The sequence below is a fragment of the Lampetra planeri genome, chromosome 20 (assembly GCF_965212315.1).
Source record: "Lampetra planeri chromosome 20, kcLamPlan1.2.h2, whole genome shotgun sequence".
NCBI classification, from domain to species: domain Eukaryota; kingdom Metazoa; phylum Chordata; class Hyperoartia; order Petromyzontiformes; family Petromyzontidae; genus Lampetra; species Lampetra planeri.
This window is the reverse complement of record NC_136126.1, coordinates 4,209,892-4,354,070: the sequence shown is the minus strand read 5'-3', so window position 1 is coordinate 4,354,070 and position 144,179 is coordinate 4,209,892. Positions and strand designations below refer to the sequence as shown.

The following is a 144,179-nucleotide window of genomic DNA, read 5'->3' as shown; positions in this document are numbered from 1 at the left end:
TCTGTTTTTTTCTTTTTACCTTTTCTTGTTTCATTTTATGTAATGGCTGAGATTAGGGACTAATAAAGTACAACCACAATCACACTCAGGAGCAAGGCGAGCGCTTCCACCAGGATATACTGGACTTTAAACGCCACTACCAAGGACAGTATCACGAGAACATGATGGGAGACTACATTTGGGGGCTGATTCGTGAAAGTGATCCATAGTATAATCGTAAATCTCGAAAAACTACTCACTACTAAATCTTTTGTAGTACTTTTTTGTATTACTTTAGTATAAGTACATGTTCATTTTGATTATTATGTTGTATTTTTCGGACTTTATGTGAACAAAAATACACAAATTCGCCCGTTTTCTTATTGAAAATAGGTACATTTTAAAATATCACTGTCCTGATCACAAAAGCAAAGTTTGTGGGGAATAATAGCCATTTTCTATAGTTTTTAGGCATATAAGCAATTACGAAATAACACTTACTACCCAGGAACACAAATTGTGTTACATAGTGTAATTAGTTTATTGAATTTGAATGCTGAATTGGATAAACTCCACATCAGAGAATTTAAAGTATGCAGGGTATGTGAACAGCCTGATAGTGGGCAAACGAATTCCAATAAAGGGAATTCACAAGTTCAGGAGTTCTGTGATATTGCTTTCCGTCGGCTGTTCTCGAACGCAGAGTGATGTTGTCCTTCCCCCGCACTTCTGATTAGCACGGTTGGATACGTACAGTGTGGAAGGAAGTTCAACATACACTTACATACTCTGTCAGAGTTCCAAATACATGATTTGTGTCGTGCCATCATGAGGATAGTAAAATTGGAAGACCAAACAAACTAAATGGTTTTACATTTTCATATTTTTTGGGGGTATTTTTCAACAATGTTTTCTCCATTTGTGGTACTGTATCAGAGTTGTCATGAGATTAAATATCCATTTGGATATCACAGAGCTAACTCTTAGCCTCCTTCATCGGTGTCTTTCGGTCCGCATGGCAGGGGAAAATGTGCAGTTTTTAGGTTCTCAGAGCTAGAATTTCAGCCAAATCAAGCACAGAACCAACTCGAATGTGACGCGGCTATGTTTGTGTGCGTGCAAATCATTAGCGACCGGCCTGATACGATCAAGTCGGTGGCTCAAACCCAGATTTGAATCGCCAGCGATGTCGGCGAAGCCAGCTCAGCTGAGCCATCAGGCCATGTCACCCATTGTAATTCTCAGACATTCGCGTGGAATGTAGTCAATGACCAAGTGACGCGCTCTGGCCAGAGCGAGTGAGTGCCATCTCGGCATCGCCCCCAGAATATACAAACCGCGGCTTTGTGTGTTCCGTGGCGGATTATTCATTTTAGAACTTATAAACACTTCGCATACCCGTGGGCAATGCGCGCTTTTGTCGGCGAACAACCGGTTGCCATTGTGGGCTTGAGCTTGCGTGTTGCAAGCACAGTTTGTCAGCGAGATTTTTAAAGGAAAGTTACCGTGGATGCACACGTCTTCGGGGAGAAACGCATTCGGGTTATTTTTTTATGGTCTTTCACCGTATCGTACTTAAACCGTATTTATTTTCAATGTAATATCAGCTCCACTCAATGGGGGTGTTTCAAGCATTGCACACTAAAATAAAATGGAAATACGATGAAATAATACGAATAGGTTTTACCTTTTCTAGCAATCAAACAGTTGTGTTAAGATGTCAAAACGTGTCTGCATTAACTACACGTACCTGTGGTGAACATGCAAACAAAAAAACATGCTCTGGTAGTAATATGATGCATTGTCTTTGAAACTGATTGGTCCACACCAAAGACAGCTTTCTTTAGAGCCTCGTCTCAAACAGTGTTAGACCAGAGGACGCCAAAAGGCGAACAGCACAAAGACAATGCCCCATCAGGGCAGCTACATCATGGGACCTCCTTTGTCAGTATCAAAATATAAGAATAGGTTTTACCCATTTATGGAAATAAAACAGTTGTGTTAAGATGTTAAAACACCAAAGAGAAAGCATATGTGGTTAATGCAGACACGATTCCTCGCAAAAGGTTTCAGTTCGATGTTTTAACATCTTAACACGACTGTTTTATTGCCAGAAAAGGATACAATAAAAAACCTACTGTTATATTTTGATACTGGCAAGGGGACCTCCCATGACAACAAAATTACGTTTAAGTAAAAGCCATGAGAAAATAGTGCGTCTTGCGTCACCCCCCCCACCCCCCATAAACACACTGCGGCTCAATTTCGATTTAAAGCTTTCGTGACTGCAGGGATTCATCTTCTTGATTCTTTCGGTAAAGTCACGTAGAATAGAAATAATAAAACAATAAAAACATAATAAAATAATTCTCACGACGTTTCGGCCACAACACAAGCAGACGTCCTTGCGTTGTGGCCGAAACGTCGTGAGAATTATTTTATTATGTTATTTTAAATTGTTTTATTATTTCCATTCTACGTGACTTTACCGAAAGAACCAAGAAGAACACTGCGGCTCGTAGCGTGCTGGATCACCGCCGGCAAGGCAAGAGCAGAATTGGCCCGGTGGAGGCTGACACGTTGGAGAAAGGAAAGGAGACATTGGCTCTTTCTGCAAGGACGGCGAACAGTGGTGATGGACAAAGCTCTTCCTGCTGCATGTTGAGAGTGGCAGCGCGGCAATATTCCGACGATTGTATTTTCGTATCTTGAGAGAGGCTGCTCTGTGAGTGCTTGTCGCACACTTCGAATTATCACATTACTCGCGATTGTCATATCGGTGAGTGCGAAAGTCTGTTAAGCTTCAGCGGTTTAGGATTGTATATCTTGGTGCGCCAAAATCGGGGCGTTGAGTGGTCAAAATATTGCTTTGAAGGTCACAGTCAGATGGAAGGGAAGAAGGTCAGCTGATTTCAGTGTCTGCTTCAACAACAACCAGATGAGCTACTGCTTGTGGAGGCAGTCGATACGATACCATTTAACTGTTGCATGGTCTGCATGTGCAGTACAGAGTTCGATTCCCGCTCACGGCCAACACCAGTGATGATTGATTGAATCGGTCCTTGGCCTCCCCTAGGTCGACTCAGTCTCAAATGAGTACCTGGTGCGGTGTGTAAAAATCATCGCCACTGGAGAGACAAAGGCGGTCGGACGTGGTACTGGCCACACCCATCCCCTCGTGTACCGTGCCGGCCTTCGAAGGTGCTCGCTCACAGCAATCTGTTGATGCTATCCGGGGGGGTTGTTGTGTTTGTCAAAGGTAAAGGTACAGCTCTGCAACTGCTCACTCAATCCCCTGCTGGTGGAAGGACCTACTCTAGAGAGACCCTCTGGAGGGCATCAGGCCTCTGTGTTGCCTAAAACACTGACTGCCACTTAAGAATTTTCAGAAATTGATTTTACGTGCATCAAATGTCTCTATAACAAAAGTAAAAAAAAAGTTTCAGTTTATTTAACCATGCTTAAAACATTAACATTGAGGCTGACATCATCCAAACTATTAACACAAGTAAGTGAGTTTGGCCAGAACGTATGTATGCTGAAATTCTTTCGCGCCTCAGTAGATAACCGTGCTCATTGGAGGTTCAGGAAAGTCACTGGAAGTCACTGGAAGACAATGGTCAATAGAATAAAATGACGGAGTTGTAGCCAAGGAATGGAATGCATCCAAGAGGCCTTCCACGGAGGAGATGGACCAATGAAATCAGCTCGTGTGCAGGTGCTGGGCAAATCATTGCATCACAAGATCGTAAGAGGGTGTCAAAGGCTTGAAGGAGGCCTTCATCCAGCAGTGGATGAAGGTTTGATCACGGCTGCTGATTATGATGATGATGAAAAGTTTAAAATTGTATCAGTCGAAAAAAATATCCTTGATGTATTTTATTGTTTAAAAGTGTAATTTTTTTGTTCTGAAATTGTAGTTATGTTCTGTATAACACCATTATAGTACAATACGATATGTGTAGTTTAAGACCTTTACTATGCACAGTACAGGAACTCCTCTACTTACGAATGAGTTAGGTTCCCATAGGTGTGTTCGTAAGTTGATTTGTTCGTAAGTCCAAATTTACTCCTGTCGATTCTAAACATGTTGTACGGCATGTACACTAAACACGGGGGAGACTTTAAAGGTTGTATAATCCCCTGTGGATGTAGATGCCACTGGTTCTTCATGTTCTGCAGATGTAGATGGCACCACCGCAATCTATTGCGCGGTGGTTGAACTCACGACTCTCGGTCCGACCAGGCATCTGGACATACGGACAGGTTTGTTCGTATCTCTGAAAGTTCGCAAGTAGAATGTTCGTAAGTAGAGGAGTCATTTGTATGTGTCAAAACGCAGATTATTTTCCTGGTCTTAAAACGAGGAAATTTATCAGTTAATGTTTTACATTCCCTTCTCGTAAAAACTCGTGTATAACCAGTTTGTTCAATCTCGATATTTTTGGATTAAAAGCAAAAAAAACTACTTTACGATGCAGGAAAGAAGAACATAAGTCTATGGTGGTTGATTTGCACCCTTTGTTCGATGCTCCATTCAATCTACTGTGCGCTGTCCCACACCTCCATTACCTGCCCTCAGCCCGAGGCGAGATAAATGGATCTTTCTTTTGTTGTCATTTCCTCTGCTCGTGTGCTGATGCAATCGCTCTCTTTGATATGTGTGTTAGGACTTAACCTATCATTTTAAGTGTTCTCTGTGGTGTTCCCTTTTACATTTCCCTCTCTCGTTCCCTCCAACATATTGTTCAATCACTTTGAGGTTTTCGCGTATCATCTGCTTTGGAAAGAAATATTTCACACACGTGCCAACGTATGTTTTTAAGGGGCGGAGAGGTGGCGCATTTTTTGTGGTCATGTGCCGCTAAACCGGCGACGTGAGTTTGATTCCCGGTCAGAGCAGTGGTGAGCCATTCCCTCCACCAGCGTGGTGAAGTAAGGTCAAACATCTCCACGACGTAACGAGGTATTCGGAGGCCTTCATCAATCATCCATAATACAGGTTTTTTGGGCTATATTGCGTAAATATATAAATGTGTCGTTAAACCCGCCAACACCCGACACATCCAATTGTAGTGGGTCCAATTGAGTCGCAGACGTTGTTCCTTTTAGTGGCAACACTTTTACTTGTAACGCCGTAACACAAAGGGGTAACTGCCCCTTTACCAGACTACAGCGAGTTACTGCTACGATGGGTCGATCCCTCACACGGGTCTCCGACCACGTGGTTGCCTCGTAGGATGGAGAGCTTCAGCTTGAGATGTAGAGCTTCCCCACCACACGCTGTGCGTGGTGCCCGCACTATCCCAGTGCTCACCAAGCCCCGCTAGGGCTGGTGTTACACACAGCCACCCACACGGTGCTGTCCACGATGTAGGAACATCGAACGGCACGACCCTTCTGGGCCGGCACCATAAAGAAACATCCCCGATGTCACTACAAAATGAGTAAGGTTTTGTAACGTAAACAGAACATGCCAATTCGTTACTAGTACAGAACACCGGTGTGTTGGAGAGCAGGTTTAATGACACTTTTAAATATGTATGCGATCTAACCCAAAAAAGAAAGCTGTATTATGGATGATATTGGTCACGAAAGCCGACTACGTGTTAAACTGTTCATCAAACATGTGTGACGAAGGGCTGCAAATAATTCTAGTTTAGATGTTCTTGTGACGACTCACCATTCATTCGCGATGTCCAACATTTTTTTAGCGCACCTTGAATTGAACCGCGACCCGAAATCGCGACAATTCGTGGACGTATCGCCAGTGGATGCTGAATTATTTACCCCCCTATACTGACACGCAAATTCTGCTGTAAACAAGTTCTAAATCCCCAACCGGCCAGCTGGCCGAAACACTTTGGGTTTGGATTATGCTCCCCGCTTTCGCTGTGGAAAGCCGCAGCTTTAAGCCACCACCGTCATCATCATCATTACCAGCCCGCAGCCTGCAGCCTCAGTATCAATCTCTTTATTTTGGAAGGCATTTGTGCAACGGGCAGGATTGCAAAACCCCGGCACGTCACGCTGTGCCATTTTCACCGTGATGAGTGAGTTGACGCTGCCCCGTGGTTGCGTCACCACACGCAGGGACGGCCACGCGTGGGCTCATCGCTCGCGACTCTCGATCGAGCAGTGCCGTCACAACTCGCAAAGAAACAACAATTCACGATTTATATTCTTAGGTTTTTTCGGTAAAGTCACGTAGGTAAAACATCAAAATTAATAAAAAATAAAATAAAATAAAGATCACGACGTTTCGGAGGCAACACAAGTCTCCGTCATCCGAAACGTCGTGATCTTTATTTTATTTTATTTTTATTAATTTTGATGTTTTACCTACGTGACTTTACCGAAAAAACCTAAGAATATGAATCCTTGCAGTCACGAAAGCTTCAAATCTAGAATTCACGATTGAGTTTCGGGGTGGCGGTGGGCGGGGGAGAGGCTGCAGCTTGGACAATTCTCAGTGTCCCACCCCCCCCCCAACTCTCTCGCTCGCGAAACTTCGTGCCACTTTAGCTCGATCGGTGACCCGGAGAACGCATTCAGCTGGTGTTTAATGCTCTGTGTGTGTGTCTACGTGTGTGTGTGTGGTAGTGTAGCGGTTAGCGCGCTGCGCTAAGAACCTGGCCACCCGGGTTCGATTCCCGCTCACGGCCAACACCAATGACGATTATCTGAACCGGTCCTGGGCCTCCTCTAGGTCGACTCAGTCTCAGATGAGTAGCTGGTGCGGTGTGTAAACATCGCTACTCGGGAGACAAAGGTGGTCGGGCGTGGTGCTGGCCACCCGCCCCCTCGTGTGCCCTTCCGGCCTTCATAGGTGCTCGCTAACAGCACTTACCCTCAATTTAACACGAAGGCTTTCGTGACCAATATTATTCATAATCATGGTAAATCGCCTGATGAAGCTGGTTGTAATCACCACGACACGTCGTAATCAATTGTAAATCTAATGGGTTTACTCGCCCTCACACCGACGTGCTGTTGTAAAAGCTAATTGGCACGTCTTGTACACGTGACAAACTTTACTAATTGGCTGTGGTGGGTCAACGACACATTTATATTGACGCGATCTAACCCAAAACATTCATTGTCAATTATGATGAGAATCAGAGCGTAATGTAACTTCAAAGCCAGACGGGCACAGCCTCGGAAGGCCCTACGGGTGGTGATCTTTGTGAGGCACAATTTCGACGGCGCCCAAGCTGTGAAAATCGCGGCGAAATGGACTGCGCCCAGAGCGCAAACAGGGTCCTCGTGGTGACATTTAAAAAAAAATTGCGCATCAGCCGAAAGATGCGTCTGCGAGTGACGCGCTCGCAACAAAAATGAGATCTCGTACGCAGATGGGGAAGGCAGAGAGAGAGAGAAAGAGCGAGCGGGCGAGTTCCACGGTGACATTGTTCCGTAAACATTCCTCTTCGGCGGTTTGTTGTTGTTGTTCCATCGTAAGAACCCCATGCCAGCGGGCACGTATCAAGCAAGCAAGGTACTCCACGTCACATATCTGTCAACCCAGACGGTATTCTTGTACAGGGAAATTTAGTTTTCAGGTCCATACGTCGTACAGCCGTTTCAATACGGGCACATTTTTGAAATTCTTATTTTTTGTCTATTTGTTTGTGTTTCTCCCTTGTGATGTGACTTTGTAGGATGAACGTTGAGATTCATAAGGGGTGACCAAGAAGGTCTGAATTGGTCTGTAATGAGGTGGGCACTGATAAGGGGTTGACAGGTATGGCGTCACATCTGTATGGTTAATATTTCTCTGGCGTAAAAAAAAAACCGACGTGTGTGTACTTAGAAGAATTATCATCTTTAAGCTTACGCAAAACCGCGTATGAATCGGAGCGTAACGTAACTTCAAAGCCAGACGGGCACGGCCCCGGAACGTTCGAGAAAAACAACGCCGCGAATTTTACGCAAACTATGAACGTGCCATGTGACGACGCGTGATGGTGACGCACAAAGAGTGTCGAGCGCTTCGCGTGTGCGTTTTTAAACGTCGTTGGAAACTTGCGCACGTATGTTTCCGTAAGAGATCAACGACGTCAAAGATCTTCTTTGACGTCACGTAGAATGGAAATAATAAAATAATAAAAATAAAACATAATAAAATAATTCTCACGACGTTTCGGCCGCAACGCAAGCAGCCGTCCTCAGGTGAAGAACAGGTCTGTCGAGAAGACAGAGTCTGAATGACACACCCCCGGCTTGGAGCGTCTATTTAAGCTGGGTTGAAGGGGGAAGAGCGCCTTGACAAAATAATTTGCATATCAAGAGAAATTTAGCATATTTATGGGAAATGCAGATATGCGATTAGTACTACTTGTGAAATGCGTAGGAGGTTTGGCGGGGGGTTTAGAGTCATATTATGCCCGTGCATTATGCACGGGCATAATATGACGTCAAAGATATTTGCGGGGAAACGAAGGAGAGACAAACACGGAGCGCGCCCGTGGCCGTAGGCCGCTCATTATTATTCCGAGCCATCCGATGTGAGCATCCAAATCACTCGCATCGTCACGCCTCCCCTTGCATGTGTCTGTCATGCTGAATTGTATACGTCGGCTGTCACGACCAGTGTTATGATGATATTAATTAGGTCGTGGAGATGTGATGCCAATATTCTTGGTTCTTTCGGTAAAGTCACGTAGAAGGGAAATAATAAAATGTGACTTTACCGAAAAGAACCAGAAATATGAATCCCTGCAGTCACGAAAGCTTTAAATCAAAATGTGATGCCAATGTTCAGCTATTACCCTCAGCCACCCTACAGAGCCATAGTGTAGGGAGCGGTGGGGCAGTGGTGAGCACACTGCACTGCACTACGAACCCAGCCACCCGAATTCGATTCTCGCTCACGGCCAATACCAGCGGCGATTACCTGAACCAGTCCTGGGCCTCCTCTAGGTCGAAACAACAACAACAACAACAACCTCAAATGAGTACCTTTGTGCAATGTTTAAACATCGCCACTGGGGAGACAAAGGCGGCCGTGCTTGCTGCTAGTCGCCGAGCCTTGCTCGTGTTCCGTGCTGGCCTGGATAGGGGCTCGCTACCAGCACGTGCTAAAACAGTCCGCTTAAGACTCTAAGTTTCGCTGTCTTTGTGTCTTTGAGCATGCGTCCGTGAGTGTCTGGATTTGTATTTGAAAATTGACATTTTACCTATACACGATCCAACCCTAAATTAACTAATGGTGCATCATATATTTTTTTAAATATCTGTCTAATATTTTATCCACGATCCACAGCGAACAATCAGAAATCCAGCTGCCTTCGACTCGCGTTTTTTTCATCCTCCCTTTACGAAAAATTGGAGCGAGGGCAAAACAAATATCGTAATAGACGACGCGAGAGACAGGCAAATGAACCCTCACTAATTGTTTGATATCACTAAAGGCGTGTTGACGTCAGCGATGATCGCATCGGATTACGCGTGCGTGTGCAGCAGCAAGCTGCGTCCAGATCTGATAAAAATCTGCTGATAATGAAAACAACGAGACGACCACATTCGTCACTGGGGTGCAGCCGAAGAATCGAGCCAACGCAAAGCTGAATTCACGCAACCTCCCTTGCGCGGACATTACTGCAAGTGTGTTGACTGCAGGCACTGTGGCATCTGTCTACCATTTGCAAAATGAGTTGAACACTGACATTTGCGGGTAACCTCATTACGCGCTGAGTTTAAATATTTGCAAAACATATTTTCTGGTGCCCCTTAACCCCACAACCATCCCATTCTTACCTCCTTCCTACCTGAAACCAGTGGTGGAAGAGGAGGGGTGGGAGTAGGGGAGAGGAAATATTTTCTGTAGCCCAGCCTTGGATAGCTCCGGCTAAAATTAAGCCCTGGCCACACATGAATTAGGCCTACAGCATGGGCCATTACACAACAGCGGGAGTACAATGGTAATGCAGCATGCTTTGCAGCCTTACCAATATAAGCGGCGTTCTTCCGATTTTCTAACAATTTTTTTTACGCATAAGTGATTTTCATTTTTTTGTAACTTTTACAAATCCGTGTTATTTGCTTCGACAATCGGCGATCTACCACTTCAATATGTAGCGTTGGCACGTTATGCAATGTAGACGTTGCTAGGCTCAGAGATGAAATCGGCTGTTTTATGCATCACACTAAGCCGCATTTCAAGAATATTTAGCGCCTTAAAAAAACCCAATGACATTTGTGTTAAATGTTTGCGATCATCATGTTCCGTGCCCTATGCTGTCAAAATCTATGAACGTGGAATTGACCACATGCAGGTATCGCTTCAACTGGCTGGTCCACACCATCGTCAAACTATCCCGTGTGTGCGGCCACCTACTTGGAACCTGTCAACGCGACATGTATCGTTGGTAAAACACCCACTCGTTTAGGGTTTTGCAGTTTGAGCGTTTAAAATATTTGGCTGCTATAAATGTCCACGTAATAAGCCACTTCGTTGAGCTATCATTTGTGGCCATGTCGCTTCTGAAAAATAAGCGAATAGCTCAGTGGGTCTGACCTTGTAAATTGAATGGAATATTTTATTTTAGTGATTTGCTTCCCTTTCCCATACTTTGAACCCCTATCGTGTTTTTGCATTGTTTGTTCTTGTATCTTTCTGACCCGCCCCAATTGAACATCTGTGAAAAAGAGCTTTATAGCTCACCGGATTCAATAAAGATTCTGATTCTGTATCCATGCAGCCGTGCCACTGGGCACGTCGCCAGCGCGTGTGGATGTCGTAGATTCCGCGTTTCTCAATGCCTCCTGTGTGTGTGTGTGCTCAGCTGCCACACGTCCCATAGGGCCACCGGGTTAACGTGTCACTGCGAGCGGCGTGTGGCAAAAAAGTGGCTTCTCAATTATTGATTTCGGAAATTCGTCACCAATTGTTCTTTTTTAAATATTTCTCCAGTTCAATGTGAAAGAGTGTTTTTTTTTTCTTTCAAAGTGGTGCCGCTGAGATCCTGGTTTTGAATCTGGGTTTCATCTCTCTGTGATTAAATCAGATTCTCAAACGTAACGAGTTGATTTTCTCAGAACTTAATTTGGTTACATTTCAGGCTCTGAGAATGAACTCTATCAGTTTGTCATGCAATACACGATGCTCTCTTTGCCAGGCAGTGGGAGGGTGCTGGCCGCTATGTGCCAATGAAGTGACTCCAGAGGAATCTGCGTGATATCTGCTTCTCGGGCAATTCTCTCACACGAAGGGTTGCACTGCTCTGAGATCAAAGTGGCCACTTCGACTCGTGACATGACACGGATAGCACAATCAGGATAGAATTGTGGAGAATGACAACAAGCTAAAATGCAATGTATTTGAATTTGTATTCTAATATATATAATATTCAGCCCTTTGTCAATTGGATGAAGCCCTCTTAACCATAACATAATCAAAATATTGTGTTTACACGGGAGGAATCCGATAAGCTATAAAGCTCTTTGTCACAGATGTCCAGTCGGGGCGGGTAAGAACGTTACAACATGTGGGTTGATCATGTGGGTTTATTTGACCATACTTCACCACGCTGGTCAGTGCAGGTTGTTGAAGGGCAGGAGAGCCAGAACTTTTTCTTCTTCTTTCGTATGGCTGATGTAGATGCAGAGCAACAACTACAATTTCAAAGTTTAGGTGGTCAAGCCAGACATCTGCGTCAGGAGCAGCAGGAGTATATCGCGGTGATGTCTCTTTCGTATTCGTGGATGGGGCATTGCGTCGTTATATGGCATACGGTCAGTTCTGGATGACCACAGTTGCACACGTCATAGAGTTTTACATTTTCCGTTTGTGCATCAGGAATCCGCATCTGCCATTATTTGTGCGGATGAGGTTTAGAGTGGACCATGAGCTTCGTGGAAGATCAAAACCGGGGATCATCTGTTGGGTCTTTCACAACGAGGTGTTTAATAATAAAGTTTTTCTCCTCTTTCTGGCAACAAAACTTAATCCTTTTAACAAGGATTAATCTCTGCATAACCACAATACTTGCAGTCAAAATGCAAACAAATAACATACTATGATAATATATGCATTGTGCTTGAAACTGATTGGTCCACACCAGGGACGGCTTTCTCTTGAACCTCGACGCATTTTGGCGTCCTCTGGTCGAGCACCAATTTGTGTCGAGGCTCAAAAGAAAGCCGTCCCTGGTGTGGACCAATCAGTTTCAAGGACAATGGCAATATATTATCATAGTATGTTTTTTGTTTGCATTTTGACTACAAGTCTTGTGGTTGATGCAGACATGAATCCTTGTAAAAAAAGGTTTCAGTTTTGTTGCCAGAAAAAAGGGGAAAAACCCTTTTATTATTATATTTTGGTACTGGCAAAGGAGGTCTAATAACGAGGTGTTTGTTTTGAACGCCATTCAGATTTCCGAAGCTTCGTCGGGGCTGAATTCACTAAAGGCCAGAACTGGTTCCTATTTGTAATTGAATGTTCTCCAAAAAAAAGGCTCACTTGACATCCTTTAACTTTCTTACTGGGGGTAAGAAAAAAATGAATGATTTTTCACGCAAGAGTTATTTTTAACGCGCACCTGTGTAAAGTTGAACGTCACATTTATCAAGTGCGGGTTTAGCACCGCCCGTTGAGAACATTCAATGTGTTCCAATACATTGTTGTAAACATTGTGAGAATTTTCGGAAACATTCTTTCCCACAGGAAGCTGGCTGTGGCTGAATTATTTATAAAAAAAAAATTGCTGAACGCGAACAATAGGGTGGGGTGGCGGTGGCTCAGGGTGCACGGGAAGTCACGTGAGCGTAGGGTGACCCATGGGGATGGCGTTTTGTGGGAGCGTTGGGAAAGGGAAGGGTCAAAGTCTGGTCGCTAATTCGCACACACGCCAAGCGCAGCAGCACCAGCAGGCGCGCATGCTAGAGGTGACTCAAGCCCTCATAAAGACACGCGCAGACTGTGGGTCGTGACTCCCTGCACATCCACGTTTTTCAAAGGGACACTGTATACGGCATCCTGCTCTGAGCGTGATGTAGCCATGACCGCCGTGGCAACTGCTGCCGAGAGCAAACGGAATATTTTTTTCTCTCGACAAATTAAATAAGTGACATTAAAAAAAAAAATTTAACACGCTTTTATGAAATTTACTAGTAATGGCAGAACTCGACGACTCCAGGAAGTGGCCCCGAAGCTTGCCATAACGTTAAGGGACCGTGGCCAATTACAGCCAACGTCAGTTGACCGTGGACAATTAGACCCAAGCCGAAACATAACATGTAAAAAATAATGTTTACATTTGTTTTATTGTTTATGATAGAATATAGTATTGTCATCAGTATGACATAAATATACCAAGTTTGCAGTCGACACTACATTGGGAAGTGGGTTAAAATTGAGTAACAAGATTTGAGCATACAACAACGACAACAACCGAAAGAACCAAGAATATGAATCCCTGCAGTCACGAAAGCTTTAAATCGAAAAATAGAAGCAACAGACAGAGTGAGTCAAAAGAAAGCGTGTCAAAAGGAAGAAGATGTGCAGCCTCTATGGCTCGCAACCATCGCTGTCGGAAGGGCCTCCGTGAGAGGAATGATCTAGAGTTCCTCTGTAGAGTATTTGGCCTACTCTTCCACGCTGTCCAGATGTCCTGAAAGATGTGAGAGTACCCTACAGTTTACCCCACCACTTGTAACCAGCCGATCGACTAACTGTGGTGCGCAATCTTGATTTGAAGCTTTCGCGACTGCAGGAACCCATACTCTTTGGTTCTTTCGTTAAAGTCACGTAGGTCAAAAAAATAACAGATCACGACGTTTCCATCGCAACGCAAGCAATCGTGATCAGGTGGAAGACGATTGCTTGCGTTGCTATCGAAACGTCGTGATCTATTTTTTTTTTATACCTACGTGACTTTTACCGAAACAACCAACGAGTGTGGTGTCCAAATTCATACTGCGGTTTGGACAGACGCGGTTTGGGGGGGCGGGTTAAGAAATTTGCCCCAATGTTGCACGTGCGCGCCGGGAAATTGAACCAGCGACCTTTGGATTGCAAGTCCCATGCGCTGACCGCTATACCACGGCAGATCATCCCCTGTTTGGGAAAACGGGTCTCGTGTATATGTTCTGCGATTAACCACAGCCGTCTATTTTACGGTTTATATATATACATGTTTTTGTTCGTTTTTATAATATCCCCGTAGCTGGTTCCACACCGTATTTTAATATATTTTGCTCATTTCAAAATTCGCAGACAATTCTATTTTCTCAGCTCTATTGCATTACGAGATAGGCAACAATTATTTATTACAAGGAAATTAGCTTAGCTCAGCTGTGCAGATGCCCTCCCTGCACAAAGCATGTGGTCAATGTCACGTATCAATTAAATTAAGCAAAAAAAAAAAGCTTAAATTTCGATTTAAAGCTTTCGTGACAGCAGGGATTCATCTTCTTGGTTCTTTCGGTAAAGTCGCCTCGACAGACCTGGTTTTAACCTGAGGACGGCTGCTTGCGTTGTGGCCGAAACGTCGTGAGAATTGTTTTATTATGTTTTATTTTTATTATTTTATTACTTCCCTTCTACGTGACTTTACCGAAACAACCAAGAAAAAAAATAGCTTGTTTTTTGTACAATTCCTCTTCTTTAGAGTTACATATGAATGTATTATTGAAATAAAAATAACATTTTGAATGAAAATGAGGATGGAATCAAAGAATTCCCGATGGCTGGCTAAAACATATATCCCTTCATTGCAAGAAGGTATAAAAACAGGTATCACTGTGATTTATTTTGGTCTTGCAGTGTTTGGACAGCAACTGTTAACAGTTCAGCCAGCTGGTGTGATCAGCTAAGCGTGAAATGTTGAAATCAGTTGACTCCCCCCCCACTAAGAGTGGTGGATAAAAACAGAAAAAAGGTGTTTGTAAAGATTGGCGTAATATAATGTAAATAACCATTCAGGAAACACAACATTATGCTAATATAATCTCTCATGCGCATTGCTGTTTGGTCACGCTGCGTTCATTAAATTAATGTCAAGGTCTCCCTTGAAGCGGTTGAACTCAACGTTTTTTTTGTCGGGTAGAGAGAATTTCACGTGACAGGGCCCAGCCTCGTCGTGAGTCCGCTTGACAAGTGACCGTGTAGCAGATCGTTCGCAAACGTTGGCACGAGCCGCGGAGTCGTGGGGTCTCCACGTGGAGTCGATCACGCTCGGGAAGGGCCCTCCCCCCACCCCGTTCCTCGTCTCTCCCACCGAGGGAGCCGACGATCGTACCCCTTGACGTCAGCGGCCGTCGCTCCCACGAATCTCTTGCCCATTGGTTGGGGGGGGGAGAAGCAGTTTGAGCTGCACGCCCACACCCACACGCCTGGCGTTTAAATACCCCGCCCGGCAGAGCCCGAGGCAAGCCCCAAAACTCTGAACGATTGAGTGGCCCTCACTCTGAAATCCTCGTATAGACACAGTGCCGTGCATGAAGCGTGGAGTTTTCTTCTTGTTGTTTTTTTCCCCCTCCTCTCGTTTAAATTAACGGTTACAGCAACAACGCAAAAGTTGGTTCGACAACTTGGAAGAACAGGCTAGAACAGACTGAAGTTGTGCAAACTATTAGCATTGTTTATTCTCAACGAACACCTGGTGGCGATCCACTAAGTTGAGAGCCATGTGCAACACGAAAGTCACAGCTCCTGCCAGCTACCTGGAGAGGTAAACATCTCTGCTGCCGAAGCAACTGCACCACGACACCGTGATACATTGCACCGCTGTTTGGACATTGACGCTTCAATACTTGCTAAGCGGTAATGAAACTCGACACATTCGTCACGTGGCCTTAATGAGAAGAAAAACATATGAGGCAACGTTTCGAGCAATGACCCTTCTTCATAGCACAGGTAGACGGTTGAGCCTAATGCGCTATGAAGAAGGACAGTTGTCTGAAACGTCGGCCATAATATAGCTTTTCTCATGCCACAGTGTTATGATACGCCACTTTGTTGAGCTGTTATTTGTGGCCAGGTGGCTTTTGAACAATAAGTTAATGCCTCGGTGGGCTTTGACTGGTAGGATGGGGATGGTTCAGTATTGTTTGTTTATGTTTGGGTGATTTGTTAACTTTTCTTGTACTTTGCCCTCCCGTCGCGCTTTTGCACTGTTTGTTGTTGTAACGTTCTAACCCGCCCCGACTGGACATCTGTGACAAAGAGCTTTATAGCTCATCGGATTCCTTCAGTGTAAATACAATATTTAGATTATGTAACGGTTGGCGAATGTTGATGAATGCTGTTTCTTAATTGTGTTTGTGCGCCACTTGCCAACGCAGCATAGCAAAGGTAGTTTCGTTAAGCGGCAAATAGCGTGTCACCAAATTGCATTGATGCGTTCGGGAAACTACTGTCCCGTGTGTTGATGATGTGTGTTGATGATGATGTTAAATACGTTGTTGGTGTTAAATTCAGGTGTGAGTCACCACTATATAGGGGGCGTAGTTGGTCAGAATTTGACCGAATACATTGGCACATCCAATAAATTGTAAGCTTTGTCAACGAGACGCTGACGTCGGGTGATGAATGGTTAAGTTCCCTATCGGCTATGGAAACCCCCTATGTTTTATGATCATGTACTGTAAAATAATTGTAAATAATAGTGTACCGAGAACGACAAAACACGTTTGTGCGTGACTTAAACGGTTATGTCGCTGTTATTGCAATTAATGTTCCGTAGCGAACTCAACAATTCAAAATGATTGATGATTGTGTTTCGATAATTCCTGGTAATCATACATTATTTGTATAAATGTATTTTCATTTGTAAATGCAACATTGTCAGCTTCATGTTAGCTGCTGAGCTAAAGGTGTTTTTTTATTATCAGAAAAAGATTGCACAGAAAAGCGACGCGTTACATTATCCGAGTTCAAATGCCATGTATAAGCAATACGTTAACACAATGGCCAAATGTCGATCTATTGAACATTCACCATTGCCCAAACGCGTGCAATGGGTTGCCTGTGCATTCATAATCACAACGGGCGTCGCTCTTGGACTGGAACAAAATGTCCTGTTTGCTGCTCTGCCTGGTTAAGCGCAATGAGAAAGCTGTCCCCTGTTAGTCTCAGCGTCACCACGGGGCCCTTGGACAGGGCAGAGAGAATGCAGCAAAGGGGGGGTTCGAATCCGGCTCACGGCCAACACCGGCGACGATTATCTGAACCGGTCCTGCGTCTCCCCTAGGTCGACTCAGCCTCAAATTAGTACCCGGTGCGGTGTGTTAACATCACCGCTGGGGAGACAAAGGCGGCCGGGCGTGGTGCTGGCAACGCCCTCGTGCGCCTTACGTCCCTTCCATAGGTGCCCCAACAGTCTGTGAAGGTTACACGGGGGTCTTTGTCTTTGTTCGCTGGGTGAAGGGAGCTGAGGTCGGTGGGGGTGGTCTTGAGGGTGGTCCAAAAAAAAGAGAGAGAGAGGGGGTGCAGAGCAAAGTGAGGTGGAGCAGAGGATGCAAGGTATGCTGGGTTAGTCACGTCGGCCACATGACCTCCCTCCGTGTGTTCCTGTGCCTGCTTTTCATTATCGCGGCTTGCGCAAGGAAGCTGCTGGGGAGGCAAGGGCGGGGTGGACGACGAACGTGTGCTGGGACTGGGCACCGTTTCGGCTGCGGCCGGTGGAGGGGGAGGAGGGATAACTCTGTGGGGGGGGGGGTGCGAGGTGAATTATGACCAGGAAACGTGCCAAGGAAAAGTTGAAACCTAGGTCAGAAATCATTTTCATGCCAATTCCCCAACAACAACCCAAAAAAAAGCAGACGTGAAACGGTGAAGTAATGGGAGATGAAAAACAGAAATAGAACTGTTAAAGTATTTCACAGCGGGCTCTCGTTATAAATCAAGCTCAATCACTGGAATGGAAGAACAGATGGTATATTTTTTTAAAAATATATCTTTTACAAAATATCCCCTGCAACTTTCTCCCGTCGTTTTTTCCTCCTCCATCACAACTGTAATTCACGAACTCGCTCAAAGCATTGGACCAGAGTCACTTTTCTCCGTCCTGCTCACTGGCCGCGGAACACGAACGCGGACGGGCGGTTTTTTGCGTGACAGCAGTGTCCCAGGCCCAGTTCAAGTCACCATCAGCGATGATTTAATAAGTGTTCGGTGTTATAACTCGGCACCCCTTTCATCCGCGAGTTGCTTCGATGCGCCCCACTGCCGGGGAACACGAACGCAGACGAGCGTTTGACGGGCAGTGTGCCAGGCCCAGTTCGGTCACCACCAACAATGATTCACGACTGTGATATTTAATTAGCGTCCCAAAATGAAAAATTAGCCAAAAGTGATTTCCTGCTCAAATGAGCATTCAGACGGTCGTCGACTCCTGTTTACAGCCATGAGTCACTGATAAAAAATCCACATGGTTATTGCGGAGGGTGGGAGCGGTTATATCTGCAGTGAACCCGTCGTTGACTTTCTCACAAAGTGGTACATATTTTATTGTCCCCAGAGGGATGATGGGCTGCCTCAATCCCCAACCAGGATTTGAACTCGCAATTCTTGGAATCGCCAACGCTGCCGTTGAGCCACCTGACCATGAGTTATTATTAACCAAGCGTCCTTTCATCTGAGATTGCCGCGTAATTAAATTAGTGCGGAGATGTACAAAGCCAAGGCTGCGTCTTTTGTCCCTTCCATTTCTCGCTCATCCTTGTTTTTACACAACACGAGTGATGCCCGCGTTTATCACGCTTTTCGTTTACGTCACGCGCTATAAAAAAAAAATTGTTGTTTTCAAATTTCTCTTCCATTTTTTGTTATTCCATTCGCGTGGCATCCATTGATCTCATCATCCCGTAAGGATTAGAATCTCAAGGTCCGTAGGCTTGGGTCACGTGCATGGCATTCGATGTGGTTTATTTTCACTTGCGTTTCAACTGTGGCCAATGTAAATAGTTTTAAATCACAGCGAACTAAATAGGATCGTTTGAATTTTCCTTTTTTTTTAATACATTAATTTAACTTTCACGTAAAATTAGAAATGCCACGTACTTTTCCATCTCCCAAGCCAATAGCTGCATTATTTCACGAGATTTTCAATCTCCACGTGCATCCAACATACCCTCATGTCTTTATTTCACTGCATTTCGTCCATGGGCCAGAGCAGATATTGATACCACCGAGGACAGCAGCGCATCTTTCGCAGTACCCATCTATTTTTCTGCCAACTTAATGATGCGTGAATGTTTTTGCAAGTGGGTGGAAACTGGAGCACCTGGAGATAGCGCGAGGGTGCAATGCTCTACCCCCTGTACAGATGTAAATAGACGGCGATTATTCCACACTTGCTGTGTCGCCTTCCCCTGGCGAGCCAGGGTATAGCGCCTCCTCAACGCCCATGGGAAGGGAGTTTCACAACATTCGTGCGATCCACCAAATTTATACTTTGAAGTGATCGAGACAAATAAAAATGTAAGTTTACACAAAAATAAAAACCAACTAGTTGCGTGTAGTTTTCCATAGTATTTTAGTTTATGATGTACACATGTCACAACAGGTACTCATTACAGTGAGAGCATATGGAACATGACTTCATACGTCCATAATAGCCATCTTGATCTCACATCTGTTGCCATTTCAATTGTAAAAAAAAAAATCAGAACAATAATTTTAACACGTGTAATATCCACGCCACCCCCCAGGACGAAAGGTGCTGTGTTCCACAGGTGGGTTGCTCTGCCAGTAGGCCTTGACTTTGCTGTGATGTCACGACGCCAGGGTACATCCGCGACGAAACCCACGGCAGCAGTGGATGAGAGACCCGCGACTGTCGTTGATGTTTCATTGACGTAACGCTCACGATGCTCTTGATCGTTTGCAGAGCCAAGGAGATGAAGAGTCGGCTGGGCTTTCTACGGAGAAAACCCGTGACCCAAAACGAAGCTGATCACAACGGCAAATCAACTGCAGAGTAAGCCGTGCTCTCACTTGCACTCGCACTTGCACTCCCGCTTAGACTCGCGCGCCTGTCCCGTCCGCCACGTTAACGCAACGACGTCGTTCAACCGCCTCCGTGTAGCCACTTTGAGCTCCAGGTCAAGCGTAGGGTGCAAGCGGCTTTGACAACGGCGAGGATGCAATTGCTCGGCAATATGTTCGAGACCGTTTCCATCAATCGGGTTTTTCGAACTGAGAGCGGTGTGCATCTATCTGTGCGTCCCTTAGCGCGTCCTACGAGAGCAATCGTCACTCCCAAGACTGTCAAACGTAAGTATGGCAGTCTCGAGAGTGTATCTGCAATGGGAGAGTCATTTGCAATGAGGGGGGGGGGGGCAAAATAAAACATTGTTCGTAATGCGCATTCATCCCACCGCGCTGTGAAACAGTTGACGTTCGTGTTTCCTGGGGTTATATTTGCTATTTTATTAATTGAAACCAGACACGTTATTTTTCTACTACCGTGCATATTCCATCCCTATCGTGCATCATGGTCCATCCTGCTATTGAAGCAAGGGTTACGATTTTTTATTTACCAAACATCAACTTCCTCTTTCCTGCCTTGCATGCTCCCATCGATTGCTATGACATCTTCAAATTTGATTCGTGTTGTTTGCGCAAGTCTGTTTCACGTCCTCACATCGCATAGTAATAATATACTGTATTTTAAACATTCCCCTTAGCATATAATCCTCCGGATCAACCCTATGCGATGAAATATCACGTGTCTGAAGGGGTGTCATCCGGAGGGGGGGGGGGTCGTGAAGCATGCCCCGTACTACACCTCACCATATAGAAATGCCTCGAAAGCCTACGTCGCCTTCAACATATTCACGCACGCCTCCCGTTGCTCACCACACCCCGCGGGGAAACGGCCACTTTGATTTGATTTGAACACGAAACGACACGAGGGAAAACGAGTCACGCTTCACTCTGTTGCTCATGTGCGGAGGATGACACACAGGGAATGTGATTATAAGAGCCTGGGGAAGGAAGGTGGGGAGGGGAGAAGGCCCCCCTCCCTTATTTAATTTAAGGCGAGCGACGCGAGGGGGTTATTTTGTAACGCAGCATCCCCCCCCCCCCCCCGATGTGGGACATCGTGGTCAATCGCGGTTAATCGTTGCACGCGCCCACGCGTGGAGAGAGAGAGAGAGCGAGAAAGGCTGTTAATAACCCCCATTGCCGTCGCAACGGACAGCATCAATTTATTTTTGGCGTTTCCATCGGACGTCAATGATCACAAGTGCGATCAGAAATAGCGTGCGCTTCAAGTAGACGCAGAGAATACGGTGATTTCATTTTTTTTGTTTGCCCCTGCTGTGTAACACAAAATAAAAGCCCGTGGTAACTCGCGTGCGCGCGTGCGCAGGCACGCACACGTCCGGACGATTCCACACAGCCTGCTTGCTATTGTCAAGAACGTGTGTCTTAGCTTTGCTCTCCCGAGTAGGCGCAGAATTGTTTTTTGGGGGCTCGCGCAGGGGCCGTAGGGTTAACCGCGTTCCGCCCGCCCTGCGTGGACATTCAATTGTCGAGGAGGGATTGCCCTGCCGCTTGCGATCCGTTTCGCAGAACAACGGTGCATTGGGCCACCTGTTGAAATTGCGTGCGCCGCCAATTGACGCTGTCGCTTGTTTTTTTTTAAAAGCCACGTTAGCTCAGCTTTGCGGTATTTTTTATGTACATATATATATACATCTTCACGTGTGCACATGTTTACAGATTGCTTTGGTTTTACCTTGAGTCAATTGTAAATACATTGCCGATTTTAATGTATCGCACGCACACCGCAAATTATATTCTATTTCGGATTTAAATAGCGCCCTTTCCAGCGCGCTTTAAAAAGCGATGCTTTCAAATGGAAACGGAACCGTGGAATCGGTAAAATATTCAATGGAATCGGTAAAATTTTCAATAAAAGTCGGCGTCAAGTCCGATTTGGTGGGCAATATTAACGTGGCTTTTATAAGTCCTGCACCAGGAGAAAATGCTATTGCCATGGAGATCACAGTTGCCATGGATATGGCTATTAACCCCTCTGGACAGGTGTGACCAGAGCATTGCCGCTTGACTCACTTTCCCAGTGTCGGTGCAGCCACATCGCCCCACTTCAACCCAGCTTATTGCAATTATGAGATGCCTTTCAAAATCGGGCCACGGTTAAAGTTGTCCGTAAAAATGTCCCTCTCTCATTCCACAAACACAACAAGAGATCAACGTAGGGCATCGTGTAAAGACAAATTAAGAAATTATATTTCAGATTCTTCCCGAACAGTATTCCCCATATCTGGACATTCACATACAGGATTTAACGGACACAAAATGCAGTATATATATGCAGTCGTTCGCTCCGCACATTTATCTATTTGTTTACTTGATCGTCGCTTCGATCTGTTACTACAGAGGGCTTGACTGCAAATCGCACCACGATGGTGACGTCTTTGCGAGCTGCAATTGGCCGCGATTGCAATTGAGAGTCGCCTAGCCGACGGGAGGGGAGGAAGGGCAGCGATACACCATTGTAACCTCATTTGCCAGTAAAAAATATGATAATTGGTTTTTTACCCTTTTATCTGGCAACAAAACTGACACCTTTTTTAGAAGGAGTCATGTTTGCATAGACCACAATACCTGCAGTCATAATGCAAACAAAAAACATAACTCTGATAATGTATGCACTGTCCTTGAAGTTGATTGGTCCACACCCGAGACAGCTTTCCTTAGAGCCTAGTCTCACATGGGTTGGACCAGATGACGCCAAAAGGCGCCTTCAAGGACAGTGCATACATTATCAGAGTTATGTTTTTTGTTTGCATTTTGACTGCAGGTATTGTGGTCTATGCAAACATAACTCCTTGTAAATAAAGGTGTCAGTTTTGTTGCCAGATAGAAGGGTAAAAAAACAATTATCAGGGCAGCGATAGTTTGAAAAGCGGCGATCAGCCGATATCGCGGGATGACGACGTCGGGTTTTTTTTCTGCGTGCGCGTATATTTTCGCGAACGGTGCACGTGTCCGCGCACTCCATATTATACATTTTTTTGCGCGTGCGTCTGTCGAGGGGACGGCTCCATTCTCCGCCGACTCCCCGTCAGCTGCCGCTCGCATGCAGAAGGGCTGAAATGATTAGACCCGGCATTCAGACAATCGGTGTAGCGGGGTGAGAGAGAGAGTGAGAGAAAGCGGGAGAGGGGCGATAGAGAGAGAGAGGGAGAGAGCGTAACGCCGAGCGGCGAATGTGGACAGCGGTGTCCGCGGGAGTGGTTGCGTGTCGCCGCGCTCGATGGCTCGCCTTCATCTGAGTGCCGTGTGCCTACTCGCTCACGCGCCTTCCTCCTCTCCACCTCGTCCCGTGCACAGGCCCAGCCAGGACGAGGCGCATGCTTGGGCCGAGTCGTTGGACAAACTCCTCGTGCACAAATGTAAGTTGGCGGGCGAGGGTTTCACCGACGTCCGCTCTCACACTTGGTCGAGAACGGTGGGGGATTCGAATAAGTTACGAAGTTCGCGCCACACTCGGAATGTTCGAGCGCATTGTAATCTTATGATGGAAAGAGGAATTTAAGGAACTTTCGCGGGTGAATGACGCGGTTGCAACTGTTACGAAGAGCAAATGGGATTGGGCAGGACACGCCGTGCATGGATATTAGGAACGATGGCCGATGGTCAAGACAAGGGATGGAGTGGCAGCTAAGGAATGGATCGCATCAGGGAGGGCGTCGGCTAACGACTAGCACGGTTGGCTGCGTTCGGTGCGAAAGAAGTTCAACGGACATACGTACAGATATCTGAGGGGTGCCTTGGTTGAGCAGGGGATTGACCATGGCTGCTGCTGATGACGATTGTTATAGTGTACTTGTTCAAGAGTTTAACTCGCTTGGCGTTTTAGAGATAATCCGGCGTTTAACGAACGGATGCGATGAATTGAAAGACCGCACTTCATGTGGTCTTGTTCATTTGCAGATGGGCTGGCCGCATTCCAAGCATTTCTACGAACAGAGTTCAGCGAGGAAAACATTAACTTCTGGCTGGCCTGCGAGGACTACAAAAAAACAAAGTCTGCTTCCAAGCTCACCAGCAAGGCACGCAAGATCTTCTCCGAATACATCGCAATCCAGTCCCCCAACGAGGTGAACGAACAGAAACTCAAACCAGCACGAGGCACGATGTCCTCGCGACGCGGAATATTCTCGGCATGATTTTTCCCCTTCTTGTTTGAAGCTGAATGTGCATGCATACGACGGGGGCGGGATAAATAAGAAAATAAGTAATGAAATCTTGACGTTAAAGCTTTCATGACTGCAGGGATTCATATTCTTTGGGTCTTTTGGTAAAGCCACGTAGACATGGCTTGTACGTGGCTTTAAGAATAAGTAATGACATATTTTTTTGTACTTCTTAAGACTGAGTAGCGGATGTGAAGGTCGAGCGAGAAAGCCTTTGATCAGGCGCCATCTGCCCTGTGTAGAAAAACCTGTGGCCACACGGGGGGGCGGGGGGGTGACACCCACCCCACACCCACCCCTCCACCCCATCGTTAAGCAGCACCCACTTGTGTGGCGCGCATTGAAATTGTTGGGGGGGGGGGGTGCCTTTGTCAACGTTTCGTTCGAGAAAGACACCGAAAGAGACCCCCACCTTCAGACTCGTCGGCCCGATTTCAGATTTTACCCTCGGATTAAAAGTGTATAGGATTTTCGTGACCGTAACTGGTTACGCTCTGAATTGCATCACCGTAAAAATGTTCGATGTCAATAATAGAATTGTATATTTTTTTGACGTAAAGTTCCATCAATATAATATAAGAATTATTTCAATGTAAACGTTTTGTTCTATTTCAATTATTTAAGCAACATAATGTCGGGCGATGGTACTTTTGGGAGGAAAAGCACAGAAGTGACATCACATTTTTAAATCGATGCACAATGTAAAAATAACATGCAGTCAGATCGTCCAAAATTAAGTGGCTTAGGCCTGATTTTTTGAATTTCATATTGGTCCAAAGATTGGGAACATATCCCGAGTGCATATATATACACGACGGATGTGCTCCCGATTTTCTGTTTCATCCAAAAAATTCTAAACTCAGGAAATTCAACATTTCGGACAATCACATTTTCTATTTGTTTCGTATTGATCGTCATTATTGTTCGCACGAAAATCTGAAAATCCCCCCACAATGGCAAATTGTCCTTAAAACTTCAAAATCAGGTCTATTTTTCTGGTTTTAATCAAAAAAACTCATCGCTAATCTATAAACAACACCTCCGATTTTAAGCACGGTTGGCTACGTACGCTGCGAAAGAAGTTCAACATACACACAGATGAAAGCAGCTGCACGATCCATCCAGTTGTTTACAGCGGGAGACCCGGGGGAGAGCGTGAGGCTCGTTTGACATTTAAAGGAACGAGAGTAATAACGACGATTGAAACGTTCTGTGCCGTCACCGCAGGTGAACCTGGACTCGTGCACGCGAGAGCTGACGGCCGCCAACCTCGTCAAGCCCACGGCGGACGCGTTCGACGTGGCCCAGAAGCGAATCTTTGGACTCATGGAGAAGGACTCTTACCCTCGCTTCCTCCGCTCGCAGCTCTATCTGGATCTGACTAAATGAGGCACACGTCACAGCCTGAGCATATACTTTTTTTATGTACAGCAACAATAAGAATGAGAATCGAAACGGCGGTAGATTTTACCGGAAGCTAAATTTTAAACCGATTCTCCGCTATAGCGACGGCAGACGATCGCTGCGTTTCGGTTTTATCCGAAGGCTGCGAGAGAAACAGGTTGCGACGCAATTTTGAGCGGTTAGAAGGTGGTGGGCAGGGTGATATATTTGAGTGAAATTAAGCAGGGAAGCATTTAACCTATACCCTGCTATTTCTCCTATTCATTTCCGATCCCACCCCGTTCCGTAGACTGTGCCGGTTACCAGTCGCCGTCTGTGGTCAGTGCCTCACTTTTTTGCGCACTTCACTGGCCTGCAGTCGTAATTTTATTGACAAAAGCCACAACTTTTGTCGGACAATCGATGGCACGGCACTTCACACGATTCCTTTTCTCAGGAAGAAAGAACGAACGAATGAACGTCTTTAACGGTGGAACTGCGCAGAAGCGAAGTGTTCTTACATGGGACGACAGTGCAGGATTCCTTTTTAAAGTTTTTTTTATTTTTTAAACGTCATTTCGTATTGCGTTTGTACTTCAAGCATCGTTCTTAGATCAGAAGATTGATGTTCGATGCATTTTCATGAGCTAATTCTATTTTGGTTCAACACGTAGGCTTTCGCGACCAATATTATTCATAATAGTGTTTTTGGGTTAGATCGCGTAAGTAAATCCACAAAATTAACAATTTGAAAAATGTTGTGGATTCATCCTCCAACACACGGGTGGGCTAAAGTAGTAACTAATTGGCGCGTTGTTCACGTGACAAACCTTACTGGCTGTGTCGGGTGGTGGAGGGCTACGACACATTTATACTTACGCAATCTAACCCAAAAAACTTTATTACGAATAGTTTTATTTTATTTTCACTTCCTTTCTATGTTACGTCAACGGTATGCTTGTTACGCATTTAAGCTGAAGCAAAGTGCCGATTCATGCTTTTGAAACAACCAGCGGGTTCCCACCAAACCTGCAGCCCGCACAGGCCGTGGGGAGACGCGGCGTCGTGGAATCGTTGCGGACACTTTCCTCTTCCGTGAAAACACCTTGTTTTTTTTTTACTTACCGCACGGTGGTCCACGAAAAAAAAACTTATGAGGGTTGATAGCGGGACCCTGCAGGCCCGGAAAGGTTGGTAACGATTGCATCGAAACGATGTATCCTGCGATAAGGGGATGACGTATGCGCGAGTGTTCGTCTTGGCTGAGGACAGAAGCAGTCTGGAACTGTTTTGTATTTATTACGGTGCGTGATGGATGTGTTCGTCTTTGTGGTACTATGAGTTTTGAGGACAAAAAAAATGCGTCGCTTCTCTGTTGATGTGAACGTGCACATTTTCTATTTTTACGTGGAGGCTTTCGAATCCCTGCCGTTAACGATGACGAAAAATCGGTCGCTTGTGTGCAATTTCAATTTGAAAGTAGAACAACAACGTAGATCGATGAAGTTTAAATGCTCAATCTTAAAGCATATTTTCACGGTTGTATTATAACTTCGGCAAAGAGGCAAATGCTTTATAATAAGAACCATATATGTACAGTAAGTGCAATATAATAAAGAAGTAACTTTTTTTTTTACATTGACGGTAACTTTTGAATTTGTGTTTTATTTCTTTCCCTTTACAAGAATTTTGGAAAGTTATATTTGAAATGGGGAAAAAAATGTGTACATCCGTAATAAGCTCTTGACAATGTCAATATTGTACTGAAAACAATCTTAGAATGTTTTCCTTAAAGGTGGGTATAAATGAATGTCCTGAAATTCTTTATCGGGCACTTTGAGTACCTGTGTGGAAAGGTGCTTTATAAATGTAATTTATCGTCACACCTAAACCACACAACAATCGAGGCAATTGTTTATCAATTTCCTTGCCATAAATTTCATCTAAAAAATCAACCGTAAAAACAGTAACAGCCAGAATTTGTTTGAATATTTAGACGCCCGAGTACATGTGTGCATTCGTGTATGACATTATTTTCGTGGGCATACACCACAGTAATTGTTTATTTAGCCGTTAACAACTGGGCTTGAGGGTGACCTCCCCAAGCACAGTAGTAGTTCTGTAGAATGTTGTAGCGACGTAGCTTTTTGATCTGGTACGCAGCTGTCTGGGGCTGAGTTCTACATCGACTTACATTGTGTGGGCGGGGGGGGGGGGGCAGGGGAGGGATGGGTGGTAGGGGTTAGGGGGGGGGCACTAAATATTCCATGAGAAATTAAGGATCGAGCAAAGGATTTGCTAATTCTCCAAATACAGGTGTGACTCGTGAAGAGCAAATGCTAAGAAATAATTTGATTTGGTTTCTAAAGGGGTCCTCTTGGGGAATTAATTGGAAAATTCCAAAGTCAGACTCACTATCTGTGCTGGCTGCAGAGTTGTCTTGACATTTTCTCAACTTTTTTTTCATTTTGTATGTATTTTGAAGTTCTTTCGCACCGTACGTAGCCAACCGTGCTAATTGGAGGTGCGAATTTAACTGATGTCCTTGAATTTACCATCAGTGTTAATATTTTACCGTGTCTTTTTTTTCTTCTTCCCATATCAACTTGTTTGACGTACACGGCGTGTGTTGTGTAAATAATTGGCACAATTCTCTCTCTGTGCACATGCTAGTCATGGCCCATGTAAGGTTGTGAAGCCACTGTGTTTCTGGTGACAATCGCATCTATGTCCGCTTACTTTTCAAGCAAGAATAAACTTTTAAACAAATACTTTGAAGTGTTTCCATTCGCACTTTTATTTGTTCCGAACCACATGTCCAAGTACGGCATAAAATTGAGACGATGTAAGTTCAATGACCTAATATCCAGAGGTGTGGACTCGAGTCATGTGACTTGGACTCGAGTCAGACTCGAGTCATGAATTTGATGACTTGCGACTCGACTTGGACTTGCATAACAATGACTTTGTCCCACCTATGAGATGTGGACTCGAGTCATGTGACTTGGACTCGAGTCAGACTCGAGTCATGAATTTGATGACTTGCGACTCGACTTGGACTTGCATAACAATGACTTTGTCCCACCTCTGCTAATATCCTCTGGGTCTTTCGGTAAAGTCACGTAGATAGAAAAATAAGAATAAAAAATCACGACGTTTCGATCGCAACACAAGCAATCGTCTTCAGGTGAAGAACAAAAAAAATGCAGCAGGCGAAAAAATACAGCAGACAGTAGGCGAACTTCTGAGGCATGAGAAATATATATACATTTTTTTTTCACCTGAAGACGATTGCTTGAGTTGCGATCGAAACGTCGGGATTTAAAAAAAAATATTTTTCCATCTACGTGACTCTACCGAAAGACCCAAAGACTATGAATTCCTGCGGTTACGAAAGCTTTAAGTCAAGATTTAATGAAATTGGATTGTGCAGGACACGTCACGACCAATAAGGGATTATGACCGAACGGCAAGAATTGTGACAGGAATGGCTCAGGAATGGAACGCCACGAAGAGGAGATGGAGCAACGAAATCGGCTCGTGTGCAGGTGCCAGACGCGCTGTTCAATCTCAGAACCGCGAGTGATGGGCGACGACTCATGAGCGTAGGCCTTCACTCAGCAGTCGATAGATCATAGCTGACGATGATGACTTCAAAAGTGTGCTTGGAGTAAAATAAAAATATTTACCCGGAATGCTCTACGTTTATCAAGGTTTATCAACTAAAAAGTTATAAATAATCAAGTCCATTGTCTCTAGCCGAGAACAAGATGTGCACACCTCTGTATTGACACAAGCGGCTCTGCTAAAGAATTGCAAATGCGCATTTCCACTCAGGATAAATTATCCGAATCCATCATAACATTTTACATCCCCTTTTGTGCCTCGGAACAAATGTGTGCGGGTTTTTAGCTCTCGCCTGTGCACTTAAAGATCTGCCCGTGGCCAATTCTCGTTTGAAGGCATTATGTGGGGCGTGGGGATGTGGGTGGGTGGGGTTATTTTCCTCGTTTCGCTTGGCTGTATGACAATCCTCGTTATTGACTTCACGAACGTCCAATCATCAATCTCGGGGTCAACATTTTCCAAAGAAACGTTTCTTCGGGCCACCGATGCCGTTTGCTAAACGACAATTCAACGAAAGCTAAATGAGCACAACACGTTTCACAGGTTAGTAGTAGGACGTTCCCGTGACGGGTTTCGGGGTGCGCGTTCAATGTAAGCCGCCTCGCTTGCAATGCTCTCTGTCGCTCGCCTGCTTAGCATTCGCCTCCATTCAATCTCGCCACTCGGAGAGACGCCGAGGAGAAGAAGGCACCAAGAGCCTCTCCCGGCACATTACGGCTCAACTCAATTGTTACCATGGCCACAGCGTTGAGGATACACCAAGTCCCAGCCTTTGGTCACCAGGCAACGGGTAATCGGATTTACATGATGCGGGTTTTATGCCCCCCCCCTCCCCAAAACCCCCCTCTTTTGTAATTGCAATCGTAGGTGCACAGTTGAGAGAGAACACGTACAGGTGTTTTATTTATTTTTATTTCTACATTCGAGCATGGGGAAATATATTTTTACGTGATTTAGTGTTTTATATATATACAGAATTTAGGTTGTATGATCCACCTTAAAATTGCAATTTGTAGCTACACATTTGAGAGATACCACATGCAGGTATTATTTTTTACTTCTATATTTGAGCATGGGAACATATTTCTATACGATTTAGTTTTTTTGTTATTGAGGTATATGTTGTATTTTCGATGACGAGAAGTCCAGGCGAGAGCTGAACCCAGGATGGTTTGTGGGCCACCTGGGTATTGACTTGCATTGCAATGGGAGTTGCCATCTAGGTGACGGTAGAAGAGCAATGCATGGAATTAGGCAGAGTAGACACCAACCAGGGAGAGGTTGAAAAACAAAAGAAAGGAAAGGCAAAGAGTGATGGTCAGACGGGACGAGATAATGTGGGTCAATGTGTCTGATTTAGTTTTAGAAAAACATGTGTTTGGTTTAGCATAGTAACTTGGAGAGGAGTCTTTACCGAGCAGTGGATAGATCATGGCTGATGATTAAATACACTACGTAGACCGTATGTGAGTGTCTCCCTATGCATGTCTGTTTGTGTGTAAGTATGCATGCGAACAGTATTCACTGCGCTTTTAACCGCACTTGCGAAAATTATTCAATAATTGTGCAATTATCCTGAAGAGAGATGCTTTGATTCGGTTAAGAAGGCTTGCTGGGATGACAACATTTAAAATTGAAACACTTCTCAGAGTTGGAGTCAATTGAGATGGAGACAAAATTGCAATTCTCACGCCATATCTAAAAAAATCAAACCCATCACATTTATTGGAATTAAAATGTAACGAAACAAGTGGCAAACTGATCGTGCCTCACTCATACAAGAGATGCAATGGGGTTTTTTTTAATTCAAGGGACAATATTCGATGGCGATTCGGTCACAGATCACTCTCGCACGACGACAAGAGTTTATTCCTAGCTACTGATGCCAGCGTGACGCGTGCAACAAAGTCGTCTTCTCAGATGCCTCCTTTCGCGAACGCACGCATGAGATAATTTTGCACGCACGCATTCACTTCTCTCTCGCCGCTAGCTTAGTCAGTTCTGTCGCGCGGGTGGTGGTGGGAGTGATTGCTAGCCGTCACAATTGCTCCAGCATTACCAAATTGAACTCTTTGAGAAACCGGGACAAACAATGAACTTTTGACGGAGCCCAAGGCTGATTCACCGCCGTCAAAACAATAAGCGGGCAGTCTCTCCACAGTCGTCACCAGGTGACCTCATATCCCAACGGGTCCCCTTTTTGTCTTCTTTTTTCCATTTGAATGGGTGACACGACGTGTCCAAAGCAGGCCACGTGCAGTCATTGTTCATTTTGTGTCTCCAAGCCGGGGGGCAGCGTGACATTGATACATCACCTTGTGGGCACTCTAACACTTGTTTTGGGGTTTTTTTTTCCAGCAGTCGTGTTGTGCGGGCTCTCCGACGGTGTCTGTTTGTCGGGCTGTTCGTAGCGTTTCGCTCCACGCGCTGGCAGCACTGAACTCAAACACACATTTTCTGAGCAGATGCGGTCACATTGTGACGGGCTAATGCGCGTACCACGTTGTTTTGGCATGACGAATGTGGACATTTTTAGCTTTTTTAAAGTTGAAAATAGTCCAAAGTCTTGTGGAAACGTTAAAGCTATTTGAGCCGTGGAAACTAATACTCGGTTCCAAGTAAGGTCAATGTTTGTCATAATTCAAGATCTGGATTAAATGTAGTTTTTACAATGGCCAGACAAAAAATGCATTCCTTAAATTCACACGCGCTGTTTTTAATTGCCGGCTTATGTTGGCCTGAATATTATTAAAGTATTTTTTTTTACATTTCGTGTGCGTGCACGATACATATTTGGTTACAATGTTGCTGACATTATTTATTAGTTTGGGTCGGTATCACAACAAACGCGTTTGTATAATCTTACGCCAAAACGACCACCGGTAGGACCACCTCATTCGGCAATGTTTTCGCTGCAAAATAAATGCCTTTGACAAAAAAAAAGAATTTGCACCGGACCATTACGTTACACACACACACAAAAAAGAACCGAGGTCTAAAGATAAGCAAACCCGGCACGCAGAGTCCGTTTAAGTTCGCAACGCGGCCAGGCAGTTGGTGGAGCCATTGTTGGCTTCGAGCCCCTGGTACGAGGATTGAAATGGGATCCCCTCCCCTCTTTCTCCCCCCGCCTTCCTCCTTTCCTTGGTAGCCCCCCCCCCACTACCACCACCACCACCTCCGGATCGTGGGCCTCAATGCAGGTGGCATTGCCTGCACACTCAACAGCGACGCCGCTGTGAACGTCTACGAGTGGAAGTCTATGGGTCTCTGTGCAAGTCCGGTGGCAATGGCGTGGTTGGCATGAGCCCCTGGCGCAATTAAAATCTCGCCACCAGGAATCCACGGTGGCGAGATGTTAACAACCTCGCCTGATATACAAGAGGTCGTGAAATCATCGACCCTGACGCCTGATGTATATTTGGAGTTTTCATGTTCACTCTCCCCGTGGTCACGTGGATTTTTCTCTGGGCCCGCCGGATTTTCCCTCCCCATTTAGAAACATGCGTTTAGAGTGCTTGGCTGCTATGAATTTCCAGATAAACCACTTCGTTGAACTATCATTTGTGGCCAGGTCGCTTCTGAAAAAGAGCTACATAGCTCGGTGGGTCCTACTTGGTCCCACTTCTGAGCATTAATCTCTCAGCTTTTGTTGTTGTTGATGCGGCACTTTAACAAATTTCACTGCAAAGGAATTAAACAATTGTATGGCAAAGCAACAACATAAAATGTTTTTGCAAGCGTGTGCGCGCTTGTGCTTTGTGTCAACAATGCGCACACATGCTTGGGCCAAACAGGAGAAGTGTAGCCCTCCGCTTGTTGTTCGACATGACTGTCCGACGTTTCTCTTCACGTGCTGGGACCTTCCTCAGGAACCGAAGTGAGAGTCTCACCGTGGTCTCTCTCAATGATTATAAAGCGTTGCCGTCTGCTGATGCTCGTGCCCGATGCAGACCGGCCGATGTCGTTTTACAAAGTGCTTGCCACAGATGAACCGCATTGCCCCGTTGATCTCGTCAATGAGAGCCACAAAGCATCATCACGCCAACTCCGGCAATCCTCGCAGCAGCAGCAGCAGCAGCAGCGGCAGCTTGTTAATGTTGGCAGCTTTATTTATTTGCATGTGACGACGGCTTAAATACGAAATTCCCTCTCAGCTAGCATCATTTTACAATAAGCCCCATTTAGCCCCCAGATCACGTCTGGCGAACTAAAAACAAAATCCCAACGACACGTGACCGAATGTTTCACCGTGAACACCGGTAAGCAGCAAAGCCAGAAGCAATAAACACAGCAATCGTGAAGGCGTTGCTCACCTTCACTGCCAGACCGGAGTTGGTGGTGCTAATTCTTCATTCGCATGCCAAGGACCAGTAAGTGAACACTGCCGATTTACCACGAAGTGGCACCTATTTCATCGATCCTGAAGAGATGACGGGCTATGTTGGCCGCAGACAAAAATGCACATGTTTAATTAGTGTACAATTATCGTGGATGATAGTGAATTTGTATCATGAACATTTAATTTGTGTGCATTAATATTGTCTGTAATTAGTGTACAGTTAGCACGTTTAAAAAAATTATTTAGCATCTAAGAGTATCATTAGAATGCATTTCCATCATTTCCACATACTAAATGATTTAACTAGCATGTACTTAGCACACATCAGTGCGATTTGCTTTTGTTAGTCTACAATGACTGTACTATAGTTTTGTATGTCTGTGTAATAAGCATGCCACTCATGTCAATATGTGAGTGTATAATATGGGGAGCGGTAGTGTAGCAGTTACTGCGCTGCACTATGAACCTGGCGACCCGGGGTTCGATTCCCGCTCACAGCAAACTTCATCGGCGATGAATGTTTCAACTTGTTCCGTGACGATTATCTGAACCGGTCCTGGGCCTCCCCTAGGTCGACTGGGCCTCGCTTAGGTCGACTCAGCCTCAAATGAGTACCTAAACATCGCCGTGTCGGCCTTTATAGGTGCTCGCTAAAAGCACTTGCCCCATACAGTCTGTTAAGGCTATACGGGGGAGCTTTGTCTTTGTCTTGTATAATAACCCCCTACCTCCTCGGTGGTGCCGGACGGTAACGCTGCGGTGGATGTGAGCAATGCCATGGAGGGAAGGCCCATTCCAAAATCGGCTCTACCCCTTCATGGCGCTTGCAGCCACCACAGCGGCCAAACGGGGTGCTCTGGACGGGTGCGAGGGGCTGGTAACCTCTCCACCTTCAATTAAACTACCACTAAACCACGTGGAAAATATAGAACGAAGCTTGTGCCAGAGGTCCCCGGGGGGACAGGCGTCTATGACGTCTCTTGGCCAAACTGATTCCTTACCCTCGGGGTTCCTCCAGAAACAGCAAAAAAACCACTGCTGGTGGCCACGTGGAATTTTCGAATGCTCGCTGCGAAGGGGAGGCTGCCACTTCTCTGTTGTTAGCTGGACCGGTACCGCCTGAATCTCTGCGGTATTCAGGAGATCCGGTGGACTGGCTCTGGATCCTGCCACTACGAGGGGTGGAGAGTCCTCGACTCGGGGCAGGAGACTGCCAAACAACAAGGAGTAGCTCTTCTTCTGAAAAGAAGAATGAAGGGGGTGTGGAACTATGGCGGTGAGGTGTAGGAAGCTGTAAGCCCCAGGCTACTGTGGGCTCGCCTTCCCATCAACCAGAGGAGTGGTAGTGGTGGTTACTTATGCTCGCACCGAAGATGAGCATCAGTGCAGGAATACAGGCAAGGCCAATGAGTCAGATGCCTTCTATGACCTCCTGTCACAGGTGCTAGCTAAAGTGGCCCCTCGGGATCGAGTCATCCTGTTGGGTGACATACTGTTGGGTGGGTCATGATACTGGCACTTAGTCTGGAGTGATTGGAAGGCATGGACCAGATCAGCTCAATAGCGGTAGGAGGCTGCTAGACTTGTGTGCAGCCCATGGGCTTCTAATTACACACATGTTGTTCCAGCATCGGTGCATCCACACAACATCATGGATGGATGCTGGGTACAAGCAAGAACATCTGCTCGACTATATAGTGACGGAACAGCGGATGCAGGCCCATGTCCTTGATACCGGACCTACCGTGGAGCTGATCTGCCCACTGACCATCGGCTTGTCATCTGTAAGATGCACCTGCCATTCTTGCACTCCGGTGGCGGGTGTACATCCAGGACTCCACAGTGGCCTGGTTTCATCTAGCTGATGAAAGTTGCAAGCGAGACTTTCATCATTGCTTGCAACTGGAGTTGGCATCGTCCCCCCTTCTCCTGATGTCGAGGGGAAATGGGCGAGGTTAAGGACTGTGGCTCATGCAGCTGCAATGTCTGCTTTGGGTACACGGTCCAAACCTCCCCAGAGACCCTGGCTGACAGAGGAGGTGTTCCGGCTGGTTGAGAAAAAGTGACAGACCCACTCCCACCGTCTACAGAATCCCACATCAGAGAATGAGGAGGCTTACCGTTGCCTTCGCTCGGAGGTTCAGAGAGCCGTGCAGCACTGCAAGGATAGGTGGTAGTCGTGGTTTGCGGAGGAGATAGAGTTTGCCTCAGTATCCCGCGATCACAAATCACTCTTTAACTTCAATAAAGTAACTTGCAGCGCCACACCTATCACCACCATTAGGGGAAAGAAAGGTGATCCGATCTCCAACCCCCAGGAACAGGTTTTCAGATTTGCTGAGCATTTATGTGAGGTCTTGGGGGAGGGGAAATTCATAATCCTTGAAAACATCATGAGTTAAAGTGGGGATGACTCTGCTGAGGCTGCAGTGTCTCAAATATAGGAAGAAGAAGTCACCCCCTGTGAGTGGCTGACTGAGGTGCCATCTGTTGAGGAAGTATTGAAGGCGTTTGTGTGCAGACTGCCCTATATGACATCATAACAACAATCTGGACCACTGGAGGGGTTCCGCAGGATTGGAAGGATGCCCTGATGGTCCCCCTTCTAGATATTGGGTGGTGGGGGTGGGGGGATGACTTGAATGTTACCGGCAGCAGTAGTGATAGCTTTATGTAGAATGGAAAGATTTCCGTGGGATTGCAGGTAAATCCGCGTGACATTACACGACAATCCCAACGGTAAAAAAAACACGTTCAGCCGTGAATAGGAAGGGGCAAGCTGCTGTGTTGACAGACTCGATGTACCCTATCCTCCAGGAGACGTTTGTCAACGGTCTGTATCCTCTGGGGACCCGTGATTTCTGGCCATAAATCCACATTGTAATGAAAGATGGAGCCCTGATATATATTTTAAAAGGTTATTTGTGGTGGGGAGGGGCGGTTGGGGGAAAAGACATAGCAGGAACAAACTTTAATTGTAATTATCCGACCATCCTTGACCACGCTGGGAAGTGCGGTTTACACAGACGAGGAAGCATAGAAGTGCAGTACAGCAATATATTTTTTTGCACTGCCCACTGCTGCGAACCGTGTAACCCAGGTAGCAGTCGACAGCACCTGTGTGGTCCGCATCCCAGCGATAGATTCCACGGTGTGATAAGAACGGGTGAATTCCAGGCGTTTTATGCAGGTAGAACGGGTAATTATGGTAAATCGCTACACCGAATACACCGTAAATTATTATCAATCTTATCAGGTTTGAGACCTTGCATACCTTCGGCGAGATCCGACGCATTCCAAGTGATTTGGTCTCAGGCACGGGTAGAGTGCGGCATGTACAAACCATAAAACTTTGGTTTTATGCACGAAGGTGGAAAGAGTATCTGATTTATAGGCAAGTTCCTGGTGGCGCACGTGTTGATTTGAGGTCAGCATGCACGCATGCACACCTGGGACCTCATCCTGAGCCAACATTTTGTTTTAATGACCAAACGTGCAGGAACACGGCGATCGTACGCACAGGGCACATACAAATATATCATTTGTGTTTTCTTTTTTTTTACATGCAGATGCTGGATTCACAAAAGCACAAACTCTCACGCGGCGCGTGAAAGAATAATGCTGCCCCCTCTGGAATATAAATGCGTTCTCCGGTAAGGTGCAGCGGCATAGCCATCGGGCCATGGCCCCCTGCTAACCACGCTACGACACTTGTGAAGTGAGAAAATACAAAGATGGCCCAAGATCGGGATGTATTGGTTTAGCCATGTTTGTTTGTTGTAGTACAGAGTTAGACTGATGGCCTTAATCTAAGTTGTCTTATGGTTGTTGTTGTTGTTGTTTGACTTGCATCCCACTGGGATTTTTGCACACAGCGTTGGTGTACGGTGTTTTTTTCTGCAATATTTAGCTGTCTTTTCTTGGATTATCTGTTTGCACTTAATCACATATTCACTTTAAGATGTTTTTTGTTCATGTTTTTTGTTTTTTGTTTGTTGCGGTTGTACCCGATTCAAGAGCCGAATGGCTCACAGGGCTACACCTAATAAATGAACTTGAACTTGAGTGCTGTCAGCGAGGACCTATTCAGGCGGTTATGGAGCATGAGGAGGTTGTGTGATCAATACCACATGTGGCCACCATAGACGACACCGCACCAGGTAAACGTGTAAAGGCTGAGTCAACCTTAGAGGACACCACTTGCCACTGATGTTGGCTGGAAGCCAGTGATCGAAATAGCGTTGTTAAAACGTCTGCACTGCCGCTTGCGTTTCCGTCTCAATGCCGTAAAATTCGATCTCGTGTTGCTGTCATTTTATTCGTGACCCAGTTGTGAAATGCATTCATCAAGGAGCATAACGCGCCACGCCAACTGCGCTCATCCTCGCAGTAGCGGCGGCGTTTGGCTAGCCATCGAACAAAGGCGGTCACTGCACGCATTCAGATGAGCTTATGTGGCCGTCTGGAACGCTCTTCTCTCCGATATTAGGAAGCCACTGGGGCTATGCACTTTTAAATCTGGATTGAAAACGAATTTCTTCAGAACTGCTTTTTGTGTTTAGCTTGTTGTCCTTTCCCCGCATCTCCGATTAGCACGGTTGGCTACGTATGGTGCGAAAGAAGTTCAACGTGCATATATACAATGTTACATTTTCATTCCTCATCACGAAAATGCCCCAAAGCTCTGCTCCCAGGTGTTCTGCACATAGTCAAATCTTCACGGAAGCGAGAGTGCCATGGTTCAATGGGCAGTTCATAAAAAAATAACTGACTTATTTGTGGCAATACAATATGAACAGAAATTAACAAAGCCGTGCATATTAAAATGCCCTACGTTAAAAAAAAGCAAACAAACCTGGTTTCTTGCTTAAAATGCAGGAAGACAGATTGTGGTCAGGAATGCACAATTGCTATTTTAAACCGAGGCAATTTATAGCTCCAAGTTTTTTTTTTGGGTGCATTTTTTTCCTTCTAGTAAAACCCTGCGTTAGAGCTTAGCGCGCGGTATGCTCTTCCAATGAACACAAGAATGACTGAATCTATCAAAGCTAAGGTTTACAATGTGCTCATGCCAAAAGTCTCGCGGGTTACTCTTCTTACGTCTAAGAGCGTTAAAGATTTTCGATGCTAAGCCACGGGAGGACATGTTCTTTCTCACTTCTTACCGCACCGTGAAGTGCTCTTGTGGCTAAACCTACGAAATGAACCTCCATGCTCATCAAATGCAATCAGAAGAGCTTGTTTTTTGACAAAAGACACTATTAGATGGCCCGGATATGATTTCTGCCCAGAAAATTGCTTTTAAGTTACAATGCATTTTGAACAAGCTTACACACGGCATTCATTTGGCAGCATAAAACGAAACCGTAATTAAACGTAATACTTGAAATTAAAAAAATGCCTATTCAGAAAATACGTATGCAGATAACACTATACATTGCATGCCACCATTTGTGCAGCAGCATAACACCAACAATGTGCCGTGTTGTTTCGAGTAGGAGTAGTGGCGGAGTGGTTTGCACCCACTGCTGTACGAGCGTGGCTACCCGAGTTCAATTCCCGGCCACAGATCGCATCCAAACGACACGTGCGTCAGTTCTGAATGCCCACTCCAGAAATACGCACTGAACGACGGTGGTGAAGTATGGTCAAACCATCCCCATGACCAACACGGGATGGCCGAGGCTTTCTTCCGGCAGTGAATTGTTAATGATTTTTTTTGTTTAAATATAACATGGTGTTTTTAATAGGATAAATATATATATAAATTCCGATCATTTGCTTTTGTGTGTTATATATATTAATATTTGTACATGGCATGACATGGTCCTCATAGCGTACGCTGGGAGGTATTTATGAGACTGCATCTGCCACGTGTGCAGTTCACGTATTCTCTGCTGGGTACTCGCCTCTTAACGTTTCGTGCCATTTACTCTGAGCGTCTGATCTTCTGAGGTCACATAATTCACAACATCTGTGTGTGAACTACCAAAAATGACTTCATCCTTACTGAATCTTAAGCTTTGAAAAAAAAAAGTCAAGCTCTCTGAAGGTATATCAAATATCAGTATAAAATGAAATTATGTTTGTCTCATGTGTATGACCTTTGCTCTGTTCTTCGTGTATAATTAGCATTCGTTTTCTTATAATAAAATTAAAAAAAATAAAGGTACAGCCCTGCAATGTCTTGCTTATGCCACTGCTGGTGTAAGGGCATCCACTCGAGGGAGCTTTAGAGATCCCCTTTACAGCAGCGGTCTTCATTGCAAAGCCCCGTGGGCCAGGTGGCCTTTAGTGCGGTCCCTGACGATACACAACACGTGACAACACCTCCATCATCATCATCATCATCGTGCTGCTGTCAAAACCCCCAATGGTTTCAAATGTGTGGCGGCCCTCACACTGGCGATGTCTTATCGGCGACAGTGGAGGACCCTCTGAAAATGTGTGAAGAACGCTGCTCCAGACAGGATGTTTTTGGCCTACACCTCTACGCTGGCCAAACCGCTCGGCACAGGTTGGAGTTAGTAATAGGGTTTAACCCTTTCAACTGGTACAAAAACTGACACCTTTATACAAGGCATCATGTTTGCAATAACCACAACACAAGCAGTCAAAATGCAAACGAAGTTGTTTCTTTTTGTTTGCATTTTGACTGCTTGTGTTGTGGTTATTGCAAACATGACGCCTTGTATAAAGGTGTCAGTTGTTGTACCAGTTGAAAGGGTAAAAACCTATCACTATATTTTGCCACTGGTAAAGGAGGTCTCAGTGTAAATGCTTACCCCGAGCTCTCAATACTCTGAGAGTGCGCTGTCTTTGAGTTGTGCGCCTTTTGGCGTCATCTGGTCCAACACCAATGGAGACTAGGCTCTAAGAAAAGCTGTCTCGGGTGTGGACCAATCAACTTCAAGGACAGTGCATATCATCATCAGAGTTGTTTCTTTTTGTTTGCATTTTGACTGCTTGTGTTGTGGTTATTGCAAACATGATGCCTTGTATAAAGGTGTCAGTTGTTGTACCAGTTGAAAGGGTAAAAACCTATTACTATATGTTGTCACTGGCAAAGGAGGTTTGAGCTACTCACAATTGGCTCCGCCACAATCGACCTGTAGATCGATCCACTGTCGTGCACCCATTCAGATCGCGGGGTGAGCAGAGGCAAATGAGTTGATGTAAACGTTGCCCCTGACTAAAAAACTTTCGTGACTGTAGGAATTAATATTCTTTGGTTCTTTCGATAAAGTCACGTAGATAGAAAATTGTAAAAAAAATACCCACGACGTTTCGATCGCAACACAAGCGGTCGTCCCCTTTGCCTGATGACGACCGCTTGTGTTGGGATCGAAACGTCGTTGGGTTTTTTAAATTTTATTTTTTATTTTCTATGTACGTGACTTTACCGAAAGAACCGGAATAATATGAACGTGCCCCATTGCTTCAGCTGCCACGCACCAGAAGATCCTCTGGATTGCAAGTCCAGCGTTCCACCCATCACACCATGGCAGTAGCAACCCTAGCAATAAAAAATATAATACACTTAAAAAACATGAATCGTAACATGCACTGGTGAACCCGATTGCGTCAGGGGCAAACAATATCTCTCGCAAAAGACGCTCTATTGAAGGTCTATTTGTGGAGAGCATCTGCGGGTGGGTAGCTCCGTCTCCGGCCCATATGGCAGATTTATCGATGTTTTTTTTCAAATCCATAAAGGAAGACATAACCCAGACCCTGTCAAGCAGTCTAGACCAGCATAGCATCCGTTATGCCAACTGCATGAGCCAAGCATTTACCTAGGAATGCCCCACTCAGTATCATCAGTTTTTTTTCAGGAGGGTCCTGCAAAGTTTTGGCAGTCGCGTGCAATGGCTGCGATTTAGAATCCAATTGAGTCATTTGCCGGTATGTTCTTCTGTCAAATTTGGACAGTGATGTCGGATCACGATGGCCTACGTTTTTTTTGCGAATGCCACCACGGGATCTGTCGCATGCACGGTGAAGTAGACGGCGACGATTGAGACAGTGAATAGCTCCCAGCAGTATTAACCAGGGAGGATATTGGCTTCGAAACGTGAACCCCATGCCTGTCCACGTACAGCTATTTTTGTCAATACACTGCTGAATGAGGGCCGCCCCATGCCGTGCGGGTTCTGGGCGATAGTTAATCACACTTCTCCGTGCTGGCAAATGTGAGTTGGTGGAGGCAGGGAGCATCGATGTGGGTTTACTATTACTATTATACTATTTTCACTATTAAACTGAACTAATCAATTTTTTTTATTTTAGCAGGTCAAGGCCCATTGCGCTATGTAGATATTTTTCAGCAGCGACCTGGTCGCAAAAGATAGCTCAACGAAGTGGCTTGTCATGTGGAATTGTTGAGCAGCCAAATACTCTAAACGCGTGTTAATTTTAATTGTGGAGGGGGAAAAAACCGGAGGACCCGGAGAAAAAAATCCACGCGACGACGGGAAGAGAGAGAGACACGCAAATTCCAAATACACAGAATGCGTCAGAATCGTAATCGAACCCACGAACCTATTCCCTGTATACCAGGCGAGGTAGTTAACATCTCGCCACCGTAATGTGGGTCAAACAGATCAGAGCTGTGATTTTTCTGCCGCACTGCCCCCGTTTCGCCCTGCAGCAACGGCAGCAACCCCGTGAGAGAGCCAGGTGCATGCTGGGCCACCCGCCCACAAGCACTGTGCAGGCTAAAGCCCCTGCTCAGCTCAACTGAGATCGGATGCATTATCTGCAGCGATCCGGTCGTAGATCTGTCCACTTCACAGTGTGTTGGATACGGCAAGTGCACTCGCCCGACGGATGTTTCTGCACCGTATGAAGTCCGCGCGACGTTGCCGTATGAATAACTATTCGCACAATACACAGGGCATCATCGCTGGCTGCCGGGGTTGTCCACAGCCCATGGTGGCTACGCTCGAGTGGCACGCATGAACCCTGCGGAGGGGGGGGGGGAAGGTCAGTACAGGTTCCGTATTCGGGTGTCGAGACTTTGAGACTTTCTGAGAATTCGAGTTGAACGCTTGGGCTGCGAGATGGCCCAGAGTCTATCCCGAGTTTGCACGGCGAATGTTAGACCCCTTTGAATGCATCGCCTGTGTTTGCTGCTTTCTGCGGGCACTCCAGTTGTGATAGTAATGATAATAATGACTATTAAATAGTGTCGTAACATAGCAAACCATTATCCTGATAAATGAAATTGGCCAAACATCCAAATCCAGGATCCCACTCCCTGATGTATTGAGACAATATTGAACGATATTGTGACCATGCCCTTGGATTTATGGAGCGATGAAATCATATCGTGTCATCTTATTAATCTTCTAGTGAATTTAGTAAATGGATTATATCATTCTTTTCATGCTGAGCGTCTGCTGCTGCTGTGTCCTGTACAGGGCGGTGAGATCCTTTCTGAAAAGTGCTCTTTAAATTGAATTATTATCTGGTTTGGTGGATTGTTGCATCGCAGAATCGTGACAAATGTCGACGGTTTGTGGGTGGTGGGGAAGTCATCAAGCAGTGGACTGGGCAGCCGCGGTGGCTAGGAGATGTTAACGACCTCGCCTGGTAGGCAGGAGGACGTGGGTTTGATACCGACTCTGACGCCTGCTGTTTTATATTTGGAGCTTGCGTGTCTCTCCCCGTGGGTCGCGTGGATTTTTCTCCGGGCCCTCCGGTTTTTTTGCTTCACAATTAGAATCAACATCACCACGCGTTAAGAGTTATTTGGCTGCTATCAATTTCCATATGATGAGAAGCCACTTAGTTGAGTTATCATTTGTGGAGAGGTCGCTTCTGAAAAAGAGCTACGATAGCTCGGCTGGGCATTACCTGGTAAAATAAAACCTTATTTTGGCATTGATGACTGCTCCTGATGAAGCTAGTTGTATTTACTGGTGAAACGTCGGACTCGGATTGTAAATGTTGTGGCTTGGCTCTCCAACACACCGGCGTACTGTACTAGTGACGAATTGGCCACGTTCTGTTTACGTGACAACCCTTACTAGTTGGCTGTGTCGGGTGGTGGCGGGTTTAACGACACATTTATATATTTACGCGATCTAATCCAAAAAACCTCTACTATGGATGCCTGCTCCTTCTGCTGATGATGTTGACAAGTTCAATATCGCCCTCTGCAGTTCAAGTTGGTTAATGCAGGCACTGTGTGGTTGCCAGTGTTTGTTTTATTGAACAACAAAGTCGAGAGGAATCGGGTCGTGTTGACATTTCGCTGGAATCGCAGTTACATTCACCGCATTCCACCGAAAAATAAGAGACGCGTTTACAAGCGGCACTTTTACGGCGCTCAAACGCTGTCAACTGGGTACTCCCATCGTGTAACGAACTATATATTAGGTGTACCATGCAGGTATAACCGGTCTTGAGTCTGATGCTTTTGTTGCAGTGTTTGTGTTTTTTTCTTGGGTGAATGAGACGTTTTGTGTGTTCGCGTTATCAGTAGGAATTCTCCGCAGCCATCCGATTAGCACGGTTGGCTACGTACGGTGCGAAAGACGTTCAACAAACGTACATACATGCATAAAGCATCACAGTGCCGTACACTACATTCAAAGCGATTCGTTGCAATATTCGGGTGGTATCTTGAGTTAATCTGTATCCCGTATCTAAATCAGCTCAAGCCTCCTGTAAACCACGTGGCTTGTGTGTGACCACGCCCACTCGGAATGCCTCCCCTCTCCCCGTCCACTGTGAAAACAGACGCCGCTCCTCCTCCACACAACCCACAGCTCGCTCCTTCCCTCGTGTTCTATTCCCTCCCCTCTCTTCGTCACCAGCCTCTCTCATCCTCGATATCTTTTCCCGCTCATTCCTTCTCCCCTCCCCCTCTCTTCCTGATGCTCATCTTAAGCGTAAGGAATGCCCCGTTTCTCCATACGGTGCGAAAGAAGTTCAGCATATACACATTAACTTCCCACCCGTTTCCTCTCATTCCCCATATTTTCTGGTCCCTATTTCCGTTCCCGTTCTCATTACATTCTTGACGCTGCTCCCTTTTCCGTGGTTGTGTGCAACGGGTATTTAAAAAAAATACGGCAATACCCCGGTTAACGTCGGGGATGCGTTCCTGAAAGGTGCGACCGTGAATATCGAAACGACGTAAAATCAAAGCGAGGTACAGTGGTAGTAGTGGGTGGTGGTGGTGGTGGTGGTGGTGGGAGGCGAAGGCTGTGAGAGGCGACGTATAACGAGACAGGACAACGAAGCTGTCAGCGACGTGAGCGTGGGGCTTGAGGTGATAGAAATCGGGTAGCGGTGTTGATAATAATAATAACACTGGTCAACACACTTTTTCTGGCATAAGGTATTCCAACGGTTTTAAGGTAACTTTGGGGTGCTGATTCCAAATCTGGCATCAGTTTTTGTCTATCTCATCAGGTTTTTGAGATATCAAATATGGAATTTTCAATAAAAACTGCAGAAAAAATATATTAAATAAATGTGGATATCTACATAAAATTATATTATAAACACACCATCCTAAAAATACAGCACCATATTTTAACACTAAAGCAGTCACTGACTCGCAACAACTTGAAATCATAAGTGACAGAGTTTATTTCGGGTAAAATCAATAAAAATGGGGTATGCCGATAGCATAAAAATGAGATGTGATAGAGCAAATCAGCACCCTGAAATAAGTCTAAAACAGCTGCAAAAGTCCAGGCCAGAAAAAAAATGTTTTTTTTTTGTTTACCAGTGTTATGAAGTGACGACGTCTTTGCGAAACGACGTTAAACAAGGTGGGGGGGGGGGAGGTCGTGAGACGTTCATCGCGGGTATTGCTCTAAGGCCTCTTAAACGTCTGCACACAATTTTTGCGGCTGTGAAATGTGCCTGCCACTAGATGGCCATCGATGACCTTGAGGGTTTTAGCGACATGGTATGTGTGTGTGTGTGTTCACGTGTAAACATTCGAGCGGCGTTCAAACCAACGTAATCACCGCACCCTGTGCACACAGCGAGGGGCGCGCGCGTGCGTGCGTCATTGTTGTTCGCTGGCACATTTCGTGAAATGAAAGCATTTGCATTTGCGAACGCTTGTGATGTTGGTTAGCCAGGGAGGACGTCGACCGTGGAGACGGAGCGGATGGAATCGGTGTGCAGACGCTGGATGGATTTTTGGCTGCTGGCTCCTGTGCGGAAGCCTTCATCCGGCACTGACAAAGATCGTGGCCGAAGATGATCATTGTGCACAACAATTAATAGGATGGTAAATACAGATACTCGATAAACATGGAGCGTTAGACCAACGTTATTCAATTTAACACGTTATGTTGGGCCAAGGTTGCATGTTTAACGGGGTATAAGTGCAACATAATCAGCAATTAGATTATAATTTCCCACACCTCCGATTAGCACGGTTGGCTATGCAAGTACGGCACGAGAGAAGCTCAAAAAACGTACACACAATTACGGCATTGTTCCAAAATGATGATTACATTGGGTTGAGGTGAGATTGTTTCAGCTCTCTGAGAGTAAAATATAATCACTGCAGTGCCCTTCCTGGGCGACTGAGCTGCCCTGCAGGGGCACTTGCCAGCGAGTGCTCGACAAGCACACGATGTACCGGCTACTGCAGCGTCCCATGTTTAAAAAAAAAACTGTCAAGTACAGTCACGCATATCATAGCAAGATCACTATAGAGCAAAACGCTCTTGCTGGTTCACCACCAACAAACTTCTCACTCTGCCTTGTCCCTCGCACTGCTCAGCTGTGGAACTCCCTCCCATCGTCTCGTTTCCCAAGTATTTTTTCTTTTTAGTAAACCTTGGTCAATTCCAGACATGCGTTATTAATTCTTATCAATTGCAACTTTGAGAGTGCCATTTGTTGCTGGCTGCTTGACACTTGGGGCCTTTTTGGCTTATATGACACTGGTCAACAAAAAAAACATTTTTTTTCTGGCCTGGACTTTTGCAGCTGTTTTAGACTCATTTTAGGGTGCTGATTCCAAATCTGATCTCAGATTTGCTCTATCAAATGTCATTTTTATGCTATCAGCATACCCAATTTTCATTGATTTTACCCAAAATTAACTCTGTCACTTAAGATTGCAAGTTGTTGCGAGTCAGTGACTGCTTTAGTGTTAAAATATGGTGCTGTATTTTTAGGATAGTGTGTTTATAATATCATTTTATGTAGATATCCACATTTATTTAATATTTTTCTTCTGCAGTTTTGATTGAAAATGCAATATTTGATATCTCAAAAACCTGATGTGATAGACAAAAACTGATGCCAGATTTGGAATCAGCACCCCAAAAAAACCGTTGGAATACCTTATGCCAGAAAAAGTGTGTTGACCAGTGTGATCAGCAACTTTGCTTAATGAATTAAGTAAAAAAAACATGCCACAAATCCCACTATCTGAATTTTCACATCTCCTTTTACTTGCACGCATGTGGAGAATAGATGAGTGGCTTTTTCCTTCCCCCGCATCTTCGATTACTAATGCTGGCTCTGTATGGTGCAAAAGAAGTGAAACATACAAGCAGTATATACCCTGGAATTTGTGGAATATCCCTTTGTGCGAATCGGTGGGTTTGACCCAACTCGAAATTACCCAAAGTGGCCTCCCAGGATTAGACCATTCATCCAATTGCGGACAATTTAACAATCCATAAGAGGTATCCACATTTATCTGCTCGTCTTCATGCGGATGAAAGGAAGTTATTTCACAGACAAAAGGGCGAATATGATGATACGTCAATCGTGCCCAAACGCAGAAAAAAAAATGATATTCATAGCAGAGTACTATTTTTTTGGGTCTTTCGGTAAAACCACGTAGATAGAAAAAATAATAAAAATATCACGTTTCGATCGCAACACAAGCAAAATGATTGCAACGATTTCGATCGCAACACAAGCAAAACGATTGCTTGTGTTGCGATCGAAACGTCGTGATATTTCTATCATTTTTTCTATCTACGTGGCTTTACCGAAAGCCCCAAAGAATATGATTTCCTGCAGTCACGAAAGCTTTAAGCAGAGTACTACTTACCGTGAAACAGAACTTAAGAGTTGGACTCAGTTCCAATGAGCCTTTGGCTTAAATGTGATCTAGGATATAAAGGCAAGCTGATGTACGTTTGGAAAGTGCAGTGCACCAGCTGCCCGGTAAACATGGAACGTCGTGCCAACGTTAGCCCAACGTTGCATGTTTACTGCGGTGTGTGGAGAGTTGGCGTAATTTTAGCTCTTAGTGTAGGTGCTAAAACCACTGCAATTTGGCGGTTCCATTGAATGACGGCGAAGCTATATTGCAATCGCGAATCTCGTCTTCTCTGCTGTACCCGCAGCACTCTGGCAGCCACGATCCGTGACAGATTTGGACGGGACATGCACCAAAGCGTCTGGCGGCAGAGAAGGGGCCTATGTTTGGGCAGCAAAAGCGACCGTCCATCACATTTGTTTTCTTCTAAGGGCAAATCTGGATTAACTTTGGACCATGCATCATACCTTGGTGCATCTTGACGTGACTCGCTGTCAGACTGCTAGCAATGATGATTATTAGCCTAGGACCACGCCGAAACCACTTATCAGCCAGAGCAGACTGCTGTGATTAGGTGTTTTGGCTGAAGGGAACCCTGAGTTTGTGCGTCTTCTTGGAAGCAAACAGGCACTGTAGTTCTTTTACAAATATTTGATTGTTCCATACTTGCATGGGGGTGGAGCAGTGGCGATGAAACCGGTGACCTGATTTTAATTCGCCTTCACTGTTAACATCACTGGGGGGTAATGTAGCCACTAAATGATGATGGTGATGTCACCATAGCGATTGTGTCAGGCTACTTTGAATCCACGAAAAATGTCGATGGATGGGTGGCGTGAAATCACGGGACTGATCCAAGTGTTATGGAATAACTGAGACGAATGGCATTTGGGGCCTTCATCCAGCAGTGGTTTGACAAGGGCTGTAAATTAATACTTTGTAATTGCATTATTCTACTTCCATAACCAGCAACTGCTGCCATAGCTGAAAGCTGCCGTGGTATAACGGTCAGCACACTGCACACGCAGGTTACCATTTCGATCTCCTGGCATGGACATTGAAATGCAAGTACATCACTCTGTCTCTGTCCACCCAGCAGTATGTATGTTGAACTTCTTTCACACCATACGTAGCCAACCGTGTTGGTACTCCCGCCTCTGGCCATAACATGTGGTTACAGTGGAAGAGTAGACCGACTATTCGCTAGAGTTCGCTTGAGTGGAGGCGCGTTCACCAGCAGTGGTGTAAGCAAGCAATTGCAGGGCTGCACCTTTACCACTATTGCCATCACCAGCAAACTAGTACTGGTAGGAACCTCCTGGTTACACCAGCCCACAGAGGATTATTGTGTCCGTCGTGCAGGGAGGGGCTGGGTGGGGAGGGGAGGGTGGGGAGGGGCTGGGTGGGGAGGGCTGGGTGGGGAGGGTGGGGCTGGGTGGGGGGTGGGAGGGGTGGGGCTGGGTGGAGAGGGGCTGGTCACCCCGTGGTGCCCTTATAAAACTCAACGTTTAACCTACTCACGCCGGCTTGTGCCCGCCCTCACAGTCGGGCATATTTGCGGAATACACCACGCCGCCGTTGACCCTGGCAATTGACCGAGCAACCCAACGTTCCAACCAGCTCCCGCCGCAGGAATGTGTTATTTTGTTGAGCTACGTAATAAAATACAGTGCAGTCGTTGTAGGTGTCTCATGCAGATGTTTCCGCCGGGAACCCTCAACAAAAAATACCCGCGACCTTCCCTGACTACACTTTCCCCAAGGGTGTAACTGGGCTATTTGAGTATGTTTGCATTGCTTTGTAAAAGTGGTAAACTGGGAATATCGCCACGCTTTTTTTTTTCGCAGACTACATAAACACACAGGCCCTGTATCCTGCTGGGCCGGTGCAGTGCCCGAGCTGAGTTTGGGGGTCTTCATTGTTCTCTCTGAAGACGATGCGACCCAGTGGTGGTTCCCTTTTGGGGGGCCCAACGTGTTGATTTCACGCGCGCTCACGCCGCCCAGACGAGAACACGCGCGTGAGAGCTCAACGATCAGACGATCGCGAGGGAATTCCGAAACCTCACTTTTTTCTTTCCAAACCTTTGCACACACACACACGCGCGCACGCACGCGCGCGCGTCCAAACATTGTCTCGGATTTCGGCAAATTAAAAGTGGGGCCGGTATTCTGCGCGCCCGCTCCCGTCATTCGCGCGCACGCCCGAGACGTTCGCTAGCGGGGCACGTTACACGACACATGATTAAAAATCACTGCGCTATTTTCTCCCTCCAGTGCACGGTCGCCCCACCAATCGGACGCACGCCGAACGCTCAATGTTGTTCGGCTAGCCCCTTGCCTTCCCTTCCCCCCCCACCTCGACTGTGAAGTCTGCAACTTTGCCTGTCCTTGGCGCGGTGCCTTCTTGTTTTTTTTCGTCTTCTTCTCATTTCAAAAAAAAATCTGCTGGCCAGATGTGATGGCCCGCTTCCTCTTAGAGAAAAAAAAACAGGCTCACGTGCTTTCACTGACTCAGGGGGCCTGCCAGGCAACACCCACGCAGGAGTGTGGAGTTTAGGGTGATTCGCGTAATGCTTGGCTTTTGGCTCAAGAGTCAGCGGTGATTGGCGTCTTACCCGCATTACGTATACCACCAATTCCAGGTCACCCGCTGCGTCATTTATTGACATTCTATGCACATTATAGCAATGTAATAATAATGATGATGAAAACAATAATCGGTCTCACTGTACGATTAGCACAAAGGACGTGTGTCGGAATCGGCCAATGCAAGCGGCTCTTGTGCATTGCACAAGAAGCTCCATCATGGCAAGAGCCTCGTCAAATGTATCACTGACGGGACCGACCGACCGGCCGCCTCTTAGCCATTTGGGTCATTTAAATAAATAGATGGGAGTACAGGGCACGGCGCGCGTTTACAAATTTCGTACAGCTCATATTGCGAGGGGATATAAAGTGCAAGAAGTGGTTGAAGTTTTTTTCTTCTTAACCACTGATAAGGGAAACCGCGGAACAACGGCACGTCAGGCTCGCTTTGGGTCATCCCCAGTTTCGAACACCGAGCACCGCATTGATGAATTCGTCGAGTGATACGGCACGTTGAGTGCATAGCGGTACGTGCGCGTGTCCAGCTCTCTGTCCCTCCAAGGCTGGATGAGTGCCTCCCCAAGCTGCCAAGGTCACGGGGGTTATTTGACCATACTTCGCCACGCTGCTCGGCCGTGGGTGGACTGGTGAAGGGTGGGACGCACGAGACTGGAGAATGTAGAGGAGTGCAATGCAACAAAGGTGTTTGCTGCGCTGCCCTCTGATGCCCGCCACATCTGATGTGATGCCCGCCACATTGCACAGCTCAGAAATGTTTCCGGTGACAACGTGGGCAAATAGTGCCTGCGACTCTCATGGTGTGGAGTGGCCCTCATCCAGCAGTGGATTGATAAAATGGCTCTACGAGTACAGTGTATGTACCCTATACGAATTCACAACGTGCCAGTCAGTACTTGATAAGCACCTGTAAAGTAATGTTTCAATGGTGATGCGCGAACCTTGTGCGTGCTACAATGTGAATTCGGTTTGTGCCACGTGACTTTTTCGGCACGATGTCCGACGTTTCGCCACATGCGCCGGGAGCTTCTTCAGGTGCTGAATATTCATCTCATCGGAGAATCTTAGAGCACACGAGCATGTTCATTTTTTCTTCGTCGACTTCTTTCCCTTGTCGCTCTTGCCGGTGGTGTCGGCTCTCTGCTTGACCGGTATCTCCTGCGTGATGGTGAAGTCCTTGATGATCCCGTTTGGTGGCAGCATCTCCTGAATGGTCTTCTCCTTCTGCTTCGGTGGTGGCGGCAAGTCCGGCAGCGTCATGTGCCGGACCACTTGTGGCTCCGGCTGTCTCCAAGCCGGAGTCCATGCCTGTGGCCAGGGATACGTCTGGGCCGGGGTCAAAGGTTGGGTCCAAGGTTGGGCCCAGGCCTGTGCCCAGGCCTGAGTCCAGGGCTGAGGAGACCAGGGCTGAGGAGTCCAGGGCTGGGGAGTCCAGGGCTGGGGAGTCCAGGGCTGGGTCCAGGACTGTGACCAAGGAGGTGTCCAGGGCTGGGAATAGCCCCAGGAGTGGGCTGGTGGCGGAGGAGGAGGATGGGACGGAGGAGGAGGGGGAGGAGGAGGGGGAGGAGGAGGATGCTCAAGTGGCATGAAGATTGGTGGAAGGACCATCATCGGTGGTGACTGAAGAGTGTCCGGATTGAATCGCCGTGGCCTTTTGACCGTCGTGCGCTTTTCGCTCAAATAATGATCTGACCTCGCATTTGTTAGTTCGTCGTGATCACGTTGGTCATCGAACTGGTGGCCAAAATCTCCGAAGACGAGGTCTCTGTATTGTCTGGAAGGGACCGGTGCTAGGTCAACGTACGGGGGCCAAACCCCAGTGGTTCCCGCCAGACGAGCGGCATTCTCACTGTCCTCTCTCGCCCGCAAGTGATTCACGGGGTTCATCAGCGCGAGCGGGGGCACGTTGCTCACGAAGTCGCGCAGAATCTTGCCCCACATCCCGCCGCTGATGGGGGCGACGGTGACCCGGGGCCTCAGACCGACGAGATCTCGCAGGGAGCCGCCCTCGTCGGTCCCGTCGCGTTGGCCATACGGCGGCCTGTGGAAGCCCCAGCCCGCCTCCGCGAAGCCGCTCTCGAACTGCGCAAAGTACACCTCGAGCCGCACGCCGGGGTGGGCCTCCAGGAAGCCGAGGATCCGCGACACGCAGCCGAGGGCCTCGTGCCCGCACGGCGCGTGGCTGGAGAAGAGTGCGACGCGGGTGACGGCGCCGTGGCCCAGGCCGAGCGTCAGGAGGACGCTGTCGAGGTGACCCTCGGCGTCGAACAGCAGCGTCTCGGGGTGGTAGCCACGCGCCGCGCAGCCCGTCGCGTGGCCCCGCTGCACCAGCGAGCCGCCCGTGCCCCGGAGCTCGTAGAAGCCGAGCAGCGCCGCGTCGTCGCCCGGCCACGGCGCCGAGCGCGCCAGCGCCACCGGGTAGCCGAACGAGCGGCAGAATTCCCGGTAGGGCACTCGGGAGTCGGTGCCCACGCGGACGTGGCGAGGGCATCGCGGGCAGAAGGGCGGCTCCGGGTGCGACGGCGGGAGGGCCCCCGGGAAGCGTGCGCCTGGCCACGGTGCCGCGAAAACGCCGTAAGGGACCGCCAGCTTCGCGGGCTGATGGGAAGTTGAACGGAGTGAATCCTGCAGTGGGGCAGGGGAGGGGAAACGACCCCAGGGGTCTGGTGTATGAATTGCTGAAAGAGAAACGCGTTAATGTTTTATGTTTTGAGATGCTTAAGCAAGCAATGGAAAAGCAATGCGTTTACGTAAATGCATGTTGGGCTTCTTTCGCACCGTACGTAGCCAACTGCACTAAATTGGAGGTGCGGGGAGAGATATTAAACTGAAAACGCGGCACGGGGCTGGTTTCATCGAGCGGTGGATTGCCACATAAACGTGGGTCATCGAATCAATGTAAAAAATTTTTAAATGTATGTTTACATTGATGGACTAATACCCTTGTCCACTGCCAAAGATTACGGGCGCATTTGCTGATATGTATGTGAGAGTAATTCTATGCGGATGCAAATCAGAATGAATCAAGAATCGTCTTTATATGTATCTTAATGTCTGCTTTGGCGGTTGCACACGAATGTAGCGGCCACAAACATGAATTGCAAATTTCTTCTGAATTGTGAATCACTTGAATTGCATATCTCATCTGCGTGGAGAGATGCAGCCTGCACTTTCTGTTCCAGTTACATGGAACGACGGAACATTATGTAATTCGAGGAACTGCGTTTAAGTTACGTCGCATCAAATGTGCACATTTCAGCAAGATACCCAGAAGTTAAATGGGGATCTTGGAGCCTGATAAGGGAACTGGAAATGCCCGCGTGAGTTCACATCAGCTAACCGCTGCGATAGAAACGAGACATGTTCAATTGGGCCATCTTCAGCTCAGGTTCACGTTGCATGATGATGTGAATAAAATAAACATTTACAATTATTTTTAGCTGCACTTATCAGCAACAGCAGACCCAGCAACGGCTGGATTTGATACTCAATCGCCTTCACTAACTGACATGTTTATGTCCTGTACATTCTGCTGTATTATACCGTGCTCCGTGTATGTAGCGTGTATGTGTGTTGAACTTAGTTCGCACCGTACGTAGCCAACCGCGCTAATCGAAGGTGCCTATGTATGCACGTCCTGTACCAACAGTTACACTCGCAATGTGTGCAATGCGCGGACTGTGATTGCCCGCATTAGGAAAATACAACCTACGATGCATTTCAAACCAAAACGTTGTTTTGTCAAACATTCTTTGTTTTTAAATCCCCTTTTTCTCCGAAAAACACATTCTGTGGCATCGCTTGGCAGTCACGCAGATCAGGCACTCGTGCCTGCCTGTAGTGCCTGTCTAAAGGCAGGCACAAGAATTTATGGAATGATAAAAGGGCCCTTCAGCCCATGCGGTTTCCCCATTGATATACACAGCCCATTCGCGTATATTTACCCTTCCCAATACACATTTATGTGCCACTAACCTCTGCAGTACACGGCTGTTTGAAAGGGCTGTTAGAAATACATTACACGAACCGATTTTTGTTTGCTGTAAAATAGAATGACTATATATATTTTTTTAAACGTAGGCTTTCAGAAGGTTTACATTCAAATGTTTGCCTTCCTAATCTATCATTCTCGGAATGCCAGCGTTAACATTGTATTGCGATTATCTGCATCGGATAGTGATCGGCGAAGAAAGACCTCGCGTGGCAAGACGCTAATCGAAGTGGCGATGCTGTGATCAGGCCCAAAGGGTGAATACATAATAATCACTTACTGAGCGATGCGGAATATCTTCGCAGCCGTTTGCGATGAAAACAACCCACGACAGAGAGAGAGAGCCTCGTCAAGTCGGTCTTCGGTCCTGTTCGTCGGCGGTTAGAGCACGCTCAGTAGTTAGTTACGGCCTCATGTTTCAAGTATCCCATCAATGATTAACGCACTCACCCCTCCGGATTTCTGGGAGGGGGGGGAAGTCAGAGTTTGCGGTCGGTTGCTACGGTATCGATAATAGCAAGCGGTTGTCTTTATAAACTGGGGTCACATGACCCATGGTGGGGTGGCAGTGTTTGCCTTTTATTGCTGCTGCTGCGTGTTCTCCACAGCAACCAATAACCAAACCAAACACGCGCAGCGGTGAGCCACTGCGACACGCTACAGCCTCTCTCTGTGCTGCTGCTGCTGCTACGTGCCGTTTCGAGTCCGTCTCCCTCCCGTCGTTTGGCCTTTGAAGATGATTATTTGCGTGCGGGATGGATAAAAATGGGCCGCAAGTGAACGAGAGGAGACGCGGTTACGATGATGATGATGATGAGGTTGCCGGTTAAGGTGCGCGCGCATGAATTGGAATAATTATCATAATTGCAATAGGCAGATTGAAAGGTAAAGTGGAAGTATGGTAATGAAAGCGATACACGTGAATTACAACAAGGGCAGCTCAACGAGTGAATTATGCAACGACTAATATTGTAAGGAATAACATGAGAGCATTTTTCGTGTACGGTGTTGAGCTGTATGTGATTTTTTTAATTTTTCATGAATTTCATAATTTTTATTTTTCATTTACAGTGTTGAGCTGTATGTCAGTTTGCCATTTATTACAATATACCAAACACGTACTACATATATATATACTCTTTGGTTATTTCGGTAAAGTCACGTTGGTAGGGAAAATAAATAAATAAATACTGTATCACGACGTTTCGATCGCAACACAAGCTGTCAGAGGTGGGACAAAGTCATTGTTATGCAAGTCCAAGTCGAGTCGCAAGTCATCAAATTCATGACTCGAGTCTGACTCGAGTCCAAGTCACATGACTCGAGTCCACATCTCATAGGTGGGACAAAGTCATTGTTATGCAAGTCCAAGTCGAGTCGCAAGTCATCAAATTCATGACTCGAGTCTGACTCGAGTCCAAGTCACATGACTCGAGTCCACACCTCTGCAAGCTGTCATCCTCAGGCAGAAAATAAACAATCCAGCAGTGGAGCTGCTGAACCAGCAAGAGAGCTGTTACAACAAGAGGTTATATACGTGGCGATGGACAAGCAAGCGGGGTCTGGGTCTGAGCTGGAAAGGAATTCCATCCCCGGACGCAAGCACGTCAGTTGTGTTAATGGGGGAGATTAGGGAGAGAGAGATTAGCATGAAATTAACTTCCGTAAGAGTATCGTCGCATATGCGCACCACAGCCGTGTTAATGGGAGATTAGCACGATCTTGATTTGAAGCTTTCGTGACTGCAGGAATCCATTCTCTTTGGTTCTTTCGGTAAAGTCACGTGGGTATAAACGTCGTGATTTATTTTGTTTTATACCTACGTGACTTTACCCAAAGAACCAAAGATTAGCACTATGTTGATGGGAGAGATTAGGTAGGGAGACTAGGGGGATTAGCAAGTTAATGTCATGTCTATGTGTAGCACAAGCTGCGGCGCTGCCAACTGCGCTGAGGCAAGCGCATCCATGTAAGTGAACCACCATAACGGTGGTCGTGTCAGTGAGACACAAAGCCCATCACATAGCCAGAACCATCGATACATCGAGGCTAAGGGAGCAGAGGTGGCCATGCTAGTGAGAGCCCAGCCCGTTAATGCAGAGGGACATAACAGGGCAATGCAACTCAGAGAGTCGGAGATAAAAGCCAAATGGCAGGGAAGAATGGAAGCACCACAGTAAGTTACGACTTTGCTTGGTTAATAACGTCCTTCCAATGATTGCTAAGCTTATAGCCATCTTCTCGGTTGAAATTGTCTCTGTGTTTATATATCTGGATGGCTTCATGGACAAATCTTTGAAGGTAGCCCATGGTAGAAACGATAGGACGGAGTGGAGTACCTTCTTTATGGATTTTTGGAAGACCATTGTATCTGGGTGGTCTAGCAGCCGAAGGTTTTAGAGAGAGTTGCTTGTTCGTTTAGATTAGAGAAGTCGAATTAGTGATGATATTGTTGGTTTTTGTAGCCAGGCGGTTAGTAGGATCTTTGTTGATTTTAGTATAACTGCCATCATTAAGAAGGTCCTGGATTTTGTTGTTGTATGTGGTTTTATCCATGATGACCGTGGCATTGCCCTTGTCGGCTGAAAGGATGACAATGTCATCTCTCTTTTTCAATTGAGCGAGTTCAGAGCGCTCGTCCCTGCTGATGTTACCAATGGGTTTCTTAGCGTTTTTGAGGATGGCGGCGATTTCAGATCTTGCCACGTCTGCTTGGATGTGACCTAAACCTTAGAGGGCTACATCAACCTGGTCAATGATATCATACACTGGGATGTGTTTGAGGGTGACTGCAAAGTTCAGCCATCTAGCTAGTACCGATTTTGGGTTATCGAAAATTGGGCTGTTACTCTGATTGATGACAATCTTGTTAACATCTAACTTTTTCACGTGTGGATCTGGCTTCTTTTTTGACAGGATGTTGAATTTAGCAATCAGGTTAACTTTACATTTGGTTGACATTCTCGCGGCAGAAGAAACAGTCACGTTATCTACAAGGCCCCAATTAGATGTGGACATTTTATTTGTTAATGCTAAGTGTGATTGTAAGAGACATTTGTCTAAATGATCAAGTTCAAAACGGAGCAGTCTTATGCTCTCTGAGATTAGTGATAGGCTAGCTGTGAACAAGATCCGTTTAGCGTTAGGAGAAGTGACAGCAGCAGATGTGAGTGTAAATGCGATCGGTATTACCTTGTTATCGCGGCATCTCTTGAGAAAGGTTAGCGACTCGATCAGGTGAGCCTTCTTGTCTCGCAGTCTGTTAAAAGCTCTAACAGGTGTTAGGAAACCCTCCCCATCGAGGCGGTTCGATCTTATTACACTGGTCAACAAAAAAAAAAAATTCTGGCCTGGACTTTTGCAGCTGTTTTAGACTAATTTCAGGGTGCTGATTCCCAATCTGATCTCAGATTTGCTCTATCACATCTCATTTTTATGCTATCGGCATACCCCATTTTCATTGATTATACCCGAAATTAACTCTGTCACTTATGATTGCAAGTTGTTGCGAGTCAGTGACTGCTTTAGTGTTAAAATATGGTGCTGTATTTTTTTAATTTAATATTTTTCATCTGCAGTTTTATTGAAAATGCAATATTTGATATCTCAAAAACCTGATGTGATAGACACAAACTGATGCCAGATTTGGAATCAGAACTCCAAAAATTACCTTAAAACCTTGGAATACCTTATGCCAGGAAAAGTGTGTTGACCAGTGTTATATACAGTAATACAAAAATTAATGTACAGGGTGATCCACATGTCTTGTGACCCTCATTTAATTCCCAAAAATCTTAATATTTTAAAGGTAAGCTTTACTTAAATCAGACATGAATATGCAAAGGAAAACAAGACAGCTGAACCACCCTGTACAACGGGGGAACAGGGTCCTGGCCACCTGAGTTCAACTCCTAGCCCATGGCAGTCCATTCCCACCAGTGTGGTGAACATTTCGTTAAAAATAACCAACCCATTATTTACACGGTCTTCTTTATCTATAGCAGTGGATTGATAGATTGTTAAATAAAAAGTAATGAACATCTCGAGAACTACAATATGCGTTCAAGGTTAAGGTGCAGCCAGGCAACTGCGTGCTCATGCCACTGCTGGCAATATTAGTTCTGTACTTGTGCTGGACAGCACTAATGAAAACTCATTTCTTTAGAACCGCTTTTGTATGTTTAGTTTGATGTCATCTCCCCCCATACCTCCGACGAGCACGGTTGGCTACGCTACGTACGGTGCAAAAGAAGTTCAACATACATACGTGTTACAACTGGCTAAGTAAATGTACGTTCATAATACACAACGGTTGTTGATATGATGTTGATCATTTACATGAGTCATACCGTCGAAATGTTCAATGGCATTAACATTATGCACGGCCTCAGATGGCTTTATTTGCGTTTTATTGCCCATTAGCGCCTAACAAGAACATTTAAAGATAAGCATATCAATGTACTGTGCAGTATTTCTTTGCCAATCAAAACCACCAGATTTGTCATTAGACCGTGCCTCATCGCAGACACATATTTACAGACCGATCATTGGCTGACGTTTCGTCCAGAGGTTCTGCAGAGAGTAGATTTGTGATTGTGCGCTGTTCCCAACGATGACGACGATGATGAGGACCTTATGTTTGTTTTGTTGAATATCTTTCCTCTTGTCAGCGACCCTGGACTGTGTGATCCAGAGGTCACCGGTTCGATTTCTTAAATCCCCCCGACCTCTGGCCCACCCCACAGCATTATTGGGTTCAGCACGGTTCGTCGGGCGGCAGGTCGCGAGTGGTGCGGCATCGTTAGGCGACGCATAGTGGGGCCCCGAATCAACAGATAAACAAGTTAAACAAATGTGAAAAGCGAAAAAAATATTCCAAATATTTTTTACATTTTTTATTCAGATTTTTTTTTATTGCAGTGTACCATGGCCCAAAGCTTGATTCACGCATCTGGCTATCGTATCAATTGAGCATGAAGTTGCACGATCCACCACCTTCGAGGAAATCCTAGACCAGTGGTTCTTCTTAACCTGGGGTGCACGCACTCCCTGGGGGTGCGAGATGCCCTTTCTGGGGGTGCGAGACATGGGCAGACTTTTTTTAAAGGTAGATAATCGAAAACACAAATTAAGCACAGCTACTTTGCTTCATCAAACCTATGTATTTATAACATTATACTTTTTTTACGATTGAGTACAAGGTTAAGAACCACTGGGCTAGACCGATGAGCCAGAATGAAAGCAAGACGCATGTTAACTTAATTGTCAGTATTGTACTTTTAAAAAATGTCACTGTGCGACTGTTTTGCTCTAAACCCTAATACACGGTGCAACTAAAATAACATATACAGTTATAGCCTGTATATTATTGTAATTCGATTTAAAAACATCCGTAATTGTTTCAGTCAGAACGGAGGGGGGCACACAGTGTTATCTTCTCACAGCCCCCCGTTCAAATAGGTCGTTGACCCCCTGGGTAGAGTGGCACTGCTACCTCTTTCAGGATATCTGGCCAGACACCCTTCCACTGTAGTGGTGTTCGTGAGCTCCCTCTCGTGGTGGCCCTTCCGTCAGCATTGGCGTGAGAAAGACATCGCAGGCCGGCACCTTTATCTTATCTTTCCTTGCACATGATGTTGATGTTATACCCCCCCCCCCCTTATCTTAAAAAAAACAAGTGACCTTAACTTGTTCTTATTTCGTGCACAATGCGAGAATGTACTTGCCTTAATCAAACATTTGCCTTCCCACACTATATCTTTAAAGCCGGACTGACACGAAATGTAAATGTGCCGATTTATAGTGCACGCTGCGACGACGCCATGCCATCTAGGCATTTTTTGATTGTTCGCCATGATTTATTGTGCGTGGCTTCTACGCGTATCTCAAGTTGAACGGCCAATTCAAGGGCATCATCGCTAGGAGTGATTCCGTAACTTCCAACACCAAAAAAAAAGTTTAGCACCCAATAACCCTTAAGCACGAGCACCATGCAGTAGCACTTTGTGAATTAGGGCCGCATTTTGACGATCTCCTGCTCCCCCATCCCCACTCATAACTCTGCTGCAATGGAACAATTTTTTTTATTGCGTGTTTATAAAAGAGGATATAATTTACGACATTTTCTTTACATTGCGCCGTGGCATTTTCGTATGATGCAGAATAAAAGTCGAACAAAGTCCACGTGTCCACGTGCACAATTCAAATAGGCAGTGGATTTCAACTTCTCTTTCTTTCGAAAGATTTTGTAGAAATAAACCAACGTGCAATGTCCATGCGGGCCAATTGCCTCCCTTAACGTATATTCAAGCACATTGATACCTAATTGAAAAAGAAATAAAACATCAATGACGTTTATCCCATGTAACATTAGCTGTGAGTGGAGCAGTGGATTGGTACAAACATTGGTAGCAGGGCCGTCCATCGTGGGGGGTGCGGGGTAAATCCCTGACCGTGTGAGACTACATCTGACACCGTGACGTCGAAGCACGCCCCCCCCTCCAAAGCGCGGGGCCCGGGGCGGTTGATCCCCCTCCCCCCCTATTCGCCGTACCCTTGGGATGGCTCTGGTTTGATGGCGCTGCTTTGAACCCCGGTGACCTTGTTTCGATTCTGGAACTGATACCGATGACTAATATCAGGACCGGTGCTGGACCACCCCCTCCCCACCCTCAACCGCCTTCACCAACCTGTACTGACGAGTGTGGTGAAGTATGGTCACACAGCAACCTCCCGGTGACCGTCATAGTTCAAGGAGGCCTCCATACATCGGTGGATTTGAGAATGGGTGGAATTTATTTCTCGTTTGAACTTCGGTTGGACAGTTTTTGATTCCGTACTTCTGCATTGTTAAACGTGAGCCGGTCACGTTGAACAATAGCACGGCCATTAAACAGATCTTCCAGGGTGTCTGACCAGCATTGAAGAGTAGGCCAAAAACACCAACTAGAGGGGTGCTCTAGCGCTCCCTCGAGCGGAGGTCCTTCCGCCAGCAATACTCCTTGACATATACTGTCGGTTCATCTTCTTTGTTCTTTCGGTAAAGTCACGTAGAAGGAAAATAATAAAATAATAAAAATAAAACATAATAAAATAATTCTCACGACGTTTCGGCCACAACGCAAGCAGCCGTCTTCAGGTGGAGAACAGGTCTGTCAAGTAGACAGAGTCTGAGTAGACTCTGTCTACTTGATAGACTCTGTCTACTTGACAGACCTGTTCTCTTGACAGACTCTGTCTACTTGACAGACCTGTTCTCCACCTGAAGACGGCTGCTTGCGTTGTGGCCGAAACGTCGTGAGAATTATTTTATTATGTTTTATTTTTTTTATTTTTTTTTTTTCCTTCTGCGTGACTTTACCGAAAGAACCAAGAAGATGAATCCCTGCAGTCACGAAAGCTTTAAATCGAAATACCGTCGGTTCTTTCACATAAAGAAAGAAATGTATTTTTACATTTCCTACCAACCACACGGCCTTCCGGGAATACATCATTTCAGCAGCATTGGTTCAACACAAGCAAACTCTGGAGGGGTTTCAAAACCAATCATCAGCAGTCAGGCTTGCTTAAACCACTGCTGGCGAATTGCCAGATGTCTATCGGCAAGGACACTCTCTGTTATGGGTCCTTGTTCGAAGCAGAACTATATACAGTCATCCATAATACGAAATAATCATTTGCATCTTCTGGCCCAATTTTGTCAGTGTTGCATTCAGCTCTTCCTGAGCGTATCCGAGCTCATTATTGTAAAACTTTGTCCGTGCTGTGATCTCACCAGGTTTATGTCTGGTGCTATTTCGCCGTGGCATTTGTGCAAATTGGTGAAGCAGGAATTGAATAGCAATGTCCCTTGCGCTTGATTGGATTTTGCTAGAGTGTTTGTGTCTGGGCGTTGCGCAGACATCTGGGTTTAGGGGAATTAGCGGACAAAGCAGATTAATCAATCAGCCCACAGGTCCCTAGGGGTTATCGACCAGACAGGCTCACGATGCTGTTTGTTCTTTCAAACATTTAACAAATAAGTTAAAAGTGTTCCAATATTTAAATGAACAGCGATAGCCACTGGCTTTATTGTAAGTTCCACAACGGATTCCTTCTTTGTGTCAACATCTCAAGCTTTCGTGCACGTACCACGTGACTCATAGTCATACTGTCAAGTGCTACATCTACAATTGTGAAACATTTTCCGAAGTATAACTTTTTTTTTGCTATTTCAGGGCTGGGTCATTCACGCTCATGGACACGAAAACCGCAGTTTCTCTATTTGGGTCAAAAATTTAAAAATAAGTGCAACAAACCCACTACCCCCCTACCCGACTCGCCGCGTGACTGTGACGATGAGAAGTGTCTCCATGTGTGGCGGCACTTTGCCGTTTGCACTGCAATGGCGCGGTGGTGGTTGGTGGTGGTGGGGGGTGGACTGGGGAATTGCCAGGATGTCGGGAACTTGACTTCCCATCTCGATGCCGAGTCTGCGAAACGACGAGCGGCTTGTTTTTCTGGCACACGATAGCTAGCGCCCACTTCCCTCTATTGCACTGGCGGAATTTCCCGACACTTTGAAAATTAGAACAGAAAATAAAACTATTCTCGTGAAGTCCATTTTACATGGAAACATCTTCTTGGTTCTTTCGGTAAAAACATAATAAAATATATTATTTTATTATGTTTTATTTTATTATTTTATTACTTCCCTTCTACGTGACTTTACCGAAAGAACCAAGAAGATGAATCCCTGCAGTCACGAAAGCTTTAAATCGAAATGGAAACACATCTTTATTTGTTTTAATTCCCCCCACTCTATTTTTTTTCTGAAAAAGGTTTGCGTGAGCTGTGAGCATGCGACGTGAGTGTTACGTTATCGAGAGCACCTTGAATGTTTTGCATAATCTCGTGCCATAATTGAGACGCATCGCCCCTCTCTGTGTTCATCTCGTATTCAGGCGATCGAACGTCACCGCCGATCCGTGCACTGTACAGCTATTTAAACTTGGCACAGCCTTGTATTTGCTTTAATGGCCTGATGGGCTCTCTTTGCTCGCACGTTTCAAAACAAAAGCCAAACAATGAAAACTGGAGGCCGACAGGAGGAAAAAAGGGGAAAAAAACCGAGCACTCGCCATTGTTTTCGGAGGAAGCTGCTGACACGGGGGCCTGTGTACTGCGGCTCAACGTGACTCCATGCCCACCTCAGCTCCTTTTCGCATCGGCAAAAATATTTCATGGCAACCCGGTCTACACTCGAGCCGTCAGTGACACACAGAAGAGGCTCGTGCCGTGATTAGCACTGCCAAAACAAACAAACAAAAACAACAGGCGCGGTCATCCAGTCTAGTCTGGCAATCGTTTGTGATCAAGTTTTTTGTTTGTGTGTGTGTGCGCAAGTGACCAACCCAGTGTGGACACGTAACGTTGGGCCGCGACGTTGGTCCAACGTTCACAACCGCGTGCCAACGTTTTGACCCAAGCTTGGGGACGTTTCACGGGTTAGGGGAGGAGGTGACACGGCTAAAAGGGGGGCCCACACGTGGGGCTGGACTTTGGCTGCAAATGCCAGAAACGGCCACCCGCTTCGCTTGGCTCTTTTTTTGAGTGTCTGCCTTCACACAAACGGCTCGCGCCTGTTGTCATAGCGAACGCGCTCTGGCAGGTGTCCTCCTGAATCTGCGGCTCTGCCGATGATACCTCCACGCCCCTTCGGCCGGAGCCAAAGCGCTCGAGCGGCGCGTTGCAAATCATCGGGGTGGCGCCGCCCTTCGTCGGGGCCGAATGTCGCAGGAACGCTGGAGCCGCGCACGTTGTTCCGCTCGCGATTTGCGGTGAAACGGAGCGCTGCGGCATTTGTCGCTCGATTCGAAACGCGGCGTTCCCACTGCCGTGTGTCCGTCGGCCAAACCCAGTCGAGGGCTGAAACGGAGCCTCAACGCAGGAAAGAAGGAACACCCCTCCCCGACCCACCCCCTGTTTACAGTTGTTTGTGTCTCATCACTTCCTGCGCGCAGTACTGCAGTGACGAATTGGCAAGTTGCTGGTCGTTTTTCTTCTTCTTCTTAGAGGAAGTGTTGATCGTCTAAATTGTGTTTCCGTTCTATGGCAACCCGCCGATGTCTACTTTCGTAAGAAGTATGTTGAACTTCTTTCGCACCGTACGTAGCCAACCGTGCCAATCGGAGGTGCGGCGGAAGGACACCAAACTAAACACAATAAGCAGTTTTTAAATGAAATAATTTTCAACATAGATTTAAAAGTGCATAGCTTCAGTGGCTTCCTAATATCGGAACGGAAGAGCGTTCCAGACGGCCGCAGGAGCGCATCTGGAGGCGCGCGATGCAGTGGCCGTCTTTGTTCAATGGCGAGTCAACAGCCGCTGCGAGGATCAGGATGACCGGCAATGGTAGTTTATTTGATTGGAATAGACATAACGCCCGTATTAATATCTTGTGTACACACACTCTTCTCTCGTCTCACTACATCTATCTTATGTCTAGATTTCTCTTATGCCACCGCATCTATATCACTTTGTTGTCTGTCTCTCTTCTGGCATCTCGCTAAGATTGTAAACATTGCAAAGAGGGGCCTCCAATATTAATTTCGCTTGAAGGCCTCGATGGGACCCAATGGCCCATCGTGGTCCCGTTGAGGCCTTTAAGCGAAATAAATGCCACCATTGGGACATCCAACGATGCATCGGTTAAAATCACGACACGCCAAATTGTGCATGTGAGAATTTAATGGGGTTTATATAAATCACATAATGATAATAATAAACAATGGCCATTGTTTATCCAGGAAATCCTGACAGAGTCTCGTGACTGTTTTTTCTCTCTCTCTCAGGAGGTTCCTGCATCGGGGATGTTTGGCCGATTGAGTGACTTTGTGCAAAGACATCGGAGAGCAGATCGAACACCCCCATCACGTGTGAGGGGACCGGCTTGTAAAGTCACGTGGACTGGGGAAGAGCAGAGTGCATGATGGACAAACGTAGATTGTTTGTAAAAAAAATATCTTCAACATTGAAGGCGTTTCGCCCCCCCCCCCCTTTCTGAGTTGTTGTACGCATCCACCCATCAAAATAAAGTCGCACCTCAGGGTTGTTGAGGGAGTAACACTCAAAGTTCTGCGCAGATGGATTCAATCTACTTGCTGTCCTGTCGTCTCTCCATGGAGATGGCTTTGGGGGTTTCACAACTTTGCGTGATATCCACAATCCTCGCCTCCCAAGCGTTGGGTCACAGCGCGTGTGCCATCACTCAAACCTTACGCGAACGTTACACTTGTGGTAATAGAGTGAAGTAACTGTGTACAGACAGGACTGAGCTTTTTGTTTATTGTGCTGTTTGTTGCTAGCCGCTCTTTGTTTTTTGTTGTTGCCTTTGATGCCTCTGCTCAACAACTGTGTCAACAGTGAACATCGGAGAAACAATACAAGCGAGATGGGAGAAAGAAGCCACTGAAAATACGCGTCCTGTAAACAACATCAATTAAGAGTTTGGTTGTTTTGCTGTCCAGGATGTTGTATGCGTTCACCCTTGTGTTCTGTAAATGTTTGCCTGGAGTCTGAGAGCAGTGATGGGGATTGTAGTGGAGACAGATTGTTGCTCATTAGCTCTTTAGGGCGAATGGAGAGGGGAGTTTTTGCACTTTGCCTCCAGAGAGTTTAACATGAGGTGTGCACCAAATGTTTAAAGTTTGCGACCTTTATTTTAAAAATTACGTGGATTTTGAAAACTCATTACCTCTTCATTTCACATGTATATATATTTTTTATTTTGAGTCAGTATTGGAGACGGGTGTGTTGCGTTTTATTCGTTCGTCCCTTGTGTAAATTTGTCCGACTGTAGTTTTGTTGTTATAGAAACACGCAAACAGGGATAGCTAGGGAACGAAATACAACAATGGCGCTGACGTTACTAAGTCAGACAAATCACTTTGGGGCATCAGCCAAACGACGTTGGTCCTGCCACCATGGTGATGGTGTATTCACAGATCAATCTGGGGTGGCATGGCTCAGTGGATCCTCGCTACACCGGTCTGGGTAAAACAACATGTGCATTGTCGTTGTCTTCTCGCACCATGTGCACCTTTAGCATGTGACCTGTTGTTCTCTTTTAGCCCCGCCCCCCCCCCCCCCAATACGTTCCATTCATTGGCTACCACACTCAGATAAGCTCCTCGTTCATAAAAGTTGAAGGCGGTATAGTACTATAGTAATAGAGCAAGTGCAGAATCACTGAACAGGAATTTAGTTAAATTTGTATTATTTTATTATTTCCCTTCTACGTGACTTTACCGAAAGAACCAAGAATAGGAAATGAGAGCTTAAAAGCATTTAGCGCGGGGCCCTTGAAAGTGCGGGGCCCGTAGCATATGTAGCTACTTGTGCTGCTAGGATAATCCGGCACTGGAAATATGGCCATGGCAAGGTGGATTGACGGATCGGGCTGTGACTTGTACCGCATTGCCAGCTTTCTCGATGCCTCATTTGGCAACGGGAGGTTTCGCGTGGCTTCAACAGGGTCATATACAGTATAGTCACCCCCCCCCCTTCACTACACCATGCACACGTGGGGGAGGCAAATCGAGAAATTATCTCAAAAGAAAAGAAATAAACGCATGAATATAGCCTCTTGTGACATCGCTGAGGTTTTTCGCTTGTTTTTAGTTCCTTGGCTGCCCTGGGACTCTGTGTTCCCCCCACTGCATGCTCGAGTGGATTTTGACCACAGATGGCATTCGCGTTTCGCTTAACGGACAGGGCTCATTATTCACGGCGCCGTTCAGTGAGAGGACAACCCGCGTTTGCCCAACGGTGGTGAGACGTTAGCTACCTCACCTGGTGGTATACAGGAGGTGGCTGGGGCCAATCCTAAACCCTGACGCTTGCTGAATATTAGAAGTGTTTTTTTTCTCCCTCCGGGTCCCTCCGGGTTTTCCCTCCACGTTTAGACTCAAAGTGCGTTCATCGAGTTTGGCTTCTCTACATTTCCACACGACAGGGCCACTTCGCTGAGCTGTCATTTGTGTCCGGGTCTCTTCTGCAAAAAGAGCTATATATTCTCCAGTGGGCCTTACCTGGTAAAATGAAAAAAAAAGTTCAGTAGTTTACGAGTCCAGTCTCACCGGCAGTTTCCCTTTCCTGTCGGGGATAAAGACGAGACCCCCACCACCACCCCCACCACTCTCCCTCCGCTCTCCATCGTGCAGTCGCTGTGCTGCGTGGCGGTCTCAGTGGCCTCCCTCACAGAACAGAGCTCGAATTGTGGCGGGGTTGTTGTTTCTGCCTGATAGGGCTTCAGTTAAGGTAAAGGTGCAGCCCTGCAATTTGCTCCCTCAAGCCACCGCAGACGCCTGCACAACGGGGGGGGGGGGCTCTTAAGGCTCTGAGAGCCGCGCTCTCCCGATGGCGTTTGGCCCACTCTGTCGAGCTTGGGTGGCCGGACGTCTTGGGAAGAGGTGGCTGTTCCCACGCTTTACGCCACCACACGTGCCCCCTCCGATCCACCCTGGTGCCGCACTGCCGAGTCCAGGGGCTCGGCAAGCAAGAATAACAAGAAAAAAAGAGTCATTTTTTTGGGTATAATTCTGTAAAAAAACGAAAACCCCACTCACTATTTCAAGGAACCGCAACGCAACGTGAACACCACGAGACGGCGGTCCTTGATGAAGAACAGTAACGAAGCAGCGGACCTTAAAAAACCTCACGCGGCTCCGGGGTCCGCAGGTTTGCCCCGTCCTGGGCGGACTAAGTCGGGGTTCGGGGGGCGGGTGAAGGTGTTCAAGGAGCTTGCCGCGGCGGGCGTGGTTTTTTTCAGCTGCCGCGCCGAGAGATCGAAGCGGAGGGCCTCTCTCTGGATCGCAAGGCCGGCGCGCTGCCCCCGTTTGCAGCACGGCAGCCTCGCTGCTGCTCACTGAAGAAACAGCGAATAGTTTTGCGTTTTACACATCGTGACAATAAGCAGTGTTTTTTTTTAAATGAATGATAACAAGTACTGCGGTGTGGAGGGGTGTAGCGTTTAAGGCGCTGCGCTCTTGAGTTTTGATTCCAAGCCATGGCCAACCATCAGTGGATAATGACATATTTCTCTTTCTTTCTTTTTTAATCAGGTAAAGCTCACTGGGGTAATAGCTCTTTTTCAGAGGCGACTGGGCCACACATGGCCGCTCGTCGAAATGGCTCATGTAATAATGTGGGAATTTATCGTCGCAGGCATACAATCTAAATTTATGTTTTTTAAATGTGAGGAGCAAAACCGGAGGAACCCGGAGCAAAATCAACGCGGCCACCACGGGGGAGAGAGATCACGTCAACTCCAAATATACGGCTGGCATCAGAGTCGGGATCAAACCCACGACCTCCTGCGTACCAGGCGAGGGAGATAACATCTCCCAAACGCGGGCCTGGCCACACCTGTCTTCACGAGCCCACACCGAATGGATGGATGTTGAACCTCTTTCATACCTAGATTTTAAGTTTTCGTGATTGCAAAGATCCAAAAACAATCGATTGTTTTGTCGCTGTGGTTGTCCCCACCTGAGGACGAACGCTTGTGTTGCGCCCGAAACGTCGTGATTTTTTATTTTATTTTATTTTCACCTACGTGACTTTACCGAAAGAACCGCAGAGTACTCTTTCACACCGTACATCGCCAACTGTGCTCATCGGTTGGCTACGTACGTACCAATGCGGTGAAGTAAGGTCAAACAAGCCCCAATGACAGGTCGCGGTGGGGAGATTCATCCTGGCAATGACTTAACAAAGGGCCGCAGTTTATTATTTTAATCAGGGCGACAGGACGTTAGATATCTGCAGTGGTTATTGAATTCTGTCGGGTTTTTTTCCTTTCGTTTTTGTTTTATTTTTACATATATGTTTTTTTTGCCGTTTTGCTGCACATGCCTTCGTCGCGACAGACGTCAATTCCGCGAGGCGATGAGTGAAGCGTGCTGCCGTTCGCTTCCTCGCGAACTCAGCGCGGCCCATTGTGCCCCAGCAAGGGGACAGCGCGTCCTGAACCTTGGTGCTTCAACAACAACAACCAGAAGAAAAAAAAAACTCTCGAGTGGCACCTCCAATTGTGAGCCACAACAGCACGCTGTATCGGGACACATGAACCCTGTTTTTTTTTCTTTCAAGGAAATACTTTTGTCGCAGATGGCGATCAGTTAATTCATAATAAAGGTGTTTGGGTTAGATTGCGTACGTAGAAATGTGCCGTAACCAGCATCATCGGGCGATTTGGCAAATCAGCCAAAATTCTGGATGTAATTATCAGCGAAACGTCGTACGCAAATTGTAATTGTTGCGGATTTAATTTCCAACACACCGGTGGGCTGAAGTAGTAGCTAATTGGCGCGTTGTTTACGTGACAAATCTCTTACTAAATGGCTGTGTCGGGTGGTGGAGGGTTACGACACATTTATACTTACGCGATCTAACCAAAACACCTTTATTATGAATAATATTGGTCGCGAAATCCCGCTACGTGTTAAACCAATCAGTTCATTGTTTACAGCTCTTTTGCTGAAGAAGCAGCGTCGGTGCAGATTTCATTCTCACGCTGGGTGTTCTCCGAGGCTGGAACTCGAACTCAAGTTACCGGGTTCGTAGCAGAGTGAGTTAACCCACCTTGCGGCTGCTTTATCCCTGCGATTGTGATGTAACAATAACATCTGTAACTTACCACCCCTGGGTCATTGTGTGCAGGTGAAGGGGCGCGCCGAGAACTGCTTCTGATGTTGCCACTAGATGTTGGCCGTGGCCACTGCTTCACGGTGCATAGGGCGCCACGGTGGCTGGGAGATGTTAACTACCTCGCCTGGTGTACAGGAGGTCGTGGGTTCGATCCCGACCCTGACGCCTGCTGCTGTATATTTGGAGTTTGCGTGTCTCTTTCTCTCTCATCATCATTGCGGTGGCTAGGAGATGTTAACTACCTCACCTGGTGTACAGGATGTCGTGGGTTCAATCCCGACCCTGACGCCTGCTGCTGTATATTTGGAGTTTGCGTGTCTCTCTCATCATCATCGCGGTGGCTAGGAGATGTTAACTACCTCGCCTGATATACAGGAGGTCGTGGGTTCGATCCCGACCCTGACGCCTGCTGCTGTATATTTGGAGTTTGCGTGTCTCTCTCATCATCATCGCGGTGGCCAGGAGATGTTAACTACCTCGCCTGGTGTACAGGAAGTCGTGGGTTCGATCCCGACTCTGACGCCTGCTGCTGTATATTTGGAGTTTGCGTGTCTCTCTCTCTCATCATCATCGCGGTGGCTGGGAGATGTTAACTACCTCACCTGATATACAGGAGGTCGTGGGTTCGATCCTGACGCTGACACCTGTTGCTGTTTATTTGGAGTTTGTACATTCTCCCCGTGGTCGCGTGGATTATTCTCTGGGCCCTCTGGTTTTGCCCTCCACATTTAGAAACACGCGTTTAGAGTATTTGGCTGCGATACATTGTCACATTACAAGCCACTTCGTTGAGCTTTCATTTGTGGCCAGGTCGCTTCTAAAAGTAACTATATAGCTCAGTAGGCCTTACCTCGTAAAATAAAAATAAAAGTGTTTTTAATAGTATTTAATGTAATTGCAACTTTTATTATGATTTTTTTTGTCGTCACCATTAATAAAACGCATTCCTTGTGAGGGAGCTGGTAGGAAGGTTGGGTTGCTCGGTCAATGGCCAGGGTCAACGGCGGCGTGGTGTATTCCGCAAATATGCCCGACTGTGAGAGCGGGCACAAGCCGGCGTGAGTAGGTTAAACGTTGAGTTTTATAAGGGCACCACGGGGTGACCAGCCCCTCCCCACCCCACCCAGCCCCTCCCCACCCTCCCCACCCAGCCCCTACTCACCCTCCCCACCCAGCCCCACCCTCCCCTCCCCTCCCAACCCAGCCCTTCCCTCCCCACCCAACCCCTCCCTGCACGACGGACGGACGGACACAATAATCCCCTGTGGGCTGGTGGAACCGGTGGGTTCCTACCAGTATAATCGATTGCTGTATTTTACTGCTATTGACATAGAGTCATTTTCGATGACTATGCGAAGTCCTGAAATTACTTGCTCGCTGGTCTATTTGCTTTTTTTTGGTAAGCTTATAGATTTGTCTAGGGCATTATTTGCATGCCCCCTGTTGGGGCACTGGCTCAGTCGCCTGTGCTGTCCAGTCGTCCTAGCCTGCTCGTCGACCGTGTGTTCTATTTAATCGCTTAAGAGAATAATAATGATAATATTACTTCGAATTATTACGCTCCATGTTAAACTGACAAGAATTTGATCGATGCTGCAGCCGTTATCGCGTCGCACCGTGAACACCTTGGCGACCCGAGTTCAACTCACGCCGCTCACGACAAAAGTCGTTGGCGAGCGATATCCGACCACCTTCGCCAATCCGCACTGACCAGCGTGGTGAAGTATGGTCAGACAACCGCCTCGACCCACAACGGCATTGGGAGAGACTTCATCCAGCCTTGTATCAATGAAGGCCTGTGAAGTAAAAAAAACATTGACAAATACGGCAGAGGTTTTTCAATGGAAATCGCCAGAAATACAAACATTTTCAGAGGCATCTTCTTGGTTCTTTGGGTAAGTCACGTAGAATGGAAATAAAAAGATAATAAAAATAAAACATAACAAAATAATGTAATGTTTTATTTTTATTATTTTATTATTTCCATTCTTTTTACCGAAAGAACCAAGAAAATAATAAAAATAAAACAACAAAATAATGTAATGTTTTATTTTTTATTATTTTATTACTTCCATTCTACGTGATTTTACCGAAAGAACCAAGAAGATGAATCCCTGCAGTCACGAAAGCTTTAAATCGAAATTTTCAGAGGCATTTTAGTCACCTCCCACGAATGGCAAAAAGCCTCTGGACAAATCCTCGGGAATGCGCCCGCCCCGATCTCACCACATCTCGACAGCTCAGCAGGCTCGAGTTTAGATCGAGCCTGGAGTGAGTGTCAACCACGGTGCGTGATTAAAACAGATGTTACAGGCTGCTGTGTGGGCTCCGTTGCTGGCTACAGAAGGAAGTGCGGAATACGACATTGTTGGGGTGTACTCTGCTCCCACATCTACGCTCCTCCCTACCTCCACCGACCCGCGTGTGGATGATGGTCGGACAGCCTCCGTGGCCAGTATGGCGTGAGTGAAGTCCTCTCCCAGCAGTAGATTGGCAAAAAGGGACGTACGGTACACAATAAGTACAGGCGCATGCTTGCACGTGGAACAAACATGCCGACACTCACACTCCTGCTTCTTCCCTGAAAGCACAGAGAGTCGTGTGAAATAGAAACCTGACGTCATTATGGTTTTCATGCTGGGATGTGCACTGACCAGAGGTGTGGACTCGAGTCATGCGACTTGGACTCGAGTCAGACTCGAGTCATGATTTTGATGACTTCAGACTCGACTTGGACTTGCCTCATCTTTGACTCGACTTGACTCGGGACTCGAGAGCAAAGACTTGAGACTTACTTGTGACTTGCACAACAATGACTTTGTCCCACCTCAGAGGTGTGGACTCGAGTCATGCGACTTGGACTCGAGTCAGACTCGAGTCATGATTTTGATGACTTCAGACTCGACTTGGACTTGCCTCATCTTTGACTCGACTTGACTCGGGACTCGAGAGCAAAGACTTGAGACTTACTTGTGACTTGCACAACAATGACTTTGTCCCACCTCAGAGGTGTGGACTCGAGTCATGCGACTTGGACTCGAGTCAGACTCGAGTCATGATTTTGATGACTTCAGACTCGACTTGGACTTGCCTCATCTTTGACTCGACTTGACTCGGGACTCGAGAGCAAAGACTTGAGACTTACTTGTGACTTGCACAACAATGACTTTGTCCCACCTCAGAGGTGTGGACTCGAGTCATGCGACTTGGACTCGAGTCAGACTCGAGTCATGATTTTGATGACTTCAGACTCGACTTGGACTTGCCTCATCTTTGACTCGACTTGACTCGGGACTCGAGAGCAAAGACTTGAGACTTACTTGTGACTTGCACAACAATGACTTTGTCCCACCTCAGAGGTGTGGACTCGAGTCATGCGACTTGGACTCGAGTCAGACTCGAGTCATGATTTTGATGACTTCAGACTCGACTTGGACTTGCCTCATCTTTGACTCGACTTGACTCGGGACTCGAGAGCAAAGACTTGAGACTTACTTGTGACTTGCACAACAATGACTTTGTCCCACCTCAGAGGTGTGGACTCGAGTCATGCGACTTGGACTCGAGTCAGACTCGAGTCATGATTTTGATGACTTCAGACTCGACTTGGACTTGCCTCATCTTTGACTCGACTTGACTCGGGACTCGAGAGCAAAGACTTGAGACTTACTTGTGACTTGCACAACAATGACTTTGTCCCACCTCAGAGGTGTGGACTCGAGTCATGCGACTTGGACTCGAGTCAGACTCGAGTCATGATTTTGATGACTTCAGACTCGACTTGGACTTGCCTCATCTTTGACTCGACTTGACTCGGGACTCGAGAGCAAAGACTTGAGACTTACTTGTGACTTGCACAACAATGACTTTGTCCCACCTCAGAGGTGTGGACTCGAGTCATGCGACTTGGACTCGAGTCAGACTCGAGTCATGATTTTGATGACTTCAGACTCGACTTGGACTTGCCTCATCTTTGACTCGACTTGACTCGGGACTCGAGAGCAAAGACTTGAGACTTACTTGTGACTTGCACAACAATGACTTTGTCCCACCTCAGAGGTGTGGACTCGAGTCATGCGACTTGGACTCGAGTCAGACTCGAGTCATGATTTTGATGACTTCAGACTCGACTTGGACTTGCCTCATCTTTGACTCGACTTGACTCGGGACTCGAGAGCAAAGACTTGAGACTTACTTGTGACTTGCACAACAATGACTTTGTCCCACCTCAGAGGTGTGGACTCGAGTCATGCGACTTGGACTCGAGTCAGACTCGAGTCATGATTTTGATGACTTCAGACTCGACTTGGACTTGCCTCATCTTTGACTCGACTTGACTCGGGACTCGAGAGCAAAGACTTGAGACTTACTTGTGACTTGCACAACAATGACTTTGTCCCACCTCAGAGGTGTGGACTCGAGTCATGCGACTTGGACTCGAGTCAGACTCGAGTCATGATTTTGATGACTTCAGACTCGACTTGGACTTGCCTCATCTTTGACTCGACTTGACTCGGGACTCGAGAGCAAAGACTTGAGACTTACTTGTGACTTGCACAACAATGACTTTGTCCCACCTCAGAGGTGTGGACTCGAGTCATGCGACTTGGACTCGAGTCAGACTCGAGTCATGATTTTGATGACTTCAGACTCGACTTGGACTTGCCTCATCTTTGACTCGACTTGACTCGGGACTCGAGAGCAAAGACTTGAGACTTACTTGTGACTTGCACAACAATGACTTTGTCCCACCTCAGAGGTGTGGACTCGAGTCATGCGACTTGGACTCGAGTCAGACTCGAGTCATGATTTTGATGACTTCAGACTCGACTTGGACTTGCCTCATCTTTGACTCGACTTGACTCGGGACTCGAGAGCAAAGACTTGAGACTTACTTGTGACTTGCACAACAATGACTTTGTCCCACCTCAGAGGTGTGGACTCGAGTCATGCGACTTGGACTCGAGTCAGACTCGAGTCATGATTTTGATGACTTCAGACTCGACTTGGACTTGCCTCATCTTTGACTCGACTTGACTCGGGACTCGAGAGCAAAGACTTGAGACTTACTTGTGACTTGCACAACAATGACTTTGTCCCACCTCAGAGGTGTGGACTCGAGTCATGCGACTTGGACTCGAGTCAGACTCGAGTCATGATTTTGATGACTTCAGACTCGACTTGGACTTGCCTCATCTTTGACTCGACTTGACTCGGGACTCGAGAGCAAAGACTTGAGACTTACTTGTGACTTGCACAACAATGACTTTGTCCCACCTCTGGCACTGACTGTGCTGTTGTGATGAGAAAGCATTGTCATGGGCTTTGCGCAGAACATCGATCGTTTCACAATCCACTGTTATAGCTTGCTACACCTTATTGCAGACCGCCCGAGCTACTTTTACGTTCCGTATTCTGCCCCCCAAGTCAGGAGCACGACAACCGAGAGTGCAGGCGGTGCAACTGCACAGATGATCCACGGATCAGAGGGACAAAAGAAGCCGGGCTATGAAGAGCTGGGAAATCGGACGAGGGGCTCCAAATCCATCCCTTACACCCAGAGCCACAGCCACCGACGCTACTCCACTGGCGCCAGAGATGCACTGAGAGTCTGGATCCTAGAATCAGAATCAGACACCTCGGACTGGGCGTCTCTTTCTCGAGAGGATTATAAACGGCCACGTCAGACGGTGGCGTGGCAGAGGGCGCAAACGGGTTTTGATTCCTTACCCGTACCTGGCCGCACCAGGGTCGCAAACGGGTACCCGTACCCGGCCGGGTACGGGTACCCGTACGCTACCCATACCCTTACCCTACCCGAAATGAGTGACAAACGGTTACTCACCGGTGACTCACGGCCTACCCGTACCCGTACCCGGCTGCACCAGGGTCGCAAACGGCTGCCCGTACCCGTACCCGGCCGGGTACGGGTAGCCGGGTATCGGGTAGGGTACGGGTATCGGGTACCCGGTTGTGACCTCTGTGGCGTGGGCGATGAAGTTTGCAGGCGGTGAAACTGCACCTGGGCCCGTCCAAACAGTGGGATACGAAAGAAGTGGAAAATTCGACAGAGGGCCCTAATTGTGTATTTTTGCACCGAGTCCAATGCCGACTCCGCTATGCCACTAATCCCAGCCTGCTCCCCCATTATTCCATTGTCCCCACCCCTCCCCCGCCCCAGGAACTGATCAACCAATTAGTAACAGCGCGCTGGGGGAGGTCACCACGAAGGGAACCACGCGATCCTTCGGTTGAAGATGTGCAACGGGATATTGTGTTTATTTAAAACCGTTGCATGTGCCACAGCGTTCACGTTAAAGCGTTGCAACAATAAGTCGAGTGCACGTTCGTGGCACTGCTTTATACCGTGTGTGTGTGTATATATATAGCCGAAATGAAAATAAAAAAAACATTGTCCTGGTCCAAGAAGAAAAAAAACCCTCCCACAATATGCCAGTGTCGATTACGCGAATGAATGCACATCCAGTCGGAGCTCAGTAGAGGTCCACATTTTCTTTTGTGTTCGAGTAACCGGGCGAAAAAAAAACAGAGTAAGCAGATTAAGCCGCCGCAGCTTAGCGCCGCAGTTAAGGTTATGCCCATCGGTGTGGAATGGTTATTTCAACGATTTTCCAAAAGGAATAAGATGTTTGCCGCAAACTGGTAGCGTCAGTGCCGTCACAAGGTGGAACCCAATTCTTGCTGCGTAGCCTTCATCTTGCTGCGGCGACGTCAGGGCTTGAGGGAGGGGGGAGGGGGACATTTGTAAAGTCTGTCGGATAAAATATTCATAAGGATGGTTTTTGTAAAAGCTTGCTCCTATTTTTGGATTCGGCATGTTGTAATGACAGACGGGGGGTGGGTGTGGGTGGGTGTGGGGGGGGGCAACTCTGAGGTGTGCACAATATGTTCACAGGGAGACACAGAGAGACAGAGAGAGATGAGCTGCCACTTAAACTTTCCATCATTAACGGGAGTAAATACATCGAGAGGCAAAGGTCGTCGAGGCGTTCACGTCAGAACGCAGACAGCGCCTGAATGCGACGAAAGACCCCTCGGCAGTTAACAACCTCCTCCAGAACGGCTGACTCACTCACTCACCCCAGGGCAAGTTGGTGTTGTCCGCCTGTAACTACCCACTGCTGGTGACCCCCAAGACAAGTTGGTGTTGTCTGCCTGTATCTACCCACTGCTGGTGACCCCCAGGGCAAGTTGGTGTTGTCTGCCTGTAACTACCCACTGCTGGTGACCCCCAAGACAAGTTGGTGTTGTCTGCCTGTATCTACCCACTGCTGGTGACCCCCAGGGCAAGTTGGTGTTGTCTGCCTGTAACTACCCACTGCTGGTGACCCCCAAGACAAGTTGGTGTTGTCCGCCTGTAACTACCCACTGCTGTTGACCCCCAGGGCAAGTTGGTGTTGTCTGCCTGTATCTACCCACTGCTGGTGACCCCCAAGACAAGTTGGTGTTGTCCGCCTGTAACTACCCACTGCTGGTGACCCCCAAGACAAGTTGGTGTTGTCCGCCTGTAACTACCCACTGCTGGTGACCCCCAAGACAAGTTGGTGTTGTCCGCCTGTAACTACCCACTGCTGGTGACCCCCAAGACAAGTTGGTGTTGTCCGCCTGTAACTACCCACTGCTGGTGACCCCCAAGACAAGTTGGTGTTGTCCGCCTGTAACTACCCACTGCTGGTGACCCCCAAGACAAGTTGGTGTTGTCCGCCTGTAACTACCCACTGCTGGTGACCCCCAAGACAAGTTGGTGTTGTCCGCCTGTAACTACCCACTGCTGGTGACCCCCAAGACAAGTTGGTGTTGTCCGCCTGTATCTACCCACTGCTGGTGACCCCCAAGACAAGTTGGTGTTGTCCGCCTGTATCTACCCACTGCTGGTGACCCCCAAGACAAGTTGGTGTTGTCCGCCTGTAACTACCCACTGCTGGTGACCCCCAGGGCAAGTTGGTGTTGTCTGCCTGTATCTACCCACTGCTGGTGACCCCCAGGGCAAGTTGGTGTTGTCCGCCTGAAACTGAAAGACCTCCCAGCCTATTGCCTTCCATTCCTTTCCCCTCCTCGGCTGTGCTTATCCAGTGGGGGCCCCCTCCTGAACGTTTTTTGTTGTTCTCTCTAAATGTATTTCGTCTCGCCGTCTCTTCCGCCGTCTTTCTCCTCCTTCTCTTGGCTTTGCCTCGGTCAACGTTGTCCCTCGTCTCTCGACAAAGGTCGTTCTCGTGACGCGTCCTGCGCCAACTTCCGATTTGTGGTTTCACTTTTGCTTTAAAACGAGCATTCGGTGGCAGATGCCAACGACAAATGAGACCGCCGTACAAACCTGCGAATCGGCGGACAGCCCTGCATCACACGACGCGAGTGCTGGTCACGTTTCAAATGTGGCACCGTCCGCCTCAGAGTCTGGTGGCACCAGCGGAAGAGCTAGTGCCTCGCAGGCGATGCGCGCGAGTTCAATTCCTGATTGGGCGTTCAACGCAGCCCGTAGTTCCTCCAGTGTCCATAAAATGAGTTCCACTTTGTCGGGAAGCGGTTGTTCTGTGGTGAGACCCGAGCTGCCATAGTAACGTGGAATGTGCATCTCTGGCTCAGGATTGTAAACAGGAGATCAACGACAGAATATCAACAAACTTGCCCCACCATGTGAATGTGGAATTTACACAACTGACTCATTGCAAAAAAAAAAAACAGGAAATCTGTTTCATCAACAGACACGCCCCCGCCATAGAAATGTGCAATTTCCACCTCTTGCTCAGGCCTGTTAAACAATGCTCATTAAGCAAGAAACATTAAAATAATGCCTCCCGTAGACATTTTAACCACCAATGAGTTATTGACTTATACAGGTAAAAAAAAAATGCCCTTTAAAATAACTGTTACGTTTCAAATTTGCTTCGCTTCGTCCGGAATTCCTGGAAGAGAGGAACACAATGCATGTTGCGGTCCCGCTATCGCTCCACGTGCAGTTCCCGAATCAGCCCGGCCGCCTGCCCGCTCCGATAGCACCGGGCTCCCCGTGCACCCTTGGACCTTGTCATACACGGTCTCCGACTAGCGCCACCCGTACGCACACTCGTGTTTCACATTTATCTTCACAGAATGTTAAGCGCTCAGAGCGGCATTCGAGACGATACAAACGAATCATTGATGAACAGATTACGGGACTCAAACGTAATCCCTAAGGCCCATCACGGCTGCCAAGGTACGAGTCACTGTGTGTGTGTGTGCTTACCTTACTCTCATAGACTGATGGTGCGTGTATTTTGTTTACCCGTTTTCACCACCTCGCCCAATGTCTGGGGCAGACGGGCACACATACATGTGGGCCGGTCGTCAGGCTCTGTAATTGGTTTGTGTTGACCTTTGGGTTCAGGGTCTTCCCAGCCAGGGTCAAATGACCCAAGCCCCACCCCACCCCACCCCCCGTGCCAATTGCTCAACGCAAACTTTGTAAGCTTCGCAGACTCAATCACGCTGGTGTTTTTGTTGTTCTTCCTCTCTGTAGTAGGATGACAAAAACAATCTTTACGAATGTATGGGGTCATCCGTGTATAGCTTCTCGACTCCAGTGATTGAATTCAGCCGGAAGGAGTCCCGGAAGACCGTTTCGGGAATTATTTTAACAACGCCACATGCATCTCGCCTTGTTTTTGTCCTCATAACAGTGTGTCATATAGGATTATTATGGACAGGCGTATCTTGTGCTCTTGTGATTTAGTGCCGTACGCCGATAACCAATGCTACAAGCCAGCCTAGAGGATTTTCCAGAAAAAAATCTAGTTTTAAATTACATGTATGGAGAGTTCGTACCAATGTGTTGATATAGAAAAACTTGCGTACTGTAAATATGAATTCATGTAATTACTCTTTCAATGGTTATTACATCCGTGTTACCGTTCAGTCGACTGAATATTAACACGAAGGTGCTCATCGCACCTCGGATTAGCATTCCCGGTTCATCGCACAGCCCACTAACACTGTGCCACTGGTCTACCCACAATTGCTCTCATATGGCATAGCCACAGTACATGACGATATTATACAAATACATTTTTCAAAAGCACTCAGCCAGATGTACCAAAAGCAGTGAACTTACATAGAGTGTGAAAGCGTTTCGTGAATCTTACGTGCGACAGAGATCTAACAAACATACATTAAGCGGGTCAGTGAAAACTATCAGGGTATCAAGGCAATAAATGCGTACGGCAGAACTGTGATACAATTATTTCGTTTAAATCTCTGAGAGCTTTTCTGATTCACTAAACGCTTTCACACTGTATGTGAGTTCACTGCTTTTGGTACATTTGCTTGAGTGCATTTGAAAATGTCTTTGTATAATATTGTCACATACTGTAGTTATGCCACGTGACATTTGGGGGTAGACCAGTGGCACAGTGTTAGCGGACTCGGCTATGAATCGGGCAACATGTGTTTGATTCCTGCCCATGGCTGGCATCAGTGACAAGTGGTATCTGAACCCAATCTAAACAAATAGTTTTTATTTTACCAGGTCAGGAACATTTTCAGAAGCTACCTGGCCATAAATGATAGCTCGAAGAAGTGGCTTATCTTGAAAAACCGGAAGACCTGGAGATAAATGCACGCGACCACGGGGAGAGAGATATGCAAACTCTGCCTTCACTGACACGCACTAACCAGAATGGTGAAGTATGGTCAAACAACTGTCATGACAAAATAAAGCATTGAGGAGGGCCTTTGTCCAAATTGACCAAGGGTGGCAACAAGTATTAGTTCAATTTTCTACTTAACAATTTCACATCACCCTGGCACCTGAGACCATCACGGTCTGTTGACGTTTCACCTGGTTAAACCAAACGTCGGTTTATTACGTTTCATTTCTTTGATTGGGAAAATCTCAGCCCACTCTTCATCCAGGCAAACTGCTGAGCACAGACTAAGTGTCACTAACCTCACGTTAAAACTAACAGTAACATCTTTAAGAATCACATTTCAAAGAAAAAGGCATATATTAGAAAAAATGACAAGAACATTGATTTTTTCTTAACTATTGTCAATACATGGTCCTCAGGCTATCATCGACTCAAGTGATAAAACAGTCGCGCTGTGGTAAACGCACCGCCAACCTTAACATAGTCAAGGCATCAAACCCGGAAATACTTCTCAAGAGATTGTTCGAATTCTTTTGCTGGTGGTGACTAAGAGAATGCTTATGCATCATAGGGAGTCGGGTTTCTACGACGCGTTATGGTTACGCGTTGCTGCTGCTATAAAGTTGCGTGTGAGTAATGCGCAATAGGTCAAATTCTTTCTGTTGTTAAACACAAGTCATAGATGGTTCAGATAAGATACGTGTGCATATGTGTAAAAAAGAACTCAGTTACACTATCTTGAGATGAATAAATGAGACGTCGCATATATAAAGCGAATGTAATCATTTACTTAATTATCCAGTAGAGACACGCTGAGTTCTAGGACTTTTTCCAGGAGGGTCTTGCGCTGGCTTTTTTAATCTTACAATGATTTCAGTCAATGAATGATGAGTGTTTACAGCAGAAGCCCTCTTGGTTCCACGAAACCGGCCGTTGAGTGATTTGGTCGTTAAGCGAGTATAGGACATACACGTTAAAGGCTTAATTTGTTCCGATAGCATCGAAAATTACCATTTTTGACCTAAAAAACGTACCTTACGATATTTAAACAATGTATATTAATACATAAATATAATAACAACAATTTGAACACATCATATATTAAAAAAAACATGCTTAATCAATGCATTAATTAATCATTACTGCCCCTATAACAGCCCGTCGTTAACAGGGGAATGGTCGGTAAGCGAACACATTGAGCTCTATGGAGGCACTACACTACTATACACTACACTATACACTACACTATACACTACTATACACTACACTATTATACACTACACTATTATACACTACTATACACTACACTACTATACACTACATGATACACTACACTACTATACACTACATTATACACTACACATTGAGCTTTATGGGGGCCTGTCGTTAAGCGATTAGTCGTTAACAGGGTGCTCGTTAAGAGGGGTTCTACGCTACACTACTATACTTTACACTACTACACTCTACACTACTATACACTACACTATACACTACACATTGGGCTCTATGGAGGCCTGTCGTTAAGCGATTAGTCGTTAAAAGGGGTGGTCATTAAGAGGGGTTCTACCATCTACAAGTGCGAGGAAACCGGAGCGCACGGAGACAACCTGCGCGTGCAAGGGGGCAACGCTCAATCCCCGCACAGATGGAAACAGATGGCGATCAGTCCACACTTGCTGTGGTGGCAACGCTCAATCCCCGCACAGATGGAAACAGATGTCGATCAGTCCACACTTGCTGTGGTGGCAACGCTCAATCCCCGCACAGATGGAAACAGATGTCGATCAGCCCACACTTGCTCCTCGGTGCTCACGGGAAGGGAGTTTCAAGACACTTGCCGGCTTCAACAGACCCAAATCGACTCCGACTACGATCCGCGGGGTCTCCGGCCCAAGGACGCTGGACACACCGCTGCCAGCTCACGTTCGGGAAGCATCCCCGAGTCTGAGCCAGTTCCGCAACAGACTCAAAACGGTGTTGCCGTTTCAGAGAGCTCGCTTCAAGTTCACATTCATTTATTAGGTATAGCCCTGTGAGCCATTCGGCTCTTGAATCTGGTGCAACCGCAACAAACATAAACATGAACAAAAAAAACATCTTACAGTGAATATGTGACTGAGTGCAAACAGAAAATCCAAGAAAAGACAGCAAAATATTGCAGAAAAAAACACCGTACACCAACGCTGTGTGCAAAAATCCCAGTGGGATGCAAGTCAAACAACAACAACAACAACCACTTCAACGTGCGATCCATGCGCATTCGCGATGGACTGGACTCACAAGAGTGCGCGATGTCAGATGCCCTGACTTAATTACTTGTGCGGCGAAATCCACCAAACCCTCGCTGCCTTCCGCAGTGCTGGCTTACAGGCAGTCACGTGCATAGTCACCGCCGCCTCGTTACGCACGATGCCCACGGTGCTATCATATCGCACGTGGTGCTGTGAAGAGCTGCCATTTCCCGAAGCGTCGCCTAATTTTTTATTTTATTCTAAGGCCACCGTGATATTGACGAAGGTGTTGAGTACTTGTTTGCTTATTTGTGCTTTTGCACCACTGCCAAATGCAGCAGCAGCAGCAGCAGCGTCAACAAATAACGCCTGCATGCGCAGTTTATGTGTGCCGTGTGTGCGTTTTGATACGGACCGTTTGGTATGGGAAAAGACAAAGCTGCAGCGCTGCAAAATCCTCGACCAGAGCCTACTCTTCCACGCAGGTGAGACGTTTAGGAAGACGTGGATGTACCCACACTTTACCCCACTTTTGCCAATCGACTTAACTGGTGTCCACGTGTATCCTGCTGGGTGGACAGGAACGGCTTGGGGGGTGGGGGGTGATTTAAGAACCCTGCATCATTATTTCACACCTCCCATTAGCACGGTCGACTACATACGGTGCGAAAGAAGTTTAGCAAACATACATACATATCCACCGCCCCCAACAAGAGATTGAACCTGTGACGTCTGGATAGCAGGTCACAATGTGCTAGCCATGAGACCACCACAACATCCCTGTGCTGTACGATAACACGTAACAACATGCTTCATAATATACCTTTCAAAGTGATGTATGTCAACATTCAATGTCGTACTCCGATTGTAAATGTTGTGGATTTGCTCTCCAACACACCGGTGTGCTGTGCTAGTGACGAATTGGGCACGTTCTGTTTACGTGACAACCCTTACTAGTTGGCTGTGTCGGGTAGTGGCGGGTTTCACGACACAAAAAAAAAACCTGTATTATGGATTAAAACAATATATCTTGCAAGGAATTTCCATAATACCTGCCATGCATTCATTTGCTTTTGTGTTTGTGTTGTTGTTGTTGTTGTGACTGATGTCTTTAGTCAATTACCTTTCTTATCACCGCCGAACAACGAGCGGTTTAATTATGTTTTCCCATTGCGCTGCGCGGCAGTACATGGGCTAGCAGAGAGAGAGAGTGAGTGGGCCCGGCCATATATACTTTGTTTTGTGACTTGGATGACAGCAGTGGGTGGGGTGGGGTGGGTGAGTGGATTTGTTGGGAGGGGGGTGGGGTGGGCCCTGATTGAGTAGCGCATGTGGGGGGTGCCTGCCCATGGGTGTGTGCGGGGAAATGTGGCGCTCGCGGAGAGCTGGAGTACGTGACATGGAATCGGCAACGCTTGCGGCACATAGAACCTTCTCTCTCAGTGTTACTGAATGTGAGGCTGCGGAAAACCCAACGCGCTTTATGACTTTCGCTGCTTCGCGTGTGCACTTGGCACGTCGCATGGAGCTGCTCGCGTGAGTTCGAGGAGTTTTGAACGCCGTAAAAACAAACTGACGAATTAAAGAGGGCTCGTGCCTCGTTTAAGACCCAAACAAAAGTTGTGGCCCATTTGCCTCGCCAACGAAAAATGCTCAGCTGCGCGGGGTTGTATTGCTTCGCGCAGTGCGCTTGAGTGACGATGAGTCGTGTCGCTCACTGCGGGCTGGATTACATTGAAACAAAGACAAAGTTCCCACCGTATAGCTTTAACAGACTGTTGGGGCAAGTGCTGTTAGTACCTATGAAGGCCGAAAGGGCACACGAAGGGGTGGGTGGCCAGCACCACGCCCGACCGCCTTTGTCTCCGGGCTGAGTCGACCTAGGGGAGGCTCAGGACCGGTTCATAAAATCGCCACCGGTGTTGGCCGTGAGCGGGAATCGAACTCGGGTCGCCGGGGTTCGTAGCGCAGCGTAGCGTGAACCCCAGTACCGGATTGTCCTCGTATCACAAGTAGCTACATGTGTAGTAGCTACTACACATGTAGCTACTACACATGTAGTAGCTACACATGTAGTAGCTACAAATGTAGTAGCTACACATGTAGTAGCTACACATGTAGTAGCTACACATGTAGTAGCTACACACGTGTTACGGGCCCCGCACTTTCAAGGGCCCCGCGCTAAACGCTTTCAAGCAATAAATTCCCGTTCGGTGATTCTGCACTTGCTCGATTACTATAGTACTATACCGCCTTCAACTTTTATGAACGACTGGGTGTTTACGGTTAGCGATTTGTCGTATTATCTGTCCGTATAGCAAATGAAAAAAAACACAATTACTTTACTATGCAAGTAAAAAATGTGTGTTCTAATATTTACGTGTTTTTGTTGTTGTTTAATTTAGGGCCCCAATATAATATCATGCTACAGGCCCCCCCACTGGCTAACCCGCCCCAACTGCCGCTCCCCGCAATACGAGCGAGAGCGCACACAGAGAGCCCGCCTGCTCTCGACTCGAAGAATCGCGTGACCATCTCGAACGCTCGCAGTCAAGCGGCGAGTTAATAGCCACAACAACAACAACAAAGCCACCCTGTGCGGCTGTCGCATTCGCCAGTAAAGCCCCACGGGATAAGGTCGCGCATGTGCCGCTCCAGGAGGACAGTGGCTGTGTTGTCACCGTGTCTGATTCACACATGTGGCCGGTCGGCGGTGACTAAGAGGCATGTTTTCAAGTGCAAGAGTGTGGTGGCTTGCGTGCATGTCAAGTTGGCAGTCAAACGATACACTGGGACGTCGCTGCGTCGTTTTCTTTTTGAAGTCGTAGAAGCTTCGCCGATGAATTGTCGGGGATGTGCAAAACTCAGCTCACTTTTCATCCAGGCAACTGCGGAGCACAGACTAAGCGTTACCAACCTCAAGTTAAAACTAACAATAACATCTTTAAGAATCACATTTGAGAGACAAACAACATCGTGCAATTTTTTTTTTTAATGACAATATTTGTTGTTCACTTAAATATTATCAATACATGGTCCTCAAACTCTCCTCGATTCGAGTGATAAAGCAGCGTCAATTCACTGCTCAGTTCCCGAAGAAGCTCCCAAGCATGTGGAGCGGAACGTCGGACACCGTGCAAAACCGCATGCGGTAACAACCCCGGACAGCTAATGCTGGAACGGGAACATGATACGCAAGAGTAGATCCCTCTACAGTTTTGCCATAACCCCATGTTAAAAAAAAGAACTCTCAACTAAATCGGGAAATGCTACTCATGTGACCGTCTTTTACTTGTTTCATTTCATTATCAGCCCTTTGTAAATGCACTGCCGGATTAAAGCCTCCCCTGTGCCAGTCACGTCGTTTTTTTTGTTTGTCATACTTCACCACGCTTGTCATTGTGGGTTGGTGAAGGTGGATGCTCAGAATCAGTTTCAGCTGTCACTCGCCACTGTTGTTAGCCGTGCCTCGGAATTCAACTCGGCCCACTGGGCTCATAACCACTGCGCCACCACTCTGCTTCTCTCTGTCTCTCTTACAGCTACCCATAATAACCTCGCAAAAAAAAACGTGCGATCGTTACTAGCATTGTTATTTTATATTTATACACCGCCTCCAATGTAGTACTGTACATCTGGAGTCGCTGGAGCAAAGGAATGTTGGAAATAATTACTCAGTAGGAAAGTGATTGCAGAGCAAAAAAACTACATTAAAAACATGACAACATTGATCATTTTGATTTGAAGCTTTCGTGACTGCAGGGATTCATATTATTGATTCTTTCGGTAAAGTCACGTAGAAGGGAAACAATACAATTATAAAAATATAAAACAATTAAATTCTCACGACGTTTCGACTGCAACACAAGCAATCGTCATCAGGTGTGAAAACCACAGCAAGAAAAAACATTGATAATGTACACGGCAAAACGAGAGAACGACCTTTTTAAAAGCTATCATGTCATGGAGTATTCTCTATGATTGTCTTACTATGCATAGGAGATGCACTATTCTTGTTGCAGTAGTGACAGTGATGGGAATGGGTCATGTCGTGTTGTGCTCGTCAAAATATGTGGCCTGTCAGACGCATCGATATGTATTCCCATTTAAGGACACGTCAGATTGTGTGCAAAAAGAACCCAGTGGCCTATGAGATGCGCTTTTGCGGTTAATCTCATCGTTAATATTTGTAATGTCGTTGCTCGAGAAGAATACTGCATCTAAGTTGGACCAAAAGAGCAACCGACGTAGACTAATACTGGTAGGAACCTCCTGGTTACACCAGCCCACAGGGGATTATTGTGTCCGTCGTGCAGGGAGGGGCTTGGTGGGGAGGGAGGGGCTGGGTGTGGAGGGGAAGGTGGGGAGGGGCTGGGTGGGGAGGGTGGGGAGGGGCTGGGTGGGGAGGGTGGGGCTGGGTGGGGATGGGAGGGGTGGGGCTGGGTGGGGAGGGGCTGGTCACCCCGTGGTGCCCTTATAAAACTCAACGTTTCACCTTCTCACGCCGGCTTGTGCCCGCCCTCACAGTCGGGCATATTTGCGGAATACACCACGCCGCCGTTGACCCTGGCCATTGACCGAGCAACCCAACGTTCCTACCAGCTCCCTCCGCAGGAATGTGTTAAATAGTTTGCACGTAGAAGAGCTGGTGATGCATGCGGCAGTGATGAGAATGAATCTGGCGCTATTTGGACAAACATATGTAGTGGGATGGACAACAACGAGAACATTTCAAGTGTGCTGTTCGGAAAAATGGAAGGAACCTGGAAGAGAGGAAGACCTCAGAGAGAGAACGGCTTGATGACGACAAAAAGAGATTGGTGCCGGAAAAGATGCGGTCACTACTTGAGAATAATTGACACAAGACAAGAGAGGAAAGTGGAAACAAACGATGAAATGTGCAGTTTGGACACCTACGGGGCTATCTGCCCATGGATCGTGATCGCGACGACGATGATGATGAATGTTTGAAAAAAACAAGCAAAAAAACTATTCCACTTAGCAGCCACCAGTCCAGTCGAGTCCGGTCCGGGGTGAATCTCAATCCATCGCGTGTTTTGCTTTGCTCCGCGTGTCTCCCAGCAGGAGGAAATGGGCGGGGAGGAGACGGCGAGAAGGGAGGAGTGGCTTAGCATGAATAACAATCAGCCTCTCGCAGCGCTGCGAGCATCATCCCTGAGCGAGTGCAAGCGCGCACACACAGAGAGACAGAACTGGCGGAGAGGGAGCGAGAGAAAGAGAGAGAGAGCGAGACAGAGCGAAATCGAGCACCGGAATAGACATTTTCTTTACAATGTACAGAGCTACCAGAGAAGAAGAATAAGAGGAGGTAGGAGGAGGAGGAGGCTATCCCAGGAGACGCGAACTAAGGATGACAGCTCACAAACAAGCGGCGAAACAGGCACGAAGCAGCCGGGACTGCGCTAGCGGGCAGCGAATATGACGAAGTAGTTTTGGGTGTTAACGGCAGCGGTCGGGACGCGCAGTGGAGGCTCCGATCAAGCAAGCAAAAAGGGGGGCTTGGGTTAAGCCTCTGATCGCCAAGCGGATCACACAACAGCAGTGGCTGGTGGTGGTGGTGGTGCTGACCCGTGAACGGCGGTGCTCTGTTTGCTATTGCGGCTGACGCTTTTTGCCCGCGGCTGATTTGATTCGGTCTCACTCAGAGGTGAAGGAGCAGAGTCAAAAGTGTTCGACAAACCAATGGACTGAACGAACGGTGCCCGAGTACTTGGAAGAAAATTTGCCGGCGGTATTCCCACCCCCACCCCACCCCCCCGGTAAGGCGTGCGGATTTTTCCACTTTCGCATTCGCTGTTTCGTTTAATGCGACATGTCGCGCGGTGATTGAGTCTATCGTGAGGTTTTTACGAAACGTCGTAAATCAATCGTTGGCTTTTTCAGACTAACGCCGCTACGTTTTCGGTTAGTTACGAGTTGCACTCGTTGTGTGTACATTTTTTTCATGTTCCTATTTTTAACTGATAAATCGTCTCCTAAAAGTAAGCACAATTGTTTATACAGTACAAGCCACCGCTGTCAGTTGATGGGGGTTGATTATCCATACTTCACCGCGCCTCGGCAATGCTGGTTTTTAGTGACCGTTTTAGATATAATTTGCCACGCTGATATGAGTTGCCTTGGCCCGGATTTTAACTCTGGTTTCCATGTTTGTAGTTCAGTGTGCTCACGCTCCCCAGCGTTTCAATTATGGAACAAAAAAATGCTATATTTGTTTATAAGCAAAACAAATAAAATCTACATCGTACAATATAAACATTGCCTCTCACAGAGTGGTATTGTTTCACTCTGTTTACCAGTGAGGTCATGTCCAATTTAACATTTTCTTTTTTAAACCACTAAACACCCATTTAATTTTCTCACAGACGAAAACCAGTCCAGCAGAGACCGGCAGTAACAAAAAACAGGAGGAGAGGGAAATAAACCCTCCTACCCCCCTGGCACTCCAGTGACAACCGCTGTGGCTGGGACCCAACGAAAATAAAACGCCGCATCAAGTCGCCGAGGAGGCGGACAGAAGAGGGAGGCGGGGAGGAAGACGACCACCGCCGGGGAGAGAGAACGGCGGCTTGCGAAGGCGGGGGGGGAACAGCACCATGTTCGACCGCCTGTGCCCCGTGACGCGAAGCATTCGGCAGAGCCTGGCCATGGAGCTGAACGTGCAGGGAGACAGCTGCGTGGCGCTGCAGCGCTACCAGCCCCGGAGGCTCGACGAGGAGAAGTCCGTGGTGCGTACGCGACGGCTCGCTCGCTCGCTCACTCATCCCCTCTACCCCGCGCCGATGCCCACGCGTGCACTCGTGTCAGAGGCAGATGTCCCACCACCTTCACTGACTCGCAGCTACGGCTGTGTCAGAGGCAGATGTCCCATATCTTGACTGACCCACGGCTACTGCTGTGTCAGAGGCAGATGTCCCACCACCTTGCCTGACCCACGGCTACTGCTGTGTCAGAGGCAGATGCCCCACCACATTCACTAACCCACAGCTACGGCTGTGTCAGAGGCAGATGTCCCACACCTTGACTGACCCACAGCTACGGCTGTGTCAGAGACAGATGTCAAAGCCTATAGCAGCGTCAAGCCGATCGGTACCAGTGTGAATGTCGCAGTTCAGGTTGTCTCGGGTAAGATTTCCAACTCGTGCCACTGCTGGTAGAAGGGTCTCCCACGAGGGGGGGGGGGCTGAAGGGAGTCCCCCGAGAGAAGGCACTTGGCCTACTCTTCCACACGGAGCAGGTGTCTTGGCAGATGAGGGAGGTGTCCACGTTTTATCTCATCGCACGCGAACCTGTCGATCGAACAACTGTCGGGAATTATTTTGTTTTATGCGGCTGGATGGACAGAGGCTGTTGGGGGGGGGATGTGGGGGGGGGGTTACTAAACGCGTTCCCATTGTTTCAATTCCCATGCCGGGAAATCGAACCTGCGGCATTTGGATTGCGAGTCCAATTGTCCCAGCGTGGTGATGGATCACGGCACCGTGACGACGGCGTGCGCGTGGCGCAGGACAAAGTGTCGAGCGCGCACCTAGCCTGGCACTCGCGACTATGGTTTGTTGTTGTTGTTGGGAGGAGCGGTTGACGAGGTCCTGGATTTAATTGACGCCCTGTGCACGCGACGATTAGCGGCGCGTGCTCTCTGAACGTTCCTCCCAGTGGCGCGGTGGCAGATACACGCGCCGCTAGATTGGACAGGGCAATCTCTACTTATAGATTTAAAGGCGCAACGGACTGCAGCGTGGATTGCAGGACAGGTCAGTGTGAAGATATTGAACGGGGTGGGGTGGGGGGACAGGCGATTCTGAATGGTAACTGTGCTCGCGCGCGTGCGAAGAATGGTCGCGTTTTTGTTTTTATTGAGACTTAAGCGAGGAGTGTCAGAGGAAAGCGCTTTACAATTCGAGTAGGACGTCTCGCCAGTAAATCTGGCTGCCGCCTGATAACGCCGGCTGTAATTGCTGACGAAACGTCGTACTCGAATTGTACACGTTGTAGGTTTACTCGCCAACACACAACCGGTTGGTGCTGTACCAGTAGCGAATTGACGCGTGTTGTTTACGTGACAAACCTTGACAATTGGCTGTGTCGCGTGGTGACGGCGGGTTCAAGGACGCATTTATAATTCACGCGATCTCACCCCAAAAAAAGTACCTCTGCTATGGATGAGGTTTGGTCGCGAAGGCCTCCTTGCGTGTTAACACGGAAAACTGTTTCATTGGACCTCCCTTGCCAGTATCAGAATTATGTAGCTGCTCACCCCGAGCTCTTAATGCCCTGAGAGTGGCATTGTCTTTGTGCTGTTCGCCTTTTGGCGTCGTCCTCTGGTCTAACACGGCTTGAGACTAGGCTCTAAAGAAAGCTGTCTCTGGTGTGGACCAATCAGTTGCAAAGACAACGCATCGTCTACTACCAGAGCATACTCTTTGACTTCACCGAAATAACTAAAGAGTATGGATCCCTGCAGTCACGGAAGCTTCAACTCAAGATTAAACAACCGGAGCATGTGTTTTTGTTTGCATGTTCGCCACAAGTATACGGCCTTAATGCAGACACGATTCCTTGCAAAATGGCTTCAGTTTGGTGGTGCAACATCTTAACACGACTGTGTTATTCTCAGAAAGGGTGACACATATTCTCATGAAAACTGCTTTGTTTGAGTAACGAGTCACAACCAAAGGGAGGGGGGATAACCCCGAAGCGACCGAGGTAGACGCCAACTCTCTCTGGTCGTGTGCAATGTTTTTTTTGGGGGGGAGGGTGGTGGGGTCCGGGGGAGGGGGGAGGGCGCGGGGGTGGGGGGATTTCCTTAAGGGGCCATCCATTCAGTACGCATGGAGGGGGGATGGGGTTAACCCAAATGCGTACGCTTGCGTATGGGGGGGGGGTCTACTGACAGTGTACGTAGCATAGGAAACGGGGGGGGGTGGCTGAAGCCTCGATAATAATTTGTCTACATTGGCTTTCAAATGAGTTAGATAGTCCGGCGGTGGACTATCTGTTTGCTTAAACACGTTAATATTATTAATCCTTGATCGTTTCTGCGTGGATTAAATATTGGCCGTTCTATAGGATTCGGGGGGGAGGCGGGGTGCGTCAGGCGAACGTACGCAGGTGGTGGGGGGTGTAAAAAGTCGGCGTGCGTACAGGGAGGGAGGGGGGGTCCAGTTTTGTCACATGTTTGCGTACGGACCAAGTGGATGGCCCCCAACGGCGATTGCCAGGCACCGACCGAGAGGGCTGGGCAGGGCAACCACCGGGTGCGTCACTCAAAAACAAATCACACGCGCGCCTCGCTCGCGTGCGTTAAGCAACAACGAGCGACAAGACAATGGGAGCGGTGGCGCAGCGGTTAGCGCTACGCTGCGCTCCGAACCCCGGCGAGCCGAGTTCGATTCCCGCTCACGGCCACCAACACCCGGTGACGATGATCTGAACCCGGTCCTGGGCCTCCCCTAGGTCGACTCAGCCTCAAATGAGTACCTGTCGCGGCGTGGTGGTAAACGTCGCCACTGGGGAGACAAAGGCGGCCGGGCGTGGTGCTGGCCACCCACCCCCTCGTGTGCCGTTCCGGCCTTCGTAGGTGCTCGCTAAGAGCACTTGCCCCGACAGTCTGCCAAGGCTACACGGGGGGAATCTTTGTCTTTGTGAAGCGACAAGGTCACTCGGGGGCAAAGGTCTCGCGAGGTCTCGGGCGAAGGTGCCGCTGTTTTAAAATGGTCACGCTCGGTTTTGCTTCAATCAAAGAGGGTCATGGTATAATAGTGCAGCCCTGCACATTACTTTTGCCACACCACCTGTGGGCATCCACTAAAGCAGGGGGGGGCGGGGGGGTAGGGGGTGGGCGGGCATCGGCAACCAAAATAACAAGAAGAACCATTGAAAAAAAAATCTAATTCGTGAAAAACCCCTCAATATTTCAAGAGCCGCAATGCACGTGGACAAGGAGACGGCCCTTTGTAAAACAATGCCCCACGAGCGGCCCTCTAAGGAGGCCGCGTGTGGCTCCACAGCCGCGGGTTGCTGACCCCTGCACTCGAAGGCATCTCCAGAGAGCCCCTCCACAGAAAGAAGGCCGCGTGTTTCTTGGCCGAATATTCCGCTGCTGGGCTAAGACGTCTCGGCAGCGGTACGGAGTATCCATCCACGCTTTACCCCGCCACGCGCGAACCGCCCATCGACTGACCCGCGGTGCGCCCATTTGCAGCGCTGAGTTGGACCGAGGCGGCACGGGGGAGATTTTGAAGTCGCGTGAGCAATCGTTCCGATGTGCGCGCCGGTACTCCTCGACCGAAACCGGCGGCCTCTGGATCTCGCGTCCAGCTCCACTCAACCGCTGCACGGTGACAGCATCCCCGAAGGAGAGAGAATGACGCGGGAAAGTCTGACGATTCAAGTGGAGAGAGGGAGCCAGGGCAGAGGCTGATGATGAACCTTATTCACCCCGGCACTCTCCTCGTTAATTCTCAGTCTCATAGTCACGTGATGGTCTGTCGAGACAAAATGTTCTTTGTCCTTTGAAGAAGATACACGGTGGAAGGTACAAGAGAGGCGGTTGGCCTGGCAGAGACGAGTTCTTGGGTTTGAAACTGGGCAGCCACCCATCATTAAATCAGGGTGTTGTCAAATCTAGTGGGTTTATGATCTCAGCCCGGTAACCAAAATCGGTTTTGCGCTTAATTTGCCTAAATTCCAGACGACAATTAAAAAATATCGGGTTGACTGTGAAAACATTACACTGTGACAGACATTACTCTGAAAGGGCTGTCCCCTAGTGTGAATAAGCAGTCACTTGAAGCGACTTCAAAATAGGTTCCGTGGATATCCGCTTCCACGTGCCATTCTCTAACATGGGGATGCACTGCTCTGGGAGTGTTCTAATGGATTCCTCATCTGATGAAATGTTCCCGATGGTGCCACAGACACCGACTCTCCGCTGCACAAGCGATCCGAGCCAGGGCTGTGCCCGCGTAGCCCGGCGCGCTTGAGGACTCGCAGGGTTCTTTTTTTCAACTGCAGATCCCGAGCCGTGCTGCTGGCATCACTTGCAATGATTAAAAAGTTGAAACCCTGCCCTCGGATCTGCTTGGCCACCAGCCTAATCCAGATATGTTTGTGAGGTCAGTGTTTTCCCAGTTCGATTTCGGCTTGGCAAATAGCCAGTTTGGAAAACCACCCCTTACCGTTAGAAAACTAAACTGTTCTACTTTAAAAAAAAAATGTATATTACCCACGACCTCCTGTATACCAGGCGAGGTAGTTAACATCTCGCCACCATGGCGCACTGGTACGATTCCGATGTGCCAGTGGAAAAAGTATGCGATTCCCCCTCCCCCCCATCCCTGGCCTATGCTGTGTAATCCCCGTAAGACCGTGTGTGTGTGTGCGTTGTGCCTGCTCGCGCTGTTCACGTTTCCACTGACGGATCACATTAGCTGAGTCGCCGTGCGTGGGAGCGATTCCCTGATTATAGGCAGATATACGCTTTGGTGAGCTGATTACAGCCTGCAGGTGTAAGCATGTCTCCCCTCGCGAAAGCATGTGAGTCACTTCAAATGATAGCTCCCATTTTAGAAAGATATATCATTTTTTTCTCCCACATCGGGATGAAAATGTCTGTGTGCTTATGTTGTGCCGTGTGTGTGTGTTTTTTTTATATGGCCATATAAGCACATGCCACATTTATTTGTGTTGTGACAAATCCTGCTTTGGCAAACATGCTCTCGCAAAGCTGTTGAGCAGCCAGATTTTCATGTGGATTGATTTAAAAGCGCAGTTGCGCATTTGGTAAATTAGGTTGTTATATGTTTTAGTTAATCATCATCGTCGTAGTCGTCGTGAGCCATGGTCAATCCACTGCTGAATGAAGGCCTCCTCAAGTCGTCATCATCCTGCGATGTGATGTTCCCCTGATGACCTGCACATGAGCTGATTTGATGTTAGATAGGTACATTTCTTCAAAGAATATGATGAAAATATCGCAGCAGATGGCAGCAGCTTTGGAGGGGGCCTTCAACCAGCAGCGGCTGATGATGATGTTGATAAACTTAAAGAAATTATCAGACACAGGTAATTCACGATTCCTGTATCCAATTTCAAATGCCTGTTGGCGTTTGCAATCCTGTAGTTGGTGCTCGTGACGTTGGACCAATTTTAGTTTAAATCTATCTGATAATTGTGTTCTACAGTAGGTTTGCCACATGCGGACACGTGCGAATATCTCTTCCTCTGTAACAAAGGTTCCATATGATCTCTTCCTCTTTTTGCAGACATGTAATCTTCTCAGTGGTACCGCAGGATCATGTTGAGATGTCAAATTAATGTAATCCGCGTGCGTGAGTTGAGTCTATATAAAGCCGGACGCTATTGCTTATTAGCCGACTCCTGTTGCGTTGACATTCAGAAGGCGGAGGGAGGCTTTCGAGGATGAAGTAGCCGAGCCAGTGGCAAGGGATGCACGCACGAGTTACTGCTACGCATGCAAAATCAACGGGCGGCATTTCATCGTTTTCCCATGGCGCAGTCTACTGCCTGCGCCCGGCTCGCGTTTGTGGACGTGCTTAATATCACATCAAAATTGCTTCCTGCGTCGTCCGCACGTAATACGCGGTCTAAGTTCCGCATTTGTTTTGATAATCCTCGTTTTTCGAAGTACGCAGCCGCGGTTTTGGTGGCCGCCCGCGATAGGTTCAGCAGCAGAAAGTTGATCGTTGACATTCGCGAATGCAGTTCATGGGTCATCTCAAATAACAATGGAGTGCAATGAAACTCCATCCGCCCCATCGTTATCCACAACCCCACCACCACCCGCCCCCTGCCCCCACCACCACAGCCCCAACCATCTACCCCAGCAGAACACAAACATCTGTTTTTCGCTGTAGTGGAAACAGCTGTACTCTACGTGCATTGGCAGGCTTGGAGGCTTTGTAGGGAGACCCCACTTCATTGTTCTGCCGAGGCAACGGCATCGGGGCACAGAGCTATTGGGTTAAGCCGCGTGAGCCTCGGTGCAGGTTTAGTCCACAGTAGTCTGATCGCTCATCCACGCAGCCGCATGATCGTCTGTCTCGCTGGCACGCGAGGCTGCGTTCGTTTTTTTTAAAACCGCAGCTCCTACTTGCTGTGCCAAATTCGATCTCAAAAGGTAACATCTTCTAGGAATTGGATGGGTGGCTCAGAGACCCGAGCGTTGAGCTGCTACCACTGAAATCCCGGAGGTTCGAATCCAGACAGCTGCCCGCTATTAAACGGGTTTCTCAAGTGCAATGTGTTGATGGTCTCAGGCAGGACTTCAACGATAACAATTTGGGTTTACACTATAAATTTTGGCCAAGTTATGGGTCTCAGAAATGTATAATGTCAGTTTCACTGCCATGCGTAGTGAGGCGGGTGGGAATGAGCCGCCCCATAGTGTAGACAATAGTTCGCTTGAATAGACCTCAGAACTAGTTCTGTGGGATTCGCATCCGTGAGCCGTCCTCAGACACAAAGAGTCGCATTGCTGCACGGGAGATCTGACCGGTTACTCCAGTCCCGTGACATTAGACCCGTAGCGAAAATCAGGATGAAATTAGGGGGAAAAGACTTTTAAAAAACAAAAAAACCTTCCCATGCCGTTTGCCTAATTACGCACACCAGGAGGAATCAATGATCTGCCCACATGGGCTGTAATGTGATGCCGGGAGAGAGTCCTCCTGTGACCCCCATGGGTTAGAAAGAAAAATAACAATGAATAATTAATTCCCGGCTGGCCACCAAATGGTGTGAGACAGATAGTGATCTCTAAAGCCGGATAATTATTTTAAGGTTTTGGGGACTTTGCTCCATGACTCGTCTAAGCATTTTGTGTGCATATTTGGCATCTTACTTTGATTTATTTGATCGAGCACCGATTAATTTCAGTCCAAAGCAACCAACTGTCGTGTAAGTGGACCCTACTTTAGCTCATCAGTGGCAATACACAAAGACTCCACTGCAATGCAGCACCGGCAATGCGTTGTGCTTCTGATGCTTTCGTACGGTGGGGGTATGATCAGGAATGTTACGTAAATGTGTTCATGTCGAGGTTTATGAGCCAGTGGACGGCTTCAGGAGTGACCTGTGGAATATATCTGTGAAGTGCTGCCAGCAAATGATCAAAGCAGACAGCGATGTTGTTGATCTTTGGTCAACGCTTTGAAGTTCAGACTCGAACGCAGACCCACATACTCACATGGAGATTCGTAGACTTACATGGAAACCTTTCCACTGGCATAAGAGATCCCCACAGACCCACATGGAGACTGATAGATTAAACTAAACCAATTTTATTTTGATAATTGTTTTTTTACCCTTTTATCTGGCAACAAAACTGACACCTTTTTTTACAAGGAGTCATGTTTGCATAGACCGCAATACCTGCAGTCATAATGCAAACAAAAAACATAACTCTGATAATGTATGCACTGTCCTTGAAGTTGATTGGTCCACACCCGAGACAGCTTTCCTTAGTGCCTAGTCTCACATGGGTTGGACCAGATGACGCCAAAAGGCGCACAACTCAAAGACAATGCACCATCAGAGTATGAGAGCTCGGGTGAAGCATTTACACCATTGGTACCTCATTTGCCAGATAAGAGGGTAAAAAAACAATTATCATATTTTTTACTGGCAAATAAAGTACCAATGGTGTGAATTTTATTTTGTTCCAGGTAAGGCCCACTATGCTACATAGCTCTTTTTCAGAAGCGACCTGGCCACACAATGATAGTCCAACGAAGTGCGGCAGCTTCCTGTGCACACCGAAAGGAACCGTGGTCAAACGAAAGTCATGCAATTTTGCTTGCAAGCGAGCCGGCCAGTTCAGCAATATGCTGAATGCTGACACCGGATGACTGTGCCAAGCTGGCTGGAGCGGAGGAGACTTTCAGCCGGGGCTGGGGCGGGGAGGGCTTGGATCGATGGAGGAGAGAGACCGTGGGGTTGGCAGTGAGTGGTGTTTGTGTCTGGGTGGCAGTGGGAGGAGACGAGTCGGTCGTCTTACAGCGGAGGCTTTTGCGGGGTAGCGTAGTCGCCAAATATTTGGCTGAGTGTAGCCCCGTGCTCCCCCCACCCCTCCCTATCCATCTCCCGCAGACTTTTTTTTGTATTCCCCGTTTCTCTTTATCGGGACTCTGCTGTGTCGTAAAACTCCGGCAGTGTTTGCCAAAACTATTTGTTGTTCGCAGACGGGAACGCCAACGTATCGCAGCATTTTCTTTTTGTATCGCAACTTTTCCGTTATTTTGATAAGAAAAAAAATAGTATTTCAAGGCGTCTCGGTAATTTAACATGTCAGGGACATTTTCACTGCTGTTATATATATCTACCCGTGCGGCAGTTATATTAAGGCTGACTGTATTGAATAATAGTGCACAGCATGGTTCTGCGTCGTGATAAAATATCTTATAGGCAAATGGAACAAGATGATTCGGGTTTACCATGCACAGAACAGGGTATTATTTATGAGTGATCAAGTGGTTCATGGTGAGAAACGGGCGAATGCCGACAATAATGGGATAAATCTAAACAATTTTTTAAAATGTTTATCCAGGTAAGGCCCACTGAGCTATGTAGCTCTTTTTCAGAAGTGACCTGGCGACATTTATTGATAGGCCAATGAAGTGGCTTATCACGTGGAAATGTATAGGAGCCAAATAATCTAAATCCATGATTCTAAATGTGGAGGGAAAAACGGGAGGACCCGGAGAAAAAATCCACACGACCAAGGAGAGAGAGAGAGACAAGCAAACTCCAAATATAAAGACGTCAGGATCAGGATCGAACCCACGACGTCCTGCATACCGGGCGAGGTAGTTAACATCTCGCCACTGTGGCGCCGATATAGCGTAGCAGCCAAAATAAAGAACGTGTGTGAGAGGACGGCCACAGTGGGCATCGAGCGGTGAGGTCAGTTCATGTGAAGGAGTGAGATTGATTGTGGAATGGCAGGGACCATGAGAAATGGTGGTGGTGGTGTGAGGAAGCTTTCATCCAGCAGTGGACAGACATCCGCTCATAATGATGATGTTGATGATCGGCAGGCATTCAGTTGCGCAGTAGATAAACGTTGGCTGACGCTGACAATGATGACGACGTATATGACCGTCATATACGGATTTGGAATGGGACCCTCCTCCGGATAACGACTGCGCAGGAGACGAGTTATAAAATACAGTCGTACCAGTGAGTCAACCGAACATCCGAAACCGCAGTGGAGACTACAGTCATTTAAGACTGTGGTCAGTGCGGACCACAAGCTGCGTTCCATCAAACAAACTATTTTTGACATTTCCACACCGGCTGACCTGTGCACAGTTACTTAGTCAAGCGCGAGCAGGGGTGTAAATTTTTCGTTTTAAAATACACTTTTTCTTTTAGTGGTCCATAAAAGGTGAAGGCTCCGTTTGCGGTAGCTATTTGAGAACGTTAAGCCAGACTGGCCAAGTGTGCGCCGAAGGTGAGGCGGGGCGGCGCTCGGGATCTGGTGACAATTTAATCATTGGGAACGGGAGAGAGAAAAAAGTAAGCGCTGTATATTTAATGGCATAATGGCTAGCAAACATTAGGAGCAGGCTACCAAAAGGCATAAGTGGAAATCAGCGAGTGCGGTTCACAAAGTCCCAAGTGTACCTCCTTTCCTGATGATAAACAGAGGTTAGTTGCTTGGGGGGACGAAGGGGGTGGGGGGGGGTAGTTTGTGTGTTAATGGACGAGACGTTTGACTTCAAATCTGTTCAGCAGCCTCCCAAATGTTGTTTTTTTGCTGCTGCTGCTGCTGCCCAACTACAGCGAAACCTTTCTTGTTGTCTGCCGGCCGAGTCGCACTCGAATAAGACCTTCTTAGCTGCATGGGCTCTCCTCGGGGAAGTAAACTTTTGATTATGATCTGTGCTAGTGGGCCGTGGGTGTTGCGGGCGTTTCCTGTTTAGCTCTGCGTTCTGCTCCTTTTTGTTCCCGGACACGAAGCGATTCGTCGAACAATGCGGACACTCCACTTAGCCACGCTTGAGCAGGCGGATACGAGAGGATATGTGACATACCGATGGAAGACAATTTCCGGGTCAAATTTGGGTTGGGTCCAACCGACGGATAATTATTACAGAGATCATTTTGGTTCCGTGCCTACGCTTAATATTAATTGCAGCGCGGATAATAGGAAGGTCCGTGGATCGATTCGGATGACAGGAAGAGTGGATAACAGGAAGGTGGATTGGAGGTATTTCACTACACAACGCAGAGCTAAATAGAGCACAAACTGGATATAAGAACATCCCTTGGGAGCAAATCAACCTGCCCTTATATTAAAAGTGTGCTTGTATCAGGAGTTTCCCTTTGCCTTCTCCCCACCAGCGTCATGTAAGGATGTTGGACGATGAGTTGGCCTGGCGGTAGCGAATCCTGCGGCCGCCCTGGTTAAATTCCATGCTGTGTCATACGAACCCCCTGGTCTCATTCTCAAGAGTTGGCCATTGCGTACGGTGCGAAAGAAGTTCAATATACGTAAGTACGTTGTGCGCTGGCCTAGTGGCCCAAATTTGCAAAGTTCGAAAATTGCACCTGGAATTTGCTCGATTCAAATGATGCATAACAGACACGGGTGGCAGAGACTATCCCGGTCTCTTGCGTGTCTCGCCTGGTGTAAACTAAATAAACTCAACTAAAGGACGCGTTGCTTGCATATGAGGACTGTGCCTGTATACGATGCGCTTGTAGCCAGCTTCTACTGGGTGCGTATAACGCGGAGGACGAGGCGGATGGGTAACTTGTAAACGGGGCCGAGGAGCGAGACAACCACTTTCCCCTTGAGCCGCGTGCACGTAGGCACGCGTCTCGCACACTTGGCCTTGACCAATAATGGGTTTCTATCGCTTGAACGTGCTGGATTGCCCACACCATCCTCCACGTGTGGCAAGGTCGTCGTCTCGCGTCGCGCTATGATTTTGACAACGCTTCGCGGTACAAAAAGGCCGCTCTCTGCACGCGAAACAGCCGAGAGGCAGCAGAAAGAGAGAGGGAATTACGCTGCAGGAATGTGCCTGCTACGTCTATTGTGGCGCCATGCGGTTTGTTTCCAACCACCGTGGAAATTTCACGAATGTGTTCTTTTGTTGTCGTAGTCGGCACGATGGTTTACCGGCGGAGACACACACAATAACAACGCGTGATTTGAAATGACCATGATGTGGTCTTATGATTTTCCCTTTTCTCCACCGCTTGCTTCGCCGGAGTGGCTGTCCGCGCTGCTGACACAACCGCGACAAGAGACAGACCCGCAACAGCATTCGAGGCAGTGGCGATGTTCACCGGGACAGTTTGCTCTTTGCGAGACAACGTCTAAGCAAACGGCTACGACCGTGACGTCCCCGGGGTGACCCGGTGCCTCACGCCGACGATGTTCCCGAGGTTACGACTCTCCGAGTTGGGCACCTTGCCCGGTGGACCTCGCACGCTCCCGTCGTCATGCACGGGCACTGCTCCGCGTTCTCCCCAGGTCCCAACCTATCCACTAAAACACGTACAGCGTCACCGCTGTTGGCCAAAACGGCACGCGAGTTGACGTCAGAGCAGGTTCGCGTTGCGGTTCACCAGATCTGGATAACGTCGGTGGCGAGTGGTTACCCTGCACCGGGGTGTGGCCCTCTCCGCCTTCGCCAAGCCGCACCGACCGGCGTGGCGTGCGAATGCCCACGCGCATGCGGAGGCCTCCCTCCGTCCAGCAGTGCATTGCCAGGGTGATGTTCACGATGGGCGGTCAAAAGGGGGGCGTTGAGAACGTCTGGCGCAGGGGTTCGGCAAGCCAAAATAACAGGAAGAGCCATGTGTTTTTTTTTTAAACGTAAAGATACTTTACTTTCGAATTCGGTACCAGGCTCGCTATGTCAAGAGGCCGCCGATGCACGTGAATGCGTACGTCGATACACAACGCCACGAAGCGGTCCTCAAAGAGCCACGTACGGCCTCGGAGCCGCAGGTTGCCGGCCCCTGCTCTGGGCGCACATGGCGAAGGCGAATTGACGCGGCAATTGTTGACAGCGAGCGTTGTGACCCAGCGCGGCTGTGCTTCCTGCACCGAGATTGACCCGAAAAGGCGAGATTCCCCTGCCTCCCCACCATGCCTTCGCACAGCCCAACGAGCAGTCCACTCAGACACTCCGCCTCGGTGCGCTGAGGATGCCGAGCCGATGTGGGCGGTTTCGAGGCGCTGCCCCCTGGGCCAGCTTCAACATCGCGGGCCCTGCACGCTTTGGCTGCGACACACGGAGGAGTGATGCGCACGCCCGTGGGCTCGCCTTCCTTGGCTCGTCGAGGCGTCTCGCTAAATCGCAAACACGTTGGCGGGGCTCGGATCCAGATTCGCCGCGGCTTGTTGTTAAAACTTAAAAGTGCTGCCACAGCTGCTTCGTGAAAACACCTTTTGCGGGAGAAAACACAAAAATGCTTTGTAGGCAGCCCGTGTGAGAATGTGCGTACGATTATCCCCGTGTCGAATATCGACAGACAGAATGTTTTTTTTTTGCCTACGCTCGGTTGATGTTATTTATCCGAGTATCGTACTCTTGTTATTTACGTTTAAACCGAATTTCGTAAGGTTGAGGTGTTGTACACATTTGCTTCGATTGCTGCGATCCTTAATAACGTGAAGAGCTCCTTTTGTCCCGAGTAAGGACGTCCCCACATCATCATGCAGGTCGTGGGGGGTGGGGTCACGTGACTATACTTCACCACAGGTGCCGGAGCATTTGTTCTACTCTCGCGTACGATGGCAACGTTTTTCGCGCGGTACCTTGAACTTCTTTCGCACCGTACGTAGCCAGCCGTGCTAAACGGAGGTGCCGGGAGCCGAAGGCATGTCCACAGCCCGAGGTCTTCACGTGAGTTCGTGTAGTTTTGCCCTTCCTCCGTTGGGAGGAGCCTAGATGTGGCAGCATGGAAGCACAGTGCAACAACGGATTCATCTGCACGACCTTCTGCAGCCCACCGCAGAGCCCGATGCAGTACGTAATCTTAATGGAGCGTTCGAACATCACAGCACCTATCACGGTTTATGGTCGCACGTTAAATCGGGGAGGGTAAAGGTACGCGCGCAACCAGATATGCCTGCGATGCGCGCGTGTGCGTTAACACAAGTTCCAAACTCGCCTCTTTGGACCCGACCACTGTGAATGCGAGTGGCTGCGTGTCCAAGCTCCGTGGCACGTGGGCAGAAAAGAAAAACGACGAATTACAATATCCCCTGCAAAGTTCGAGGATGATCGCCGGCCCGTTGCTGACCTCCCCCCCCCACCTCCACCCCTTGCGCCCGCGTCTGCCTTTGGGTCACCAGGGTAGTGTGGGAAATCTGCCCCGTGCCTCCGGGGGCATTCCACTACCCTCGGTGTGCACAACGCACACGTGCGGCCCTTTGGTCGATCCACTGCTGGATGAGGGCCTCTCTCACTCCCCCACCACTCATCCACCCACCCCCTCCAGCCACACCGTGGGGTCACGTGCCTTTACTTGTCCACGCCGGTCGGTGAAGGTTGTGCAGCGTGGACGATTATTTTGCTGCTATGAATGTGCAGGTGTTGATAAGCCACTTCGTGGAAAATAATTCGATACCTCAGTGGGCTTCACCTGGTAGGATAAAACAAAAAAGTTGAGTTTTTACTTGTTTACATTTTTGAAGTGATTTCTTTGCCGTTCCTATAGTTTTCACTCCTATCGTGTTGTTTGTACTGTTTGTTGTTTTTGTGACGTTCTTACCTGCCCCGACTGGACATCTGTGAAAAGAGCTTCATGGCTCATCGGATTCCTCCGGTATAAATATTGTCATTCCGATTCAGTACGAACTTTATCGGAATCACAGCAGCGTCTATCGCGCGGTGGTCGCCAGACCGAGTGCTGTTCAGGCGCGAGACTGCAAACCCTCTGACATCCGATGAGATCGGGGAGCAATTCTGGGTGACTCGGTCAGAGGCATACGTAATGTGAAGTCCGGCGCTATGTAAGAATTACTTGAAGCAAAGTCGGGCCCTGCAAAAATGTGCGGGTGAATAAAAAAAAATGCGGCAATTTTGTGCGCGCATGCGTGTGTGTGTGTCTGAGAGTTTTGGTTTTTTCACAAAGTGGGTTCTGTTTATTTGGACAGCGGTCCGGGCTTTTGTTATGTTTGGGGGGGGGGGGGTCTCTCAGAGGGGCAGACTGGAGTACAGAGAGGAAATGAAAAAGAGCATGAAGATAAGAGCAGAAGGAAGGAAAACAGACCGGTAACGGACAATGGACATTGCCATGAAAATGGGCGAATGAGGAGTGAGGGGGATGTAACATTAATAATGAAGTCAGACGTAAAGGGTGCCATTAAGGCTGCGGTTTTTTTCCGTTCACTTGTTTTCACCTCGTGTTCAACAGGAGCTGCCGGGGTAGTAATGCTGAGCACACTGCGCTTGCAAATACTCGGAGGTTGTCTGTGCGACCTCCTAGTAGAGGACAAACCCCCCACCTCACTCTCTGCGCTGTGATTGGTACGAACGGGTAGACCGCAGTTAGTCGATCCGCAGGCCGCGCCAGGTGGGGTTACAGTTGGTCAGCAATCCCGTGTATTCCAATGCGTCTTGGCGAGCATTGAAGAGTAGGCCAAAGTACACTCAAAGAGAAGCCCTCCTAATAGTGGAGGTCCCTTCCGCCAGCAGAGGTGTGAGCAAGACAATCCAGGCGCCTCACATTTGTAATGTGAGGATATATCCGGGTTTCTGATGGATCACACCTCGTTACGATGATTGGCTCTACCGGTCCTGGCCCATAGCCAATGGGGGGAAGTCTAGGGGCGTAGCCCTGACGTAATGGGAAGGTGACATCTGTAAGTAGAGGATTGGTTCTGCTGGCTTTAGCCACAGCCAATGGGGGGACGAGTCAGGGGCGCGGTTCTGGGAACGTATGATGGAATCTAAAAGATTCCATAGAGGTTAACCAGGATTGGTGGAAAGGTACCACGTGACCCGGGTATTAAAAGGGGTGGAGACGGACAACACGTGCTCAGATCTGGAACGAACGGAGGGTGAGGCCACGTTGGAGCGGGTCTCTCTCTCTCCCTCTCACGCTGTCAGTCAGCAGCGTGAAGGCGTAAGATGGGAGTGTTGTGAACGAAAGACAAATAAAGACCGGATTCCAGAAGTCGCTTCCACGACCTTTATTACACATTTACCGTTATTTATTTTTATAGTTATAATTGCTCAACACGAGTCCAGTACAGGGCACAAATTACAGCGAATGGCTTATCTTTTATTCAACCAGTGGGCAGCCCGCACCTCCTGTTTGGGGCAGCCGATCACACCCTGAGAACACGGCCGTCTGTGTATTTCGGCGTGAACCGGTTCAAGGTGCACGTTGGGGTGATTGCATCACCAACGGCTGTATTTGACCGCGTCCTCAAACCGCGGAGTAAGCTCGCCTCATTTTAGTTCATGTTACCTTGAATTCGATTCGACCTGATGTTATTTGTACCGGGAAGTTGATTTTCCAGGTATTGTGAACACGCGTTATCGCGCTCGGTGCCTTCACGTTATTTCACGTTGCCATCACCGACCCCGCGCCGATGACCAGCGTGGTGAGGTATGGTCAAACGTGGTGCGAGGAAGCCTTCGTCCGGCGGTGAATTGGTCTACTGTATGTTACCAAACATATGTCGGAATGCTCGCTGAGAAAGTGGAATGAATTCAAGCGAGACAATCGCGTGAGATGGAAAAAATATTGTTTTGGGCACTTGAGAGTGTGTTGCCATGTGCTGACGAAACCCCATCGAAACCAGAAGTGCAACGCACACGAGCCTTGACTTGTCCCCGTCGCTCGGCACAATTGGATCGGGTAGACACAGCTCAGCTCATGGATTCGGAAGCCACGCTCCCAATGGCTGGATGGAGCGGCGATGCGGTGGTTGACACGCTGCGCGATGAACCCAGTGAGCCGAGTTTGATTCCTTGCCATGGCTAACATCACTAGACCTGTCCTGGTCTTCCACCCAACAATCCTACACCTCTCACCCCTCTCCTCACCCCCTCCCCCACCACCGTTTGAGGTAGGTTATTTCATTTAACCAGGTGCAAACTCAATAGACCAGGATCGAGTCTCATTTGCAAGCGTGACCTGGGGCGTTAGTCTACCAGTAGGGAGCGATGATTATAATCCAAATTGAGTAATGCGTGGATACTTTTTGAACTTGGCGAATGTGGACACTGATGGGTGACCGCAGTGCATAACTCAGATGTTATAGGATACTGCATTGTGCTGTACTTCATTTTCTTCTTCTTCCACGCATTTGTCCCACTCATGTGAGGTGTTCCGCTCTCCTCGTCAACCTTCTCCACGCTGCCCTTGTCCTGCGCCATCTCTCTTTGGGCCACCGTGTCCGATCGCACCTCATCGCCCCCACCGCCTCTTCTTCTGCCTTCCTCTTGATCTCTTCCCTTCCACTTGCACCTTCACCGATCTACACTGACCAAACGTGGTGAAATATGGCCAGACCACCCCACCACCCCCTCCCTTGACCGACACGGGTCTGTGGGGAGAGACATTTATCCGGCAGTGGATAGACAAAAGGGGCTGTTACTTTATTCCCAGAGCATTTCTCTCCGTGGGCATTTGATGCCGGCACATACGTGTGGAAATAGTTATTGAGCCTCTCGGCAGGGTGACGACGGATCGAATCGGCCAATTTCTCTCGCGCACTCAGTGATTCGGGGATCCTAACCCCGAAACAACAGCGCCGATTTGCAATTCGTGTGAGAGATTTGCCGACGTCACACGACAGCTCGTGGGGCGAGATCACGCAACCGTGCAGGCAGACGGAACGAAAAAAAAGTCAAACAAAGAGATGGGAAAAACGAGACGGAAAAACGAAGGATCGAATAATGAGCCGAATCGTGACAATTCGGGGAATTGCTGGGGGGGGGGGGGGGTTGGTGTGGCCGGTTATGGTTAAGTGGTGGTGTGGTTGGTTAAGGTTAAGTGGTGGTGTGGTCAAATATGGTTAAGTGGTGGTGTGCTTGATTTTATGGTTAAGTGGTGGTGTGGCCGCTTGTGGTTAAGCTCTCTTGAGCAGCAGTCCCTGTTTACAAGAAACGGCAACGTGGATCCTTGCCGGAGAAAAACAACGGGAATGCTCTCGGCTGTGGCCATCAAGAGACGTTTAACTCTTTCCAGATGTTCCGCGTCTCTCTCCCCGCCCGCCCGCACCCCCTGCCTCGCCCGTCTCCTTCCAAACTCCTTTCCAGCCTGCGCAAGGCCCCTCTCTCCTTTCTCAGACTTGTTTGTTGTTGTTGTTGTTTGTGTGTTTGTTTCTCGACTGACATGCGCGGTCCTGGGTGCCCATCCTCCCGCGGTTCCTCTCCCACGCCTGGTGTGTTCAGGAGGTCGTGGGTTCGATCCCAACCCTAATGCCCGAATATTTGGAGTCTGCGTGTTTCTCTCTCTCTCTCTGTGGTCGCGTGGATTTTTCTCCGGGTCCTCTCCGGTTTTTCCCTCCACGTTTAGAATCAACATCACGCGTTTAGATTATTTGGCTGCTACAGATTTCCACGCTTCTGAAAGAGAGCTATTTATAGCTCAGTTGGCCTTACCTGATAAAATAAAATAAATAGTTTACTTTATAGTTTAGTTTGCCCGCCCGCCTTCATTATATAAACACTTGTGCAACATTTAAAACGATTGTTGTCGGCAAATACCGTGTAATTTGTCGTTGTTGAGAAGTGCTGCGTTCGGGAAAATAAAAATAAAATCCACGAGCTATCTTGCCATTGTGTAAATACAGGGGAGCACTGTATGGGCCTTTCCATCGGTTCCACAAAAGAAAGTTGCTGACCAAGTAGACAATTGCCGCATTGTGCGCGGACGTTGGGGGAAATAACGAATTTGTTCTGCACATTCAAACCGGGGCCGTCGGTCGAAACCGCAGTGAAACATTTACAGCGATGTGGCAGGTAGGAACACGTTTTTCTATTTAATTCGATTTTTTTTCTCACAGCGGAGACGTCTTTTACCTGGGAACACTGCGTCGGCGAGACAAGTTGTAGCGCGTCGAACAGCCGTGGAGCCCCAAGCAAAATCATTCCGGTGGCGGGGATATGGTACTGTGTATAATACGGGGTGTCCAAAAAAAAATTGTGCGGTGGTTGCTAAAATAACAGCTTGGCCTAACAGCGCATGGCTTGACAACATAGGAGATTGGTGCCAGAAAGATGTGGCACCACTTGAGCATTTTGGCACAAGACAAGAGAGGAAAGTGGATACCCACGGGCTGTCTGGCCACGTATCGCGATGACGATGATAAAATCATACTTTTTTTAAATCAAAAAACGCTTTATATTTGCTTACATCTTCGGTGGACAAACGTGTGCAAGAGACGGGCAAACTGCTGTCTGTCGGTGGTTGTACATTCTCTTGCCTCATCGCTCAAAAGTCAAGTTTCACGTGAATAGAAGAAAACGGGGCAGCTGCGCCGTACGACTTGGGAGGTTTCTCCCGCTACTCTGATGAGTTGCATCAGTTCGGCTGTTGGAGCCCTTGGCATCGACGCTGAATCGTAGGAAGAACCCTAGCTGTGTTCTACTGTGGCATAGTCGACTTGCGGAGACTCGCAGTTCTGAACCCTTTCCCATTCCGATGACATACACGTACGTCATCGGAACGGAATAGGAAGAAAAAATGAAATATATTGTTATCGCTACGTCTTCAGGTCGGAAGACGTACCGAGGCTCCCACAAGGCCATGCGGGAGGGCTTGTGGCACAGTTTGGCGCCAGCTATCATAGAGCGCCGTCGTGTCGCTGCGGTTCGCTTGCGGTGAGTAAGCTACAATGTCTTTAAAAACAACGGCGCTACGCCTCTCTAAATAAAATGAACGCCGGATCGCTTGCGCGTTCCGAGATTCAACGGTGAACGGGACACCCACCCTTGCAACATATTGAAATGGGGACACGGTTGTTGACATGCACTGGTTGTAGAGGTGTTTCTGTTCTTCGGTTTCTTACACTAATTTATTATCTGCAGTGTTATTGACGAGCATGTATCTTAGCGTGTATGTCTGCATAACTCCTTTCGCGCCATACGTAGCCAGCCGTGCTAATCGGAGGTGCGGGGGGAAGTGCGACCCATCGTGTTGGGAGGACGTCACGTGAATATACAACGATGAAATGAACAATAACAACGCCTCGTTGTACTTGCGCTGGCTTTCTGCTCAAAACGTCGTGGGCGAATCGCCTCCCGCCATTCGGCGAAAATGGGGATGATTTTTAGGCCAAGAGCTTCTGTTTTGATATACCCTCATCAATTTGTAAATAGTGTGTGGAAGCAGGAGATCGGGATACGCTGTGAGATTCCTTACCAAAACATGATTGGCACGGTTGGCTACGCACGGTGCGAAAGAAGTTCAACGGACACGTGAATATCTCGCTGCGGAAGAGACTACAAACCGGTGTTCATATGTCACCGTGACGCTTTGGAAACCGCCACGGCAAAGCGCGGCGTTAAGTTCGATTGATTCCAGCAGAGCGAGGGTTTCTCGGCACAGAAAAGAAAATATGATCGTGTGCTTCCAGACGATTGCCTTTTCAAGAGCGCTACAGTGTATCTGGCTCAAGGAGTCGGAGAAATACCTTAAGTGTCTGAGAGCCAGTCAGCTGTGTGTGTGTGTCTTTGTCTTTGCGTGTGTGTGCGCGACGAAACCCGACGACCCCGAGGTTGATTCCCGCTCACGGCCGAACACCGGTGACGGATATCTGAACCGGTTCTGGGCCTCCCCTAGGTCGACTCGGACCAAACTCCGTTACTGATGCCATGTGCAAATATCAGCACCGGGGAGACAAAGCAGGCCCTGCGTGGTGTCAGCCACCCACCACCTCGTGTGCTGTGCCGTTCTTCAGCACTTGCCCCGACTGTCTGTCGAGCCTAGACATGGGCGGGATCGTTGTCTTTGTGTGGGTTCCTCGCAAGTCCTTGTGAGGCCAGCCCAATGCATTGCGCAGATGTGCACCTGTGGTGAATGTGGCCCACGAGAAGGGCTATATTATTACATCACACTGTTATGCTTGGCAGGACCCTCCAGCATTAAATCAAGCCAGCCCCCTGACGGCACCTGTGCCGTTCAGCCACGGCAAATGACGAATACTGCCAGTAAACAAGTTGGCCGATAAGAAGACCTCACGCACGAACGTATATAGTAAACCAATACTACACTCAAAATACGTGTGTGTGTGTGGTATTACACTGGCATGAGGCAATTTGCACGATGACGTCAACTTGCACCACCCGTGTTACCAGTGCAGAATACGATCAAGGCTATCCGTTTTCCAAGGGGGGCTGTATTGTGGTTTGATACGGACTGAAGGAAGTTGCATGTGTTGAGTGGGGGGTGGGGTGGTGGCAGTGGTGGTGCACCACTGCACCACCACTGCACCACCACCGCACGCTACCCGGTGAACCTATCGACCTGAGTTGGATTCCCGACCACGGCTGTAACGCCGACGGTGAGAGGACATCTGAATCGCCCCTGGCCCCCTTCCCCTTTCACGAACCGGCACTGACCGAGCGCGGTGAAGCACGGTCAGATAACTCTGTGACCAACAAGCAGGCGGGTTGAGAAAGGACGTGCGAATGAGATTAGTCGGTTATTTTTTAAAAATATATTTATACTCGTCATATTTCGTGGGGGTGTCAGAACCGAAACGCTCGGGCATGCGAGGCATTAAAACGGAAATTCAACATTCCGAAGTCGCCATAATGAAGGTTTTTGGTTTAGATCGCGCGAGTAAATCCACAACATTTACAAATTGAGGATTCACTCTCCAGCTCACCGGCGGTAACGTGACAAACCTTACTGGCCGTGTCGGGTGGTGGAGGGTTACGACACATTCGTACTTAAATTTCGATTTAAAGCTTTCGTGACTGCAGGGATTCATCTTCTTGGTTCTTTCGGTAAAGTCACGTAGAATGGAAATAATAAAATAATAAAAATAAAACATTATAAAATAATTCTCACGACGTTTCGGCCACAACGCAAGCAGCCGTCCTCAGGTGAAGAACAGGTCTGTCGAGAAGACAGCGTCTGAAGTCGTGAGAATTATTTTATTATGTTTTATTTTTATTATTTTATTATTTCCATTCTACGTGACTTTACCGAAAGAACCAAGAAGACATTCGTACTTACGCGATCTCGCCCAAAAACCTTTATTATGAATAATGTTGGTCGCGAAAGCCTACTAAGTGTTAATCCGAAGCAACCGTTGACCCAAGCGCTTCACGTGACTCTGGCAGAGCCGTAGGAAGCCGCACGCGCTCACTAATAACCACCAGCGTCTGAGAGCCGCAGAGTCTCTGCCCGCGGCGGTAATAAGTGGTTATCATTGCTCGTGGCCATTGTTCGAAGAAGGAGCATGTTTCATCATGGGACCTCCTTTGCCAGTATCAAAATATACTAATAGGGGTTTTCCCCTTTTTTTTGGCAGCAAAAACTGACACCTTTTGCAAGGAATCATGCTTACATTAACCACAATACTTGCAGTCAAATGCAAACAAAAAACAATACTCTGATAATTTATGCATTGTCTTTGAAACTGATTGGTCCACACCAGAGACAGCTTTCTTTAGAGCCTAGTCTCATATGGTGTTCGACCAGATGACGCCAAAAGGCCTAAATTATCAGAGTATTGTTTTTGTGTGCATTTGACTGCAAGTATTGTGGTCAATGTAAGCATGATTCCTTGCAAAAGGTGTCAGTTTTTGTTGCCAAAAAAAAGGGGGAAAAACCCTATTAGTAAGGAGCATGTTTTGAATACTTCTTGCGGGCAATGAACGCCCGCGTCGGTGAGTGGTAACATCGCGTTCAACCGCGAGTGTTGTGTACACAAGCGAGCTGCCATTGAAGACTATGGGTCACACTTGCAGCTGGTGTCGTGGAAAAACGTGAACTGGATCCCACCTCCTCCCTCCGCTGTTTATTGTTTCCTCAGCCTTGACACCTTCCCGCGAGGGTTGCCCTCACCAACTCTTCCCGCCGTTTTACCCGAGCCAGCAACCGTGCTGAAACGAAATAAAGGTGTTACTCTTTGCACAAAACTTCAATTCAAAAACAGTTAATCTTCAAACGCAATTGGTTTAGATCTTTTGAGCGCACTTTTCTCCATTTGCAAGGCCAATAAAACCGCACAAAGAGCTTTTTTTAAAAAAACATTAACAAGTGAGGGCTGGGGGGGGGTTGGGAGGAAGGGAGTGCATTTAATAACAGAAAGGTAATATTCACGGTTTAGCGGTTTGTCAGCACGCACAGAGGCGCGCTTTCAGAACCGCAGTGGACTTTTTCACGCGGCCTCGGCAAATTTCACGACCGGCGGACGTTCCCTGAGCGACGCGAACCCCCGAGGAGCCCCCCTTTCCAGGACCGCGCGTTTTTTTTTTTCGCGCCCCACACACTTCCCCGTCGCCCCAGAGAAATGTGTCGGCCGCGGCAAATGAGCGGTGCCGCCGCGCGGTCCGATTCAACCGAATCCCCCAAACGACGACGAGGCAGCCGCCGCCACTGATTTTCACCGCGACAATTTGTCTACCCCCCCCCACACCCCCGCCGTGTTTTGTCCGGCGCGCACTTTGGTGACCGCGCGAGAGCTTGTTGCGCTCGCCAATAATCGCCTTTCTATTATCGCTTCCAAAGCACGTCTCACATGGGTGCCAGGGCCACGCGCCCCAGATTTGTTTTTGCTTGTGCGCGTGTTTCTATTTCATTTAGTTCAGCGCCCCCCCCCCCCCCCACAAAAATACAAGTCTCCCATTTAGAAAGTAAGCTTGTCTGGGACTGGGAGAGCCTTGAACTGGCCAGTGTTGTTAAGAGCTTGTTATTTGTTCTGTTGTTGTTGTACCAACAAATGACCTGCACACTATGTCACTGCTCTCAGAACAGACCTCAACGGTTCCCGGGAGTTAAACTGTGGTGGATTTGTGCGCGGTTGTCCCCAAATCCATTATTTTGAGAGAGAGAGAGAGAGAAAAAAAAAACCCATTATAATTACAGTACAGCATTACAGTTGAGATTTATTTTCAAAGGCAGCCTTTCTATATTTTAATTGAACATCTGGCTAGAGCGATGTGGTCCCTCATTGCGCTGCAAACCTGGACGACCCCATTTAAATTCCCAGTCGCGGCCAACATCGGTCATGAGTGACGCAATCACTGGTCATGGCCTCCTCTTCACCATCTCGCACTGACCAGCGTGGTGAAGTATGGTCAAAACCCCTTTACGACCGACATGGCGTGGGGCGGAAGGGAACCTTCATCCATTGGTGGATTGAGATTCGCCGGAGCAACATCTTTTTCATTTACTAATTTATAAGTTCACAGGGGTGCACAGAGATGGTTGCAGATACCTCGACAAATCTCTCCAGGGTGCCCCCCCCCCTTACACACACCCCTTAGATGCTATTATAGTAGAAAATGCAATTTAATACCATTAACCAAATCACACTGGTAAATTATGCATTTCCTACGGTGCTGTACACACTGCGAGAGCATTGGAATCGTCGCAAAGCACAAATTGTCAGTTCGACGTGTGCCGCTGTTGTACATTGAGTTCTGGGAGTCACGACGCTTTGTTGTTTGGGGTGTGCTCTTGGCAATGGAGGCACTGCGTGCCCAGAGCTCCACACGGGCGAACGTAAATCACCTTCCCGTGCCGTGTGGACACGGACGCACGCACGCACACAACGTACAACCGAGGTCGAGACGATTGTTGGGTGACCGTTTAAATCGCCCGATATCGTCGCCGCCGTCGTCGTCGTCATCTCCGATCAGCCATGCTCTCTCCACTGCTGGATGAAGGCCTCCCCATGCCATCATCTCTCACGGTCCAGCGCTGCTACTGTCTCGTCTCTGCGCCGAGCTAGTCGCTCCATCTCCGTGGCGGTCGTTCTCGTTGTGGACACGTTTCCCTCCTTTGTGCTGCCGCTACCCATCATCAGTCTTGTCCGTGATACGTCACTGATTTGTGCTTTTTTGGGCCTCTCAATTATAAATCCAGCCGGGCATGTCTCCACGAGAATTTAATCGCCTTTCACAACAACACACGTTCTTTTAAGGTGGAGATGTAAAATGCAGGACATTCATACACACGGCGGCGGCTTTGTGGAGGCATTCGTCCAGCAGCGGATTAATCGTGGCTGGTGGTGACAAAACGGAAGGCGTTTTTTTAAAATTCATTTATCACCCAGAATCCGGCGTGAAAGCACTGGGTGAGGTTTTATACAACATAGACGCAGTGAACATTGAGTGAATAATGCTCACACCACTGCACGGGGGGTGAGGGGCAGCTCTCAGGTGCCCCCCTAGAAGGTATTTGGCCAACTCTGCCACTCTGGCCAGACATCTCGGCAGAGGCGAGAGGGCCCACAGAGTACACACACACTTTAACCTTTGACACTGCCACACGCGACCTTGCCCATCAACTGACTGCGGTGTGCACTCATTTATGAGGCTAGGTGGAGTGAAGCCGAGGTATTTAATACAACTCTGAAGCAATACTCCGTCTGCCGTGCCGGGAGATGGAACCAAACGGGCCGCAATCTGGACTGCTAGTCCAGTGTGTTAGCCATTGCAGCGCGTGACTGTCTGCCCGTTTAAAAAGATGATTGCAGCTTTTGCGCATAACTTTGAGATTGTACAAATGCGTGGGATGAACGCTCCTTGCCTCCAGTTATAATGATTCAGACCTTTTTGTGTTCTGTGTAAATAACTAACAGTAATGCATTATCCAGGTCGACCTGTGGGGTAATTCTTAAGCCGCTTATAGTGAGTTCGCAAGCCATGTTGTTAAGTGAATACAATGATGTTGCACTTAGGTAGTGCTGAGTTCAGCGACCCAGTGGAGGGTAACGCGTGTTCAATTGTTGGACGTCTTAAGTGCCGATCTTGTGAACAAATTATTCACTAACCCTTCTTCTTTACAGAATAGTCTATTACAAAAATGTAGACGTTCCGACGTGGGTATATGGACAGCCTTTGTATGTAAACACCGTATATTTGCTTCCAGCCTGCGCACACACGTATTATCTCTGATGAGTATCTCATGATTTACACAACGTGTCAGAATTTGTACACTTGATAATTTACGAGCTAAAGTGTATTTCATTTCGCCTGGTGAGAACTCAAGAGACCAGAGTGAGTCTAACTTGCAAGAGTTACCTGGGCATTAGTCTGCCAGTAGGGGGTGATTATAATTGCTGTGTACAATCCGAACTTATTCATTTATGGGTATTTTTTTAATTTGGTTAATTTGGACCGTGGCGCTGGCACACAATGGCCTCCTCTTGCAAATGACATCAGGGGATCTTTTAACGTCCGCTGTGAAGCAGGCGGCGCGTAGTGTTTATTACAGTTATTAGACACCACATTATTAACTAGGACTGCCGCTGGAATCGCACCGTGAACCTTTTCCAACAAGGGGTGGGCCAGACTCCAGGTAGGATCAGACTCAAAGCAGGGCCACACTCCAGGTAGGATTAGACTCCAGGTCGGATCAGACTCTAGGCAGGGTCAGACTCTAGGCAGGGCCAGACTAGGCAAGGCCAGACTGTCCCCAGAGTGGTCACGGTGGGCTTGACAAACATAACTCTCCTGAAGCACAAAGCGGCAGTAGGTACCGTACTGATGATTCGTAACGAGTATGACACTGCTACAAAGTTATCTCACAGTCTTGCTGATGTCTACAATAATATGGCCACAATGAGTGGGGTGCTTTGAGATGGTGGTCTGAAGCAAGGCTGTTATGCGTCATACAAGTGGTATGATGTCACGTGACATTCAAGACATTATGGGAGGACTAATATTTTTGTCAATTGACAATCTTTTAGAAATCGTCCTCTGCATGTTTTATCCTTCCTGTTATTACTTCTTTCCAACCCATTTTATAAAAAGTGTCAGAATTCGGTGGAGTCATGTATCGTAGAATTGTTTCTACTTTACTCATCCATTAACCTGAACTGCATTGTACGCGTTTGTACCCAATCCTGGGCGAGTTGGCGATGCACGCGGTTTGTTTTCTGCAGCAGTTGTCCATGTGGTTGATGTTATTGACGCGAGTCCCTATGGAGCGGGGCCTAGCGGTGGTTGCCAGCTGGTGCCCTGTGTTGTTGTGCTCCGTGCAGGGCTCTTGGCCAGATGGTGTGAGTCCTGTCAAGCACCAGTCAAACGTCACCTCCACCGCCCCCCCGATATTCCTTCTCTTGTTTTTGAAAGCGTTTCGCTTCCCCCACTGTTAATTTGTCACTTTCCCACGTCATGAATCCGCCGTCCCGTTGGCGTCTGTCTCTTCCAGTCTCCAAGGCCCTCCCCAAAGCTTTCATAATGCAGACGGCAACCGCCGCATATCTGACCATCACCTATCCGCCCTGACCAATTAACCACCCCACACCCAGCGCAGTGTAATGGTAATGTTTTTTTTCCAGACGTTCACAAACCACGACCCTTTTAGATGCGCAGCGGAATGTTCTCAACCTCGTGTACATTCGCTGGCTCATCAAGCACAGCCAAGAAATTCCGCTGTGTCAAAAGGGGTTTAAAATTTTTTGTCCAGTAACCTATTTGTCCAATTGTGTAACTGCTGTTTTTCGACTCGCGCTTTGGAATGTGCATCTGTGGCCATCTGGAATGCTCTTCCTTCCGATATTACGAAGCCACTGGAAGTTGTGCACTTTTAAATCATCTAGATTGAAAACTTTAGAACTGCTTTTTATGTTTAGGTTGTTGCCCCCCCCCCGCACCTCCGATTAATACGGTTGGCTCCGTACGGCACGAAAGAAGTTCAACATATGTACAACATACGTATCCCACTTGTACACCTCGCTCCCCGGTGAGCATGCTATGCGACGTCGTTAGCGGGGCGTGCTCGCAGGGTGGAACGCCGAGGAAGATGTAACAAACGCGTGGCCTCGGGAAGCGCAGCGCTCGGAAGAACGCACTTCGTGAGCAATTTAATTTGGTTACGTAAACATGGCACAGCTATCATAAAGCGCTGGAACATGTACGATCGTGGGTAGAAGGTGCAATAACTGAACGGGACCCGTTCACTGTCCTTTCATTTGAAAGCAGGCTTTTTCCTAGTACGATTAATTATTTTTTGGTCAAGCGGTGAAGAGTACCGCGTAATCCTCTTCAATTGCAGCGAACCGCGAGTTCCCGACTTCGCGGCGCGGCTTCCAGAGGCGTTGTCAAACCTCGTCGAGTGTAAATGCTGGTGAAAGGACCTCCGCTGGAGGAAGCTTTAAAGAGCCCCCCTGAAGACATGTTTTTTTGGCCTACTCTTCCACGCTGGGCCAGACGTTATAGATGAGGTGTGAGAATACACGCTTTAGCCCGCCGCACGCGGCCCTACCGATCGACTGTGGTGCAGCGATTTATACTGCTGGGGGGCACGGACACGGAGAGATTCACGAAACTTGCCCCATTATTTTAACTTCCACGCCACGAGATGGAATCGAACTGGCGACCTCTGGATCATTGCGTAAGTCCAACGTGGTAACAATTCTACCACGCCGGTATCCCCAGACTTTATGGTAACATTATAAAAAAAACTCAACGCTTAAATGTGTGTACTGTATAGTGACACACTTAACATGTTTTTAATCCTAAAATGGACCTCCATTATACCTGGCTAAGGTGTTTTTTTGCAAAATTGCCATTCTAGTTTCTGCTGCTCAGCACGGGCCGTGCGCTAACCATTACCTAAGCCGTCCCGACAGTAAGTGAATTAACAGCCAGGGATGTTTGTTCGACCTGAACATCAACACCCGCAATTAAATTATTTGCATCTCGAGCGCATTCTAAAGTTCACCTGCGCCGCAGGTTAGGTTTCGTTCGATGCCTCTGCTGGTCTCATGATTTGGTGCATAAACCAACATCACCCCGCCCCGTCTTATACGACGAGTCAGCTCCGTGTATAACGCTGAGGCAACAGCACGCAGTGGTAAATGTTTCATCTGGTGGTGAACGAGTGACGGAGCACGAGGGCATCACGAGAAGTTGGTTTGAACCAAGTGGCCTCGTGAGTTCGAGAAGTCCGCTGTACGGACCCCGGAAGGATCGCTTGGAAGTTGTTGGGGTTTTCTATTTTTTTTTACAAGAGACCAGAATTACAAAAAAAAGTCTCGTCACCTCGTCGTCAACGCTCGCTCTTATCTGAGAACGACAAGGGAAGTGTACACATGTTGGGATTTACCTTCTTGGTTCTTTTGGTAAAGTCACGTAGAAGGGAAGTAATAAAATAATAAAAATAAAACATAATAAAATAATTCTCACGACGTTTCGGCCACAGCACCTGAGGACGGCTGCTTGCGTTGTGGCCGAAACGTCGTGATAATTATTTTATTATGTTTTATTTTTATTATTTCATTACTTCCCTTCTACGTGACTTTACCGAAAGAACCAAGAAGATGAATCCCTGCAGTCACGAAAGCTTTAAATCGAAAAGTGTACACATGTTGGGATTTGTTAAATTGCACTATACATGAGAATTTTTGATTTACTGTATATTACGTAATATCTTATCAAAAGTGGGTAGTTGTGGTATTTTATTTTTATCATTCATAATGTTGTCACATCACAGCACTGTGAGATGGTGATGACTTAGGAAGGCCTTCATCCAGCAGTGGCTTGATCATGGTTGATGATGATGGTAATTCTAAAGCCTCTGCAGGGATTTGTCAAGGCAGCTGCTTAGTGAATCCATCTCCGTGCAACCGCCCCCCCCCGCCCCCCTCGTGAACTTATACAATTACAACTAAATACATCTTGCTGCAGCCAATCTCAATCCGCCAATTGATGAAGGACCGCCCCACGTCGTCTCTGTCAACGGGTGTGTTTACCATACTTCGCCATACTGGTCAGCGCGGATTGGTGAAGTGGCGGTGATAATGGGGGGGGGGGGGGGGGTCAGGAGTAGCCAGGACCAGTCGTCAGATATCACTTGTGCCACTGATGTTAGCCGGGCTCACAGCGCAGTGCGCACATCGCTGAGTCTCGCAGTCCACCCCAGGTGGGGCACATTTGCGTCGATTTTAAAGTGTTGTGAAAAACTTGCGACGTCGACTTGTGGCACGATACGCAAACCAGTGCTGTCAGCCAACGTCAAATCCTGAGCTGTCGCCAGTTCGATAATGATCTAATTACCGAACTGGCGACTCGGCCAATTGTAATTGGCTTGGCAACAGTTTCGGGGGCGTGAGATGTTGACCGAGCGGCGTAATTTGTGACGCGCCGCGAGATTCGAGTCTCTCTCTAGGGCGCCCGCACCCCCCCCCCTCGCCCCCCTCGTGTCGTGATGCCGTCCTGGAAACGTGCGCGGAATGCGAGCGCACCACCGGTGGAATTTTGGCTTCCGAAATTGACGCCGCAACGCCGGTGGTGGGTGGTGGGGGGGCAAGAAGGAACGTCGAGTTCCGGCAGGTCGGCCTCGACCCACCGGTGGCTGAAGGGCTCGTTCGGCGCGCTCGAACTCGCACGAAGGGAATCAGCGAACTCACCGACGCCACCGACACTGCATAAGCAACTCTGAATGACACCGGCTCGCGCCCAGACACACGCAGGTTGCTCTTGGCTGCTGCGGGGCTACGTTGCGTCCCAGCAGAAAGCAGCGCAGCAAGATCCATTGTTGTACTGTACTATTAGCCCCCCCCCACACACACATCTATGCTCCCCGCCTATCCAACCCGCATTGGCTGTCGTGGTGGCGCAGTACGGTATGGGGAGGCCACCATCCAGTCTAGGATTGACGTGTGTTACGTTATTGAAGATTTTGCAGTGAATTCGTAGACGCTGCTGGATATTCCTTTGCCGATTTGCTGTGACGGCACGTCAATCTCCAACATTGTTTCCCTCCCCTTCCCCCCCCCCCCCCGCGGTTGACCTCGGGCTTATCACCCTTCTCATCGTGGCTCGCACAAGGATGGAGAACATTCGAGTTCCGCGCTTCCCGCGACGAGCCGGTCCCATCCGATGGTACAATGACCTCCCGATTTGGGGGCCGCCCTAATTGCCACATCGTCGATGACTCCCCACGCTACGCATCGTCCAGAGCTGTTTGGTGGCCATGACGCAAATCCGGTTTGCACGTCCAAAAGACCATTGCTGAAGTGTGGCTCTTTTTTCTAATCGTCGTCGCGATCAGCCGCCATGGTCCATCCACTGCTGGATGAATGCCCCCCCCCCACCCCGCACCCCCTCTCCCTGCCAAGCCGCTGCCATCGCCCGCAATCACGCGGTGTTTTGCGACATTCACCCCCGTGAGTTGATCTTCACCACCGCTCCATCGCCCCGTTGGACCTCCTGTGGGGGCGCCACTCCTTTATGGTCCGTCACCATCGTCTGTCGTCTCTGCAAGGCCACGACGTGCCCTGCCCAAGCTCGCTCTTACAGCTTGCGCATCGTCATTGACCTTCGTTGACGTTCGCTGATCCCTCGCTCGTCTTTCTGTCTTTCATTGTAATCCCAAACCGGCATCCTGTCTGTGCTGCTCTGCTACGTTTTATGGTTGTGTACTATTTACTGACTGTCAATGAGGATGCTTAAGGGAAGGCATTCACTTGTCTGTTCATGGGGTCGTGCTTTTGAATGTGATAACAAATCGACAACTAAGGGGCAGAGGATAATTCCACGCTTTCCTGCCCTCACGTTTAGGTGTCAGTCTTAATCCGGCCAGGACTTTTTCCAAAGTCCGAGAGAAATGTGATGCGAATTTGCTCCAAAATGAGAAATTGTTGCGTTATTTCATGGGATAAATTTTGATTCTTGATATCCTGAGTTACCGTTCTGCGTGTCTCCGCCAGCGCTGTTCAAGCACATTGCACTCGTCTGTCTCATTTGATCAGACAATATCACCGACCGACATTTGAAAGAATGCAATTTTGCTCGGGTTGAAAGGTGGAGAGGTGGCGTAGCGCGGCTAATTCCACCGCACTATGATTCCCGGCCACGGCTGACACCAGTGACCAGTGGCATCCGGGACCGCCCCTCCCCCGTCAACATTGAGCATGCACACGCAGACTGGCGCGGTGAAGTATGGTCAAACAACCCAGTGGCTGACACAGCATGGGAGGGGGCCTGCAATGGATTGACCATTACTAATAATGGCCATGACCAAGGTCATTACATTTATAAATCAATGTACCCATTTTGTGGACACTTCCATTAAGATAAGATCTCTATGTTCTCAAATGGTAATAGTGTGTCCGTACGATTATTATTTTTTTGGATTACTTTTTTGCCGCGACACTTTGTCCTTGGCGCTGTTGCCAGATTAATATTCTTCTCGCTGTGCCTAGGCTTGCGTTGCGTAACGTAGCACTTTCACACGCTTATTTGGAAGCAGCTTACATTGCACACGCCTTTACTTTCATGCTCCGTGCCCATTCCCGTACACGATTTCCACCAGCCTTGAGTGGCGGTGCATCGGGTACGTTACGCCACATCGTACGGGGACGCTGCTGTGGTGGAAACGGTTCGCGACGCTCGAGTCCGCCGGTTCGACTCCCGTCTCCTGGCACGGCAGTTGAAAAAACTCCCCCCCCTGAACTCTGTCCGCCCAGCGGTGTACAAATGGGTTCACGACCACGGCAGGTCGCGCGTGGCGGGCCAAAGCGTGGATTCTCACACCTCTTCTGAAACGTCAACGTGGCGGAGAAGGCCAAATACTGAACCCTCTCGTGCTCCCTCTAGCAGCGAAGGCGCAGTTGACGCGAGCGAGTAATTGCGGGGGCTGCACCTTGTACGTTGAACTAATTTCGCACCGCACGAAGCCGACCGTGCGAATCGGAGGCGCGGTCGGAAGGGCAACAAACGAAACGCAAAAAGCATTTGCAAAGAAATGTGAAACGCACCTTTGTCATGCTGCGCACCCTTTTAGCTCAAGCGGCGATGGCGTGCCTAAATGGGTCAGGCGTGAGCGAAACGTGCGCCCATCATGGACTGTGCCACTCAGCGGCAGGCAGGTCCTTTATCCCGGAGAATTTAGTGCGTGGTCTAAAATCACCGGCGCTAACGAGCGCTGGTGCTGTGCCTTTGGACTCGCCGTCCAAGTCACTCAACGTCAACGCTTTAATGGTGATCCTCTCTTCGCAAGGCGGGGTGCGGGGGGGGCGGTGGGTCTACGGTAAACCTTTAACGGGGGGGGCGGGGGAGGATCTCGTTCAGATGTTGTAATGCCCGGACAGAATTTTCCAAAGAGAGACGTTGGACCGTATTCACTGCGGCGGCGCAGCCTCTGGTGACGGGGCTGCCGCCGACGGTAACTTGGGCACCGGATGCAACGCGGCGATCGGCGGTTCCCGACAGAGACGGTCGTCGTTCCTGAGCACTTTCCGGCGACCCGAGTTCGATTCCCCGCTCGGGGTCAACGCCGCTGGCGATTATCTGAACTGGTCCCGGGCCCTCCTCCTCAATTAAGCGTCCGGTGCGGTGTGCGAACATCGTCACCGGGGAGACAAAGGCGGCCGGGCGTGGCGTTGGCCACCTACCCCCTCATGTGCCGTGCCGGGGGGTCTTTGTAATATTTTGGGGAGGAGGAGTGGCGTAGTGGTTGGCGCACTGCGCTGCGCTTGCAACCCAGCGAACCGTGGTTCGATTCCAGGCGTGGCTGAACCCCCCCGCCCCCGCCACCACCCCATTCCGACTCGCGTGAAGTATGCCGTCGTATCGGTGCTTATCGTTTGCGTATAGTCAACATTTAACCGTGAACGCTGTCACCGATTCCCACGTGCACGGTTCCACGCGCGTGTCGCGAGCGTAAGAACCAGCGTTGTTAGCGGGTGAGCTACATGAAAGGATGCGTTTATGAAACGCCTCTTGTCAAGAGTGCGCATGTTAATGCCTATGCAGTCTGCGGTTGTACATGCACAGTACAGTAGAAGCTTGGGAGCAAGTCCAGCTGTCCTTATATCAGAAGTAGCATTCTTGTATCAGGAGATTCCCCGTGCCTTTCCCTCGCCAGTGTAATGTAAAGGCGCGTGGCTTATGTCAGGACTGTGCTTACATAGGGTGTGCTCATATCCGGCTTTGTGCTGTCTTGGGTTTTGCTGCGTCTGAATTTTTTTTCTTTCTCAGAGCTCGTGCTTAACAGTCTGCTGTTGTCCATCCACAGTACAGTAGCAGCTTGGGAGCAAGCACAGCTGTGCTTATATCAGAAGGAGGGTGCTTGTGTCAGGCGTTTCTCCTTGCCTTTGACTCACCAATGTAATGCCAGGGTACGTGGCTTATATCAGCACTGTGCTTATGTAGGGTGTGCTCATATCCGGCTTTTTGCTGCCTTGGGTTTCGCTGCGTCTTCTCTTTCACTCGGCGCTTGTGTGTAACCCGCGCGTCCGTGTGTGTGTGTGTGTCCCCCGCTGCGCTGCCTCTGCGCTTGCTGGCGGTCAGAGCTCCGTGCAGGACTGGGGTCACGAGGTCGAGGAGGGCGCCGTCTACAGCGTGGCCATGAAGAAGATCCAGATCAAGGAGGCATCGCACAAGGGACACAGGTGGCTCGGGGTGAGTCAGCCCGCACAGCAGCAGCAGCAGAAACAGCAGCAGCAGCAGCAGCAACGCCGAATGGAAAAGAGCAGTGCGCAGGAGAGATGCGGTTGAGGTGACCGGGTGGATCAGAGGGTCAGGAGATAGCTGAGCAAAGTGCTGCAGAGATTCGGGGCGTAAAACGAAACGGAGGTTTCAGCCGACTGGCGATTCAAACCGGGTTCCCGAGTGCAGTGAGTCAGAATCGGAATCGGGATAATTATTTATAACGGAGAAATCCGATGAGCTATGAAGCTCTTTTTCACAGATGTCCAGTCGGGGGCACGGGGTCAGAACGTTACAACAACAAACAAGAAAGGTAAACAAATCACTTGAAAAAAATAAATTTTCTAAACTATTTTTTTTATCTTACCAGGTAAAGCCCATTGAGCTGTTAGCTTCTTTTTCAGAAGCGACCTGGCCACAAATGATTGCTCAACGAAGCGGCTTATCACCACGTGGAAATTATAGCCGCAAAATAATTGACTTAATTTTAATGAGTGGATGGTCTCAGCCCCGGTCACCAACGATTGCACAAATGCAAAAAAACCCCACCGTGTTAAGTTTTGCTTTGCACTGAATTTGACTAAATTCCAGCTCTGAGATTTATAATTGTCGGTTTCACTGTAATGTTCAAAAAATAATCTCAAAGCAGAGTGTGTTGAGAAAGGGCACCCCATACTGTCACGTGTGGCCTGTGTCAAAAAAAAAACTCAATGTAAGAGAAAGTCCACTTTTTAGAGATGTTTCTAAAGTCCTGCGAAAGAATTCCGTTCCACGTCCGTTCCATTCTGCGAGATCGCAGAATGGATTCTTCATCTCTGGATATCGCTGCGAAAATCGGAACAGATTGTGTTTGGGGGGGTGTGATACCGACGTTATTTTAACAAGAAGGGAAAAAGAAACATCACGGCGGAAAATTAATTACGGGAGTTTTTTTGTTTGTTTTTGGTTAAATCCAGTGACTTCATATGGTGCATCGTCTGTCTGTGGCCAGTGTTTACACTGTGATAGCGTACTTTATTTGGGAATCGCACCTTGTTTAACAGCTTCCTTCCATATCCAGCCCATACATCCCGTGTGCGTACATGTTTGTTTTTCTTTAATATCTGACGGAATGCGAATAATTATTTTCATTGCGATGATATTTCCACGAGCCATCGCATCCTGTCGCCCGGTGTCAGTTAGCAGCAGCAGCAGCAGCATTCCTCGCCCCGTTTGCGTTTGGTAAAGATTTTACTGGACGGGAAAATTTGGGCCAACGAACCCGAGACCCCACCCCTCCCCACCCCTAAATATCCATCATTTTTATTTTCTTATCTTGCGGCGCCGTGATTAAATGGGGAGTTTGACATGTCGTATCCTTGCAAACGTATGCAAGGGAAAGAATGTTATTTACCGGCGTCGGGCACTTTCCCCCACCACCCTCAATATTTGACGAAACATTCTCGAGGGCGAACGTTTGTCGCATTTAGTTCGTGTTACAAAAAAAATGATCGCGGCAAATAAAGAATGAAAGCTGCAATTTATTGAAGAGGAACTGCATCTTGGGCCCGAACAGGAAACGTCCAGTGAAAATGTTATGCCTGTTCAAATCGAGCAAGAGGCCTTTGGTTATGAACCATCGGGTGGAAATTCGACATTCCTATGACAAGTGCCAGTTTATGCAAGGGCCAGTTTCTAGGTACTATGATTTCTTCCCACACGAAGCTAAAAAAATAATAAATAGAATTTACCATATGTCGCAATGCTGCAGGACTCTCTTGACCCTCCTGACAATTAGTTATGAGTACGTATGTCATTTATATCATCCATAAATACATTATTTGTACATGAGCACATTTTTAGGCGTGACTCCTTGAGGCTTTCCTGCGTAAATAAAGGGGAGCAAACCACAACGCCGCCCAGCAGTTTCTCATAAAGTCGGGGTTAGCTGGCGGCTTCCATGAAGGTCACTACTGATCAGCGTTAATATTTCCAATGATGTTCGTGGCAAAAACGTTCGTCAGCAATGTGCTGTGATTTATTTACATTCTAAGTCAGCGCCGAGTGGACTAAAATGATCAAGCGTGACAATGACGACGACTGTCCAGCAAAGGTGAAAGCGCGACCGGCTCTGATGAGCCGAACGTAATTCGTCTGATTGAAGAAGGAGACTAAGATCGCTGAGTAACGTTTGTCAGGGACAGGAGGAGTGCACTGAGGACGATCAAAAATGGTAATTGGCTCCATGTGCTCACGACGTTATTTACCCAGTTCACTCATTGGCTGACCTGAAAATATCGGTGTGGGAAAGAATTGCAGGCCCCTCACACCAACATTTGATAACCAAGAGTGTTGGACTGAACGTTTGAGCTCTTCAGTCGACTAGACCAAGAGGGTGACCGAATACAGTCCACGGACTTGACTGCCCGTCGGCTCGACTGAAAGACGGCGGCTAAAATAAAGTCAAACGACGCAAAAAAACACCGACTATGAATCAACTCCCTCTACCGACGGCCGCGTCTGATGCATCGCCCTGGGCCCCCCCACCGCCCCCCACCCCGCTCCCCTCTGCCCCAGGTGGAGAGCGACCCGCGGGCGCCGGGCCACGGCGGGGTCGACCGCTACGAGACGTGCCGCGTGCGGAGCATCCGCGCCGGGACGCTCGCCAAGCTGGTGGAGAACCTCCTGCTCTCGTTCGGGGACGACGATTCCATCTACATCAGCGTCTTCCTGGCCACCTTCCGGGCATTCACCACCACCGGGGATGTCCTGCGCCTCCTCATCGACGAGTAATGGAGCCCCCCTTTCCTGCCGCCGCGCCGTGCACTCGCTGCTCGCACCGTCACGAGACAACAACAAAAACAACAACGCCAAACGGGTGGCGGTTGCGCGATGTTTTTTGTTCTTGTCGCGGTGCTGAAGGTTAAAAGGTGGCTCGCCTCGCGCCACTGCTGGCAGGGAGTATGTGCAAGTGTGTACGTTGAACTTCGTTCGCACAGTGCGCAGCCCGGCCGTGCGGGAGGGCCTTCCGCTAGAGGGAGCGCTCGAATGCCTCGTCTGCTAGACGGGGACGATTCTAATTTCTTTCCACTCATTCGTCACTTTTTGGTTGTTGTTGTTGTTGTTGTTCTACTTTGTTCTTTGTCGCAAAGAATAGCTACGCATTGTTGCCTGGCTGTAAATTCCCGTTTGATGAATGTGGAAAAGTGATTGTGATTTTGTTGTGGTCGCATTTGCCGTTATTATTTCAATACCTGTCATTATTCTCTAATTCCATACTCGTCCGAATGCCTATTACTTTTGAGCTACACGATCATATTTGTAAAGGGAATGAAGGGTTTTTTCATGCGGAAACCGCAGATATTGAAACGCCCGTAAATAACGGCGTCGTTTTCCCCTCAGGCACGGCGAAAGGAAGAATGGAGATTGCGATGATGGCCGCGACCCAGTAAAGTCTGCGGACCAGACGTTCGTCAGGAAGTGAGTTCATGTTTCCTGCCACAGCGGTACAAGAGACCCTGTGTATGCTTTTGACAACGCACAAGCAGACTGTTTGGCCTCATCCACGCCACACTGCGGGCCGCAACGTTTCTCTTCTGCTTCTTCCCCTCACACTACTCCATTTTGGAATTCCCTCCTCCCACCGTCTCTCTTCTCTCTCTCGTTCCCCTCCAAGTTCATGTAAAAAAAAAATATTATAACAATAATATTAACTTTTGATTTAAAGCTTTCGTGATTGCAGGGATTCGTATTCTTGGTTCTTTCGGTAAAGTCACGTAGAAGGGAAATAATAAAATAATGTATAAAACAATAAAAATTCTCACGACGTTTCGACTGCAACACAACTTTTTTTGCTGTGGATTTCACACCTGATGATGATTGTTTGTGTTGCAGTCGAAACGTCGTGAGAATTTTTATTGTTTTATATTTATATATTTTTAAAATTTCCCTTCTACGTGACTTTACCGAAAGAACCAATAATAATATTAACGTTGCTTATTCATTCAAGAAACTCTCTTCAACTCGTAGCAATTGCCCCGTCAGTAGATGCTGTTTGTTGCTGGCTGCTTGGTGTTTTTGGGGGCTTTTGGGCTCTGTGCTCGGCATCCGTGGTAAAACAAAGAAGAAGAGCTCACAGAATAAACTAAGCTAATCGATGTTTTATTTGACCAGGTAAGGCCGATTGAGCTATATAGATAGCGCTTTTTCAGAAGCGACCGAAACAACAAATGATAGCTCAACAAAGTGGCTTTTCACGTGGAAATTTATAGCAGCCAAATACTCGAAACGTATGGCGTTGATTCTAAGTTAATCTCGAGCGAGCGAAATAACAGCGAGGGCAAAACGGGAGAGAAAACGTGAGGTTGCATTTTTACTGAGTTTTGCGGTGTGTGGGGATGTCTTCTGCCAAAATGTGAAAAAACGCGCTTGTTATCAATGCCCTGTCTAATAAACGCAACGGCGTATACGTATATAATTCACTATTTATGGTGAAGGAAAGCTGGCTGCGCAGGATAATAAAAGTGTCGGCCTGGAGGGAACATTACAGTAAAAACATCCAGGTCCTAAATTCCAATAAGCCATGTTTTATTGCATCGTAAACCTAAAATCCTTGGCTTAAAAATATAAATAACAAAACCAGCCTAAACCTGTGAAAACCAACTGCCTCAAAACAGCGCTTTCATGCCTTTCTTAAATTACTTCGCTTCCAATTTGATCACAGTCGCCAAAGCAGAGGCCCAAACGGCCCAAACGGCCCACGACGCCAAGCGCTCGGCAACAAGCAGCACCATCGAAGGCGTAAGGGATGAACGTTGACGCATTTCAATTTTTAAAGAAGTTGAAGAGAGAGATAGAGAGGAGAGAGATACAACAAAGGCGAGCTGCGTGAGGAGATGAGCGGAAGGAGACGTGTTGCTGTCTGCAGTCGAAAACTCCTTTTTGATCCCTGTTAATTTTCACAACGGCCCCACCTTGCCAAACAAGCTGCGGCTTGCCGTACGCGCGTAGGCGTAGCCGACAAAAGCCTGACCAGGCCGAGGACATGTAAACCTCCCCCCACTGTGGTGTTTCTGATAAAGAGCATCGGTAGTAACCTCCGTGTCCTGGCTAGGATCTCATTACAACTTAATAGAAACTGCTGGCCGGGCCAAAATGTCTTGTGTCTGACTAATCCTTCCCAGAAATGTATGTTAGAGAAAAACAAAAGATAACCTGAGTCTCTTGTAAATGATGTTGTTTCAACACATTTACAAGAAAGACTTCCGTTCCGAAACGAACACGTCACCGATTTAAATGCTTCTCAGTATCGTCAATAACAATAATATTGATTTTTTTTTCGGGGAATGTAGCATGGGATGTTTGTGCAGCTTTATTAATGCTTTACAACTCGGGTTGAATGCGTGTGTGCGTTATCTTCGATCCGTCCTGAAGGGGGTAAAACAAATCATCGATTGGAACTAACTTCTTGCGTTCATTTTCGTCTCTACGGGGCACTTGGCCTGTTGGAAACTGGCCAAATTAATCAAAGGGTTGCCCACAACTTGTAGATGAATATAGACCAGAAAGACAACTACGGTATTTGCAAATATTCAACTGTATTTTGCACCTGCCAAATATTAAAAGTTTTTGTTATTTTACCAGGTAAGGCCTACTGAGCTATATCGCTCTTTTTCAGAAGCGATCTGGCTATCACAAATGATAGCTCAACGAAGTGGCTTATTGTGTGGAAATGTATAGCAGCCAAATACTCGCACGTTTCCAAATGTGGAGGGAAATACCGGAGGACCCGGAGAAAAATCCACACGACCATGGGGAGACGTGCAAACTCCAAATATACAGCAGGCATCGGGGTCGGGATCCAACCCACGACCTCCTGTATACCAGGCGAGGTAGTTAACATCTTCTCGTCACCGTGGCTCCCCCTACTACCCGTCCGTCTCCTGCCGTAACCGTTGGTCAAATACCTCCAGGGCCAAAAAAAATCACAAGATGCGTCTTGGAAATTGTCGACGTCAAACAAACAAAAACAAAAATTCGCACGCCGCGGGTGCGCGTGATCTTCTCCAGAGCCGTCGCCTTCATCCTCCGAGTGTGGATGGACCAGTACCCCGAGGACTTCCACGCCGACGCCGAGTCGCTGGCGCTCGTGCTGGCCTACGTGTCGCGCGTGCTGCCCCACTCCGAGCTGCAGCGGCGAGCCCTGAGCCTGCGGTCGCCGCGCCCCGAGACCCCCCCCGGCTCGCCCGCGTCCTCGCCCGCGCCAGGTGCGGCATCGCCCACCATCCAACGAGGCGTCGTCGTCGTCTTTGTTGTTGTTTCTTTCGTTGTTTGTTTCCGTGACATCCCCTAGCGTCCGAGGGTCGCGCTTGTTGCACCTTCCCCCCCCCCCCCCCGCGTTGCGCGGTCGGGTACGTACGGCGCTGAAAGAAGTTCAACATACGTACACGACTCTCAGGACAGGCCAGGGAAGATGGGGCTACTTGCCTCCACGAGCGGAGCGTTAGGAGCAGCCCAAATTGCGACCGAGACCACCACCCAAGTTAGACGATCGCCCCACGTACTAAACCCGTGCCCCAGAGACCGTTCACCCGTTCACTCTGGCTCGCCTCCAGCCGTTGAATGGATCGCCAGCCTCAAAGTCAAACTATAATTGCTTCCCCAGCCATATGCACAAGACTCTCAGCCAAGTGCATTTTGTACGAAGGCCTCGGGAACCATTCGCGGTTAGGCCGCGCGCCGAGCACTTCTTCTTTGAAGCTCTCGCCACGCACTGCTGCGGGCATCTTTGGGAGTCGAGGGCAACTCCACGGGGAGTTGAAGGCAACGTAAACTCATGAAGGTGCCCGCAGCAAGCAGTGCACGGCAAAAGGTTGCCTTCCAACCGCTGCGGATGCTCGCGGTAGCGCGTGGCAAAGAGCTTTAAGGGAGAAACTCTCAACACCCAGCCTAATGTGGCCGGAAGACCACGCTGGAAAGTGCAATTTGTGCTCAACGTAATTGCAGGCAGCAGTCCATTAAAACACGTTGGTGCTGCCCTGGCTACCCAGGGTTTCATCGTTGTTGTTGTCCTTGTTATTGTTATCATCGTCGTTGTTATTGTCGTCGTTATTGTTGTTTTTTGTCGTTATTGTCGTTGTTTTTATTGTCGTTGTTGTTGTTTTGCTTATTGTGTTTGGTGCTGGAAGCCGGTTGATTTGTCCCTGGCTGTGCCACGGTGTTGCACGTGTGTACGTTGAACTACTTTCGCACCGTACGTAGCCCACCGTGCCAATCAGTGGATCCAATTGTTTGTGTTTCGTGTCTCTAGCTGCGATGGTATTTAGCCGCTATAGATACACATTGCAGTGGTTGTTGTTGTTGTGGTTTTAACATTGTAGATTTAATTGAAGCTACTATCGCGTAAATTTCGATTTAAAGCTTTCGTGACTGCAGGGATTCATCTTCTTGGTTCTTTCGGTAAAGTCACGTAGAAGGGAAATAATAAAATAATAAAAATAGGTGAAGAACAGGTCTGTCGGGAAGACAGCGTCTGAATGAAACATTCTGACGCTGTCTTCCCGACAGCCCTTGAGGACGGCTGCTTGCGTTGTGGCCGAAACGTCGTGAGAATTATTTTATTATGTTTTATTTTTATTATTTTATTATTTCCCTTCTACGTGACTTTACCGAAAGAACCAAGAAGCTGCTATGGCGAAGTTTACGCGTCTAACTCTGACTCGCGGTTCATTTGCTTCGTCGTCTGTTCGTTCAAGAGAGCCCAAATCCATCATTCATTGATTTCCTGTAGGGCAACGGTCCCAGCAGTGCATGTGCACTGCAGGCTCGGTGAGTAACAGCCCTGGGTGGACAACAGTAATGGAATTGGGTCACATGCCCCAGCGGTTAATTGGCGTTGCCACTAACCGACGCATGCCAATTAACCACCGAGCACGCCGAATAGAATAAATAAACGTAATGATAAACATGGGTGTGTCGTGTTTGGAGGTAAATTTGTGTGCTTTTATAAAAAAACACGGCTTGTTTATTAAATACGTCAGTCGTCCGATTGAGTTATTTGATAAATATTTACCATCACCACCCCAGGGTAGATGGAAACGTCAGATCTCCTGAGTAGTTGTGCCATTGTGGTCGTCTATGAGCAGATCTTTCTTATCAAGAAAAGTAGATCATTTATTTTTTACTTGCAACCCTGGGTAGATGACATACTGCACCCCAGTGAAAATCTCACCAGTCCCGACGTCGCTCACCACCAACGTTATTCACGGCCAGGAACCAAACTCAGTCGGCTTGGTTCGCGTGCCAATCACTGCGCCAACGCTCCACTACAACTATCACCACCCCTACCACTAACCCTATCACTCCCACTACCCCTATCACTACGCCAACATCTGTACCGTGTGCGTAGCGAATGTCCGATATCGTGGCGTCGCCCCCCCCCCCCAGCTACTTACAGCATCTCGGTTAATCGACGCTTCCTGGTCGCAGGCCCAGCGGCGGCGAGGCAGAAGCAATCGGGGCACGCTCCCTTCAGCCTCGGGGAGGACGAGGCAGACCCGCCGACTGACGCGCGGGCGGACGCGGCGGAGGAGAGGCCCTACCTGCTCTCGTTCCCGGCTCAAACCGTGGCCCGGCAGCTCACCTTGCGTGACGCCGTGAGTTGTGCGCTGGCAGCTGTCATGTTTGTAGGCGTTAGGATGCGTCGCTTGGGTGATGCGCGCGCCGTCGAAACGATCTGCCCTCGTTCATTTATAATTTGTCAATTCCACCACTCGGTGAGGGCCACACTGCACCACCATGCTGGTATGTATGTTACTGGACAACTGTGAAAAAGAGCTTCATAGCTCAGCGGATTGCTACAAGTGTAAATAAATATTATGATTCTGAAACTCATTCGCACCGTACGTAGCCAACCGTGCTAATCGGGGGTGCGGGGGAAGGTCAACAAACTAAACACAAAAAGCAGTTCTGAAGAAATAGTTTGGGTTGGTGAAGGGAGGCAGCATGGACATGGGAACATATAAACAAGTACATTCCAACCGTGGATTTTGTCGCACTGGCCATGCTTTTAGGGCCATGGTTAATGGTGAAATAGAAGACAAAGGGAATAATGTGCCCAACGTGTCGTGATGCCACCAGCTTTGTGAAGAACACTTCTGCATTTGTGCAGACATATGTCCGGCATGGGTAATTCTTTGTAAAAATACATTTAATCACGTAATTTTCTGTCATTTTACTAAATCATGACGCTGAAAATGGCCCATTCTAATTGACCACCGTCGATGGATGATTCACATCCACACGACGCACCATCTGTTCTGCACGTCAATTATTCATTTCCTCCTATGCTTATTTATATCTGTGGTTTGGAGTGGTGGCAGGGTGTGAGTTTGATTTTTGGCCACGGTTAACGTCAGCGGCGAGCGACATCTGAGCCAATCCCGGTGTCCTCCATTCACCGACCCCGCACGAACCCCTTTCATCCAACAGTCGATTGACAAAAAAAGTCCGTTATTTCATTCTTACAACAACAACAAATACCCTAACCGCGATTGAACACGTGTCGCGCAGGAGCTCTTCAAGAAGGTGGCGCCGCACCACTGCCTGGGCTGCGTGTGGTCGCGCCGCGACCGCAAGGGCAACCGCCACCTGGCGCCCTCGGTGCGCGCCACCATCGCGCAGTTCAACGCCGTGGCGGCGTGCGTCGCGTGCACCGTGCTGCGCTGCTTGAGCGACCAGGCGGCCGCGGGGCACGGCGCTCCGGGTACCGGCGCGCGACACGCGGCGGCGCAGCGAGCCCGCGTCGTCGAGCACTGGATCGCCGTCGCTCAGGTGAAGACGGCTCGCCGAGCCCCCCGCCCCCCCCCCCGGCCTGGACAGTTCTACTGCTGCGACCGTTGTGCCAGAGCCGGGAAGCTGGGTCGTAGCGCCCCCCCCCCTCGACCCCAGCTGCTTGCAGCAGCAGCAGTCTGTGCATCCTGAAGCGGAGTTATGAGGCCGGCCAGCTGGACGCTTCCAATCGCCACTGGGTTTCACTGCGCACCTTGACTTGACACGTAGCCATGCGGTTGCCTCTGACGGTCAAGTCTTGATTCCTCTTTTCTTCTTCTTGGTTCTTTCGGTAAAGTCACGTAGAAGGGAAGTAATAAAATAATAAAAATAAAACATTGTTTTAGCGACTCATGAGTTCACGTCCAGGTTTGGTTGCCAGAGCACAGCCTCGTAGATGGGGAGTTCAGTTGATGTCTTGCTGAGTTTGCAATGGATCGCAATGTGGTCCACTACTACGGTCTGGTTAAGGGATCCCACCGTTTGCGTGCCACGGGCCTCCTCTGCCACGGGTGCTACGCAGTCATTCGGTTCGTTGTCGCGCGCCATTGTTTGTTTGGGGCAGGTTTAATACATGGTGGTGGTGGGGGGGGTTCAGCGTCAACCCTTGAATACCTGGGGCGATGGGCAGGGAGGGGGCAAGCCTGGATAAAAGAAAAACACGGATAATGCAAAGCAGATGTAAACTGAGTTATAAAACACACACGTATTGTTTACTGATGGAGAAGGGAGCAAGGAGGCAGCATGTATAGTGCGTTTTTATTGCTTCTTAAAGTTATCCGTTTAACCTCCTGATTTGAATGCGGTCCTTTTGGTCACCGAGTGATTGCTGACCCTGAACGAGTTAGCATCAGCAAATAATTAAATCGGCACGTGTGTCAGGATTTTTATTCTCAGTAAGCGCGGTTAATGCGCAAGTCAGATGATCCGCTCGCAGGTAACAGCGAGGGTCACTGGCATTCGGAAGGTCTCTTACGCACTCCTCTGTTGTAGCCACGCCCGCGATTTCCTGGAATTTTTTGCCGCAGGACTCTGTGGGTTACGTGATGGAGCAAAATCCGAGGTTTGTGAGGGTCGACTGTCCCGAAATGGTTTTTCGTATGCAATTTGGATTCTCAGAAAGTCTTGAAACATTTTTTTGCAAATCTCTCGTTGTGCCGGCATCCAAGAGACTCGTTTGTTTTGAACAATTGCCTCTGACGCCGTTCAATTTCTTTCTCGCAGGAGTGCCGGATGCTGAAAAATTTCTCTTCCCTCCGAGCCATTCTCTCTGCACTTCAGACGAATCCAATTCACCGGCTAAAGAAGACTTGGTGCTGCGTGTCAAGGTTTGGAAACAACCCATCTGAGTTCAAGCACCCGTAGCAGTCACATCGGCGTACTCTACAGTTGTGCAACGATTTGCCCTCCCCAGAGGTTCCATGAATTGGCATGATTCAGGCATCATCATGACTTGATTACAGAACGTATTCCTTTTTGTGTTATATATATGTACCGTATTTTTCGTGTCGCGTCCCCTTTTTTTTCGTCTCGTATTTACGCGTGGTTTTTTTTTTTGCTTGATTAGTCTAAACGTAAAAAAGAAAATTCATACGAAAATTCATACGAAATTTACATTCATTGTATATGGGATCTATTTTTACACACCGACGCTAAAATCCGAGTTGCAGGTAGAAGGACTGAGGCTGGCTTACATTCACGACCAAATGTTTTGTTTTTCTTGGCGTGAGGCGTTCGCAGCGGTGCTGAAGGCTTTCTTCAAAGTGTCGCTTTTAAACAACACTTACATGCTTACATTTGCAGAGAGAAGATTGTGGCATTCGCGGAGCTGTCAGAGATATTCTCTGATGAGAACAACCACTTCACGAGCCGAGAGCTGCTAATGAAGGCAAGCGAAACATCCCAGGGAATGATTAATGAAACGTTCCCTCTCAAACGTAAACATCTCAACTGCTAATTTAACAATGTGCTCCATATGCCCATGCAACATATTGTTTTGTTTGTGTAAAAAAAAAAACGACGCTTTATTTATCCGTTTTTTTCTTACAAAGTCCATTATAATTTTTTGTTAAAAAAATGTCTCAACCAGAATGATATCACAGAAACAAAATTCCTTTGGCGACATTCGGTATATTATCCTTACTCTCTCCCCCTTTTGCGTGCTCCACTTTCCTCAAATAAACCAGGAGGGTACGTCCAAGTTCGCGAGCCTGGATTCCAACGGCAAAGAAAGCCAGAAGCGGACATTCAAGCGATTTCAGACTGCGAAGGAGCCGGTGAGAGAGGAATCTGCCCGGGGGATGCCTCCCCCCTCCCCCCACGATTGCCCCATGGAGTGTCGCGGAGCGCTGCAGAGATCGCACGATCGCCGTTCTTTTGGCTGCCATTCGACCGAGCGGTCGCGTGTAGTTGTCAAGAAACAAAAAACTCCTGGCTGAACCGCGGTGTCAGCAGCAACGTTCGCAATGGCCCGGTATCCCGAGCGCGACCTGCCCGTCTTGTCGGTGACGTGGCCGAGCGGTAGTGCCTTTTTTGCCGATTGATCGCGGTTTCGAGCCCAGCGGCCACGCTGGTTAAGACTGCGGCTCTGGTAACAAGAGAAATGAAATGCGCGCACCGTCTGCAACGCAGTGGTTGCCAAAGATCCCGTGACGTTATTCGAGCCGGCGTCACGTACCAACGTAGGAGATTACTTGGGGAATTATCTCATTGGTATATGCCACAAAGTGACATCACCCCTTTACTTTGAAACGATTTGCAGACTGCAATCGTCTGTGAAACGTAGCGCCTTCGTGATAGCCTTTGGCTGCAAGGATGGCACCAATGCCAAACGCAGTCGTGATTTGATTTGGTGTTATTGTCTTTGCTGCAGGGCCTCATGCAGGGAACCATTCCATACTTGGGAACGTTTCTGACGGACCTCACCATGTTGGACACTGCCTTCCCAGACTACGTAGAGGTACATGGCAGACTTCATCTCTTCTGGCACAGAAAAAAACAATTCGTGTCTCAGCTTGCACGCATACTGTACAGTATGTGCGCCACGGATAGTAAAGCTTAATATTTTTTTACATTTAACGATCATTCTGTTATTTTCTTTTTCTAACAGGGTGGCCTGATTAACTTTGAGAAGAGGAGAAAGGTGAGCATTTTATATCACAAAATTATCAATGTTCCTGTTTATGAGTGGTCTTTAATTCGACCTTGTAATTGCAAATCACCCAGAATGAGCCCGGTCAAAAGCTAAGCGGGTTTGAGCCTCGACGATGATTGGATGGGTGGCCACATTGCACAACAAATTTGTGCATGGGCTACTGCATTGTGGGCAGCAGAGGATGATGCAGCCAACTCCACTTAGGTCGTGTACCTCTATGCTTCCACGTCCAAGTTCCAGGCCTTTATTCCACATTGACCAGCGTGGTGCAGGATGGGCAAATAACCGATATGACCCGCCCGGCATGGGGAGGCTCTAATCTAGCGGTGGAATAGCAGAGGCCTGGCTGTACATGGACACAGAATTTGCTATTTACACGCTTTAAACGTGAGTGTGTTCGGAACGCATCAAACGAATAATCTGCTCCCACGTTTACTTAATGCCAAGCGACCAGACTTTAATGTAATTTTTGTTGTGCTTTATTACAGGAGTTTGAAGTCATTGCACAGATCCGGTTGCTGCAGCTGGCTTGTAACAACTACTCTTTGAGCCCCGAAGGGAAATTTTTGGACTGGTTTAACCGGCAAGAAAAGCTGAGCGAGGAAGAAAGGTGCGTGTGTGTATGTGCGCACGTAGCGAGCGTTACGTTAATTTATTTAGACTTTTATCCCGTTCTGTTTTGTGCGGTTATTATTTCGTCGCTCCGTAAAGCTGTATTTCAATGCCTCATTCGCGAGGCGGCCTTGTATTTGTGTGCAGGAATTATCGGCCGATTATTTCATTGTGGTTCATTTTTTACCCTTTGCCACGGCGGCGCACAACTGCCCGGAATATCGCTGGGACCTTGAAACGTTCATAAGCAGGCTGAAAATCAGCCGATTCTAATGGTATCCCTAAATGATGAGAAAACCCATCAGATAAGGAAGGCTCCCCGCACACTTACCCTTTCTGCTCTGCTCTAATGAGTTTCTCATCGTTTGCAAAAAGTGTCAGGATTGGTTTCACGTGTGTGTATGTGTGTTGAACTTCTTTCGCACCATACGTCGCCAACCGTGCTCATCGGAGGCACGTGGGAAGGACAATAAACTAAACACAAGGCAGAGCCAGACGATCCTCAGTGCCCACTGATTGCTTGTCCAGATAAAGGCCTCCGAGAGACAATGCAGCGGTCACTCATTGTGTTGGTGCTGCTTAAAGTAACATGGCTGCAATTGTGTCTTGTTGTCTACAACACCATTGCATTGAGCATCGGTATAGGCGGTATGGCGACAGCGTGTGCCATGCAAGGCACACCATAAGAACTTAGCGTATGGCCACATTGGTACCAATTGTTATTACTCTCAAGCTGACATGGTGCTCTTGCCATCAGCCCCCCGCCCGCCCGCCCCCACCACTGAAATTGACTTATTGATCAGGCCTAGACAGGGCATTCGCGTAACACGTGGGTTGGTTTTTTTTTAAGACCACCAGGCCACCCAACTGGCCCGGCAAATTACTTTTCTTGAATTTAATTGCGTTTCGAGGGTTGGGGCGTATTAATTAGTTCGGGATGGCCTCATTTTACATTCATTTTTTCAACGTACGGCCTCATTACCCACGTGGCTTGCATGCAAATGCCAGGGGCAAAGCGGTGCCGTTGGGCGTGAGCCACCACAAGCGGCGGCTGCGCTGGCAAGTTGAAGGACGGGGCGTGAGAGAGAGTGGTGGGGCAGGCGCTGACGCCGCCGGCGGGGCGGCGTCGGCGCCACGCCTCGTCTTTATCTCCGCGCAAAGCCCTAAATCGTGTGCGCACACGGTCTTTCCCACCCTTCAGGTAATACCTGCAACTTTTGTACAAAATGTAATGCTGTGGGCGTGTGTTTTAAATCTTCTGTTTGTTGTTGTTGTCGTCGCTGCTGCTGCTGCTGCCCCCCAGCTATGCACTCTCGTGCGAAATTGAACCCCCCACGGAAGTCAGCCCCACGTCGCCCAGGCAAAGAAAGAGCGTCGTCAAGCGGCTCAGTCTGTGAGTGTCACGGTCCGCGTGCATTTGTGAACGCTTCTCCCGGAGCTGATCGGCGGCTGCAGTGCGATCTTGTGCGTGTCTCTTTTGGCACGCACGCCGTTTCAAGTTATATGGGGCAATCCGTTTCTGCGTAACATTTGCCATATGCAAAGAACATTTTAATTTATGGCATCACTGAATGAATCACGTTCATAAAGCCATGTCGTTTGTTAAGTGAGACAAACCGCACTAACATTACCTGAATTATTTATTACCCTCATCAGGACTTTCCTCTTTTTTTGGCCGATGAAGTTGTTGTTTCATGCCAGGTTTAGTGCTTTGTCATGTCCCCCGTGACAATTGATTTTACATCGTAACTTATTAATACGATGAAATGATGATGACGTTGACAAGAAATTTCCAATACAGTTTTGTACTTTCAATTGAATCCAATTATTGATATTTTACGCCGCCATTTGCACATCACAAAAAACAATTGTTAAAAACGGGCCGCACAGATAAATTTATACGCACGTACAGGTAATATGTTGAACCTTCTTTCGCACGGTACGTAGCCAACCGCACGAATCGGAGGCGCGGGGGAAGGACAACAAACTAAAACACAAAAAGCAGTTGTAAAGAAATTCGTTTTCAATCTAGATTTAAAATCAACAGCAGCGACGATGTTTTATCAACCAAAAACGATGCTCCCATTGCAATCAATCGACGGATCGATCCTTGTCCCGCACACACAGCCTCTTCATTGGGGTTGACGTGGCGCCAGGCAGCCCCCAAGCCCGGACGCCCAACGGCGAAGTGGCCGCACTGGAAGAATCTCCCGAGGGTGGCGCTGCGGGCGCCACGGGCGGCGAGGGCTGCGGCCTAGGCGCTCGCGCGGGAGACGGAGCACTGGCCTCCGGTGGCGGCGGCGCTGGCGGTGCTGGCGTTGTTGGCGGCGAGCGTGCCGACTGCCTGAGCGTGGCGTCGAGCGCCTCGGAGCACGACGACGTGGGCACGCCCGCTGATGCACCCGACGGATGCCCCAAAGAGGTGTGGGCACCGCCGCTAATGCTGCCAAAACCACCTCATCCGCCACCACCTCCGCCACCACTACCACGCCACCACCGCTAGTACCGACTAACAGTTACCGCCACCACCACCACCACCATCATGACCGCCACCACTACTGCTGCCACGAACGCCACCACTGCCACTACTACAATCCATCATCACCACCACCGACACACGACTCACCAGTGGCCGGTTACATGAGACAAATCAGGTGAATGTGTGCCATCGTCATCATCGTCGTCATCATCAGCTAAGATCAGCGGCAACAGCGAGATGAAGGCCTGCCTGTGTCGCCGCGATGGTCCTGCGATGCGACAATTTCATCGCACGCTTCCTGTGCAATGCGTCATTACTTGCTCGGCTAAATAAATACGTGTTTCTACTTGTGTTTCATGTAACTTTACAACGTGAAGAATATCGTAGGCAGCTTATGGATGGAATAGAGCGTGATTGGCCATCGCTCTTCAGTTCTAGTGAATCCTGATGTGGACGCAGGACGAGTGGAGGTATTCAGGGATGAGGGTTACCGCGGGTCTCGTTGCCTTTCCGACGCATAACCCGAGAAGTGTGGGAATTAGCTGGGGCGCTCGAGCGACGGGTGACAATTGATTCATGGTTATTACTATTTGTTACTACGGCGCAAAAAAAAAAACATTAATTCCATAACGAATGACTGCATGCATAGGCAGGCTACCTTGCGGGCGACACACCCATTGTGCTGTCATGCCGAGGCAAGCACACCTCTTGATGCGCCGCCAGGCGGGAAATTGCGCGGGCAGGCGGGCGGGCGAGGGCGTCAAGCTCTCGCGTTGTTCCCACGCTTCGCGTTCGAGGTAAACAAAAGCGCGCGCTCGTTTGCGAAATCCGCAGCTGTCGACGAGTTCCTCGCTCGCCTCGCTCCACTCGGCCGACGTCTCCTCGGGCGTCTTCGCTGGGTCGGGCGTCTCCTGCTCGTCCTCCTCATCCTCGTCCTCGTCATCGGCGTCCTCTCCCAGGTCCTCGTTCAGGCTGCACGGTCAACGGTGAGGACGCTCCCTCGGCGTGAACCAATGACAAAGCGTTGGAGGCTTAATGATTCATAGAGCTGGGAAAAGCCTCTTAAATTCCCCCGCCATTGTCCACTCGGCCGAAAAAAATGGGTTACGCCGCGGTTAGTCAATCGGCGGTTCACGTTTGGTGGGGGAAAAAAGTGTGGGGGGTACCCCCATCTCTTCCAAGACTTCTTGCCAACGTGGAAGAGAAATGCTCTCTAAGAACCCCCTCTAGTGGAGCCCCTTCCACCAGCAAGGGCCGCATGATAAACCCCTTCCCATTGCGATGACGTACATGTACAATGACGTACATGTACGTCATCATCATGGGACCTCCCTTGCCAGTATCAGAGGCTAGGTTTTAAAGAAAGCTGTCTCTGGTGTGGACCAATCAGTTGCAAAGACAATGTATTATATACTACCGGAGCATGTCTTTGTTTGTTTGCATGTTTGCCACAAGTACGTGTGGTTAATGCAGACATGATTCCTTGCAAAAGGTTTCTGTTTTGGTCTTTTAACATCTTAACACAACTGTCTTATTGCCAGAAAGGGTAAAACATATTCTTGTATTGTATACGTCATCATTCTCATTCAGCATCGATGACTTTATCGATCCTGAGGCTCCCACACGGCCATGCGTTTGGCACAGTTTGGCGCCAGCTATCGTAGAGTGGCGGTCGTGTTGCTGCAGTTCTCTGCGGTGACGACAATCTCTTGAACACAAACGATGCCACGCCTCTCTGAATAAAATTTACGCTGAGCCTCTTCCATTTTCCGAGATTCAGCAGTGAGCGGGACACCCACCCCGCAACTTGCAGACGTCTCGACACTGAAGCCTCCACCTCCCGCACTAAACACATCTTCATCGTCCCCAAAATTCACGCAACGTCGAGGAGGCAGTCCGATTAGCATGGTTGGCTACGTACGGTGTGAAAGAAGTCCAACATACATACATACATACCCCACCTGTACACCTCGCTTCCCGTTGAGCCATATACACACATTGTGACGAGCTCTACCACAACCCCCGCCCCCCCGCTCACCCCCACCGTCCCCCACCCACCACCGTCCTGCAGGAGCGTGTTCAACAAGACTCACCAGCGCTCGGTCTCCTGCTGCTCGGCGGTCACCCGCCCCGTCTACAACCGCCAGTCGGACGACTCGTGCATCATCCGCGTCGTGCTGCAGTCGCCCAGCGACGGGAACCTCTACAAGAGCGTGCTGGTGGGTGCAGAGCGAGGACGCGAGGCGGCTCTGCCGGTCTGCGCCGTTTTGTCGTCGCTCAGCTTTTTGAAAGGGGATCGGTTGGTGGGACGATGTGAGCGGGTCGATGGGACTCTGAAGTTTCAAGTTCAAGTTAATTTATTAGGTATAGCCCAATGTGAGAAGCTGACGATATGCAAATAGATGGGAAATCATCTGTCAGTGACATCAGCCCAGAGTTATGATCATGCTGCTGATGATGATGATGATACAAGATATGGTTAGCTAACTCGTCCGGTGGCTTTGCTGCACGCCTGTAGTCCAGCATTGTGCAGGCCAGGATTGGTGGTTCACACACAAGAGCTAACTTTAAATAAGCAGTACTTACAAATGGTTAATTATTTTTGTATCTAATCACGTTGCACTGTTTGCAGAATCAATCAAATTCTATATATAACCTCTTAACGACATTTCGCCTTCTGAACCCCAACCCCACTCTGCTTGCTCAGCTCACCAGCCAAGACAAGACGTCCAGCGTGATAGGGAAGGCGATGGTCAAGTACAATCTGGAGATGGAGCGAGCCGAGGATTACCAGCTTGTGCAAGTCATCTCGAACGAGAGAGGTGAGCCCCGTGCCAACTCGCAGTCGTCCGTAGAAAGCATCGATTTAGCCAGGAAATGTGCTCTCCGAATCAATAATTTGCGCCGTTAATGTTTGTTCTCCACAAATGGGTTTGCTCGATATGTTTTTGGCAGTGGAGTGGTCGGATGGATGGTCGGACGGACGGATAAATGGGCTGTTAACTCAAATTCGTTCCCACGTCCCGTTTTGCGCCGCATCGTGTTTTTCGTTTTTCGCAGAGCTCGTGATGCCTGACCGTGCCAACGTCTTCTACGCCATGAGCACCTCCGCCAACTTTGACTTTGTGCTGCGCAAGAAGGGCTCTCCGCGGCCAGCCGGTCCGGCGGCGCCGCCACCGCCGCCGTCTCGCAGCCAGTCCAGCTCGTCGCTGCCCAACCTCAAATCAAAAGGGGGCTCCCTCACCCAGCGGCTCAATAGGGCCGCCCTGTAAGGCAGCAGCAAAAATCAGGAGATGCTCCAACACGCCTGGGCCGCCGTTGTCGCCGCTGTCGCCTCTGTTCCGTTGTGTCGGAATGTCACCACGTGACAATGCCCTCAGGCCCAGGATGGATGTTAGTTTTGTTTGGGGGGAGGGGCGGACGTCGTGGAATCCCGTCGTCAAGAAAACAACGCGATGTCGCTTTGAGAACGGCGATGCTGGCCATGACTTTGTTGGGAATGAGTTCACGAAAGCCGATGCTGTACGTAATGTGTAGATGGAAGTGAGAGGATGTGGATTTGCGTAATGCCGTGGTGTTCTGTGGGGAAGAGAAAAAAACTGGATGGGTGAAGTTGTTGAAAGTGCAGGTTTGCGTGTCGAGTGGAGACATGGTGGTATCTTGGTCTGAATATGACCCCTTTGCACTTGTTTTTTTTCGAATTGCGAATAGGTTTGTTTCCACTAAATGAAAGCAAACATAAGATGTTTTTTTGAAAATCATTGAGCTATCAACTAACATTTTTGACAGAAATAAAAGAGTACAACTCAGCTGTGTTTTGAGAGGTTCCAAGACTTACATTTGTCGTACGGGCTTAGTGGCTAAGTCTATTTAATTTCAAAATTATCTTTAAATTATATACATTGATATGAATTTTGCATGTACTGTTGAAAAATATAATTTCTGTACTGTAATAGCTTTTCGTGTCACTGAATATTTCGCAGTGATAATGCAATTACAACACTGCCCTCTGGTGAAATATAGTGAGTATAAAAATGCATTTGAATTCAATGGCTGGCAAAACTTCGTTACGTCGGAAATTATTGATTTGGGTTTTTTGTTGTAACAGCGCCACAGTTGCTCGTGCTAATTTAACAATCGTGTGTTTTTAAATTCTGCACGAGTTCTGCAGATGTCCCTCTCCCTCAGCTACAGGCGTGGCTATCGTGGAGTCGTTTAAGGATCGGGGTTTCCATCTTGTCCACAGACCAAATTTCGGACGCATTTCTTAGTCGGCCTCAAGTCTATCAAACCTGCTGCGATATACAGTGATTAAGTTCAACACGACAACGACAACGCCAACGCCATGTCCACTTAATTTACAATTATACAACAGAGTGTAGTATTTTTATTATTATTATCAGATTTTGTAAAATTTTACTAATACCTGACTAAACATGTGGAGCACACTTGGGGTTTAAGACTTCGCACTCTAAAGTATAATCAAGAGGGGAGCCATTAACAGGCTTTCTTTCAAATGGTTTATCTCTGCCTGTTGGGAAAAATTTACTTGTCGTTAAAAAAATATTTTTGCTCATTTGTGTCATTGCTGGAAAGGAACATCTTAAAGCCAACGTAACGTCTTGCAGTACTTAACGAAGTCCAACCAAAATATTACGTAGACATTTACATGCCCGCGATTCCGGTAATGGTTTTATTTAAGTTAAACGTCTTTACCGTCATCTCAAATGTTTTACACTTTGAAGCTTAATTTGCCAAATTTAATAGCTGTGTGCAGTATTATGTGTGTCATTATGTAATGCACTCAAGATTGTCTCTTGCCTG

General features: G+C 48.1%; 3 protein-coding genes and 2 long non-coding RNA genes across 5 annotated transcripts; 4 read left to right on the top strand and 1 right to left on the bottom strand.

Moving 5' to 3' along the window:
* Positions 1-15,363: 15,363 nt before the first annotated feature.
* On the top strand, positions 15,364-27,187 carry LOC144724302 (regulator of G-protein signaling 4-like). Its single transcript, XM_078603309.1, has 5 exons — positions 15,364-15,653; positions 19,815-19,904; positions 23,294-23,355; positions 23,897-24,063; positions 25,387-27,187. The coding sequence occupies exons 1-5, from the start codon at positions 15,610-15,612 to the stop codon at positions 25,546-25,548; spliced, it is 525 nt and encodes a 174-aa protein (XP_078459435.1). The 5' UTR covers positions 15,364-15,609; the 3' UTR covers positions 25,549-27,187.
* A 23,010-nt stretch (positions 27,188-50,197) lies between these two features.
* Positions 50,198-54,705, bottom strand: APOBEC4 (apolipoprotein B mRNA editing enzyme catalytic polypeptide like 4). The gene is made up of 3 exons (XM_078603114.1): positions 54,702-54,705; positions 54,430-54,540; positions 50,198-52,836 (listed from the first exon to the last, which is right to left on the bottom strand). Exons 1-3 carry the CDS (start codon positions 54,703-54,705, stop codon positions 51,242-51,244), a joined length of 1,710 nt encoding a protein of 569 aa, XP_078459240.1. The 3' UTR covers positions 50,198-51,241.
* An 88-nt stretch (positions 54,706-54,793) lies between these two features.
* Positions 54,794-65,283, top strand: LOC144724301 (uncharacterized). The gene is made up of 2 exons (XR_013586463.1): positions 54,794-54,980; positions 64,983-65,283. It is a non-coding gene; the product is annotated as an uncharacterized LOC144724301 (long non-coding RNA).
* Positions 65,284-76,889: 11,606 nt separating this feature from the next.
* Positions 76,890-83,754, top strand: LOC144724300 (uncharacterized). Its single transcript, XR_013586462.1, has 2 exons — positions 76,890-79,054; positions 80,363-83,754. It is a non-coding gene; the product is annotated as an uncharacterized LOC144724300 (long non-coding RNA).
* A 5,326-nt stretch (positions 83,755-89,080) lies between these two features.
* Positions 89,081-142,938, top strand: LOC144724299 (ral guanine nucleotide dissociation stimulator-like 1). Its single transcript, XM_078603308.1, has 19 exons — positions 89,081-89,463; positions 123,166-123,276; positions 125,860-126,071; positions 126,685-126,762; positions 129,352-129,548; positions 131,770-131,936; positions 132,853-133,113; positions 134,335-134,438; positions 134,914-134,998; positions 135,297-135,386; positions 135,983-136,069; positions 136,220-136,252; positions 136,753-136,874; positions 138,180-138,269; positions 139,004-139,298; positions 140,190-140,341; positions 141,427-141,574; positions 142,063-142,177; positions 142,416-142,938. Exons 1-19 carry the CDS (start codon positions 89,332-89,334, stop codon positions 142,625-142,627), a joined length of 2,691 nt encoding a protein of 896 aa, XP_078459434.1. The 5' UTR covers positions 89,081-89,331; the 3' UTR covers positions 142,628-142,938.
* The last annotated feature ends 1,241 nt before the right edge of the window (positions 142,939-144,179 follow it).

Bases quoted from the DNA above. Each gene is read 5' to 3' on its own strand.
- LOC144724302 (XM_078603309.1), top strand. From the start codon at position 15,610: ATGTGCAACACGAAAGTCACAGCTCCTGCCAGCTACCTGGAGAG. The intron at 19,905-23,293 runs GTAAGCCGTGCT...TCCCGTGCACAG, and splicing joins AACGGCAAATCAACTGCAGA to GCCCAGCCAGGACGAGGCGC. The intron at 23,356-23,896 runs GTAAGTTGGCGG...GTTCATTTGCAG, and splicing joins CAAACTCCTCGTGCACAAAT to ATGGGCTGGCCGCATTCCAA.
- APOBEC4 (XM_078603114.1), bottom strand. The intron at 52,837-54,429 runs GTAAGTGATTAT...TTTCTCTTTCAG, and splicing joins AAGATATTCCGCATCGCTCA to CAATTCATACACCAGACCCC.
- LOC144724299 (XM_078603308.1), top strand. From the start codon at position 89,332: ATGTTCGACCGCCTGTGCCCCGTGACGCGAAGCATTCGGCAGAGCCTG. The intron at 129,549-131,769 runs GTGCGGCATCGC...TCCTGGTCGCAG, and splicing joins CGCGTCCTCGCCCGCGCCAG to GCCCAGCGGCGGCGAGGCAG. The intron at 136,875-138,179 runs GTGCGTGTGTGT...GCTGCCCCCCAG, and splicing joins AAGCTGAGCGAGGAAGAAAG to CTATGCACTCTCGTGCGAAA.